Below are 143620 nucleotides of genomic sequence, written 5' to 3' on the forward strand. Positions count from 1 at the left end.
CTGAGAAGGGAGGGGGCAGGGCAGGGCGGCAAAGGGGGCGGAAGGGAACGCCTCCTCTTCCCCCCACCCCCCGCCTGAGGTGGTATCTGCCCAAGGCAGCACCCCCCCCACCCCCACCCCCGCGCCAAACGCCTCTTCCACAAATTCGGTCCGTCTGTCCCCTGCCGCGGTCCCGGCGGGCACGAAGGGAATACTTTTTGTTTCAGCCTTAAGCGTCGCGATGTTATTGGTAAATACAGCTTTTAAGTCTTGTAGTGGCGCATGTTGTTTAGTTTCTTTCACTGGGGTTTGTATTCAGCCCGTTACACATATGTGAAGTAAACTGTAACTAAAAAAAACCAAACCCCCCCCAACATTTACTAAAAGGTTACATGATGGTCTGTCTCTAGTACTGATCTCGCATGAGAAACCACCACACGGCCCGTGTATAACAATCAGTGCTCCTCCGTGGTGGTCATAATGCTTCCTGAGGGGAGGCTGGCTAATTTTTATAAATAAGTAATTGCTATTCCAGAGACACAAACCTAATCCTTGGAGAAAAGTAAGCATTTTTATTTCTCTACTACAAGGAAAGGCTTATACCTCCTTCCTTTCGCCTTGCCTGTAATGGAAGGGGAGCAGGGACACAGCTTACTTTTACCTGGGTTCTTTAGATGGGCTGGCCCGAAGCAAGTAGGAGGAATCGCCATCTTCCGTGCCGGGCCCAGGCATTTGGTGGCCCACCCCTCCTGCCTCCCCTCAAGCATGCCAGAGAAAGCCTCGATTGCCAAAATTACCCAGGCTGAAGGTGATTCCAGACCGCCTGGCAGTGCAGGTTCACGCCATGCTGCACCACATCTGAGGGGATGGCAGCTCCCTGGTTTCTGCTACAGCGAGACACAGGCTGCTGGGGTGGGTGAAGGCATCTCTCCCACCTTCCCTCTGGAAGCTGGCGCCTATGACTCACCAGAACAGCCACGATATTAAAAAGATTACAAGCGGAAGACAAGTATGGGCACCGTCTATCTCATCTGATTGTGTTTTAAAGCCCACGCAGCATGGCAATGACAGTCTCCAATAAAATCCAGTAAATTTCAGTCTTTTTTTCCCCTGGTCTCCACTCTTACTTGTCTCTGCTGGTTTCATTTATTCTCTCCTGACCTTCATATTATGTCCCTTTAGTGCACCTTTCCTTTACACACTTTCCCTTGGACACCATGTCGACTTTCCTCCTGCCTGTCTTGTAGGTAGCTGCCGTGTCACAACCCTTACACCTCATTGTCTTCACCCAGTGTTAGTCAGGCCCTCCAATGCAAACACTCCATCTTGCCTTCCCTGTCACAGGAGTTATCCAGAACGCTCCCCTGTTGTTTGAACAGGAACAGAATAGAAACAGGTAATTTTTACCCACTCACAGGCTGCTGTTCACTTCTAATGGTAATGCCTATTGAAAATAACTCTTTATTTGGATGTAGAAAGCAAGGCATCTAAATAGGAGTATTACATTAGCTCTGCACTGCTGGGACTATTTCAAAATGCCAGCATTTTTTAACTGTAGTATCAGTCTGGCCTTAACGAGAGCTGTGTTTAGATACTCACTTTTTCAGTCAAAGCGGTTTTGTTTGCCCTGCTGCCCTGTACGGCATTTTGTGCTGCAGTCTGAAATTCTGTCTTGTGCCCGCTGCTATTTTAAGCCATGACTCACACTTGGCCTGTGACCCTCTTTGTGCCGGCACAGCCGATGCAAAGAAGGCCCTGCGCAGCAGCACTGCTTCAGGCCAGGGATTGCTCTGCCGCAGAAGGCCCTCCGAGGGAACTGATGCCTTGACTGCCTGTGGAGGAGAAAGGAAAGAGTTTTCTTCCAGCCCAGTAATTCCAGCTGCCCTCTCAAGTGCAGGGATGCAGCCACAGCTACCGCCCTTTGTCACAAGGGATCAGGCAGCTGCCCAGCCCCAGGTTGAGGAACGTGTCCAAAAAATTTTGTCAAATTTAGTGCTGGCACAAGAACAGTTTTTCTTCTGGAGGACTTTGTAGAAGAGCTATCAGGAAAGGAATATATATATTTAGAGGAAATATATATATATATATACACACACACCTAGAGGAAACAGTAGATCAAGTACAGAGTATTACATGTTAAGCAGCCACCACCTGTCTTCTGCAAACCCAGCTGCTTGAATCATTTCACAACATTTCAGAAGGGGATGGGGAACTGAAATCACTCCAGGTTCCTCGTGTATAGATTGCTGTTCCTCTTTATATAGATAGCTACCTCCCTTACCAAACTCAGAGATTTTTTTCTTTTCGCTCATTGGCTAGTAAAGATAACCTGACAACGTTTACACAAATGAGTACATCAGCCAATCAAAGTATGTTTATTATACATATATGTGCAGAAATATCTGCACTATTAAAGCCATGAGCAATAGCTGAGTCGTGTCCTACTTTAGAGTCGTGCTTTTCCTCCATCGTGCATAATGATGAAGCTCATATAGTAGAAAAATATCAGCACCTTAGTTAAAATATATATTAAGTAACATCTCTTACTGAATGCAGAGTTAAGACTTAGCAAAATAAATATTTATATGCTATTGATATTCTATTGACCAGGTAATTGTACATTATTGTTATGCTTCTTACTGGTTATGCAGTGTTGTATCATTTATAAGAGAGGCTTGTGTGCCTGAAAGCTTGTGTGTTTTGCAAATGTAACACTTGATCTAATGACAGACTGCCTCTCTTCAAATCTAGTTTAAAACGATGTAAGCTTTATCATTAAGAAGAGAGAAACGTGCGTGGTATACAAAACAAACCTGACAAGTAGGTTGTGGCTGTATATGCAAAATACATAATAGTTCTTTTTTTTAGGCTTTGATCCAATTAGCGCAGCAAAAATAGAGTTTCTTGTGCATGTTAAATCCAGGCTGAGCAAAACAGTCAGTAGAGTGGGTCAGCCTCTGCTTGGTTAACATAGCAGAGACGAATAAACTGGTGCCCTTGAGTCTTTCTCCCACTCCAAGCGAGGAGGACTTTATACGTTACCATGTAGCTGAAGCTGTGTAGTCTTTGAGGAATCAAATGCACGCACATCCCGAGGGGCTTTGGTCTCTGCCGCGGGGGGTGACACTGTTCAGCTGTCATCCTGGAGAAATACAGTATCAGGCAGCGTGGGCAATAGCCCATGTGCAGGTAGGAGAGACCTTGTCACAAAAATATATTCTTTGGGAGAGAAAGTGTTTTGAGTAATGCAGTTCTGAGAAGCACTGCAAGTTTGGAATGTCTGGTTGCTTGTATATTTCTTCCTTTTCTGCTCTGAAAAATTTGTATTTTCTGTGCACCATTTTATTGTTTCCTTCAGGTTTTCAGTGAAATTAAGCACTGTAGGTTTTTTCACATTTCAGTTGCATAATAAACTGTGGGGTTTTTTCTGTAAATTAAAAAGGATTGAGAATTTTATAGAAACACCTTGATGGGGTTTTTTCCAAAATTTATGTGATTTTACAGTCTAACTCCTGTTTTCAGAGTTAAATGTTTACTTATAAGCATGTGGGCGAGGTTGTACTCTGATGCCTCTGCTCTTAATTTCCAGTTTAATAATTAGTTACTTAAAACTTAATAATTTCTAGTTAATAATTAGTTTTTAACAGATTGTAGCAAATTGATCTGGGAAAAGTTCAGAAACGGATCTGGGAAAACTCGAACACCTTGGAAAGGATCTGTTGTCTCGTGAAATGGTTTCCTTCACCAGCCCTCAGTCCTTAAGCACTCAGTTAGGGAGAGATGGATTCTGTTATCTGCTGGTATTTTCTAAATTGAAACAAGACAAATTAGGTGGCAATTAAAACTCTTTATATACTTCAAAATATATTGTGATTGACTCTCTTCTGCCTTTAGAGAAAACATTAGTTTCTAAGACATAACAGGAATGCTTTTGTGTAGAGAAATGGCAATATTTATTGTGTAAAACATTCCTTATATCATGCTGTGGACAACTATATATCCACTGCACAGCTATCTGTACAATATTAAGCTTCATTCATCGCTTCCCTGTGTCCTGCCTTCTAGTTGTAGGGCTGTGGTCATAAAGCAGGCCATACATTCTTGGGCATGTGAGGTATTGAGCCTAACCTTTGGCTGAACTGTACCTACTATCTTGCTGGGTTTGTTCCATCTTAATAATTAGGGTGTGTGTGTGCATGTCTATATATATATACTTGAATACACTTGAATATGTGAGTTCTCATTTTCTGCTTGTCCAGTTTGTGCTTTCCTGACTCGTTTAGGAGTGCTGAGTATGTGCAGTTATGATGTCAAAAGTAACTAAAGGTTCTCAGTGCCTTTGCTGAGATGATAGCTTCCCCAAACACTGACACCAAATCAATTGCCTCTTTGAGCGTGGTAGCTGTGACTTTTTTAACAGCTTGGCCATTTGTTTTGTATAGCAAATGCATGTTCTGTTTCTGAAACTTTCCATTTATTTTGAAAATGTCTGAAATGCACATTAAAAACAAAGGATCCCTGCCTGCACTGTGTATATAAACCTGCAATTCAAAGTCCATTGCACAAAGTGTTTTGGTATCTGAAAGACTATTGACTCTTTGTCACCATGCTGTGTCATCTTTAATTTATGTTCTCAGTTAGTGATGTGCAATGCATTTGTCTTTATTAGACTGGTTTGATCTATCAAAACCAAAGATAGTCATGTTCCAATGTAGGTTTTGTGTTTGCTCAGCAGGTGCTTGCAAGAATAAAACTTGAAACGATTTATTTGTTCAGTCTGTAAATAATATTCCGAATACTTGTAGTCAACAGAACTGGAAGTAGCTTTAGATTAATAATCCCCAGCCTTTACAGAGAGTGTTTTATTTTTAAATCTTAAAGCACTACATAAACGATTTTTGTTTCATGGTAAATCTATAGCTGAGAAGCTTAGGACCTAACAGTATTTAAAGGGGTGTCTTAGTGACTCACACAGTACTTAACTAGGGAAAGATTCAGAAGGTGAGGTGTGGATTTTTCTTTTAACCTTTCACCTCTGAAGCACTAAGGATTACTATTCACAGGACGATCTTTTATTCTAATACAGGAAAATTGCAGGCTATCTGGAGAGATTTAATTAATAGCGGTGGCCATCATTGAAAACCAACTTGCATTATGAATTATACCCGGATTGTGATGTGTATATATAAAATCCTTTCTACGGACAGAGTTTCATTAGCATGCAGCCTTCCGTGCTGATTAACCTAGGGGAAAGAAGACAAATCATGAACTTGTCGGGAACACACGAAACGCTCCTCTACACGACGTAACAGAAACAAGACGCTGAGGGAGGGGCTGCCTTAGGCAACGTGATGCCACGCTGCCACCTAGTGTCACCCGGCGGATTGCGGGGAGCCGATTTATCCCTTAAATGGCCTTTCTATCTGACAGAAGGGCGGGGAGAACAGCGTCAAGGGACCCTGAGAGCCACAGCTCCTGTTTATTAATTCAGAGATCCCAAACCCAGCCTCGGGGCTTCCTTCCCTGGACCCTTTTGCAGGGCTTGCACCAGGAGCCGGACTGAGATAAGACATTCACGTGCTTCAGAGGCACAACACTGACTCCCTTGATCCTCTCCACAGTAGTTCTCTGCATCTAAAACTAGCTACACAGTGTCTTACATTAAATGCTAATAAATAGGAGAGCATTTATGATATTTACGTAGTCATGTAATTTACAAAATACAAAATTACAATGTAATTTACATGCACTTAATGTAGCACGTAGAAATAAAAGAGTCCTTAAGCACCCCAGAACTAGATAATTATCTGTGGATTACAGTAAAGGCCTTGACGAAAGGCACAACGTGACTGTCAGGTAGAAATACTGTTTTGCCAGTACCCGATTCACATAGCTAAGTCCAAACTCTCTCAGTATAATGCTTAGGAAGTTTCCACACACAGGCGTCTAAGCAAGACTGGACTCCAGAGTTATTCGAGACTGGGTAGTGCCTTCTCACCTATTCCCATGTTCCCAGGCACATGAAGTCCTCCAAGAAGCTTTTTTTTTTTCAGTTGTCATTTGCTATAAAAACTGATAACATTTATCAATAGCAATGGAGTATAAAAGCTCTAAAAAGTACACATTCTCTACTGCCATGAATAATCTAACAAATTGGCTGAGCTCTATGGGAAACCTCCGTGTGTTTGCTTAGGCTCAATTGAAGTGCAAACAGTCATAAGTATTCATGACAGAGAGTTTTACTTTTTATGAAACAAACAAGCTGAAATGCATTATATTGCACTCAGTCTGAAGAACCACATATTCTGCTAACATTCAGTTGACAGATTTTTGCATGTAAAAATGCCATAACCCCTATTTAAATTTAACCTTCAGCCAAAAAAATGGGAATTATTACAATAAAGGAACCTGAAACCTTTTAGTGAGATTTATATATATATATATATATATATATAAAATTATACTAGTTTCCCACAGTTAAGACTACGGACTATGAATAAGCTTCTAATAATCAGCTCTCAGTGTTCGTTCTCACATGGTGAAGGGATTCTTTACAGACCTTTCAAACTGAAGCAACTGAACTGAAGGAAAACTCTGAGACACAGTGGTTCATAATAGGACATGTTCTTCAGCTGGATTAATTGAAGGAGTGGCAGCTTTGTAAAAAACATCCAGATAGTATGCCTCCAGCAAGGAACAAATTAAAAGGAAAAACAAACAGAACTGTCACATCAGAACCATCTCCCACTACCTCAGCCTGTTCCAATCATCAACATTTCCAAAGGCAGTTATTCCACTTCTGAACTGTAAACCTACCTGAAAACTTTTTATGAATTAAAATGAATTATTGAAAAGATAATCTTTGAGAAAGTTTCACTTGAAAACAGTATTACAAAAATTGTATCACAGTCATAAAATACACACATTGCCTTTTATGTATATAAATCTATGCATGCATATAATTTAAATGTTTTGTACATTGGCTTTTATATTGCATATTTATATTTCTATATAACAGTGCATAAAACACAAAAATAGGAAGGTTTCTATATTGTGTTTATGTATACATTACCTGTATCCAGATCTTTCTGAAAGGAGATCTAATGCTGGTAAGATTTATGTGTATATTTGACCAGAGTTTAGCATATCTGCTAGTGTTTTAGAATACGGAAATTTCAGATCTTCTACTAGAATCAACAAGAATTAAATTAAGAGCGTGAATTTTTTTTTAGTACTGTAAGAGAACAATAGTAATTTAGACATTTCTGCACACATTATTTTCATTTTCTTGATAGAAGACAAAGATTACTGAGGTGATAGCTTGCTGATGACACTATATTATTCAAGGTAATAGAACAGAGCTGACTGACAAGCTGCAGAAGGGCACTATGGAATTGAGTAACTGGTGAATACAGCAGCCAAGGAAATTCAGTGTAGATAAATGTAAAAGAACATACACAGGAAAAAAAAAATCTTAATTTCATATACTGAATGACAGACTTTGAACTGACCATCATTCAAGAATAAGGTCTCAGAGTTATGACAGACATTTCCACAAGAATGTCATCCCGATGTTCAACGGTGGTTAAAAAGGCAAATCAAACAGCATACAGTGCACTTTTAAGATGGAACACCGTTCACATAAGGGATGGCTAAGTAGACATGGGGGAGAGAACTGGAGGGGAATCTGTGTAACAGTGGCCTAGATGAGGACCAATTGTTTGTGGTGTCTTCCAGTACAAGGACTGGGGACATCAAGTGAAGCTATAGGAACTGGGTTCTAAAGAAAAACAAAAAGGAGGGGGTTCTTCAGACAATGGCTATTTGAGCTCTATAAGTACTTGCCAAAGGATATTGTGGACAATGAAAGGTTAAATGGATCAATGGGAGACTGAACAAGTTTATGCAAGAGAGATCAGCTTTATTTCCTTATCCTTGTTTAAAGATTTCCTAATTCATCATTTTTCATGTCCTGCCTTTCTTTCTTTCTTTCATTGGACCATGACATTCACCTTAAGATATTCTCGTGCCATACAGTTTATTTCCAAACAGAAGACTGACAGAGTGGCATGCTAAATAAATACTTTGATCTTGATAAATGGTCTGAAATCACAGAATCATAGATCATAGAATGGGTTGGAAGGGACCCTAAAGATCATCTAGTTCCAACCCCCCTGCCATGGGCAGGTACACCTTCCACTAGATCAGGTTGCTCAAAGCCCCGTCCAACCTGGCCTTGAACACTTCCAGGGAGGGGGCAGCCACTTCTCTGGGTAACCTGTTCCAGCGTCTCACCACCCTCACAGGAAAGAATTTCTTCCTTATATCTAATTTAAATCTACCCTCTTTCAGTTTAAAACCATTAGCCCTCATCCTATCCCTACACTCCCTGATAAAGAGTCCCTCCCCAGCTTTCCTATAGCCCCCTTTAAGTACTGGAAGGCTGCTATAAGGTCCCTGGAGCCTCCTCTTCTCCAGGCTGAACAACCCCAACCATCTCAGCCTGTCTTCATCCCTCTGATCATCTTCATGGTCCTCCTCTGGACCCTGCTCAAGCCTTCTTATGCTGGGGACCCCAGAGCTGGACACAGTACTCCAGGTGGGGTCTCACGAGAGTGGAGTAGAGGATGAGCATCACCTCCCTCGACCTGCTGGCCACACTTCTCTTGATGCAGCCCAGGCCACCAAATTTGTCAGGCACGGTTTGCCCTTTAGTGAAGCCATGTTGGCTGTCACCAATCACATCCTTATTTTCCATGTGCCCTAGCACAGTTTTCAGGAGGATCCACTCCGTGATCTTGCCGGGCACAGAGGTGAGACTGACTAGCCTGTAGTTCCCCAGGTCTCCCCTTCTTCCCTTTTTAAAAATGAGGGTTATGTTTCCCCTTTTCCAGTCAGCAGGAACTTCACTGGACTGCCACAACTTCTCATATATGATGGACAGTGGCTTAGCCACTTCATCTGCCAGTTCCCTCAGGGCCCACGGATGCATATCATCAGGTCCCATGGACTTGTCCACCTTCAGGTTCCTTAGATGTTCTTGAACCTGATCTTCTCCTATGGTGGGCAGTTCTTCATTCTCCCAGTCCCCGCCTTTGCCTTCTGCATCTTGGATGGTTGGCTGGAGCCCTTGCCAGTGAAGACTGAGGCAAAGAAGTCATTGAGTACCTCGATCTTCTCCATATCCCAGGTAACCAGGTTTCCCATTTCCTTCTGCAGAGGGCCCACATTTTCCCTAGTCTTCCCTTTATCACCAACATACCTATAGAAGTTTTTCTTGTTGTCCTTTACCTCCCTGGCCAGATTTAATTCTGTCAGGGTTTTGGCCTTCCTAACCAGATCCCTGGCTGCTTGGACAGTTTCTCTGTATTCCTCCCAGGCTATCTGTCCTTGCTTCCACCCTTCCACCCTACTTCTCTCTGTAATTATCCTAATTTCTAGTAGCTCCATCATATTGCCTGGAAAAAAAATGTTGATAGCTGCTCTAAGCTAGCTATGAGGCCTTGGTTGCAAGGAATGTGTCCTTAATTCTACAAATGTTTACTCACAAATCATAGAAGATACTATTTGCATAAATAAAAGATTAAATGTGCAAATATTTGCAAGAACATAATTGTAAAGTGGACTCTAACAAATTTAACATCATACCTTATGCATAATTGATGGAGAGTTGTAGTCTGTATCATATGTAAAATTATAGTTGTGTATCACTTGCTGTGGCTTAACCGTGTTAATTTTCTTGCCCGGTTTTGCAGATTATACTGTATTTAGATAGGAGTGATGACAATAAAGTGGGTATGTAATTATATTTGGTTTGATACAACATCTTTTATAAAATACAACAAATTATGGGAGTGAGAAAGCAGCCAGAGACTTTGTATCTAGTTTTAAGCTCCAGGGAGATTTTTGAATATGGAGTGAGTAGACTGCCTATGCCATGTTGTACTAGCCAGGATGAGCACTAGGCAATGCACGCGTGTTTCATTTCCTACAGCTTCAGTTCAGGTGACTCCAGCCGAGGGGCCGATTGCACCAGACAGGCCTGTGCCCCCCTCCAAGGCACTGGCAGGGCCAGATACATATTCATAGCTGAGGTGTCTCATATCCCACTGCTGTACTCTTGAGTTTCCCCCTCCCCTTCCTCAGGGTGGAAAGCTCTCCCCAGAGCACCTGCAGCAGTATTCGATCTGCCCTCCCTCCTGCGGGTCTCGGCCCCCCTCAGGCCGCCCGCCCCGCCCTGCCCTCTCTCTCCACCGGCCACGCCCCCTCCTCCAGCCCCCGCCCTCCCGCCAGCCTCCCGCGGGGCGTGGCTCCGCCCGCGGGACGGGGGAGCGCGGCCTGCGATTGGCTGGGAGAGCGGCCGTCGGATCACGTGACGGTGCCTCCGCCCTCCGCGTTCCTTTTAGCCGCACACCGGGCGGCTGGTGGGGGGCGCGCGCTGGCGGGAGCCGTGAGGGAGCGGCCGGTGGTGAGCGGGATCGGGGTTGTTCGCGGTCCCTGGGCGTGTGCGGTGAGGTTGGGGCGGCTCCGCTCCGTCTCGGTTGAGCCGTTGGGGGCAAGGGGGGGCCTTAGGCTTTCACGGCCGCGTTTGGGTCTTGGCGGGCTCGCGCTTCGCTTCCCCATTGGCCGCGCCGGGGAGAGGGGCGGAGCGATGCGGGCTGAGCTGGCGGGAACGGGAGGGTGCCGCCCCCCCGCCATCTTGGGTGTGCGTCTGTGGCAGCCCCCCGTCCCTGTGGAAAACCTCAACGGGGCTGTGATTCGTGGTGGGCTAATGTGGCAGCGCTGGTGGCGGCGGCTCGGGGTGTCTCTTCAGGGCTTTGGGTTTCTAGCGCGCTTGCAGCTCCTATCTCGGGGCGGAACCCAAAGGGGCTCCACAGGCTCTGGAAGAGCCTGATAAGCACGCGATTCATGACTGAATTTTTAATGCTGTCGTAAGAGTTGATAAACTGAAATTGTAATATTCTGTAACGAGTGTCCTTGAACTTCGGTTGCAGCCGGATGTTACTATCTCTTTTACTTTTTCTTCCAGTGATCCTATGAATTCCAAAATGAAGGAGAAACTGAGTGCAGAAGAATCATCAGGATCTTTGCAGGTATAGGCTTTAAAGTCTTGAAGCTAGAATATGGGAGCAGATAAGGGATAGGAAGTAGAAGATGAGATTTATTAAGAGTATCTCAAATACAGAATTTGCTTTGTTCTGAGGTTTGCACTCAATTCTCTGGGAAATGGTCCCTCTGACACAAGCTTTATATCCAGTGAAGGAGTACAGAGGGATCTGTTGCAATCTGCTTCCACCTGGCTTATGTCCGTTTGGCTTGAGTAACCTCCTGGCAGTTAGTGTGGCTTGGGAACATGCTGTCCTGCTTGGGCATAGAGGCTTATGACAACTTTTCTTATTGCTCAGCAAGTCCTTTTTACTTTGACACTGAGCTTGCTGGCTTTCCATGTGATTTTTTTTTTTTTAGGCGTTGGCTACTTGCCTTAGTTTGGTTACTGAGTCAGTCTGTCTGGTAAGGAGTTGTAGAGTGGGTTCTGTAGTCTGTCCTTTATAGGAACAAACTTACTACAAGCTAAATTTCCCTTGACTTCAGCATGCTTTAACAGAAGTATTCATGCAGGCAGTTCTGTTTCTGAAGTCACCCACATGAACCATAGTTGCCTTGGAATTGGTGGAAATGCTTAAAGGATTTAGGTTTTTAAGAGGTGACTAATAAGTTACTAAAGTTTATACCTCTTCCAGTCTTTTCTATTAAGAGTCAAGACTCTTTTTATTAAACTTTTTAATGTAGGCCCTAATTGGAATTGTACAAGTACCATGTAAAATAGAGGCTAGTAGCCCTCTATCATGAGGGATAGGGTGATTGTAATGAAAATTTCTGGTATTGATGAAACTTGCCAATTGATAAGTCTGACTTAGACACATGGTAATCTTGTCCTATAGTGACTGTAGGGTATAAATTCCACAGTGTGGCTTTTGCGCTTTCAATGGGTTAACTCAAGTATTCGTCAATAATTTCTTGGCAGAGTATACTTAACTAACCTTCAATAGCAGCAAGAAGTGTCTGACACACGGTGTGATTCTTGTTCCCACAGCAGTTAGTGTTTGTCCTGTAGTTCAACAGTAGGATAATTGGTGGCAGAAACTGCCGTGGGAAAGGCGAACTCTTGTCATGTGAAGTGCAATGTGAATTGGTAACTTTCTCACGCTGCTGTGGCATTGTATTCTGGCTATTCTTGCTTGGTTGTCTGCCATTGTTTGCTGTCCCATGGTGGCAGTGTAACCAACCCAATCAGAAAGCTCTAATGCAGGAAATGGGTATTTATACAAGACAGGAAAGGTGATAAACATACTGTTTATACAAAACAATAGCCTCTCTGGATCGAAGCAAGGAAGCTTTAGATCCATTTTAATGGATAATAGAACCAACACATCTGTTGAAATCGTCACCACTTGAGGGTTTGTTCACAGGTAACAAAAGCTGCCTGAAGTGATGTGTGTGATTTCACCACATAAACTTGCAATTGCAGTTCCTTTTGTCTCTCCCCCTAAGTCTGATACTGCTCTTGTCAAATGCAACTTTGAGAGCTTCAGCTGAAGTTCACGTGTCACTGCACTATAGCTGGCTATGTTTTTGCTGTAAGACCTGTTCAAGTTCCTTTATGAAGGGTAAGGGTGTTCCAAGAGGAGGGACTGAGCATAGCTTCATGTGATTAAGATCCATCTCTGCTACGAATAATTAGATCCTCTTCTTTACACAAGCACAAGCCTTAACATAGACATATAGACATTATAAGGCTTGTGCATAGACATAACATCATCTTTTTGTCTTGAAAAGATGAACCATGGGTTACGTTAATGGAAGCATGACAGATTCCTAAGTTTCAGTTGATGTAGAGAAGAGTGGCAACCATCTGAAGCTTTATTTGTCTTTTCAGAAGTACCTCACAGACACCACATGCAGTGCTGCCCCAAGACGGACTCTTAAACTGATTCAGCCTTCAGCAACAGGTTGCCTGGTTGGCAGACGTAGTGAGGTATGAGTTTAAAAGATGTGTAATTATTTCTACGCGGTGAAGTGCTTTTTAGCTTTTAACTGAAAACTAATAGATTTGAAAAATATGTATAATCCACTAAGTAGTATGATACAACTTAAGATTGCTATTATTTGAGTAATGAACAATATTAAAACCGAGCAATTTTGGAGTATTTCTGGAAAATGTTTGAGATTTTTCTTTTGTAAAACCTATGGGTATTGAGGAAAATGTCTGTAAACTAGAACTGTAATGTGAAGGAAGTAGGTCTTCCTGCTGAGGAAGACTTCACTTGCAGCTGTGAGTGAGCAGACTTACAAGTTTGTATTTTTGTTAAACTTGCCTGTGTTTTATGCAGAAGAAATCTTTAGTCAAAAGGAAACTATGGAATAACAAGTTCACCTCAAAATCTTGTAAAGCTGAGGTGTCTGTGAACAAGGAGCAAGAAAATGAGAACATGAATGATGTCGTTCAGGCTATAGATCTCATGATAAAAGGTATGTGGTAATTCCTGAAATGTTTTCTTGCACTTATATTCCAGTGAGAGCCTAGTGTTTTAACTTGAAACACGGTTCCTTTGTCAGATAAGGGCTTTATGGCTTTTTTGCAATGCCTAGCAGGAATTGATACTTATCCTCTATAGTATAGTAAATACAGTATAGATATCTAATGTTTAAGAATGAGTTTATGGTAACCAGTAGCAGAGAACCATTGTGTGCAGCAGTGTTAAGAAGTCCTGTAGTTTGTTACTTTGGCTTGGTGCTGAGCTTTCAAGTGGCTCATAACTTGAAATGAAAGCCTTTGGCTGAGTGCTGTGTGTGCAGTTTCTCAGAACTGTTAAGCCCAATATGGACAGTGACTTGGGAATAAGACTTATGTCTTCCACAAAGTACACATTAAGACTGACATTTGCAAATGTGACCATCTTGCAAAGCCTGCTGCAGTGCTTGAAGCAGCTTCTTGAAGACTGCCTGTATAGCCATTAATACGGTGTAGTATCTGTTTTCTGTAACTTTAGGTCTTTAGTTGTAGATTTACAGCTAATCTCTGAGAATACACTACATAGTGAGCTCTTATCACAGTTTAGAGAACACTTGTATACTTAAGGTGATCTTAAGAATTCAGTCTTAGCACAGACTTATTGTAGCTTCTTACTTCAGGAAGTCCTTCATCTCAATATTGGAAAGAAGTGGCTGAAGAAAGGAGGAAGGCTCTGTATGAAGTGCTTCAAGAAAATGAAAAGGTAGCTAGTGAAAGACAATTAACTTCTTTACCACTGGATATTGTCTTCCTGTTTTAACACCTTTTTATTTCAACTCAGTTGCACAAAGAAATCGAACAGAAAGATGGTGAAATTGCCCGCCTAAAAGAAGAAAATGAAGAGCTAATGTCCCTTGCTGAACATGTGCATTATATGACCAGCTTGGTTGAGGTACTTAAAGGAATTTTTAGTTAATGTTGTAGGATGAAAATGTGAGAAACCAGCGAAGATTTTTAAGGAATCATGATTTCTGTTTTGTGTGTTTACACAACTTTTCATTTTAAATTACTGTCTCACCTGTTTCCTGCAGGATTGCTTTAATCCAGAGGCATAAAGCCCCTTCTAGGGGATGAGTTTTTCCACCTTGGAACCCACGGGAGTAATGAGAAAGTACTAAGAGCAATGTTTTCTGAAGGGGAGATTCAACCTTTTGTCTTAACAGAACAGGCTTTGCGTGTTAGAGATGGGGACAAGGGAAGGAAGCATTCATTTTTCACTTTTCTGAGATGACTTAAAGTCAAATTTTTAGTAGGTTGTGTGTGGCTACTGGCTGTGTCCTTTGAGGAACTGAACTTGAAACGGGCACAAAGAGGTGCTCCCTTCTCCCTCTCACTGTTCCAACGCTCTTTAAAGTCAGGGTTTCACCGGGGACTTGCCAGTTTTGTGACTCAAAAAGGGCTACCACACAAAGTCTGTAGGGTTCATAAACCTGTAAATTTCAAAGAGCTTCCTCTGAGAATTCCTTGGGGTCAGGTAGTTGTCACTGATTCCATGCCTCCTCTCGCAGGAGTAGATTGTCTGTAACAGCCTCTGAAGCTGTGATAAATACATAGCCATGGAACTTTGATACTAAAATTACCATCTAGGTTGTTTTTGTAGGGATGAGAAGCTGGGTGCCTGGCAAGTACTTTGATTCTCTGATTAGCTGAGGAGGTGGAAACAAAATGGAAGACTATTGCAAGCAACTTGATTAATCAAGAAGTAAACTTGATCAACTTAATTTTCAGTTAGTGCAATTATTTAGATCAGTCTTGAAAGACTCCACTAATTTGCTACACTTGAAATTTTTTTTGGTGTTCAGGGAGTGCTGCCTGTTAGTGATAAGCCCACAGGCAGAAATTAAATGACTTAAGGATTTAAAGAACTAATGTAGTTGGAAACTTCTCTGCAGTTCCTCAACAGTCAAGTTCACTTATTAGTTGTAAGCTGCTCACTTCTGAGGCATTAATGAGCCTTAAGACATCAAACAAGCAAAAGCCTCAAGAGCAGCCTCTTACAGTCCTGTTTTTCTTCCTTGGATCAGATGAGATGAGGAACTTTTAATTTGATCATCAAGTGCTAGAAGCTGTTGGGTCTTATAGTTCATATAGACTTAATGTAGCTTCATTATCTCTGATGAAAAATAATGAACTGTTGTATAGTAACTTTTCTAAAATTAAACCTATATAGTACTATAGTAATATTTAGCTTGGGAAGATGTTTCCCATATTTTAGGTTGCCTAAGATAAAATGTGTCCTATGGAAGAACCTCTGGAGGACTTAACAGTCCACAAAGCAGCTGTGGGCTGTGAGTTAGAGGTAGCAATTTGAGTTGAACTCAAGTGTCTTAAGATTTTTGTGACTGAGGAATGTTTTAATTATATCAACAATCTCCAAATGAAGATAATTAGTTTGCTTAATTCAATATGCACAGTATGCACTGGCTATTAAGTAGAAAAAAATATTAAGTTCACTGTCTTCTGTTTCTAGAGGCTAACTGGGCAAGCACCTGACAATCTTGAGACACCAAAGAGTCTGGCTCTAGAGGAATCCAAACAAGAAAATGAAGAGCTTAACTGTGGAGATGATGCAGACAGCACTTCTTCAGAAGGGCCATCACAAGTATCATGTGGCTTAAGGGAGAGTATATCAGATCTTGCTTCGAAGGAAGCAAATAATTTGCAATTGGAGTGACAACCTTTAAATAAGCTTATGTGTGTGGCTTTTAATTGCAGTCTTCCTCTTGAAAGGATATACTAAAACTTCTCAGGTTTAGAAACGCTTGTGGAAGCATTACAGATGTTGGTTTTTAACTGGAATTACGTAGGAGTGGGGGTATCTGGATACTGTGTAGAAAACCTACTACAGGCTGCACTTAGTTGCTTGTATAAAATGCAAATACTGTGTATTTCAAATTGTTGTGTAAATATCTGTTGGTCTGACATGATACATGAAAATTGATAAATAAATCTTTGCCTTGCCAAAAGAGCCTCTTACTTGAGTGGGGAGTAGCTAGTTCTAGGCTTGTAAGTCAGTTGTGACTACTGCAGATAGAAGCTTTCAAGTTTTTTAGGGAGTACCTGGGCAGTTTTTAACTCCTTAAGAGATTTCCGGAATTCTGGAGAACAGAGTGGTTTTGGTGGATAGGGAAAGCAAAATACAACTTGTGTGCTGTTGGTGAGGCTTCAGAAAGTCAAGAATGGGTAATAAGAGTCAAGATCTAAAGTTCAGACTTATGTTTTTCAGGGTTTTTAAGTAATTACCTCTGTCTTTTAAGGGAGTCTTTTCCAAGGTGTATAGATGAAAGCTTAAGTAAGTAGAAGGTATTAGATGGTCTCTTTTAGAAATACATTTATTGGCTTATAAAGAAAAGGTGGAGTGTTCTTGCTCCTAGTAACAGCTGTACTGAACTAGGTGGAGACAAAGCAGCCAGTGCTTCAGAGCTATTCTGAAAGGAAACTCAATGTCTGTTTTCAAAGTACTGCTCTGGTATTTACCAAGAGATGAGGCACCTTTTTACTGAGCTGGTAATATTTTGAAGGGTTTACAGGGCTAAAAAGCACACTAAAACTTTGAGGACCTTATCTGGCATCCATATGGGAGGAAAAATACTTGCAGTTGAAAGCACTGAGGTAGAAGGGGAGGTTTTCCAGTCCTGAGTGAACTCGGCAGTTGTTTTGTAAGTAACAAGGTCTTCCCAGGATAGGCTGAAAAGATGGTGGCCATTGTAATATCTTGTGAAGAGCTTCAAGTTGAGTGGCTTTCAGGAGGCAGAGATAACTGGAAGGATTCTGATTTATGGAGCTATCAGGCCTTGCCAAAATGGGTGCTTCAGGGTATGCGTGAACACACCCATGGAGCTATCAGATTGGCACCTTTAGTTTCCTTCTGTATCTTGCTCTCCTTGTGGGTGTCAGTAAGTTAATAGATGTTTCACAACTGACATCAGTCATGACATTCAGGGAATGTCAGCACCATTGTAGGAAGTGATACTCCTGGATCCCATTTCACCTTGAATCTGGTAACTATAAGGTGAGGCATCATATTTTCCTGACAACTATGTAAACAAGATTACACCTTCCAATGAGGGGGACTCTCATTTACAGCTGAAACATAGCTATGTAACAGCTGAAAATCAACATCACTAAAGACAAATTTTATATCCAGCTAAATCACAGAGAACATTCTGTCTAGCAGGATAAAATTATCAGTTCTGGAACCTAACTGCAGAATGTGATTCTTTCCCAGAAGTCATAAATGCTTTTGTGCACCAGCTTGACCAGCATGCTGACTCTTTTTCATTGCAGAGACTATGGCCACCATCTCATCTTTCACTGAGGCATCCTAAGGCTGCTCAGAAGTGGGTGCATCTACTGCGTCCTAGCACTTCTCACATAAAATGTGCATGTCCTAACAGGAGCAGAATTTCATGTAAGAGTAAAGTGGGGGGAGATGGGCCATTTGCAGGTGTCAGATGTTTCAGGAAGGAACAGCTGTGCAGGGACTAGCAGAGCCAGGCAAACTGTGGGGTGGGTGGATGGTTTGTGCGAGGAAGAACTTCTAACTGGCTTAGCAAAAATAACAATTTTAGTGTAAACACCCATTGTATTTAAGACAATGTGTGGAGAAGTGAATTAGACCATAATAACTGCTTGGCTGGGCAATTGAAACTCACTTGGTGTTTGGCATTGTGCTGCTTACATGAGGGCCTACAGCACTGTCATGTGTTGCAGCCTGTGCATAAGTAGCAAAGTTGGTCATTGATTTTTGCAAGTAGGCATGACGCATGTTCATTTACTTTTCCTTAAGGGCCATCTGAGGGGGTTTTCTTTTCAGAACTGCATTTGAGATTTTGAGCAGGTTTGCAAATCTGCCAAGGCGGTGTGTTTGCAGTGCTCTGTTCTTGAGACTGAATTGCATTGTTATCAACACTTTCTTCACCAGAAAGTGTTTATTGTGCATTGTTAATTTCTCTTTCCATTCTTGTAATAACAGAAGTGGTTTAGCAAATGATAATGGTGTTCTGAGAAACTTTAATTTGCTGCTGCTTTGTTGATCTGCCAACAGCTGCCTGTAATGAAATGTGATCAGCTGTGTTCAGGGTCAAACCCTTGGGTATGACAAACCCTCTGTTGTACCCCCGGGAGCACCACAGCCATTTGAAGTGGGTTGCTGTGGATCCTATCAGGATAATTCCATTGCAGATCAGCAAAGCAGGGGTCCATACTTAACAGATACAGTCTGGCAGTCGTATTCACTCCTAATTTTGAATGCTTAAAGTCAGCAATAGTCTGTATATAACAGACTGCAGCATAGGGTAAAGCTATAGTAGATACCTTTTCTGAAGGTATACTGGGTACAGGAGAAGTCCTACCGATAGGCTGCCCAGAGTTTCACGCTGCTAACTTACACTGCTGCTATACTTACGGCACTACAGGTTTGTATCTACCAGGCAAAACACAGACAGTAACAACATGGCAGGGGTAGTAAAAACCACCATAGTTCATGAAAAACATGAGGTAAGACTAAGCCACCAACAAAACTACCAGGCAAACCCCTCTCCTGAGCGCACTTTTCCTGGTGGGCTCCCTAACTCTTAGATCTGCACTGCTGCCGAGTTACTTTGGTACAGGAACTTTTTCCTAACATACTTTTCTGGGGTGGCCCAGGCCTTTACATTTGCTTGAGTCAACCTGCTGCAGCCCTAAGAAAGAGGGTTTATAATTACCACCTGCTGGTTCCTTCTTTGCTAGTCGGTAAGCATCTGTCTTCTTACATTCACCTCCATGCATCTAGTTTCCTAGTCCACAAAGGAGAGCTCTTGCATTAACGTGGTAGGAAACGGCAGCATTGTCAGCTCTGCGAGCATTAAAATGTGTTAAGTTAGGAGCCAAGGATATGGTTTGTTCCTTTTTATTTGCTTCTGGTTTCAGAAGATTTAGGGTTTGTTCACTTTTTCAAGGGTTTGTTACCCTGAGGGCAGAAATGATTCTTTTTTTATATGTTGTAATGAATCATGTTAGAACGCGATTCTTTGTTCTATTATCTAAAATGCTCAAAGTGAAATTTAGCCTCTATACCTCCCAGGTTCAAGCTTGTCAGTCTCAGATACAACAGGAAATAAATTTAGTCTAAATGTTCCCACTAAAATTCCTGTGAATTTCCTCATTCACTTTTTTGAGCAGGATTTGCTCCTGTCTGGTTTGTATGAGCTGTATACATGGTTTTCAATGGTTATAATGGAGTAGCAGATCAGCTTTAGGTTAACAAACTTCTCAAAGGGTGGATTTAAACCACAATGAGATGAAAGTAGATACAATTAGATGTAAGCTTCATTTGACATGGTACCTGTGTATGTGATCAGCCCTGTGCTCTCTGCAGCTCTGGCGCTCTGCTCCACAGACAGTTCTGTATTCCCCAGGTCTGTGCCATAAGCCTGAATGTTTGCAAAAGGAAAAGGAGTGTCTTCTGTCTGAGACAAGTCTGTCTTCACAGAAGGGAAGAAGTAATCAGTGAAAATTTGGTAACAGTCCTGGAGCGTCTTCAGCATATTTTCTGCTTGTCCTTGTGGAGCCTTTCTTGATAAGCATCTTGAGTAATACACAAAGCTGGTTTGCTCTGAACTTAAACTAGGAGTAGCTAGAAATGTAGGGTACTAGTGCTTGCTTGAAAGTAAACTCATCTCATTCATAAGTGACAGTTCAGGATGTAGTGCCTACAACCTGATGACATTGCAGCTTTTGCTTTAACAAAATCATGTTCCGTGTTGTGATACACAGTCTACAAGTAAGCTTATGACAGATGGTATGTATTACAGGTAGGAGCTTTTGACAGATAGGGGAATATAAGTATATTCTCATCTTCTTTTTAAATAGTGTATGCCTCTTGCTGATGCTCTGGGATGGGAGCAAGGGCCTGCACACACACACTGAAGCAACCAGAGAAGGAATACTGAGAGGGCACAGTCCTCCCCTTGCAGAATTCCACAATAGCATTTTTGTTTAAAACTGGCTTCTTTAAAATGTGCTTTGTTTCACCTCATAGAGGTACAACTAAGAGCAGTAGTTTTCACTATAATTTCATCTCTTCTTTTCCTACTTTTGTGGTTTGCATGTTTATTTCAGTTACTAAAATAGTTTGCCACTTACCCCTGCCTTGGCCAGCAGAAAGATGAAAATGCAAGAGCTGGGCATATTAAAACACAAGCTAGTGTTGTGCCATTTCTCCCCCTGCACAAGAAGTTGCAGTTCTCTGTCCACCCTCAGGCAGTAGTCCTTGCTACGTGTATTGCTCACTTGCTGTAATTTAGATGTTTTTGTAAGATCTGAAAGTAATGTTCTTCTAAGTCTTAACAAAGTTGATATGGTATGAAACACAAATTATTTCTATTAAGAAATCTAGCTGATAATTTCATATAATTTAGCTAAACTGTTTGAGATTGTCAGAGTCTTGTCCTGGTGACCAGGCTTGAAAAGACAAATATTCCCTACAAGCCTTTTCCCTTAATATGATTAAACAAATCCCTAATAGTTTGCCCCAAATCCAGCTGTGAAGAATGGATGTAAGAGCTACCTATGATATTGGGAGCTAACCTGCATGATGTTTGATGGTTGTATGAGCCTCACAGTGGAGAGGCTGCTGATAGAAATAGTGACTATACATATGGACTGATGTGCTTAGTAATTAAAAATAATCTTTATTATAACTTAAATGTGATAGGAAATACGGTGAGTACAAATGCCATGAAACTAAAAGCAAAAAAAAAATAATAAAAAAAAGTCAGTACAAAAGGACACCTTGGAAGAATTCAGCTGATGGGATAGGTGTGGTATAAAAACCATAACATGGTTATTTCACCTTCTGCAAAAAGAGTCTATATCCCTCAGTAAACAAGTAAGCATTTTGAACTGTACAAAATGTACTTTTTTAATTAAAGGAAGAATATATATATTTATAAATATACAGATATGTACATTGTTGTAACATTCACAGTAAAAAACCCAAAACAAAACAACCCCTGCCTGCCAATGTGTTTGGCGCACAAGGCTTCCTTTTGATGCGAATTGTTTGCAATCTCTTCTATGTAGTCTATGCAAATTTGGATACTTTAATTGACATCTAAATAGCATTTCATGCATAATGAACACAGTACAGGAACACTCTTCTGTTAAATTCTGTTCACCTCCTCTCTTAACTTAAGGCTTGTAATCAACAATCTGAAGCACTTGCTGCCTGTCATCCTTGCAGTGAGCGGGTGGGGGGGGGGGAAATGCATTCACTTCACCCTCTGTTTATTCTTGCCCCTGAGGTCCACTTTAGTTTTTTCTAGTTCTTTATATTGAAATCACTCTATAGAAACTATGATCTGCTAATTAGAGTGTATGAAATCCAATCCTGCCTGAAACTCAGAGGACCAAATGGCTTTGGGGACTTGTGCCATTAGCTGTATTCAGTTCTTCTCCTTGGAATAAATAAATGCACTTCACCTTTTCATTTAGTTTTCAGAAACCTATGTGATTGTTTGATCCCCCTCACAAATCTCTGGCTTAATGATGGCTTGTTGCTGGAGGGCAAGAGAAAGGAAATAAAAGACCAGTGGAGGCATTTAGAATGAGTCACCAAAGTGACACCTCCCAGGGTTTACATCATGCTGTTTCTGGAGGCAAAACTTGAAGAAACTTGCTCTATATTTCATTACTGAGACAAGACCAAGAAAGCCGAGTGGTGTTCCCTGCTGCTGGAGTGTTGCTGGGGACACTGCATGGCAGCAGATGCTTAGCTTAGCCTTGAAGAGAAAGCTGCTTTGCTGTCCTGCTCAGGTGGCCTTCTACTTGTCCTTGTTAGATACAATATCGCACATCTCAAGCTTTCACGACAACTTCAAGGAAGTAAATGTAATAGTAAAATATATGAAGATGCCAAATTCTAAAAACTCGCAGAAGTTTGTTGAGGCTGAATAACTGCAATTACATTATTTGTTATAAATCAGTCAAAGTATTGTTCCTCAGCATCCAAACTGTTCCATTGTGAGCTGCAAAGAGGAGCCAATAGAAACCCTTAAGCTGGATATTAGATTTTGCTTTTCCTGACGAAGTCTGTAAATTGCTACATTTTGAGACATTATCACAGAATTCTTCAAAGTCTTCCTCCTGCTCCCCATGCTGAAGTGCAGCTCCATCCTACTTTAATGCTTGTTAAATGTAGGCAGATTCTTTTCCACCTAAAAAGCCGTGGCTGCTTCAGTTCCACGGCGGCTTCCAACTTTAACAAATTCCCGGGGAAATTTGTCGAGCTGTTCGTATGCCAGTCTCCCATCTTCACCTGAATGCAAAATGTTAAAGCATAATAATATATTATATCAATGCCCTACAATATTTAAAATACTTAATTCTCTGCTGTTAGAAAGTACTGATCTGCCAGTAACATTTATCTTGTTGAAGGCAACTTCAGAAATTACTTGGAAAAATTAAGTGTGCTCTGAATGTTCAAATTAATTTTTTTTTAATTTTCTCATGTCATTTGCTGGGTTTATCTAGAGCAAAACAGAAGCAGATGTGGCTTGTATGATTAGATGACAGTGTCTGTATACTTGTCTTACTAAATGACCTACAGTGCTTGTCAAGGTCTCAGCTGCAGCTGTGATATACTTGAGGCAGATGATGTTTATCCACTTCTACTTTGGACAATATAAAGTTTACCCATGGCTTGCTTCCTGGCACTTCAAAGTGAGTCTAGCCACATCTTTACTTATATACCACTGAAAAAGAAGAGGCAGTATATTTGCTAAATTTAACTATTTGTCTCTCTTAAACCCTTTTCTCTTAGATACTGTCATCTATATGCACCTGAAGAGAGCACTGAGCTTAGTGTATTGAATTGGCCATTAGGAACCAAAATGGTCTCTGTATGTCGTCTAGAAGAATGACAGTACAATCTCCCAGCGTTTTCAAAAGTGTCCCCAGGCTAGTTGTTTTATAACCTGAGCAATAACACGTCCAACAGCAGAGTGAATTCCTGCTGAACTGGTGAATGAAAGTATATTTGAAGATTTTGCATAACTAAAATCACAGACTCTCGCCCACAGAGTAGAAATTCATGCCTAGCCTAAAGGCCAGAAAAATACAATTTTTCTGTGCCACTGAAGTACTGGTGCCTTGAAACTGTGCAGCCACACTTGATGTCACACACTGCTATTGCAGCTAGATTACAGGTTAATGAACAGGGTATATCTGTTGTCTCAAGGACAAATGAGGGTCAACGCAAGGTGCCTGAGGTACTGTGTGAAGGAGGACTTGCAGGCTATGGTCTGTCCAACTAAGCGTATAAAGATAATTTAGATTAAATGAACACTTGGCAGTCCTAATGGCACTTGAGAGTGTGACTATGGCACTGCAGGGGTAATAGGAGGGGATCCCCGAGAGGACGGTGTATGAGACGCAGCAGGCAGTGTGCCCACTCTTGCCTCCTCGAGGCTGCTTGGTTTTCAAATTCATTATAAATTATTTGTTGGTCAACTTCTCCTTTGCTATTTTCCCTTTTCTACTTCCCCTTCCAGACTCACACAATTCAATTTCTCTCTTTTTATGATTTTCATACTGATTTTTTTTAAGAATATATATTTTCTAACTGGTTCGAGTCTCTAGGTAAAGTTTTGTTTCAATTTAGAGTCTCGTGTTTGTATAACTCAAGTGTCTTACATCCTGCTCTGTTAAAAAAGAAAATGAAATACCACTCTAAAACAGGCAACTCACCAAGGGAGAGCAGGGTTTCGGACGCCACTTTTCTGATATCTTCGTTGTCAGACTGACAGAGCGTGACCAGCATTTTAATACTCTCAGTAGCCTGGGAAGTGCAAAAAGAACAGCATTAGCACCACATAGTACACTGTGGTTTTAGTTCACAGTCTTGCATGAAAATAGTGACCATCCTCTGCATTGCCCTTCCTACTCCAAGGGAAGGGCCTTGGTGGAGATACAAGGAATGGGGTTTCCCTGAGGGGGAGCATTTAGGAGAAGGGCATATTTTCTGCTGTCAGTGTGGACCCTTTCTAAATTTCCTACTCTATGTGCTACAGGTGTAAATCTGGCTGACCAGCTATGTCTGCCGCTTCTGACTGTGGGCTGGGTGATGGGCCATGGGACAAGGCCATAAAAGTGCGAAGGTAAGCGTATGGCAGGGAGAGGAACAGGAGACAGGCCTCAAGGGAACGAGTTTCACACTAAGCATGTCAAACCTGGTGGGTCTGAAAAGGCTGTTCTTGCCAGCCTAACTGTGTCCACAGGGGCATGATGGCTGGCCAGCCCAGTCACTTCAATGTTTCCACCTTTTTGCCTTGCCTCTGCTATTTTTGGAAGAAAGCAAGGAATAACCCTGGTCTCTGCTACAAAACTGTCAGGCCTTTGGGGAGAGCAGCTGTCATAGTGTCTCTGGCAGGCTATTTAACATGACAAGAAGAGAGATGAGTGAAAGGAAAGGCAGGTACTGCCCCGGCAAGATGCGTGGAAGAGGTGCTGAGCCACAGAGTCAGTATTTGTATGAGGCCTGTTGATCGGAGGGGCACAGGTCTGGTCTACAGTGCTCTGAATGAGGGCTTAGCTACCAGAGCCACTAAATCTCACCACCCCGTCCTCAACATGGTTGCCTGTGCTTGACTCAGGGCAAATCTGCGATGGGTGCACACTGGTAACTACAGCTTGAATGCTTATGAGTGATGGGGCCACAGCAACACAGAGCTTGCCATGATCTGCAAAACCTCTCAGAGATTCACAGTGGGACCTTGTGTGGCCAACGTGGTTTGATGTGGATGCAACTGCCAGTGAGTTAGCTCATCTGCAGTCACCTATCCATTGTAGCATTCCCATCTCTGAAAGAACATCTCCCAGAACGGCTTCAGCTTTTCCTTTGAAGATCCCAAATGACGATACTTCTCAGTAGTTTTTTTTCCCAGGAATTGCCATTCTCACTATTCAAGTTGCACCAGAGCCACACTGCTCAAGTTAAATGTGTCTAGCTCCAGTTCCCACCACTGGTTCCTAGTCTGCCTTTTCTTGAGAGATCAGAAACCCCACTGCACCCTGCACGTAGCAGAGGTGTAATGCCCCTCACCATTGCCTCTCAGGGATGCCTGCTAGCATCTTGTTTATGGGAAAACATTTTTTTCATATTTAAACAATATTGGATTATGTATTGGATGGCATCAGTTCTGGCTGGGATGAAGTTACATTTTAGAGCTGTCTTCTCCAGGGGACAGTTTTGAGGGAGAAATAGTCAGTCTGCAGCTGGTCTGTCTCACGGAACACGTTTTTTGTCCCAGTGTCCCATACCAGTCAGGCTTGGGCGGCTGCCGTTTCCCATGTCTCTATACAGCCAAAACAAAAGTACATTTTTCCTTCACATCACGGAAGGGAGTGCAGAAATGGTAGCAGATGCTAGCTGAAGCTGTAGTGCCCAGATGTAGCAGTATTTGTCACAAAATGAGTTGTGACCTATCTCTCCCTTTCTCTTCTGCTGCTGCAATCCACAGCAGCTAATTTTATCCAGAGAAAGGATTTTTTTTTTTCCCTCTCAGTCAGTACTCTATGGATGATTTTTTTTTTTTCTCTCTGATGTGGAAGCAAGTCTCCTAAAGTCAATATGAGAGGGAGGAAAAAATAATATGCAAAAGATAAACTTTGTCATCATCACGGAGCCTGGCTGGTTTTGCAATGAAGCCTCTAAACTGTTCCCAAACAGCATGGTATCTGTAAAAGGATGCAGTGCATCAATCCAAACCAAAACCACTACTGCTGCTGCTATTGCAATTTCTATTTTGTTGTTTGTACCTATCAGATGTCCTTTCTTTAAAGTAAAACCAAGTGCCAGAGTGAATTCCTTGTCTCTTACCTTGAGGTATCTTAGAGCCAAGCAAGCTGCTTTCTGCAGCTGGAGGTTGGGCTGGGTTAGTGCTTCACAGTAATAAATCAAGGCCTGAAAACAAATAAAGAAGAGTAGTGATGAAAACGTCTGTGCCTGTGCAGAGCAGAAGGGTGGGGCGTGGAGGCATTCTACCCTACTAAAGGGAGAGGGACTGTAGTCTGCCTCTGACAGTGAGCACATGGGATGGAGAGACACAGTCCCTGCTACAGGTAACGTGGTGGGGTAATTCCCTACAGCAGATCCAGGCCAGGCTACTAGTTATAGCTTAGTAGTCTCAGGCCAGCTTTAGGTGAGGAAAAATTCATGTTAAAGTGAGAAGCACGATCTGGCACCCTTGAGGGCCTTTCTGCATAAATCACCAAAGAGCCTTAAATGGGCCTTGTTGTCTACATAGCTCAAGAGTTGACCCCCGAGATGGTCTCTCTAATGTAGGGATAGTAATGAACAGGCTAAGATGGACCCCAGGGGGACTGAAAATAACTATTACAAGGTCAGCATGAGCTGCTAGACCAGTTTACTGCTTGGTAATTAGTAGCTACTGCTGAGCAAACAAAAGCAGTGCGAGCAGCAAATCTCAGTGGCAGTTGTCTGTGCAATGAACTCATCTGCAGCGTAAGGCTGCATAATGGCCTCACACAAGGTGCCCTGTGGTCCTTCCTGCAGGCAGTGAACCAGCTATCAGCTACACACGCCTGTTCCAGAAGAAGGTTATAGTTTCTCTGAGATGCTGCCTCCATGAAGCTGGGGATGGAGAAGGATAGTATGAGATACCAAGAAGCTGCAAAAATGGAAGATGAAATGGGAGGGCAAGCAAAGAGGGGACTCGATGACAGAGAAGAGCAGCAAAGAGCAAGCTCCTTTTTCTCCTCCCTCTGCCCTCCTTCCACCTCTCTTCCTCTTCCAACTGCCTTTTCTTTCACTCTCTCCTGACAGGGAAGAAGAAGGATAGTAGTGAAATGTCTGGCATGAAAGAGTAGAAGCCAATCCCCCATTTCTTCTTATTCCTCTCCTCCCTTCTCTTTAATTTCTCTGTTTAATCTGGCCCTGCTTGTTGCCTTCGGTATCTGCAATAGACTTGAATCTTAGATCTCACAGCTGAGTTGTGTTTGCCCAAGGCAGTCCGTCCCCTCCAGAAATGGTGGGAGGTCCCATAGATGTCTGCCTCCTTTGGGAAAAAAAATTAAAATTTCAGATCTACATCTTTGCGTGTTGGTGATGCTGGGGACTGTTGCCTTGAAGCCTTGGACTGAAGCCAAGTCTGACAGGCCATCAGAAATGCTGAAGTGTGGAAGATAGCTGGAGAGCACAGCACTCAGTAAGTATTTGCAGAGTTTTAGTCAGTACCTGTTTAGTGTAATGACAGGTAGAAGCAGACTGGCATAATGACAAAAACAGACCTCCATATTTGCAGAAAAATTAAGACAGGAAACCTCTCTGGATCAGTTTAAATCAAGCTTGGAGAAATTATTTTATATGTGTAGACATTTGAGACACACAGGCAGAAAAAATGTCACGATGACACAGGTCTCTTATGCAATAGGTGATTTTCTGCCACTTACCTTCTCCCTGAAGTGCCTGTTTTCTGCGGTAGCTGTCAGAAGTGATGCCACAGTCTCACTGACTTCATTTTTGTTTTCATTGAGAAGTAAAGCCAAAGCTCTCAAAACTTCTTGCTGTGGTGGAAGGTTATTGGAGTTTATTTTGGCCACATTTTGCTGCAGTTTTCCATCTTTCACTGACTGCAGCACCTGAACCACAGAGGCTAGAAGTGCAAGAGAAAGGTCCTTGTTACTTACTTTACCATCTCAGTATTTCAGATTGCTGCATTCCCCGCTAGCAATTCTCAATTTATACTATACACAGAAAGGACATGAAAAAAATCCCCATCTGAACAATTGCAGCATTGCAGTGTGTCTGCATGGGGAAATATCTGGGCTTTAAGTTGGTCTGGTTTCTCAGACATTCTTCCAAAGGAAGAGATGAGTTAGATGGGCTAGATGGGACACTGCAGCACTTAACGCCTACCCAGAGCTAAGGGCCTATCTGTCAAATCTTCACTTTCTGCTGGAAGATGTAAATCCTCCCTGTAGCAAATGAAACCCAATATCCTTGTCAGTATATTGACTTCCAGAGCGTCTTTGTGAGAGCTTTTCCTAGGCATATTGATGTCTACCATGAAGAGCCAGGGCTGAAATGCCTTTTTCCTTCCGAGTTTTTGAGCAAAAGCTCCCCAGTATACCCAAATAAAAATGAAAACTAGGCAAGGTTCCTCAAGCTCCCTCTCAAATAGAGAAGAAAACTTGGCTTGCCAGGGATTGCAGTCCAGCATGCTCTGTGGAGCGTCTGCTTCTCTCTCTGGCTCTCGGTGGCAGAGCATGCCAAACACTGAGGTGCTGTGATCCCTTGGCTCCTGAGAATTGCTCAGCACTTCAGAAGGTCTCTCCATAAAGGATGGTGAAAGACTGGAATGTTACCCAAGCTGCAGGCACAGAAAACTTCCGAGACCTTGGGCTCAGCCCACCACCATCAGCTATTTCCTAAAAACTAACTCTTCCATCATAGTTTTCTCCCATTCAAACATGTAAATAGAAATGACGAAGGGTGTACCTGCATCAGCTCCCTTCCCTTGATATGTACAACTGTTCAGGTGCATTCAGACTTAGTATCCAAGGCACTTCTTTTGTCTCCTTTCACCCTTTCTTTTGTAAAATCAGCCTCAGGGCTGAAATGTTTCATGCTGAGCTCAGAAGGACACCAATGTACTCCCCCATTATCCACCAGAATTTATGTACCCTACCTTCTTTTGCGAGCTGCAGCAAATAGCTTCCAAGGTCATTAACACTGTGGCTGGCAAAATAATTGTAATACTGAAAGATGGTAATGATCTCGGAGGACATGCTGGAGTAGAGGACAGGCTCCGTTCGGTCCAGGATCTGAGACACCAGGATTCTGAAGACTGCATGCAGCCACAGACAAAGGGACATGTTAGCGAGAGCAAAAGCTGCTGGCAAAATGCCGCAGTCCACTTCAAAGTCAGAAAGAAAGAACCGTATTTGCAAAGCCAGGTATTTCCCAACATTTCTAACCTCAGCTGTGGTTAGGTTAGAAGCTAGACAGACCTTCTCCCTGTCTAGCTCTCATCACCAGAGCATACCTTTGTAAGGCTGAATCTCTGCCAGTTTATGGATGGCTAGTGCAGCTTCCTATCCGATCAGTACAGCATCCTTTCTACCCAATTGATATCCTGAATCACTAAACACATATCCACACGTACTGCCAGTTACATCTCTGCAATGCCACTGAAGTAGGGGAGATACACGCAGAAGCAGGATTTGGCTTTGCTTGTTTTTATGTTCCTGTGTGAGCATGTGGCATGCAGAAAGCTAGTCTGAGGCACCGTCGGTGAGAGCTGTAGCATGCAGCGGGAAGGAAAACACTGCCCTGTGTAGGCATCTGCAGTGCAGGTGCCCACACATGAGCAAGTCATCCTACATCCCCCCTTCTAGCCCAGGGACAGCTAGTCAATGTGGTACATCTCATGCCAAATAGGAACCTATATATTCAGATAGACTCGGATGCATATTAATTTCATACCAGTGAACTGTAATAGGGCATGGACTTTATACAGACACATAAAATTAAGAGCAAGGATTCCTACTTCACTGAATCACTTACAAACCTGTATTTGGGAATAGACTTACTTTCCAATTAGCTCACAAACCTTAAAACAGTATTTTCTTGTCTGCTGACCTCACCTTTTTCTCCTATTCTGATCTGATGATTCTGGACCAAAACTGTTTCAAGAGTTGTAGCATTAGTTTTCAAATGAGATCTTGGAGCCATGGCCAAACAGACTTCCAAGGGGTTGGAAAACAAAGCAATGAAGGTTGAGTAAAGCCCACTACACAACTCTTCTCCATTTTGATGACTGACACATTTTTTTTGCAGCAGTTGGTACCTGTTTCTGCAAATCCTGGACACTCCTCATTCACAGTTGTAGCAAAATTCATATCCAGCTGCTTCATCATCTTGTCCGCAGATGTGTGATACACTCCTGAAGGGCCAGTACACTTCATCCAGAAAGCCAGCAGCGACAGCTTCTTGTGGAACTCCGGAATTGCTGGAGGAGAAGACAAAATGAATGATGAAACAAAGCTGTGCTGGAAGCATTGACTTCCAGAAGAGAAAAGATGGTAGGAGTGGAGGAAATTTCACCCCAGCCCACTGATGGACAGTTACTGTTTGGTGGGTCGTCCTGTGCCGTTACCTTCACAGAGCGTGATCATGTGCTCATCCCAAGTTTGTAACATGTTTTTTCCATTTCCCACGGTAGGATGTGAGAAAATTTGCCCCTGATCCAGTTCTGAGCACTGATGTCTCATCCTTCTAAATACCACAAAATACTAAGGGAATACTGAAAATGGTCTGCACAAGACTGGTCTGTGTCCCAGAACTGCTCTGTGGCCTTGGGTAGGAAGTCAGTCACTCAATAGTCCAATAAACAGAGTAAATAAATACACCATGTTGTATTTACCTATCCTGTCAGAGTGCTCATGAGGGTGGGTAACTACGTGTTTGTGAAAGGTATTAAAATAGATGCAATAACAAGAAAAATAAATAAATAATTCTCCATAGAGATGACTAAAAATAAAACAGATAAAATATTCAAGGAGTTGTATAATGCCTCTCATAGCATAAGGCAGATCCTGCCTTTCTTCAGGAAAGAGAGGTGGAGGAAGAGTTTGGCTCTTCAGAGGTGCCAGCATCCCCACCTCACCGCAGCAATGACCTCCGTACATCTTCTGCACAGCAAGCAGGATAAGTCCCTTCTCTTCTCACTTGCCTATTTCTGGATGCCAGTGCTGAAGATAGAATAAGGCCCCTGACCAACTCTGATGACTGCTCCATCTACTGGTAACTTACGTTGACCTTACTACAGTGGCATCTCCTGCAGTGACGGCGAGCTCTGCACAGTGATTATTTCAGCAGGCATGCGTGCCCAAACAAACCCTTTTCAGAAGGAAACCCCCTAACTTGTCTCTTACCATCAGTAAGGGAGGTGATGTTTCCCAAGTTTTCAGTGGTGATCTCTGCGATATTCTCCATCACGAGGATCTGCCTGGACAGCTTATCCAGCAGGTCTCTTGCTACAAATGGTGTTTTACTGGAGAACACAATTTGCTGGTGAAGACAATATGGGAAGGGAAGAAAAGGAGTCATTGAACAACAACAACAAAAAAAACAACCTCAGAAGACAACAAAACCCTCCGAAACATGTGGCTCTTGAAGAAGTACAATGGCAAATTCATTGCTGGGAACCATAGGATCTCCTTAGCTTCAAAAGTTTTTTGTCTCTGGCATATTTTATGGTCTTGGTTGATAGGCATTGTTGCTTATATCTTTAACATCTACATCCAGATATAGGCACTTGAGTATCCAAGCAGCCTTTTGCATAAGTAATTTCTGATTTATACACTGTGCAAAGCTAAAGGAATCCATCATCATAAGCCTTAAAGTCAGAAAAGAATATTAGTCTGACTTTTGTGTGACATAGGCTGTGGATTTTCAGGACATACTTGCCTGGAGGCAGACCACAGACTGCTCTTTCTCCACGCTGTTTCAGCTCTGATCAACTACCCAGGAGCCTTTATTAATTTGGTGCTTTCGCCTTCCTAATACTCCCTGCTGCTGACATCTGCATTTTCTTCAGCAGTCCACGTAAATATTGTTCATATCAAACCTGCTCAGTGTGTGGACATAGTTCAAGCTTGCCTCCCCAAATGCATATTTACTGTTTACTCTTGTACAAGTCAAAACCCTTCCTTTTTCTCATACTTGTGAGCCAGCAGAGCGTCCAGCTCAGCACTAAGGGTGCCGGAATCAGGATCACTCTACATTGCTTCACTGGGTCTTTGGGAAAATAAAGCTAATTACATCTAAGATGGAAGAATCAAGTAATTGCAAAGGGGAAGCTGCAGTATGTTTTGATTTGTCAGGGAAACCCTAATGCCCTCACTTGCTGGAGGTTTAAAATCACATTTTCTGTGCTTGGGGTCTGAAAAAAACCCTCTAAAAGATTGTGTCAGTTAGTTGTGAGCACCAACAGACAATTTCAACGTCCTAGGGGAGCTGTCACACACTGCTTTCACTGTGTGTGTTGCAGACAATCTGTCCAGCTCACATGCAGACATTTGTTTCTGCTTGTGAACAACAGCCTTGTCTGGGGCTCGGTTAAACAGTGGGGCCATGGGCTTCTGTTTTACCTCTGAAGACATGGGCTGCCTTAACTGGGGACAGATCTCATTGAGGACCTCCTGGTGAAGCCAGTGGACATTTGTAACCCAGAGCAGGGGCTGCCGTTGTCATCGGCTGTGCTGCCCGTCAGTCCTGCTGGGTGGCACCTGCACAGTGCCCCATAGTTTGCATGTCAGGCCTGCTCTGAGACAGGCCAGGATGGAAATGATGGAGGCTTTTCTGGTGTCATCTCCACCCCAGCATGGCGGCTGTCTCAGCCCTGTGCTCCCACGAGCAGCGCTGCCCTTGCCAGCCTGCTTGTACCCCATGGTGCGAGCACACCAGTGCCTGCAGGGAAGATTTTAAAATATATGCCCTAAATGAGCTACGCCCGGTACCTGAATGAGCTGTGTGCAATACTGCAAGTGCTTAACTACGGTTATATCGAGGCTGTCGTTCCCTGTGGTGAGGGGCAGAGGGCTGCCAGCCACACTGGTGCCCACACCGGTGTCCTCGGTGAGAGCTTCGCTCAGGTGGCCTCTGGCTTCTGGGTGCTCCGTCCTGTAACTGGGGAGGGAGGAGGGAGGTCAATGCAGGGCCGACCACTGCCACGGCAGACGCACACACACACACGCACACGCTCACTCAGGGCAATGAGCAATGAGCACGGCAGAAGAGCTGAAAGCAGCCAGAAACCTCGCGATGAACACATCATATCGCAAAGGAGCAGTGCCCACCGAGGGAACAGGTCTCTGTCCCCTGACTGGTTCACCTTGAGCGATGCAATGCCCTCAACAGCAAGTCTTTTTAACCCGCAGTTACTGTTGCTTGGCAGTGACAGTTTTCTCCCATCTGTTGGTGAATCATCTCCCCAATTGCTCTGGATTAAGCACCATTACAATTTGTGCCATCCCAAGCACCAAGCTGCTAAGAACAGCCATGTGCTTTCCGTGTCTTCCTGCTGCCAAATTTAGGGCTCATTGCAGAAGGAAGGGAAAACCACTGCTGGATTAAGAGACATGATGTTTTCATATGCTGTTTTAGGCACAACAGGTACAGTTTACTTTGCCAATCGTTCTCTGTAACAGCGTAAAGCTAGTCTTACTGTGTTTTAAATCATTATTTCCAACATTGTCTTCTTGTCCAAATGATCCTCCCTATGTTTAAATGCAAAGCCTGAGGTCAGTCCCAAGATTGCAAGCATATTTGGCTGCAAGTTAAGAAGTTTCAACACTTGCAATCTTTACACTGAATCACACACTTACAAATCTAAAAATGGAAGCGGGAATCTACACTGTCCGGGGAAGAGCCAGAGGGGAAAAAATGAAATTTTAACTTCTACTTTCACTTAAAATATTTTAATTGACTTCTAAATTAGCTTATAACTAACTTAAGTTTTTGTTGCTTAAATTAAATTTATGCTGAAGTGCCTGGTTAAAGCCAGATCCTTAAATCAGCGCAGACTGAACCGAACTCAGAGTGCCAATTTAGCAAGCAACACACTTTTCCAGATTTTTCTTCCCACCAAGTCTTATTCTGGAAAGGGGATATGCAGTGAGATTATGGGAACTGCATGGTAGTTACTTGTTTGTACTCAAAATTGTACTCAAAAAACAGGCCATGATAAGCCGCAAGAAGTATAGCTGGTTGGAAAGCGTGGGGTGCGAGGGAACCATGTTATTTTCTTTTTTCCCCAGCTCTAGTGCCACTTCTGTGCCTGCTGGGCATCATGTCAGCTCTGAGGATGCAAACATGCTTTTTAGGATCTAATGATTGAAACACAGCATCTTAAGGTCACAAGACAATGGCAGACCACGGCACAAACACCACAGCTTTTTTGTTGTTTTTTTTTCCTCAGAAAGACCAAAAGTGATGAAAGAAGGGCAAATAACACGCAGGGCCATGAACAGAGTACCAGTCATCACTCTTACATTCCAAAGGAAACCTACACCATGCTGCTTAAATCTGGCCCTGTGTTACTGTTACTGACAAGCTTAATCCACTGCAAAGACTCATTCGGCTAGAGAGAAAAGACAAAGGGAGGGGGGAAAAACCACAGAGGAATTAGTAATTACATCCAAGGAAAACCAGGTCCAAACCTATGTCAAGGAAGAGGCTCTGCCAGTATTGATGTCAGCTTAATTTAATTTACCCTTCTCCTTTGGAGGACAGATTGCATATATTTGAACAGGAAAAAAATTATCCTGGAAGCTAAAGATTTTGTATGCAGCAGCCACAGGGAACCCTCTAACCCTATAAACTCATCAAGGATTAGTCAGTCTTCCTTGAATAATGTGTGCACCGGGATCCCCTGTTAGCGACAAAGAGCTAGGCTATCGGTTTGGCATAAGCACAGCTGGCAGTTACTACAAACTTACCTATTCTTCTCAATCTCAGTATCTGAAAATACTGAGTCTGCACCTCCTCCACCATTACAAACCTCCACACCACCACCATCCTCATCATCAAAGTCAGAGGTGTTCAGGAAATCAAAGCTTTCTAAAGCACTTTCAACTGTTAGACTTAAACTGGAGGACCTGCTTCGGCTTACTGCTGGCTTGCACTGCAAAGGCAGAATGAACCAATGAAAACCCCATATATTAGCTACTACTGAAAGAAAAGAAAAAAAAAAAGGATAAAGCTTAAAACTTTCAAATTCTTCATTTTATTTTTAAAACTTCATTTTATTGGGTCTTTCATTTCAAATCTTCATATTCATAGCATACACAATCAAAGCCTGAGAACTGGAAAAACCCTTCCATTCCTCCTCCCCATCCTACCCCCTCTCTTCCCCAGAGGAAAACCCTCAAAGGCAAAATTTGATGTGTTTTATAGAAACAAGAAGTACATCTTGAATCCAAGTGACAGATTTCGGCGTCCTCCAAAAGGAGAGATGGCAATTAACGCACTGGAAGTTGAAAGGGAAGGCACATTCCATAATTTCAGTTCTAGCTACAGAAGCTGATTTATACATACCAATGGCACTATCAGATTTATTCCAGATGTAACTCCAATGGACCTTAGCCAGTAATTCATCTGGTCCCATATCTGCAGATTTGTTCATGGGATGAGAGGACTTTATGGCCTTTGAAGCCACATGGCTTATCATTGAAAAGCCAATCAGGCATCAGATTCTTAGGTGACAGAGAAAGGCAGTATTGTAACTCAGAAATTAACAGTGCTAGAGAGGGGGGAGCCTTCCCATCTCACTGCTGGGAAGAAATGCGACGGAAACCTTGCTGTTGCTGTAGAAGTATCAAAGGCCCTGGTCCCATGCGGTGATTCATCCAGGACATGCCCACAAAGTTGCTTCCAGGGTCATCTTGCAGGATCAGATGTAACCTGAGGGATCACCTCCGTTGGTTTGTGCAATGACTTCAACACCTTTAGCACTATGTGATTATTTGATCAGAAACAACCAGGAGCCAGTGGTGCCATTACACAAGCCGTATCTTCCAGTCCCAGGCAGGAACCAGGACTTAGTCTCAGCTTGTAGAAAGAAATGCATTGGCCTCTGAGTTCAGACTCAGCACCAGCTCCTCTAGAGCTGAGGGGGCTTGGAGTTCTGTTTCCAATTTGTTTGCGCACAATATTAATGCTATAATGGTCATATGTTGGCACTTACGATGCTTGACTCCTTAAACTGACCGTACAGTCATTAGCTGATCAAACACACTTCCCAACACATCTGTGACACAGGTGGGTGCTGTATCCCGCTTCCTCTGCAGCACTGATGGTTTTAGCTACCATTTCTTTCAGGCAACATGCAGACATAAGCAGATCTGGAATACGCGTCCTTCTCAAGTTTGCTTGAATCCTTTCTGCACATGTCCGTCCTCTCTCCCTCCCATCCCATGTCTGTCCCTTTGTAACTTCTGATAAAAGGAGTGTAAACAGTCTCCATCGTCCCTCTGCTGTTTGCATAGTTGACCTCTTTGTACAAGCTGCAGAGCAGCCACAAAGTTAAAAAATAGTAGTAATGGTAGCCTTGCCTGCTTGAACCTCCTCGGGAAATAGTGCAAGAAACAGGAGCTACAGGCTGTCAGAAAAGCACTTAACTTGGGGAAGTACCATGCAGCTGCAAACACCAATGGAAACAAGGATGCTAACAAAGTTTCTTCATAAAAAGATAATGCTGAAGGATAAATGCTTCCCTCCTTCCTCCTCAGCCATGTTTTTGAATAATGAGGCTTAAATGACTAGCAGACCAACTTGCATATGAATATGAAGCATTTGAAATTATTATTTCCCATATAATACTCTTTGCACAGTAATGTGTCATGAGTTATTCATGGGGGAGATACAAGTCACAGTGATCAGCAGTAAACGTTTAACAACACACATGCGAAACCCTTTTCTTTCTAATTTTCAATATTTTCTGTCCATCCTGGTGTAATGACAGGATGCCTCTCATTTTAAAAATGGATGGGGGAAAAAGGAAAAAGCTTGGAAGAAGCTAGGCGATGTGGGGATGGCAACTTTCAGTGAGACCTGTGCTTCTAAATCCCTTCGGCAATTTAGAAAATTCAGCTTCTATGGCTACAAGGCCTTGATCCTCAGCTGGTGTAGTTTTGCACAACTCCACAGGGTTCAGGGGAAGTATGATAAAGTACACCCACTGAGGATGTGACCTGCAGATTTCAAAGGCAGAAGGTTGGCTATAATCTGATCTCCAGTATGGCACAAGCAATGGGTTCACAAGTGGTTTCTTCAGAGAAGGGTATAATTTAATTACCCCTCTGTCACTGCACCTTCTTCTCCTTGCCCCAGGTTTTGAGCAGATTAAAGGATTCATTGCTTGAGGATACAAGGCTGTGGTAAGCACATGACCGACAAAAGTTTAAAAATGCAACATTGTGCAAAGACTCTCCAAACAGGAGCACATCTGCTGCTACTGAAGAATTTTACTTATCTCCAAAAACCCTACTTCGATGTCTGCGAGGAAGGGGAGGAGATTCTACCCACTCAGATTTTGTTTAGGGTAGTATTTTCTGAAAAGGTACTCACTTTTAGAATGTCATCTAGATGCATCACTTCTTGGTCCAGGTCCTGAAACTCTTTATACTGCTCTTTATGTGGCTCAAGAGCTAAGAGAAGCCCTTGCAAGGCTTCTTCAATGCTTCCATCGAGATAAGACTTATATCCTTCCGACTCCCCACTAATTGATCCCTCACACGGCAGCCTCTCTGGGGTCATGGGTGCCTCTGCTGAAGTAAGCCTTTTTACCAGCTGCTTCGTGATGTTGCCCTCGTAGGTATCCAGCTCCACAGGCTTGAGCTCTGAACCTTCATCCGTGTCCTGCAGGAGAGACACTGGGACGCTTGTTTCTATGAAGACATGACCGCTCCCAGCATCAGATATTTTTTGGCAAACTTCAGGAGCTGCCCTTGGGGTGGTCTTGTTCTCAACCACTGCTTCCTCTCCCTGGGACGGCAGGTCCTTCGCCTCAGCGACAGAGTCTCTGCGGGAGTCACTGCTGCTACAGTCCAGGCTTGAGCTCTTGGAGGACTTGAGAGCTCGGTGCTGGGTGGGAGTTGCAGTGATGTCAGGGCTGGAGCTGATGTGAGCAGAAGAGGACTCTGCTAAGTTGGCAGGGGGCACACGGTCTTCGTAAGGCAGGTCGCCAAAAGTGAAAGAAAGAGGCCGCTTCTCGGTGGTTGCCGTTCCATTTTCAAAGACGTCATCTGGCAAATTTGACTAAAAAGATAATAAAGAGAGAAAATGTTTTTCATGCAGCGCTGGAAAGAGAAAAAAATACAGTACGTGCCCAGGAAAGAAAAATGCAAGGAAAAAGATTAAAGAAGCATTCAAGATTTGAGAGATGGGAAAAATATTTCAAATCCAACTTCTGCTTTCATCTGGCATGGCTCCTGTTTTCAGCAGAAAAACTGCTGGAAAACATGGGTTTCAGCATCTCTCTGGTAAGCAGAGAGGTCTGGGAAGTGAGTCCCAGAACAGAGACCTGAATTCTGCTTGTCCTACGGGATTCCCTTAGACTGCATTTCCAGTGCACTGCTCTAGTTCCCTGTGGCATGTCTCTTTTTAATGGGGTAGTACTTAAGCCACCTTGTCTGCATTTTCCTAACTATAATAGACTTCTGTTGTATTTATTTTCTGACTTATAAAGAAGCAATCCTAAAATTTAATACAGTTTGCTCCAGAAGTTTCTCTAGTGTCATGGCATTTTAATGGTGATATTACTCTGTTATTTCTTTTCTCTTGAAAGCAAGTTCTGCATGTGGCATGGATATCTCTAATAATTATTGAACATGATTTATACAGGAGTCCTGTTCAACATCAGTTTCTGCTGAAATGAAACAGAAGAATTGTGTGGTGATGTATTGACTAGGACATTGATCATTTAGGAAGCAAAACCAGCATATACGAACTCAAAAATGATCACAGCATATACATATGTTCATCTCTCTGACTGACCTATGGGAAAAAACACTACAGGAGTCATGATATGCCTGTCTGACCTATAAATCTTGCTTTGTTATGTGGCCAACTCACAGACATGCACAGCACAGATGAAAAGCAACTACTATTTTGCTGACAATTTGCTGGAAAGAACTGTAGGCATTCACATGCTGGTAAGGCGTACAGGGTTAAAGTATCCAAAACTTGCATCTTTTTTTCCCAGCACTATTAGCAGCTTTTTTCCCCTAAACATAATTATACTCAAAGGTTCATTTCTTCTCTCCCTCGACAAGGGTATGCTTTTAGCATCTAAAAGTCATGTTACTAGGCAAATGTATAACATCAATCAGTGTACCAGGCGATTTTTAAGAATATCATGTTAGCTTGTATTCCTGCCCTGCTCTCTGCCCACAGATAGTTGGTTTCTGATCATTATCCCTGTAGAAACCAAGAGGAATTTTGATTTAATGCAAGCAGCATGGGCTCACAGTCATGTTCTCCCCTCTAATCAGTCAGCAAAATGAGTTGCAACAGAGAGCAACACATGAAGCATGCGTGGGAATGGAGATGCCACACGGGGACTGAAAAAATCCTTCACCAAATGAAAACCAGGACTCACATAAAGCTCTAGCCCTGCTTTTGGGCTTAGCCTGAGCGATGGCAGGTCACTAAAAGAGCGACTGCGACGAAGCTTGTCAAAGAAAGTGTCTTGTAGAGCATCTAAGATTGCCAACTTTGGCCTGTCTTGCAGGGGATGCAGCCATTTCTTCAACAGTTAAAGCAAAGAGGGTGTGAGGAAGGGCAATTTAAATGAATGCTTTGTAGCAGAGTACTAAATTACAGGCATGGGATGCAGCACTTGTAAAATTCATATCTGTACAGATGGCATATTCAGTTTATACACAGTCCTGATTAAGCATTCAGAATCTGATTCATGCAAAATGTAGCGGCACCCTGTGAATATCTTCAGCACAGGGGCAAATTTTAACACGGGATACATTAAAAATACTAGTGCTATAATGGTTGTTTAACTACTGTTACAAAATGAAGACACATTTTATAAAGATTATTCAAGTATTATAGCAGTCAGGAAAGAAGAATAGGTATGTAATAATTGGCCACATAGTTTCAAAGATGCCAGGATCATAGTCACCTTCTCTTAGGATTAGCAGCTAGGAATGCACTTGCTTTGTAAGTATTTGTAAGGGTAACCTGCTAGAACCAGGGAAAAAAAGCTTAGACATGTAAAGCAATGAAGCATTTTCAGTGTTCGAACTGCTCTAGGGCTTCTCATTACATAAACGTGAAGCTGAACAGAGCTTACAAAGAATGAGTGGTCCTTGAAGGTTGGCGTTTCGGGAGTGCCTTGGCTGTACATGGACATTCTCCTCTGGAGAGCAGATGCCTTGCTCACATTTCCTGTGGATGGGGTCAAGTCTTCCACATCAAAGGGGCTACAGACACACAAGCACAGAAAAAAAAAAAAGTTGTTAGGCTGAGTGAGAACGAATTTCAGGTCCATGGAAAGGATTTTTGAAAAGGTGGTTTATTAGCACACCAAAACTCAGAGGTAGCAAGTTTTTTAACAGAAGTGTTTAAAAGAAAATGCTAATTAGACAGCAGGCTCAGAAGTGTGGTTTTTGGTCCTGATAAAAGTGTTCTACTCTCAGAAATCATTTATGTAGCGTAGTCTGATGTTATTCTTCTCACATGAAAAGTATTCTTGGATTGGAGTTGCCAAGTGTCACACATACTAATGAGAAAGGTGCTCAACTATTAATAGAACTGTTGCATTATAAAGGAAACCAGTAGCTGTTATTGCTGGCTTCATGTTTATTGCATTACAAGAAACAGCATATATGACTGTAAAAGTTAAATGCATCAATGCTTCTTTAGAAATGACATTTACCTATTTCATTAAAGCGCAGGGAGAATTGGGTTTGAATCATAACACCATAAGCTTACCTAAGCTGACTGATGCAGGCAGACAATGCTAGGAAATCTCCTGCCACCCCCATGGTGTAAAAAACCCTTAAAAGCCAGCTTTTAAAAATGGGCCAACTTCTGAACTTGGCTATGCTAGCATAAATCCAAGGCAACTCCACTAAACTTTACACTAATATGAAAAAAATTTAATGAATATATGAGCACTCGGTTATGTCCCTTTTTTGAGCTTGGGGAATACTATTGCTTAGGTAACTCTATGATCTCTCATTACTATGTCAGTACTTACCAAACCTAATTCAGCAGCTGAAACTAGGCACAACCCCATTTGCCACACGTAACACAGGGAACCTGTGGCTGACCATGAACTATTCCTCATCACGCAAACTTGGGCTGCAATTCCTTCCCCATCTGCCTCAGCAGCAAGCAAAATGGAGAGAAGAGACCACACGGATGGACATATCTCTTTAACTGAATTTTCATAGCTGCTTGACCGACCGACTGACCAACCAGCTCTACTTACTACCAGATGATTTCAAGGTTCAGCTTTATTGTGCCAAGGTCATTAATGTCTACTGCAACCACCTGAGGCCGAGCTGCAAAGAGGTCCTTTGTTTCACAGGTAACACTTCCCACAAGGATGTGAGTAGCAAGTCCCTTAACTTCTGTGACCTGTAAGAGACAAGAACAGGGTATCTGGGACCACACAAGGCATTGTAATCCTTAATTACAAGGCAATGGTTTTGATTTTCTGGCCTGGACCCCTTCCTTTAAAGGCTTCTAAAATATGAATGTGTTTGTTGCATCTTCTTAACTTCAGGGAAAATTCAGTTTTATTATTTTTTTAATAAATGCATAGTTGCATATGGTCATGCTTTTATGTTTTATTTATGTTTTCATGGGTGTCAGAAGAGAGCAACCATACTGGCTCAGAGCAAGGGGCTATCAGACCTTGTATTTGGTCTTTTGCAGTGACCATAAGCAGAGCCCAAGGGAAAAGTACGAACAGGGAAAGCATATTGGATGTTCTCCTGTCTAATATTCCTTCAGCAATTGACACTTTTCATGTCACGCAATCTCCTGATGTAGCTGGCCTACTTAGTAATTCCCAAGGGAGACCTATTCTATGTATGTGACTCCTGTAACTCTGGGGCAATGAGGGGATGGAGCAGTGGTGGAACAACTCTGGTTTAGGAGGAAAAGTTGCTGCTGGTTGCTAGGAGTTGTGAAAGATGTTCTTTCCCTGGGGAACTCCCAGGGCATGGAGCCAGAGGGACTTTCATTAAGAAATTTTGGGAACTGTTGTGCTCTAGGAAGCTGCCAAAAAGTCAGAGTGTTTTTTCTACGCACCCCCATCTCACTGTGAGCAGAAACCTCACAGCGCTGCTTCTTCACAGTGTAGCACTGTTGTTCTGAGCAGGGTGATGGGACTGGACCTCAGGACTGTTCCAGCTTATGCTCAGCTGGTCCTGTGTGTGTTCAGATGAGAGCCCTATGTGTTCCTCCAGATCAGCAGATGCTGCTCTCTTATCTGAGCAGTATTAAAAAGCTCATCAATAGTGGAATTTTTTGACTTGGGGTTTTTCATTACTGTTGTTTTCCTGAATACTGTTAGCAAACAGATTTCTAGTGTTCCCTTGCTTTGGTGCAAATAATCTGAGTTGCTGGAGAGCAATGTGAAGCAAGGTTTGCGTTAGTATGGCTATGACACCAGCCTGGGGAGAGTTAGTACCACCTCTCCCACAGGACTCCCAAACTGCCTACAGTCTTGTAGCATCTAGATTGGACAATACTATAGCACTTTGTTCTAGTAGGTGTGTTGGAAATACTAATGATGCCTCATTTCTAGAGAGTTTAATGATCTGCTGCTGCATTTTTGCTGATGGTGCATGAGAAGACAGCTTCTTGACACCTGCCCTGCATGCAGGCAAAGGAGTTAGCATGTGTACCTTAATGGAGATCAGTCCAACAATGAGAGGGAGGAAAACCATTTCTTCTCCATCCCAGCTTTGCTTGCCATTCACTTCTATTTTGCCTTTCAGTTTCCACCGCTGGCGACCGTAACGCATGAAAATCTGAAAAAGAAAAATCCTCATATTTTCTTGAGAAATCTGCTCCATGATGCACAAATATCAGAAACAGAATTAGAGAAAGGGTCTAAAGTCGGTTAGAAAAGTGAGCGGCGTAGGTGCTGCCCTTCTGCTTCCTATCGAGCCAGAAGGAAAAGGTCTATCCTGCAGGATCTCTGCCTCTCAGCTCTCCTAATCGGCCTTTCGATAATGTACCCATCGCCTCAGCTTTCACCCTCAGGTAACTAGATGACTCATAACAAAGAAACTGCAGCAGTTTTAACTTTATTTACAGGCAGAAAAGCAGTGGCAGGGAGGAGGGGGAGAGAGATTTGGGAGGGCAAGATGAAAGCCCCTGTGGCTCCCCCCTAAAATCTACAGCTTGCTGGATCTGCAGCTTTACCAGGCAGGGGAGAGGGTAGGTGAGCTTTTGGCCTTCCCAATCAGAGGCCTCCCCAGATGCGAGAGTTTGGCTGGCTCGTGATGGAAATGAATGAGACCCACAGTGCAGTAACACAGTTTGAAGCATTAAGAGCAGTAAGCCCGTTTGGGGCTGCAGGTGGCTGGGAGAGACCTGCACCAACTAACCAGCCCTGCAGAGGAAGCACCTGCTGCTTGCAGGCATGGGAGCAGCAGGAGAGATTTGTCACAGGGAAAGAGAGTGGGAACGAATGAATTGATAATCGAGAATGCTGGTACGGGTTGGGGGGGATCTGTTATCAAGCCGCTGTGAATTTCTTGCAGGGTTAGCTCTCTTCTGGATAGAGCTCGAGGCTTTTACTTTAATTCGTCTCTAATTAACCTGCTCTTGATGTTCTCCACTGGAACACTGCAGTGACCAGAGGTCCTGACACAGCCTCACAGCAGGTAACATCTGGGTCTCAAGAAATGGTTATTCTGTGTCTTTCTGCTACTCTGCTTGATGATGAAGTAAAGCCTAAGCATCCAGTAAAGGACTGCTTGCAATGATGTGTTCAATTTGCGCTGCGTGCATGGGACGTGGCATGTGATTTTTTTCCAGGGGAATTAGAAATGTTTGTCACAAATAAGATTTTTAAAAGTTGAAAAAAACACCAAAGCTTGTAGTTCTTTGAATAGCCATCATCCAGTGCGCTGAATATAATTTTCAGGTCTTCTGACAGAGGCCCTGACAAAGGCAGACACAGAGAACTACAAGGTTTTTCAGAGCATATACAGGAAAAATAACAGGTGTTTCTTGGGGTGCTGATGTGAAAAGGCTTTATTCATCACGATGTAAAAAGCAACAGAAATCTGTCTTCCTTTTGATTCTTTTGCTATTAACTAAACTGTAAACCAATGCAGACATACCTCATATTGATCTCCTGGGCAGAGCCGAGCGAAGCCAGCCAGACCTGAGAAGGAAAGACAACGGAGGGGCTGTGCGAGAGCCTCAGCTGCCAGGTGCAGGGGTGCCTCACAGCGGGGTGCAGTGGGGTGCCAAGGGCTGATGCTGCCGTGCTTGGGCAGGAGCAGGTGGCAGCCCCCCACAACCAGCATGACTGCTCTGCTGGGGCCCGCCAGGACCTGTTCTTAAATGCCCTCTTACTGCTGCCTCTGCACCCTACAAACCAAGACTAACCCCAGCCCCCCACCCCAATCTTAATTTTCTTTCTTTTTCTTTTTTTTTGGTATAAAATTCATTCGGTTGTGCTTTTTTGCATATGAAAGATTTGTACTTGTCCAGCTTTTTTTCCTACAAGGGCTCTAAGTTTCCTTTTATATAATTATAGAAAAAGAAGAAACAGCTTCCTGATGTCATCTGGCTTCAGAAACTCAGTTTAACACCCTTACTATCATGAGGTGTAGGCGAGCTGCTGATTACCATGTAATGCTTGCTGCTTAACACTAATCAGACCAAGCTATACATTTTAACACAGATTCCTTTTTAGTACATCTTAATAGAGACACAGCAAGTGCGAGGGGCTCCTTCCGCTGGCATTTCCATAATGTTATCATTCCCGTACCATCCGAGTATCTTTCAATAGTAAGTACATCACAAAACATGACTGACATCTGTAATAGGAGATTTATCCCATTCTTCCCGAGAGGGGGAGAAGCAGTGCAGCAAAGCACTTGTGGTATATGCTTGCTTGATTCTTTTTTTTAAAGGTAGGACATGATGATGCTATTTCTATATTGCCACTGTGCATATGAAATGAAAGTTTCTTGAGGGACCATGCTGAAATACCAGGGAAGTTACCATCCCTCTCCTGGCCCTGTGACCTGCTCTTCTACAGGATTCAACTAGTTGTTTTTCATTAATTTAACCATGTTCCTCCACAGAGGAACTTCTCCTTTCTCACAGATCTCCTCAGTAGGTAGCTATTTGTTTTAAGTATAAAAATATACCCAGCCTTGCCTGGGTAAGCCTAAAACTATGCCTCTAGTGTTGCAACGCCCAAAGAAAATATCTTGAGGACACACACAAAGCCTGTGGCAGAGAAAAGAATGAAAACAAACTTGCCGGGGTCTTTGGGATGAATTTATCCTAAAATGCCATGACTGAACATATATGGGTGTGTTAAAATCAAGGTAAGTATGATGAACCCTAGTGTTGGCTTTCTTAACTGGGCTGAATTAGTCTTGCTAGCTGGACTGTAGGAGCAACTAGATCCCTGTAGGCAGTCATGGCCTGTCCCTGTGGTCTGCTGATTCTCCTCTTCCATTTCTTTCACCAGAAGAGAGTTTTCTTTGCTCATCTTACTGTTTAGCAGAACAGAGAGGCCCTTGCACAGAGCTCATATTACCAATTCCTTTCTAATTTATTTACTGTTTATAAATAATTTAAGCTTACTAACACTCCACTGCTGCTTCTCTCTCCCCAGGCATGCTTTTATAAGTGAATTTGATCTCTGCTGGGACACACCACTGAAAGTATCTGAGGAAAATAAAAGGTCCTCTCTTTGCTCAGGGGATGAAGTGGGAGGGTGGGGAAACACACCTTAAAACTCGACATGGACATTGTCCAGAGTCGAGGTCTGTGCATGGTGACTGGCCCAACCAGGCTGGTCAAGTCTCTTCAGTCTGATGAAGAGGGGGCTAAGCACTGACTTGATTACAGGAGGTAAGTATATTCATAGGAAACAACTTTTTGGTAACTGAATGGCTTCTGGGGACTAAACTCATGGCAGGAGTCAATGGCTCTATTGTAGCATTTCAAATGTCACACCTCTGTAAAAGCACTGGGCTTGTAATGCACATGGGAGGGGAGATTGCCCTGGGGCGTCAGCACAAGTAATTAGGGAATAGGGTCATCATGTGGCTGTGGTAAGGCGGCAGGGCCACCTGAAGTTCATGCAGCATGTACAGCTTTGCTCGTGTGCAGGATGCTGGACGTGTGGACTGTGGTTGCTGGTGCTGGGCTCCATGTTGCAGAGCCCCTGGTGCATCAGGCCAGTGTCTTGCTCTCCCTGTGTCAAACGGCTGGGCATTTCACCTCCTGCTGTCCTGACACTTCCAATAGGTATAGGGGCACTTCCCTATACATCATAACAGGACACACAGATTCCATACAGGAACTTCTAAATTTCCATGCTGGGTTTCCCTGTTTAATTTCAACAACTGATTAATCCTGAGCAGTAATCTATGCCTGCTGGGAAGTTTATTATCTTTATTTTGAAAAACGATTAGGCTTTATTTTTAAAATATCAGTCACAAAAACACAGTGTGAGTCCCCTGCTTCCTGACAGCACTGTGTAGGTTGGCTTGCTTTCAGTGTAAGTGACAAAGGGCACAAAATAAAAATAACTTTCACTGGAATGGCTAGAACAGATAAGCTTTAGGGAGAGGAATGCTTTGATTTTAAATTAGATCCTAAAGTTAGCTGGATATGCTGCAATATAACGTAAGGGGGAAGCTTGCTGCGTGATCTGTAGGCTTTTGTGCTAGAGCTGTTGTAAGCTTTAGCAATAGCAATGGCTGGATTGTCCCACTGGATTCCTATTCCTAGGGAAAATTATCTAGATAGAAATCTTAGATGTCCTAATTAGAGAATCCTTAATGATACAGCATTTCTCTTTGCTATTTTCTAATCTGGGCTTCTTTATGTTACGAGAACTGTGTTTAGAAGTGGCTGGTGTTTGTGGTTTGTGCTCTGCTCCTGCATGTGAGCACAGCACCTGCCTTCTTGAGAGCCCTTGAGCTTTGCTGGAGGATTTGGGCATACCAAAGAGAAGGGGCCAGACCTTTTCAGCTCAGCCATTTGTGATGCCATGACACCTTCGGTAACATGCCCTGCTGTCAGAACTGTGCATTGCACTGCACTTACAGCAAGTAAGGAAAATGCTCAGAGGGACCTGGCCTGATGCAGTTCCCTTTCTACACTGCGTGACCTCATGTTTCCTTCAGCACGTCTACACTGTGGTTCTGCTCTGGGTTTTCATATAGAAATATCTGGCTCAGGCTCTGTGTGTCCACGTTGTAACTTTACATCTATGCATCTTTGACTGCCTTTTCAGTAGCTAACAGTGTGGTCTTTAAAACCTGAGGTTTGGTGCTGTGGGATGGAGCTAAGAGAACTATAATAGCTGCTGCGTTTGTTTTCTCTACTATGGAAGCCTGCAGTAACTATTTCAACTTGATCTAAGCTAGATCATGTCTCGTGCACTGCAACCCCTGGACACAACTAACTCACAGCTGTGATAGGGCAGGCAAAAGCAAAACCCTGTATGAGATTTGTGAACTCTTAAAAACTCCACCAGCAATACCATGGGTTTTTTAAATGGGTGAGATTTCAAGTGAAGAATTAAGACTCCACAAATGTTTAGATGCTGATTTTGTTTTATAGAACTATTTTCATGACAGTGATTGAAGATCTGAAAAAGATATCCATCCCCCTGCAATCTCTTCAAGACATTTAGTCTTCAAGAAGTAACAGCATTAACAATACCTAGTGATTCACTGAGTCTCTAGGTAAAACTGATTCCATTGTATTCAAATCCATAAAGTCCCCCTCCCGTCATAAAGACAAGGAAGAAAACTGAGAGGTGAATGTTACCACTGAGTTATCTAGGTGTTTAAATGGCAAACTAGCCCCAGGTCTTTGCTTTTTTACATTTGTTCAAAAATAGTAGTAGTCAGAATCAGCAAAAGTAAGGGACTTAGAAACAGCTGATGTCAAATTAAGAAACTATTTAGAACTTCAGCTCCACAGGCATTCACGTAATATCCCAGTCATCTTCTTAAAGGATTATGGAAATAAGAGGCAAAAGGTACAGCAGCCTTGGAAATTGAATTGCTTTGGCTGTTGGGAGGAGTGTTTGTGGGAGGTAATTAGCCTTGAAATCAAGAAGCAGCATCTCAGAAAATCTCTCTGTAAGCTTTGAAGTTCCTGGCTCTGTGATCTTTTCCACTTGGCAGAGGTCTAAGTTGGGGGCTTGAAGGGTCAGCAATGGGTGCAGTGGGGGAAAACCACACCTATCATAAATACACATCACAGTAGCACATCTCGATGCCCTCACTAACGTTCACAGAGACCGCTACTGTTCAGGGGGAAAGAAGGGAAAGGTGAAAAGGCAATTACCTTTCATCTTGATGCAAAACTCCCCCAATAGGTTTTCCAGTTCTGCTTCTATGGTACACATGTTCTGTGTTGGAAAAGAAAATAGTGAGATCAGACAAACCCTCTTGTTGCCTTTTTTTTAAAGGTCTATTTGGAAAGAGAAGCTTCTGCTATACAGCTGAAAGATATTTTGCAATAAAGTCAATCTGCCAGAACCATCCCTGCTGTTTAGCTAGGTCTGGCCCTAAAAATGGCAGCTATGCCTGCTCGTGCTGAAGCTAAATGTAACCCTGTGCCCTTCTTCTGTTGCGCCGTAATCCTCCCATTGGCAGAGGGCAGTTGTGACCCTTGAAGCGTAACCTGGTCCCTGTCCCAGTCCTCTCCAGTTGGGACATGTGCCAGCAGCAGCTCCATGTCAGAGTGGCTCTCAGCCTGTTTTTAATCTCTCAAGAAATGTGGACCACATTAAAAAAAAAATGACTGTGGGAGACGGGTACCGTAACCTTTCCAGTTCTTCCTTCAGATTTCGGAAGGATGTTACAGCCTGTGTGCTGGGGTGTTTGTGACACTATTAGACCCTTCTTCATCTACTAACTGTTTAATAAAATAGATGCTGATCACAGCAAGTAAAACAGGGTAAAATGCAGCAGATGTCTGTAAACACATGGGTTCCAGCCAACCTGCCATCCCAAAATCTGCAGGCTGGGGAGGACAAAGTTAGCATATATGTAGGTTTGGGGCATATTTATGTTGTTTCCTTGTGCAGCAGTTCCTGGGTATAACCCTGATCTCACAAAGCATAAACATTATTATTTCAAGGAACTCTCTGGGCCCATGTCACCTATCTCTGTAAGTCACCAGGTATTCATTTGAAGACAAACAAAGAAATAATCATTCCTCTTTGCTGATTTTGCTTTTAATTCTTTTATCTGGATGAAATTCTCCCTGAAATCAGTGGCGAAGTTCCCATGGCCCTCAAACAGTGTGAGAGTAAAAAGACTAAACTGATGAGAATGTACCTCCGTGTACTCCTTGTAACTCCTGTTGATTTCTGTTAAACTCTCTCGAGCTGCTTTGCTGGCAGGAGACATTGCAAAAGCTTGCTTCATTTTGCTGGCACCATCACAGAGACGTCTTTGGATACAATAGGCTTCATAAAGCTCATCCACCTAGTGGGAACAATGAGGGTGTATTGAAAAAAACCGGAGAAAACCCAACAAAATAAAGCCAACAAACAATGAAGTCATTTGCATTACAAGGAAACTCAGCCAAACTGTTAGATCCAGTGGAGGGGCTGAGCAATGAAGCTGTGATACTGTTACAGTCTATGAAAAAGAAACACAAGATAAAAATAACTTCCACTGTAAAAATCTCATCACAGCAACACTAGATGCTGCCAGCAATTCACCTGCTTGCCTCACATGCCTTAACCATTGCTACTCCCTTTCCCCCCGTCTGGGTAACGTACAATCGTAAGGGTAGGGCAGGCATGCAGCAAGCTTCTCAAATGTATCGGTGTGGAAGGGCTCTTTCAAAGGCAACTGCAACATCCACACTGCCAAATGGGCCTGGACGCGTTAAATGGCACATTTAAGAGGGCCAGCAATGTCTTCTGTATTGCTAACGTCAGCTGTGGATTGAGGCTGTTGCAATATTTGACTAATAGGTAGTATTGGAAGCAGGGAGTGATTTTTTGAATTCTCACTGCCCATCCTCCAGAAACTGGTAGTCATAGTCAGAATCAGCACAAACAAAGGGCTTAGAAACAGCTGAGGTCAAATTAAGAAAGTATTTTGAACTTTAGCCCCCCCAGGCAGTCACATAATTTCCTGGTCATCATCTTAAACTCCTCTAGCATGACTTAGGCACCCAACATTTTGTAAGCACTCTGGAAGTTTTATAAAACCTAGTCACACAGTGTTTAAAGTCTCACCTGGGTCTAGCTTCAGAGTGCAATGGATTTACATGTCTCATGCTTTGGTTTCCCTTTTCCCTCTAATCCCTGTACTGAATGTATACGTTTATTCCATCTAAGCTGTTTGGAGGAAGTCTACAGTGGTATAGCTGGTGTGTACATATGTATACATATGTGACCAGCTATGTATAGTGATATAGATTTATATAAACTTAATCTGCCAGATACAGAAGATGTAGGTTTTCTAACCTGACTTTATCAGGGTGAGGAGAAGGATAGGAACAGAAGAAGCTGTCTCTTCTTTCTGCTTCTAATATCCCTCCTAAGATAGGGTGATATTTGGTTTTTACTTAGAATAACGTTTTTCCTTTGTTATCTCTGACATCAAGTGATTGCCCTGTGCCCCATGGTGCTTGTTGCTCAGTAGTGGGTTTTCACAGCCTAATTTCTATGAAAGCATCCAGCACCTTGGCCTCCTCAGTCTACAACTTTATGCTGCTGCATTAGAGATGAGCCTGATGTGACAATCCAGGCGTGTTCCAAATCCCATTTTCCAAGCCTGCTTAACCTCTAACAAAAAGTAGCGTTGCTTATTTGTTTGGAATGGGACAGGTCTTCCTGACAGCTTCAAAGCCTTAGGTCGACTTGTACAAGGCCAGCTTGGATTCCTGATGGCCAAAGCCCCTGACTTGAGGGATCTCTAACCAAAACAGGGACTGCTGTGCAAAGTGAAAGAGTTCAGCAAAGAGAAATGGAGGCACAGGTAGCATTTTGCCATTTCAAAGTTACGAAAAAAGCTTCTTGGAGTCATATCCACTCCTATTTCTCTTGTGAGTCAGAAAGCTAAAGACAGCTACTATAAATAGCTGTCACTTGGTATTTACTTCTGCTATCAGGGTGAAGTGTTAACCCGGGGTTGATGTCCTGCCCTTGCCCATGCAAGCGTGGCTAGGGCATGCTCATCTGCCCCCCTAAATACTTGGGGTCTGCTGCCACGCATCCCGTTTTCCTCACTCTGGTTCCTGTACAGAGCAATGATGGGTAGATGGCAGAAGGCATCGTTGCTGCCCTGATTTGGTACAGCTGAAAAAGACCTTCTTCATCATTAGAGACAAAAATATTTCTTTACCTGTCCAAGCCTGTAAGCTTTAACACAGCACAGCTCCGTTCCTTTTGTCTCTGTTGCTGTGGGTTACGGAAAGTGAACTAATGTACTCGGCAAGCCTGAGTAATACTGACCAGCATTACCTCTTGCGTTTGGTGCTCTTCAGGCCTATTATAATCCCAGAAACCATTAGCTCTGAGCAGGATGGAGTGGGAAGGACTTGAATGGAAATGTTCTTTAAGCACTAATTTTGCCATTCATATTGCCAGCAAGAGAGAAGGTGGTTTGGGGAACAAAATTTCAGTCTATCGCCTTATGATTTGTTTTTTTTTTTTTCAGCTCCAAGAGTAAGCGAAGACTGAAATTAAAAGGTTTGGATGGGTTGTCATAATTGGAGCACTTCAAGCTGTGCAAACGCTTTTCAAATGACTCTCAAAAGACATTTCATCCATCAAAAATAATTCATTCTTTTGTCAGGCTCAGAAAAGCAACTAATCACTAGCAGATATGTTTATAACTAAGAGAACACACGCCATGGATTTTGTCCAGCTCTAAAATGTATTAGTATAAATCACAAGTACCTCTACTGAATATTCTCACCGATGTAATGAAGTGGATGTGGGCCCCAAACCATGCAGCAAAAGCATTAGCAGTGAAATCCAGGAATAAATCCAATCTAGCTGCTGCATACAGTAGAGACAACTGCTGAATTAAATTACTTTCAGATGCAACTCTCTTTCTACCTATAGTTTAACAATAAGCATGCAATGAGATAGATTTTTCCCAGCAAGCGCCTGACCCTATGTTCCCTCTGCACCTAAAGGCAGGCGGGAGTGTCTCCGGGCACGGCTGGACCTCGGGGGCTACAAACCACATGGAAACCCTTTCTTTGGCTCCAACCACCAGCCCATCACAGCAAAAATGCTGAATCTGGGAGAGGCTTCATCAAGGCGACCTCCCTGGTGCAGGGGGGTAACAGGAGGCCAAGGGTTTGTTTTCCTAATAACATAGGAGCAGATGCAGAAGAAAGATGATAGGAGTGCTCATTACCTTGCTAATGTGGAACTCCAGCCTTCTCATGTATCTTTCAACCGCCTTGATTTGCTGAAGGAAAGGAAGAGGCAGAGGGTGAGGCACATTTAAATAAATCAGTAAGACACCACCACGCTAGCTCTGCTTGGGTCTTCGGGTCCCTGTGAGGTTGAGAAACTCCTCCTTAAAACACGCAGGGTTTCATTGCCCGTGAATCTGGAATTAGCCGTCTCACCTTACTACCATTAATCTGCTGCTGAAAATGGAGCTCACTGACTCATGTACTTAATATATTTTTAAACAAAAAGAGTTTTTCTTTGATGGGATTTCCCTAGTTTTTTGAATTCTTAAAAAAAAAAAAAATCAGAGCTTTTTTAGCCCAAAATATAGTATCTTCAGTACTTTGAAAACCTGTATTAAAATTGATTGGGGTTTGCATTTCAAAATCCATTCTCTTCCTCAGGAAACTGTTTTTGACAGCAAAACCAAGCTTGGCATTTTGACTGAAAAAAAGCCAAACTTGTTCAGGAAACATTTTTGAAAGCTTTCCTTTTGTTTCACTCAAATTTTCCTGCGGGGAAAATATTTTAAATTTTTCAATTTTTCCTTCCCCAGAACTGGCAGGAGCAGGGATGAGCCAGGGCTCGACCCGGCTCCAACAGGCACTCTGGTGCCCCTGCCAGCCTCCCACCCACCGAGAACTGGCAGGGCGAAGTTACACAGGGTGATGGATTTAACTGCTGGCAGCTGACAGAAATAGGTCTCACTCCTCTGCCTCCCTCTTCCCCTGGCAGGGGTCTGCCTCCTTCCCTGTGACCAGCCCGGAGCCAGTTTAACTCAACAGACCCCGGGAAAGGGCTGATGGGGTAAGTTTGATGCTGGGTTAGTGAGCACAGCTTGCTGGCGGAGGTGCCTGGCAAGTACCAGAGCCCCTGGGAAGAGGAGGGTAGTGGGACTTCTTCCTTTGCAAATGCAAATTGTCAGATAACTTCTCCTTCAATGGCAGTGGCCTGGGTAGTATGGTCTGGCTGAGAGAGGCTTCCCATGCCAGCTTCGTACACTGTACAGATACTAACGCTTGCTTGCAAAACCAGTCTCAAAGGGAGTAACGTACCTTATCTAAATCATACAGGACTCCCTGCAACAGAAAACACAAAACTGTGATTAATTTTGCAACATAGCAGCACCACGAGAAAGTAATGTTTGTCAGTCAATAGAAATCACAAACAAGACCAGGTCTGGAAGGGAAGAAGAGCGTCAGTGCAAATTCCCTGTATCCCGCTCCCACCCTCTGGCTGCTCCAGCACCTTGAGAAGGTTACTGTGCATCTGCACGATGAAAAAACGTGACACGTACCAGGCGTGAGTTTCTTTTCATGTCTTTTAACTGAGTAGTCAACTTATCCAGCTCTGTCTGGTGAACTTCCAGATACTCGCTGCAAACACAAACCAGAGAAGGGATGCATGAGCTCTGCAGCACATACCAAGCTGGCTGCTGACCATCCTAAAAGAAAATCTGTGCAACAAATGGCTTTCCTCATTGGATGAGTTTTCAGACAAAAATTCATTTCCATTGATCTATCCTAAAAGCAGCTCCCTACTGCCTTTTTGGGAATAAATAGAAGCTCAGTGTTCTCCTTATGCTGAACAACAGTTTCAAGTAAGCCAATCTGCTGCTTAGTTTATGGACTGGTGCCTTCCAGTCACTGCCCTTGTATCTGGCTGGTAAAAGCCCCGTTATCATCTGGGAAGTTATCTTAAAGGTGATACAAGCCTCTGATAGGACTCTAGGAAATCTGGAAGAAAAAAAAAATCTAATGTTGAAATCCCAGCCTCTAGGAGCTTTCCTAGCAATTTGAGTGGATTTTGCCCCCTGTACTCCTGTTTCCCGTACAAATATTTCAGATCCTAAGTGTTACAATCCAGGCTCCAGTACCTATATGTTCCTCTCCTATGATTAAGGATCCCTGTCCTGTGATATGTTTCTCTAGGATCTAAAATGTCACAGAAAGCTTCAATCAACAGGCAGAAAAAAGACTCTTACTCCAGGCCATTCTTCAGGGCTCGGTAGACCTCTTCCATCCTTTTAGGCTGAGGCTCTTTGGGTGTGGTGCTGTTCTTATGGCCCAAATTATGCATTTTCTTCACCTTCGCTTGGGGCTTCTTGAGTGCAGAGGAATTTTCAATAAAGGAGTTACACCTGCAAAAAGAACATTAAAGAGGAGGAAACCCCTATAAATCATAATGATCTCAAAGGACTGTAGCTTGAAGAAATCTTCTGATATTATCTCTGCTAGCAGAAACGAATCTGCTTCTGTGCCTGCCAGTTAAGGGACTGCATTTGTTTACAGGTTAAGAGATCTGAGCAGTCTGGGACATGCGCTGTCGGCTTTTGATGTGCCAGTTGCCTTGCCTAGATATGAATGCTGGTCTGGAAGTGCCAGGCTGAGTCTGAGGCTCATCAGACATTTCCCTCTCTGTCTTATACCATGCCTGTCCTGCCTCACATTGCTCAGCCACAGCCATAAAAGGGCTGAGCTACATCCAGGTGCTAAAAACAAAGGGGAGCCCAGATAGTCTCAGGCGTTAAGCCTGGGGGCTCCTAAGGAAGATCTGGGCTCAGTTAAGAGCATGTCTGGAGGACAGCATCATGCCGCTGGTCCTGAACATGGACCACAGGTAGCTCTGTAGGGCAACGGGAGGATAGTTGTGCTGCACACATGTGCTTCTCTGGTGACTCTGCTGGGGCTAGGGCAGCATCTAACAACCATCAATGACTTGAGCTGACAATGGGAGGCAACCCTTTGCCTGCAATTCCTCCTCAACTGCTAACTGGTGGTCTGGCACTAAGATACTTTACACAAGTTAAAATTAATTGTGAAGTAGCCTCTGGGGGCATCAGGGACATGATGATTTGGTAAGTGTCTGACTCAAAGCCCCAAGTCCTGTCTAACTAAAGGGCCATGCAAGGAAAGGCTCTGCAGCCGAGGTCTGCCCTGTTTCCAGCAGGACATGAAGGCAGCCCTGCAAGGGAAACAGAGTTGTTTTGAATTCACAGCAGCGTGGCAATGAGAAAACTGTCTTTTAGGTAGCAACGGTCTTAAATTGGGAGTGGTGGGAAGTGTATCATGTTCCCGCACATTTCACATGTTGAAAAGATCACTGCGTAAATTAGTAAATTAAAATGATTCTCTGAAATTCTCTCACAGCTCTGAGACATGTGAGGAAGCCCTGCCATTAATGGGGAAGAGGCAAACGGGCACTTGGTAGCTAAAGCAGAGGGTAACAGCTTAATTATACAAACGAGAGAGAGCGAGAGCGAGAGAGAGCGAGAGTGAGAGAGAGCGAGAGCGAGAGAGAGAGAGAGAGAGCACGCGCACGTAGCAGACTTTTTTCTGCAATCGGAGAGAATGCAGTCCTCTCTCGCCTCTTTTCCACCTTCACCCTCCCTTAGGGCCTGATTAGGAAATTCCCCTTAGAGAGCACAGTACTTGCCTGGAGCGTCTCTCCTGAAGCCCGCTGAAGCCAGCGAAGGACTGGCTTCTAATAATCCCATTAGGACCTCCTGGAGAGAATGAATGCGATCCTATTGACATGATTTCGGGGAGCCTGTAAGATACTCCTGAAAAACAATAGAAAGCAGGTCAGTGATGATGATGGGTAAGAGGCAGGCAGTGAGGCCAGGACTGCCTGGTGCCCATCAGACGTGGGGAAGGGTAACTGATTCCTACAAGTGGTCGCGAGCCAGGGCACAAATCTGTTTGCATTGCCAAATCATCCTACCTCAAAAATAAAACCGTCCTATTTTCCATTCTGACTTACGGCCCAGGGTCTACTGAAATGTGCTGGAGACACAAAGCGGGTCTGGATGTGGGACTAGAAACCAGATGCTTCAGAGTGCTAATCCCAATGCCACCCCTGATTTCTGCCATGCCCAGCATGCTTCTTCCCCAGCCCTGGCATCCCCATGTGCTACATCAGGGTGTCCTGGAGATTATTTTGGGAGTGTGCAGAGCTCGTCAGGCGCTCTCACCATCACTGTGAAGTGTTATTACGTGTATTAAAATAAAAAAAAGAGGGTTAATTCAGCATGAATCAAGTCCTGCAGCTCCTCTTTGATCCTTGCTTGTTTTCTCTGTGGCTGTTTCCGCCTGGCCACTGAGAAGGAAGATGCAGTGGGTGTACACGCAGCCATGGCATGCTGTGATGAGAGAGGGATGCTCTCCACCATGATGAGAGTCAAGTAAACAAGCTCCAGGCACTGTATGATCTGCATTTCATGTGTTCAGTGGGGCTCAGCACCCCGGGAGGAAGCACTTGCTCTGTCTGCGCTCATTTCCAATGCTTAGCTCAGCATCTGCACCAGACTAAAGTGGTTTCAATCTGCCCATAAAGAAATGGCAAACAAGTGCCATAGTTCACAATAGCTCCATCAGCTTGCTGCTGCCAGGAGGGGACAGGGGGATGTCTCCCCTTTCCTTTCTTCCTTGCTCTGCTGTCTTCCGTGTCCCAACCCTGGCGTTCACTGTCCTTGACAGACAATGAAGCAGACTTTTATGCTGCCTTGGTTTTGTGTTTCTCTGGTGAGATGAATGGCCTCACCAAGCCATCTGAGGAGTGCCACAGTCAGCTGAGGCCAGGCAGCAGAGCAGGGAGCAGGAGGGGAAGGGGAATGCTGGAGAAGAGGGCACTGGTCCTCAGGTGCTGCCAAGGACTGGCTTCTCTGTCTCGCAGGACCCATCCTCTCACCGCCTCCTTCCTTCCCGGGGTGCCAGCACAGCTGCTAATGCCATTGCACTGTGAAATGAATTGAGAAACTAGGCCAGCTTAAAAATAACCTGACAAAAAATGAAAAAAAGATTATTTTTTTCATTTTTAAAAGCTGGACCCAGCCTGCCCCATGCCTCCAGTTCATTTCACTACAACAGCTGCGCCGAGGGGTGAGTTTGGTGCTGTAGCTGATGGCATGATGAAGCTTGCCTACAGGCAACGGAGCTGATGCTCTGTGAAACCGTGACCTGTGGGGCTGAGGGCCTGACAGCCAGTTTAACCACCCTCTCATCCCCACAGATGAGAAATGATCATGAGCACCCAAAAAAAGCAGCCACTTGTGAAGACCAGAGATTTGCAATGTAAGACCTCACAACTGATAAATATTTAAGATAAGTACCAGAGCTACAAGGTGCCTGCACAGCAAACACTCACTGGAGAAAGCAAATACATAGGGAGATGTTGTGTACCATCCAGTTATGTTTAATTTGTAGTGCTAAGCTGGGCAAATACTCTTTGAGGTGGCAGTAGGTGTCATGGCAAGCTACTGCTTCTCTGTGGAGAGGACTGCACTGCCCCAGGAGCTGCTTTGTCAGGAATATTTCTGCAAGAGCTCTGCCAGAAATACTTCTTCCAATCCCAGCATCGCCACCACTATTGGTAATGTGAAGTTTTCTCTATTGCATGACCAAAACTGCATACATCTGTATGTATTGGAAGTAAGTGCTGCACCCTGTGACTGGACAGCCCTCAGAGATACTACCTGGGCTGCAATTAAGGTGAGTTTTCTCCTCCACTGTGGCCAGCAGATAACAGTGCTCCACCATTCATGTCCCTGGCTAAGCTCAGACACAGTGTTGAGCCAGTTTAACCACAGCGAGGATAAACCTTTTGGATAGAGAAGTTGCTCCCAGGCAGTCCCGGGCTGTGAGCACCTGCACTGGGCAGAAACCCACGGCCAGGAGAGATGGAGGAAAGGGAGAGGGTGGGAGCAAGAGGGGCTTAGGAGCAGCCGCTCCTGGGAGGCTCAGGAAAAACCACAGTGAGCACGAGCTTTGGCTAACTCGCACAGGAATAAACATGCTCCAGCCACGGCCGGAGATACTTGAGTCTTTGGTCAATGAGAGCCCAAATTTGGCCCTCCACTCACCCCTGGCTTCTTAAGGCTCTCAGCACACCTCTGCAGAACTGAGCTCTGCACCAGCACTTGACAGAAGCCACTTTGCAGCTTCCAGGGTCAAACCTCGCATCCCTGCAGACAGTACAGCACCCACCAGCGCCAGCTGACGTCTAACACTCCAAACCCCATCAAGAACCAGCTCCCAAGAGACAAAGCAGAAACCACCCAATCATAGTACTCTGGGGGTCCGAGCAGCAAGTTCCCTTTGGTTTTGCAAATAACCTTAAGACATTTAGGCTGGGTGCTGTATGCTCCCATTTGCATACAAAGATTTGCATTGAAAGTTGGGTCCAGAGTGCCAAAGAGCAGAAAATCTCTTGCAAGTGTTCAGCAATGGCATCATTTGACAGGATGATTAACACACACTCTGACAGCATCTGGAGACTTTTGAGGGTAGAAGCTAAACAACACTGACAGTCAGAGGAGATTTAACTGTATAAACATCAGCCATTCATCAAAAAATAAGAGGAATAAAACCAAACTTGAAGTTGGGTGCTAATCATGACCACATTGGCTATAAAAATGCAATTACTTTAGATTCAAAACTCTTGTCAAAATGAGTATCTTCTGTATTAATGTGAATGAAAAGATGAATGGGTTTCGCTCTGAACAAAATCTTTGTGTCCATGTGTGACTGTGTGTAGACACACTGGAAGTGTGCCAGTTTTCCTTTGGGGAAACTTAAAAAATTAATAATTTTGGAAAAGGAATTTACTGATTTCTTTTCTTTATTTTGCTCAAGCACTCGGATGGCTTTGCAATGCCTTAGTACCCAAGACTTTCCTCAAGATACCAGAAGGAAGTGTGGAGGAAATGCAATTGAAATGCAAATTGAAGACCTGGCTGGAGCTTTTGCTTTGCTTTTGCATAAAATGGTCAGAACTCAGAGCCCAGATAGGCTTGTACTCTCTCTATACATATTATATATAATCTTGGTGATTAATGTATGTTTAATTTCTGTACGGAAGAAAACTGTGATAAAAGGAGGTAACAGAGTCAGAAGCAATGAAATCTCACAGTTCTGTTTAGTTACTTTTCAATTCCTCAGGTTAGAGGTTGACTCTATTGTACAAACACAATCTGTTTTTAAGATTTAAACTTATATGGCTGACATCTCAGATACTTCCAACTGACCTCACAAAAATCACACTGACTCTGCCTAGCAGCAGCAGCCCCTTAGCCCAGATTCACATAGACAGTGGCTGGATACAGGCACCACATCGATGGATTATTTATGATACCTTCATCTAGCAAATACAGTTCGAGCGATGAGCATTTGTCACACTGCTGTAATATACTTTGTGGAGGGGGATTTATTTTCCTGTCTCTTAAACCATTCACAGAACCTACCTCTGAATTTAATAATACAGTTGTATTCTGATTATATGCATAGATGTAGCTACAAGTATAATTTCAATAAGGTTCAGTCCACAAGGACTTACCCAGATCTCTTGCTGTCTTGACCGGTATCCCTACAGATGAACACTAAGGGATTTTAGTGCTACTCCAATGTAGTGATCAAGTTTCTAAGTCTGCATTTATACTTAATGTGATATAATGCTACAGTCTTCTAGATACAGCATACATTTTTCTCTCAGTATAAAGCATATTGCACATCTAAAATGGTATTAAATGCTTTTGAGATTTGAGAGATCCACCTCAGCAGTGGCTGCAATGAGCATGCTGACATTTTAAAATCTATACAGCCAACAAACCACTGATGTTTCATTTTAAAAGTGACCAGTCTGCTTACTGCTAATATAAGCCTGCGCTGTGCAGAAACACAATTAATATAATTAGTACTGCCTGTACTAAGTGCACGGCAGTTGAATGATGAGCCCATCAGTGAGTTGAGGGATAAGGTGAAATCCTATCAGTACTCTTTCTCTGCCCTATTCACCGACAGCTTGCAGCAGGGAATGGCAGATAATTGACGATGTCTCTGTCTCCAGGGAAATAAAAGTCCCCTCTCCCAGCTCTCCTTTCAGTTTGGAAAGAGAGAAACAGCTGAGCCTGAGCTAATGAGAGGGGAAGGGACCACTGAGCCCATCACTTCCACAGGGCTGACCTCTCTTCATCACCCTCAGCATGGATCTCCACCTCCCATAATGCCAAAATATTTGATAAACTATGTGGACTTCAATCTGAACTAAGAAAAGGGAAATTCAGTCAGAAACACATTTGCTAAATCTAGCCTGACTTTTGCATGGTCCCTTTCTGTTTGCGTTTTCCCAATGATCGATCTGGAGAAGATATTTTTTTGTTCATGACATGATGAGGGGAAATAGTTTTGTTAAACATGTGCTAGCAACCATGTAAAGCTGCAGTAAATATACCAGTGGTGATGACGCCCTTGATTCCTCCTGTTCTCTCCTTGCAGCAGCTACAGTTTTGGCTCTGGGTCTAGGGTTTGCTGTAGGGTGCTAGGGAGCTGTCTGCAGTTGAGGGTTCATGGAATAGAGGCTTTGAGGACACTTTGGGATTATGTATAATCCTCGATTAAATGGGAGTGTGGGGTAGGACTCAATGACTGAAAGGATCCTTGATAATCCTTTGTTCCTGTATTATTTTTTTGTGTGTGACACATGTTTCAAGGTGAGATGGTTTGTATGTTGTTCATTCTGCTGATCGGTGGTCTGCAGGCTGTCCATTGAAAATTGATGATAATTATTCAGGTTAAGGTAAACTGAAGGGGTCCACTAAACTGATGCAAGTGGATGGCTACAGAAGTGAACTGATTCTGTTTTGCATGCTAGGAACATTTCTTACCTGCAAACCTGGGGTATGTCTAACAAATGAACTGGTATCTTCTTGAATAATAAAAGAAAAGAGTATGTTCTCCTCTCATCTATGTCAAGGCCTACGCTCTGCTTATCTGACTAGCTGGCCACCTTACAAAGGTAAAAACTTTTAATTGCAATAAAATCACATTTAGGAGTGTGCATCTCCAAAAGAATAAATCCAATAAGGGAAGAAACTGATTATACCCTAGAAGTCACGTCCTCCTCCCAGCCAGCCAATTTGTTCCGCTTTGCTCTCATAAACCCAAAAAGCACAATTAAATTCTAAACCTACTCAGGCTCAGTTCAATGCTAAGCTCATTCAGTACACCTTCATCTGGTGTCCCTTGTTTCTGCAGCCTAAAGTCTAGTCATTTTTAATATTTATTTTCCAACTTCTTCCTTCTGACATAATTGAATCGCCCTGGCAATATGGGGCCAGCATGGCCAGTAGCCCAAATAACCACCTGGAATTTATGGTTTCCATGTTCCCTAGACTCCTAGAAGGCACAGAGGTATGCATCTTGGATGAGATTGTAGACATTCTTGTGGATGGTTTTTTAACATAAAAATTTGACAATAATATATGGGTAAGAGCACTCAGGAGCATTATAAAAACTTTCACAAGAAATTTAATTCTTGCACAAGAGTTTTTACACTTTTAGGACAAAACTGTTGGGCATTAGTGCACAGGCTCATAAGTCCCGGATGTGTTGGGAACATTTCTATAGGACAGGATCTCCTGGAAGCACCTATAGAAGGGTGTCTTCTGTTGGTCATTGGATTACATGAATTACAACTTTCATGGCACATTTTATGCTCCCAGTGATTGGGCTGCTCCTTCCTTGTGCAGGGTAGCATTTGCCAAAGTTGTACAGACATGTGAGCTCCATCTGAAGAACTATTCTTGGTTGCCAGAACAAAATCATGTGCATTTGTTCCATCAAAGTCCAAGACTATGAGATATTCCTAAATAGCAGCATATGGCTATACTGACAAGCACACTTCCCAAGCCTACATCAGCCGGTGAAAGGCCAGCAGATCTGTGAGCTTCAAATGTTAATTTTAGCGTACAGAAAAGCCACGTGGGCTTACCAGCATGGCTGCGGAGAGCAGTATTGCGCAGAGAAGGAGCTATAGCCAAGACAGCTCCCTCTCCTTCAAATGGGAGATGTGGGAGCACCCAGGTCAACTTGGGTGGGCATCAAAGCCGTTGGTAGCCACGTATTCCTGTCCCAGCACAAGGAGGCAAACTTCTGCCCCATCTCTTGCAGCAACAAAAAACTTAGTTTAAACCACCACAGCTCATTCTGCCCTTGCTGGCAGACTGAGGTGGGTCTCCTCCCCCACCATTCACATCCAAGTCTCACCACCGACTACCCAGCAGAATCCCTCTGAAGGCTTGTGCTCACTTTCCACTGATGGCTTTATCTGCGTCAGTGACGTCTGCAGTGATTCTTTCTTTTATTACTCGTATTTCAATACCTTCAGTTTGGGTGGTTTCAATTTTTACAATGCACAAAGAAGTGTTTATGCAACTCACGCATCTTTTATAGCTCTACTTAAGACCATACCTGGGAGCTTTACTTTGTCATGCAGAAATCCCTGCGAGTGAGCACAAGGCGCCGTTACCTGTTTCTAATAAATGAAAATGTTAGCTTTGGGTATTTTGGTACCAAATTTTAGCTTTTGTTTCAAATAATATTTTTCCCAAGACTCGATACTAATAGCAAGACTTGTACTCTGTGGTCTCATTTCCGTAAGAACATTTTTTATGTTGTATGCAAGGACATTTTCAACTCAAATGCTACAGTATTTGCTAGTTCATCACTAGACACCCTGAGCAGAAACACAAATTGTCTACCATCTGGAATAGCTCATGCTGTTTGTTCTGCTCCTCCTACCCAAACTGGATGAAGTACATAAACCAAAAAGCAATAGTAATAGTAAGAAAAAAGCTAACAGTCCAGGTCAATAGCAAAATGGTAAAGAATATGTGGCTGTAAATGTATAGTACCCGATACCTGATGCTCCCACCCCAGTATAGCTCCATAAATTCAGTAAGCATTGGTTGTCTTTCACACCAGTCTAGGTGCCAAAGTCAGTGTGGGGACTTTTAACTTAATCTTTTATTTTCACTGTAAAACATGCTTTGGCTCTAACTCTCATCACCTCACTAGCACAGAAATAATGGCTGGCGGTGGCTAAGGTAAAAGCAGCACCCCTTCTGTCTTGTACCACGATTAGCTTTCTTCCTGCCTTTTTTGTAGCTACTCTTTCACCAGAGCTCTCGGTACATGCCCTGTTTCCCCCCGCCAGGGAGCCACAAACTGTCCTTTCCTCTGCTTAACCTCCCCTCACAGAAACACCTCCAGCACTGCTCCTTACCCTTGGTATAGCACATGCTGAAAACATAAGGAGAGGGAAATGCAAATGAGTTATTTCACTGTAATAAACCCAAGGAAAATAAATTTGATCCTAAATGGCTCCCGCACACGACAGATGGGCTCGTGGTAGCTGACCTCCTTTTTTTCAGTTCCAACATTTGTTTCGCGCTGGCAGCTGGCGTGAGCGTGTGCACGAGGCCACGCAGTGCCCTCCCTAATGCTGTTCCCTTACAGTGCTAGAAACACAGAGCAATCATATTCAGCTGGCATTAGTGCAGACAAGCAAAATTTGGTATGTAACAGTACGTACGAGTGTGGCTGAGGGATCAGAATCCGTTCATCTAATTAGATTTGACGTTCATTCATTTCAAACCCACTCCGGTATGCAGAATTATCTTTGATTAGAAGTCAACTCCAATACTACTCATCATTGATTACTCTTTATGTCAATTAAATATTTAATTAAAAACAAAGCCCCCTGTCAGTCAAGTGCCAGCAAATAATCTAAAGAAAAGGCATTTCTGAAAATCAACCAAGAATGATCTTCTCATGCTTTATACCCACCTCGCACCAAATCTGTAACAGCAGTTCAGCGTGAGTGACCTGTGCAAGTAATGCATCACGCTGCCATTTTGGCAGCACTACGCAGTAGTAAAGGTGGAAGGCTTTGTGCTGCTCCATTATCCATCCCTATATTAGGAGATAAAACTACAAGGAGTGATCTTGTGAGAAGTAGTAAGACTAGCAGGATGCAAAACAGGCTGTGGGAATTACTCTGTCTAGCAGCAGCCTGGCTACTTCTCTACCTCTTTTGGCATGTGCCGCTGAACACTGCCTGGCTGACCATACATGTTGGGTAGAATTTCAATTTCCTAGCTCAGATCACAAAAAGTGATCAACCTATTCTGCACTTTTGCAAGCAGCAGCAGTAGGGGAGGCCTGCGAAATCATGAGTGGTGCTGGTGGTCTCCCTTGTCCCTTACTGAGCATTTGGATGAGCCCATGAGTAAGATCTGAGAACAAGTAGGGTAAGTCAGACCTGATGTCAATAAATGCAACTCTGGTGGGAGTCTTTTGACAAAATCCATGATGACTCTGAGCAGTGACCTAAATTTGTGTGTCAAGTATAAGCCGTAGAGTGGCTTCACTTTCTCAGACTGTGTAAGAGACGAACATAAAAACCTTCTCACTGGCAGGAGAGAAAAGCAATGACCCAACAGTGTTTAATATAAAATCATCTTTAAGAGTGCTGCTTTCTTTTATTACTTTGCACCAGTATTTCTGCTGTTTACAACCCTCATTTAATGCAGATGGCAGCAGCATGGGCAAGGACAGCAAGCCAAGGCTACTACCTCTTTGTATCCGCAGGAAAGTAAATGCATCAAGTAAACACATGTAGGATGGTTTAGGTAACCAGTGGGATGCTCTAGTGATTAGTTGTTTCGCTTCGACCAAGACAGACAAACTGTAGCTGTACTCCGTATGCACTCCAGGTACGCTCTAATATAAGCATGAGTGAGCCAAATTAAACAAATAAGACAGGCATTTCATCCCTGAAAGGCAAGTAAAACATCATTGTTGTCAAATCCTTTCAGTTGCTAATGAGACACAAACACTTTGCTGCTCCTCTTTAAATATGTGGGATTAGGGTGACTTAAAATGCCTTGGATATTTATATGATCGTTCTATTTCAACGGGTGTCTTAGTGGCACATTGCTCACTAAAATATTGTTGAAGATGCATCGCTACATGTTTTAGGACAGGAGATCTCTAAAGCTGGACATTCTTGTCCTAGATGTGAGTACTGCAGCAACAGATGTATTTAATCTTTTTGGCACCTCACAAGTGTGGCCATTTCAAGAGCATTGCCATAAAAGTCCTGTGTTACTTCATTTATATTTGGCTATAGCATGTGTCTGAAGCTTTCTTCTAGTACATCAAGTGGTTGAACACTGTCCATGCACAACCAAGAGTGGCTGCGTGCTCTGATGTAACTGTCTTGTCTCTTGGCTTTGGTTCATTTAAATTCAAAACTTGAATCTCATGCTAAAGAAGATCTTAACATATATGACTTCTAAAACTTTTATTTAAAGTTATGGAAGAGGTTATTATTCTTCTGACTAAAATCTTTTAAATTTTAAAAACTCTCAAAGGCGTAGGAGGCAACAGTGCACATCTAATATCATCAATAGCTTAAACTTCCCCCAAACCACCACCATCTTCTCTAGCCAGGATCATTAAAGGAGCTATAAAAAGCAGCTGAAAGGTATTTCACGCAGGATAAAGGGGTAAGGGGGGGGTCTGTGCTAGGCAGACTCCCTGTTGGAAAACCTTGTCCGATGACCAACGGGGCAGCTGAGCAACACCAGAAAGGTTATTGCTATGTGCGGACTGCCGGGAAGCACGGGTATCCCATCTCCCTGTCCCCACGCTGATGTTTTACATGGAGCAGTCACAGCCCACCAGTGCAAAAAGCAGGACAGCTTTACAGACACACAAGTGTCTACAGAAACCACTCAAAAAAAATATGTAGAATTTTATGGAGAACTGTTATCCTTGCTGCTGCTTTCTGAAACCACATTTCATTTTAGTAGCTATCGAGTTTCTTGGTATAGAAAAGCTGTTCCCTCTTGAAACTGCGAGGGCTTTCTGCTCTTTGGGGCAAAGGAGGTTCCACTGCCTGAGCAATCACTTGCTGGCACGGATTTGGCTTGGGCCAGTTAGCACTCTCCAACACACCAGGCACGGTTCAGGAAGTGGTGTGGGCCAAGCACCATTCCCGAAGCAGTCTTCATGTGCTTCCCTCTTTTGGAGGGGAGTTTAATGCCACAGATATGGTCTGGTTTATGCCTGTTGCCATTAGTGCCTGAGAACAATCCCAAATGCCCATAGTTTACTGTCACAGCCAATGTTAACCTGATGAAAACCTTAAATATCTGATAAGTAGATCTAATCAGGTTAAATTGGTAAATTTATTCTGTAGTGAACATTAAAAATAGAAATCTTGAGTTTAAAACATCAAACCCTCCAGACATGCTATAGGATTAGTTACCATTTGAGTCTTTAGACACAGAGATACTACAGATAAACCGAGCGTGGACTGAACAGCATTTATTGTCACTGAACTACAAGGTAATTATCCTGCGTAACTTTTCATTGCACAGATTAAGGCAGGACACATCTCGGCACAGCCCCGCTTTTCCACAGTCTGCCATTTAAAGGAAAAACCCACCAGGGCCATCGCAGGCTAATGACAGGCTTGTCCTCTGCTGCCATCCCACTCTTTTCTCCTTTCCTTCTCTGCTGAGATTTCTGCATTTTCCAATTCACATCATAGTAATTGACTGTCATTTCTGGGTATAGGAAAAGGAGGATAGAATGGCTTTATATGATTATGGAAAACTATTCTGCACTTTTGCCAATGGAAGCAATTGTCTTCCTCACCTGGTGGCTGTGTGACATGCCCACAAGAAATACAGTGGCTGCAAAAATCATGCACACAGCGTTCGGTTTATGCTCACATAGGAGCTGTTACGCTGGATCCACCAGTGCTTTCTCTACTAGGAAGAAGGGGGATTATTTTCTTTTCAAGGGTAGAACCAGGAAAGAATGGGGAAAAAGCAACTCCTTGCTGGATAACTGCAGATGAAAAGCCGTCTAACCTTCAGGGAGCTTCTGCTTCCAGCATAGGGTACGGAAATCAAATATATTGCAAGCACTTCCAGTCCAGCACCTGCGTACATGGAAACAAGGCTTTATGGTTCAGCTGCCATCTGGAGAGATGACGGCAACGTCTCCCTCTGATTTCAAAGAAAGCAAAACCTTAGTATAGGGCTGGCAGGATTTTAAGCTGATTATTCTCCAGCCTCAGCTGACATCTTAGCATTTTTAATATGGCTTCAGTTTGGTTTTATGTAGCACAGATGATGTAGTGAGCATTTCCAGCCCTTGGTTTTATTAATCTGAACATCTAATAAACTAAACATTCATATCCGTTTACTTTAGTGAATGTCTACTCTTATTCACAAGATTTTGTGTATATCTAAATAGATGTGGGCTGCGGGTGTTACAGTGAATTCAGGAAAAAGCCTCATGGTTCAAAGAGCACCTCACAGCCAATTGCTTCCTATCCCACAATCATAGCTGTGCCAAAACCCAAGTCCTTCTTTGAACTAACAAAATGGTATTTTGCAGATGTACTGAACAAGACACGGAAAGGGCAGTTAGTCATGCAGGACTTGACACATTATACACTTAATTAAGCAGTGGCATTTTTTCAACAGCATCGTCACCCACAGACGTGCCTGTATGGTTGGGAAAGTGCACAGGGATAGCTGTTGCTACCGTAATCCAGCGATGCTTGCAGGGATGAGTGGAGAAAAAGATGTCTCCATAGTCAGGGAGACTCCCTGGCCAAAGACTACTTGCAGGGATGTTACTGCACAAAGCTGTAACATACGCCCCTACTTCTGTACCACAATTAAAGTTTTAAACTCAAACATGTTTAAATTAAATACCAACACAGGATGTCAAGTTTCTTAATTATGGAAAAGGCCCTTTCTATCATATTATGTGATTAGAAAATGCCTGTCAGACTTTGAATACAGAGCTACATTGACTGCCCTACCTGCCTGCCTGCAGCAGTACCATGGAGCAGTGCCACCGCCTCAGCCCCAAGCACAAGCCCCTCTCCCCAAGACTTCTGAGGCATCCTCAATGGGTGTGTTCACTACAGACCATATTTTTTATCTCTGTTTTGCCTCACTCTTCTAGCAGATGCAAGATAAATTCGACAAAGAAAGACAGACGCCTCATTAAGGGACAAATCAAGCTGGTTTGGATGCTCAGACAGATGATAACTTGGGGAGAAAGGAAGCTGCTGTGCTCAATCTTGCCCCATCTGTTGAACCTCCTACAGCTATTTGCAGGTGCTTATTTGCCTATCTCCAACAGATTTCACTGTAAATTAGTTCCTTCCTTTGGTCACTCGAATAGAAAGGTTTAAATAGTAATAGATAGGGTCAGTCTAGCCTGGTCTTTTGGAGAGGTGAAGGCACAAGCTAAAACCAGAACCTCAGTGATGACTAGATAGATGTTCTCTGCTGCAACTGCTTTCTGGAGTTGACGGATGGCTTGAAGTTTTCCTGTTGGTGATGTTTTCAGGATAAAACCAAGTCTGACAAATCTCTGGGTGTTGCCACTAAATGGGTTTTTTGAATTAAGAAAAAATAAATGGTTTCTTGCAGAAGGGATTATCTGAAGCAGATCTAGTGTCACTGAAAGGTTACCAGCAGGCTGCCTGACCTGGGAAGCTCTAGCTGCTGCAGCTAATCAGGCTGTTTAAGGGCTGGGAGAGAGGGCAGGCTGTGAGCAATGGGACAGCAGTAATGAGGTGGCTGGCTCTGCCAGCCAAGGTCAGCTTACTGGAGGCATCAGAGACTGGAGAGCTTCTGATGCTTTAAAAAGGGCTGGAAGATAAAATGTATTATTGTGACTACTTCATGTGTTGCGCTGGTTCCAGGGAACTGTCAGCTTCAATTTGTTCCTCTCATTGAAAAGAAGAAAGATGCTTGCATACTTCTGTGCTAATCCCTCATTTCTTTTGTGCTGGTTGGGGGGTAAAAATTACAGGATACCCTTGTAACATTAAAACACAGCAGAAAAAGACAACTTTAGAAAAAAAACAAAACAAAACAGTTCTAACATCACTTAGAAGACTCGCTTCATATTGAGGCCACTGGGTGCAGATCTTGAATGCAAAGACCAAGGCAAGGTCTGTGCTTGTGGCTGCCAATAAGTAATTCAAGAGCACAAAGGAACCTGCTCTTCTCCACACCTTCCAGGGAGCAGGGCAGTGCGTACTGGGACCTGCTTTTTGATCATAGATGGGATAGAACCGGTTCCTGGAGCCTCGCTAGCACTCCCTAATTAACCTGGACATGTTTGGGGAGGGGGGGAACCCTTCTTCCCAACAGCACCAGACCCAGCAGCAAAGATACTTGAAAGCTAGAGTCGGAGAGCCAAAACTTGGGGGATTGAATCCAAATCTCCTAGATGCAGACCTGTAGCGACAGGAGAAGTAGTAATGGTTTTAAACTAAAAGAGGGTAGATTCAGACTAGTTATAAGGAAGAAATTTTTTACAGGGAGGGTGGTGAAACACTGGAACAGGTTGCCCAGAGCTGTGGATGCCCCATCACCGAAAACATTCAAGATCAAGCTGGAGGGAGCTCTGAGCAACCAGATCTAGTTGAAGATGTCCCTGCTTATTGCAAGGGGTTGGACTGGATGACCTTTAAAGGTCCCTTCCAACCCAAATCATTCTATGAGTCTATGAAAGTTGAGACAGAACTGCTGCACACTTGCAGTAAAAAAAAAGCTCAAGGTGTTCCAGGAAGCATACAAGCAGTGCTCACCCACAGGAGGATGCTCGACCAGGTTTTAGCATGGCAGCTGTCTCTAGGTTGCCAAATGGGGGTAAAACCAGCTCCTGGAGAGGATTACGTGGCACCTGCTGCTTTTTTTCTCCTGGAAATATCTGCCTGGAGCAGGACCCACAGCACCAGCTTTGTGGGACGGGACAGGACAGGAGTGAGCCAGTCCTAGCCCTGCCACACAGCCCACCCGGGTGCAGGTAAGCCAGGGACAGGGCAGCATTTGCACCGAGGAGCAAAAATAAAGCTGCTGAGCACTGTGGCCACGAAAATATGCAGTTTCTTCTTTGATTTGGGGTATGCAGGGAAGGACAGTCCTGGGGCTCAAAGTGAGCTGGCTGCCCAGCCTTAGCTAAACCATTCCTGACATTGGGCAAAGAGATATAATATGATCCGGTTTGTTGCATCCACGATTGGCTCCTGCTGCCGCTCTCCTTCCAGCCCTCTCACGGGGAGCTGGCAAAGCCCATCCCGCCACTCCTCCTCCAGCTGCCAGGCTCCTCTGCGCACAGACTGCCCTCCTGCCTCGTTCTAGTTAAACTAAATTGCCTTAAGGACAGGGAGAGAAACAAAGATGTTGGCAACTTTGCCACAGGGAGGAAATTACATTCTCGTTTACACTGTTGCACATCCAAAGGGGAGCCACCACGGTTTGTTAAGTCCCCTGGAACAAAATTGCTTCTGCTGTCAAAAGACTTTAAGTTTGATTTTAAATTCACAGTGGGCACAATTCTTTCTCTCTGCCTTTTAAAAGAACAAGCACATCTTGGAGTCAGTGACACAATCTATGCAAAACTGGTGGGGGAAAAAAGTGCATGCTCTTGCTGATTATTTTTGAAAATCTTTTACTGAGAAACTTCTTTAACAAGCTCGCTGCCAGAAGAGCAGCAAGCACTGGAAGTGGAGTGAACAAAACAATGACCTCCAAGCTCCTGCTAAATAGGAAAATAACCATGTTTCTTCCCATTTTGTTAATGGAGTCATCCAGGAACCACATAGCTTAGAAGTGATGCGACAGGCCCCTATCCGACACTGACTCATGTCCCGGTCCTCTCTAACAAGCCCATGCCAGGAGGATGGTTGAGGCATCGCTCTCCTCACTTCCTTCCCTGTCTGCTTGCAGCTGATGCTCTGTGCTGGTTGAACAGCCACAGACACAAGCTGCCTGTCTCCCTGCTGCTTGCAGCTTAGCTTGACTGATGAAAACTACCCCAGTAAGTGGGTTGTCCATGAGCAGCTTGTCACTGCCACATGTATAACACGAGGAAAAAAAAAAAAAAAAAGTCAGACCAGCCATCCCTTTTTTGGAAAAAGCCAATGCTCCCTTTAGTTCTCACTCCCACTTCTTCCCAGCGGGGAAGGAGGCTTCCCCCAGCACCGGACCTTTCCCAGCAGCGTGCTTTGTCTGGAAGTTACCTTCCTGCTTGCTCAGGTTTAAAAATATCAAAGAGCAAAAGGTAACCCTGCATGGTGCATGAACGTGCTGCTGTGAGTTTTGAGGCTGTGCTTTGTACCGCTCTTACCCTGAGTGTTTGCTCTGTGATACAGGTGAATAAAATGATCATGTGCCTCAAGATCACAAGGAGGTAAAGCAACCTTCTCACTTAGGGATGCTCCTTCACAAACCACAGACTTCTCCCCTTACACATTCCCAAGTGTTTAAGAAATATTAATTCTGTTACAGAAATACCTCCAAGATGTAATGGTACTGTCATTCTAGAGAAGAGTAGAGAGAGACATAGAAAAGCTAATTGCTCTGTTCCTTAGGCAGGATCCTGGAAAGAAATTCAACCTGTTACTTCTTAGAAAGAAAAACAAACAAAATAAAACCCAAAAGCCCACACCTTCTCAAGGAAATGCTGCATGGATATCAAAAGTTAAACTGGCATCAGGTTATGGATGCTGGGATTTTAAAAGTCCACATTGCACAAGTGCTTATCTGCCCTTGCAAGCAGCACAGGCACCATCTTAAGTGACTGTCCTAGTGATTTAGTTACTGACTGAAAAATGCTGAATTTATGGAAGATTTTGCTGCCTTTAGACTCCCACTGTGTAATATATACCCACCCACATTTAAGTAAGTGTGGAGCAATCTGTCATGTTTGCCTGTTATGGTTACAAAGCAGGGCTCCTAGCCCGTTCCAGTGGATACCTTCCTCAAGTCTGGCCACAATAAACCAGATCCCATTATATCTCTTCCCAGTGTGTGAAGATCTTGGAGACGGCTGGGCAGCGAGCCCAGGAAAACCTTCCAGGAAAGACACCTTCCTCTTGCCTCCTTCCTTAAACCCCTGTTTGGGTATGCTCCCACTTCTTGTTTATTCAGGAGAGGGATGCTTGTGAAACCTAATTAGCCAGTGGAGAAGATGAAGATAATGTTTCTGTTTGGGAGTGTGTTCCCTGCCCCGGGCTCCAGCTGCGTGACAGCAGCTCAAACACGGTAATTAAGATGAGCGTGGCTGAATGCACGGCCAGATTAATGAACGCAGAGATTACGCTGAAAATCCATTCAGCTCTTCCCAGGGAGATGGATGAAAAGAGTGCAAAGGCAGAATGGCCACACGCACGCAAACGCACACACGGAGTTTCCAGAAACCTTTTCGAAACTTTGAATGAGAGACAGCAAAATGCTCAGTTAACACAGCGATAGAAAGATCAGTCATAGGATTAGGATGACCTTTTGTCACCAGGGCATTCAAAGGTAAACTGAAGTGCAATGCCAGTGTGTAATGTGTTTGCATCAGTTCTTGGGAATGAGCCAGAGCCTGAAAGGAGAACTTACGAGGGTCTAAGCTTTCCTCCAACCAGTAATACCATAAAAGCTCACTGGAAATAGAAAGACAAGACCTAAGGAAACGCCAAGGCTTGCTTTTTTTTTTTTTTTTTTTGAAAGAAATCAGGCTAAGCACTTCCACGCGCTATGAGAAAACATTAAACCAGTTCCCCCGCACAGCTTTTCATATCCCTCAGCGAACACCCACAACCAAGATTTTCTTCACATTCCCAGTCTAAAACCATACACAAGAAGCCCCACCGAAGCCCCTTTTCCCTCCTCAAAAACCCGTCGCCGCTTAATCCCCGCGGCTGGCGGGGCGGCGGCCGAGGAGACGGGACGGGAGGGGACGGGACGGCGGCTCCTCCGCCCTGCAGCCCCTGGGCTCAGTTCGGCCACCTCCCGGCCTCGGGAGCAGGAACCCCCCTTCCTTCCCACGCGGGTTTCTGCCCCCGGCCCGCCCCGCCGCGACCCCGGCCGGGTACCTGTGGGTGCCGGCGGGGTTGCCGGTCGCCGCCGCGGCTCAGAGCCCGCCCCGGGACGCCGCCGCTCGTCGCCCGCCGCCGCCCCGCGCTCCCGGGGCACCGCGGCGCCCCATCCCCGGCCGCAGCGCCCGCAGCCAGAAAACTAGTAATAGCTAATAACAATTTTTAAAAAAATAAAATTAAAATAAAAGAAGGAGGAGCGGGGGCAGCCCGTCTCCCCTCGCAGCGCACCGCCGCTCTAGCAGCGAGCGCAGCCGCTGCCGGCTTTTCCTTGCGGAGCTGCGGGAGGGAGGAGGCGGAGGAGGAGGAGGCGGCGCTGGTGCGCGGCGATGCGCGGCCGCGGCCCGCCCCCGCGGGCGGTGCGGAGGGGTGGGGTGTCCCCCACGGACGGCGCGGGGCGACGCGGAGGGGTGCGGGGTCCCCCGCGGGCGCCCCCCCCCAGCTCGCCCCGGGGGGATGCGGCGGGGCCGGCGCTGGCGGTGGCTCTGCATCTTTTTGTTGGGAGCGGCCGCGCCGACGGGGCTCTTCCATGTTTTCGATCGACGCTTGTCGCCTCGGGGCGGCTTGGCCGGATGGTGGGACACCCGCGGAACGCCTCCGGTGCTTCCCCCGGGGAACGGCGCGGGGCCCGGGGTCCCCGTGGCCAGTGGCCGGTGGGCGACTCGCGGGAGCCTCCCTTGCCTTCAGCAGTGTGTGCCAAAGCCGGCTCCGAACTTGGCTGTGGGGAGGGCTGAAGACAGCAGTTAAGGCGAATGTAAATGAAAGAACAGTGCAATGACTGGACCTTGCATTTCTTCCTTTGAGCATCTCTCCTGTATTAACCCGAGGAAAAAAAAAAAAGGCAGGAATGGTGTATTTTCCCAGAGACTGGGAGGGTATTTTCTTCAAATTCAGTCTTCCTTCCAAAAAATGTATAGTCCTATTTACTATAAATACATCTTTCTATAGAGGTAAGGATTCTGTGTATGTTTATTGCTGCCCTTAATACTTCTTCTGTGCCTTTTTTTCATACCGGACTTTACCTCAGCCATCACCCAACAGAAGTACCAAACACCCATGTCGTATTTTCTGTATTTGCTATTCCAACATCTAAAGCTGTTGCAGAGCCCTTCAACGAGCTCTTCCTTGTGCCTCTGAAACAGCTGGAAGTGCTTCTTTTGGGGAGGGGGGGCAGAGGGAATCCCTGTCAAGTCTGTGGGGTTGGTAAAGAGCCACAATTTGAAATGTGGCTTGAGGTGGCAATACCAGTACCCTCCCCATATGCCTATATCTTTCCCCATTCGGGTCAGGATTGTTAGACTCACCCTTTCAAATGGAAATGTTTTTCCTGGAGCACCAGACCTGTCACACAGAGGATGATACTGTAGGGAGAAGTTTAGGAAATGACAACAAAGAAGAAAAGTTGGGGTTTCACAGAGCATTGTGCATGGAAAAAAAACCCCTCACTGAATAAAAAAAATCCAAGCTGCCAATTCCAGCTGACCTATCATCTTAAGTAATTTTCAGCAGTAATAATGAACATGTGTTATTTATATTGGATGCTGAAAATAAACAGCACCCTGTAGCCTTAAGAAGCAGAAATGAGAGAAAACGGCTCCAGATTCAGTAAAAGCAGAAAAGGATGGTCTTCACACTGGTGTGCAGACCTCTGAGGTCTACAGGCCGTTTCCAAGGTTTCTGAGTTCAGATGGGCTCTACAGCAATCATGGTGGTGGCATTTCCAGAGGCACCCACTTCTCCACTGGGAAAAGTGTAGGGGCCGCTGCCAAGACAGTGTTACTGCTGTAGCTCCAAGGCAAAATTTTTAGGGTGACCTTTCTATGTCTCTGACTGAATCGGCTATGCCCCCATTTCATGTCTTTCACATAAGACATGAACTCTTGAGGCCAAGGCGGAGAAGTTGCTTTCTGGAAAAAGCAGCTGTATGCTTCGGGCTGTGGAATGCCAGGGGAAGAGGAGAGGGAATATTTGTGGCAATGCTGAAAGCTATAAATGTCTCATCATGCATACTTAATATGCTTCTGAGTCCATTTCAGCCTTTTAGGGGGTGGCAGCTCTCACTGTGGAAGCCTGGTTAATTTGTTAAAGGTTTTCAGTGCCATATACTAATTGCATGCAGCATCTTACTTCAACCTTGAGCCTCCTACAGTAGTTCTTGGCAATTACTCTGTGTGTAACCCATGTTACAAATTCCCTCTGGCCCTTTTGGTCTTATCTTGCAGAAGATTTTTTGAACTTAAGGTTGCAGATGCAAATACCTCATTCATTTGCAGCCTCCTCTTTCAAGGAAATATTCTCTATCCTATGCAAATACATGTGCTAGGGATGTATGAGCTGTTTCTCTTGGTTTCTCAATATAGTTTTGCATAGCAAACGCAAAAAGCTGACTTCCTTCTCTCTGTCACCCCCAGCCCTACACACATTCCCACTTTCCTGCTCCCATTGCTGTAGCTCGCCGAAACTGCTGGAAGACTGAGTAGATTTACGGATGCTCTAGATAAAAACTTTGCCCCACTTAGTCCTTCCGGACATGTATTCATCCTGACACACATGCTTTTGAAAGGCTCGGGTCAGTCATTCCACGTGTGTCTTGTTTTGCTAATTCAGTGGAAAATGCCAGAGAGCTCTGCCTCCCTCCGTAATTAGGCAGGAACTGAAGCTGCCATTGTATTGTGGCTGTGATCATGCTACTACTCCTATAAATTATTCACTGTATTGCAGTGTAATCTGCTGTTATGTTAAAAATAGGTCAGCATGAATGTCCCCAGTGAAATTTCTAAGTGACAACAGCTGATTCTAGCTTTGTCTCCAGAAAACACTGACCTTTCCAAACCAGAAATTGACAATTATGCTGCCCTTCCATCTCCCTGCCAGCTCCAGTGCACCTCCACAAACACTATTTCCCAGCAATGGTAACCCCACTTTATACCTGAGACAACTAAGCCAGGGTTCCTAAATTACCTGCCGTGCTTTGCCAGAGCACTTTGCTTTCTGTTAGCCTTTGCTCTCAGGCCAAAGAGTAAATCAGGATTATCAGAGAAGAGATTATAGTCTGAGAATACCTAAATGCTCTGCTCCTCCCAGGCACCCGGAAGGCTTCTCGCAAGGGCTGAGCAGGATTTTCTGGCTGATATGCATCAGTTACACATCGCTCTGGGGGGTGGATATAATGAGAAGTACTTCACTTTTCCCATCACCCCACAGGCTCCAGCCCACTGAATCCCCCAAATCAGCAGAGCAGGAGGACCCCCTGGCTTCCAGGTCCCTTGCAGACATATCTAGAGAAACCTGGAAATGGGAAGCAGGATCTGGTAGTTTGGACAGAGGTCTGGGGGAAACTCTTTCCCCCCTAAGACACTCTGCGGGAGGACTCTGTGAGGAGCCCCGTGAAAATGTGGGATATTGCTGCAGTTTCCCTGCTTACTGTGCATCTGTTATGCAGATACAAAGACTTAGCCCAGTCTTGGCTGGCTTCATTCACCTGAAAGTGAGGGTTGGTGGTGGGTGGCAATGCTCAGCGGACCATGCAGATAGCAAGTCGCATGGAGGTCTCTCGTTAGCATGTTCAAATCAAGCGAAAGGCCAAAGGAGGTGGGTGGATGGGTGGGCAGACCATGGCTTTGAGCTTTGGATGCATGAGGTAGACCAGGCCTGCCCTAGCCTTTAAGGAAGACAATTTGTATATTGGCTTTTTCTGTTGTAACTCCTCTTTGCTGTGTTTCCGTGTAACTCCCTTGCTCAGAAAGAGGTGTCTGGAAGCACGTGGCATCTTCATATCGCTGACAGACACCCCACAGGATGTCTCCAGCAGGTATCACACCCAGGCAAGCCTTCTGTGGGAACACAGGTAGCAAACCTGAGTGCTCTTACCTGGGGACCTTAGTCCAAAAAAAGAGGTGAATGATCATATCTGAGAGTGGGGAGCATGGCAGGTGCCAGAACCATCACTTGGAAAGGCTTTTATGGGAGCCATAAAAGACAAGAGCCGTGAGCAATCTGGGCAAGACATGAACTTTAAGTTGCTGACCATACACAAGTTCACCATTACTCTTTCCAGCTAAACATATTTAAGTGTTGCCACAACTCTCCTACTCTCTATACTACATCCTGCCCGTGCTGCTCTTTGGGTTGACTCCACTCCCATATTTATACCTTCTCTGTCAGCTGAGCCTGCCTGGCACATCTGGCTTGCGTGCATCATCATCCTGTAACACTTCTTGCTCTCCTTCTAAAAGAGTTTGATAGCCACTTGTTTTTCACTGCTGACATCCTCAGACCACTGTGCAATCATTTCCCCCCCCTTTACTTCCGATCACTGTGTTGCTGCTCCACCCCCAAGTTCCTCATTTCTCTTGATGTTGCTGTTGCAAAGCTTTCCACCTGCAGCCCTCAGGGCACTTTCTGGGAAAAAATTACTTGAGCTGATGTTCTGCAGTGATTCAGGAACGGATTCAATTTTCTGGGACTTGTGGCCAGATGCTCAGCGCAACTGGATCTTTGAGAATGACTGAAGTATAATGCAGTGGTTGTGCCCTGGGTCATGGTGGTCAGGACCCACTTGGTATGCCAAGGAACAGCTATGGGTGTGGGGGGAGAGGGTTTGTGATAGAAAGGGGAGTTGCCTTTAGCTTTTAATGTACTGCAAGAGATAACTCTTTCCGTAAGTAACCCTTCTTTTATCTCTTCTTTGTCTCACCTTGCTGCATTTGTGGTGGTCTTGCATTTGTGGTGGTCTGAGATAGCTACCTTCAGAGCAAGAATATTTCCCATCGATGGCCTGTGCTTCTGGCAGCATTTTGAAGATAGCAACTTAACTTTGGGAGGAGTATGCACAAGCATACACTCTACCTGCCCTCACATATATAACTTGTGGGAGCAGGATGAAGGAGACACCAATTGCATTTTTTCCCCCCAGAACTGTCCTCATTTCAAAATCAGCCCCAATGCGGCTTCTGGGCAGGTTTTGGGTGGCAATGTTCATGGAGGGTTGGAGGGAGCAGCACATTCCAGTTTCTCAGACTGCTTAGCAACCAGGGCCGGCTGAGCCACTCTTAAGTGCACGCCAAGTGTGTGGATGGCATGTCTAGTACTGCAGCTCTAGCCTTATTTTTTTCCCTCTCTTGTTTTTGAAGAGCATTCCTTGTTTTCTAATTAAGGCACACGAAATACTGCTGAAAACTTATTTTTACTTTCCTGTACAGCTGGAAGTCAGCTACGCAATGCGATGATCAAAGCTACAGTACTGATCAGAGATTTGAAATGACAGGTATGGCACTGTCGGCCTGCTTTTTGGGAATGTGGCTGTCAGACAACCTCTTCCATGCTGATGGGCTGGCTTGAAGTCCTGCTGCTGGACAGCCTCGAAACCCTCTCTCCCACCCTGCTTGAAGGAGTGTGGAGAGTGGGACACAGTACTTGAGATACCTGCTCAGGGCTGCCTTTCCCAGTACAACCAACATGTATCAAGATCAAGAAGGCCCTGTTAGACCATCTCTAGGAAAGGATTCAGCTTTGTAGACAGAAAGTTAATCTGACCCCAGCTTCCTTGTTGGGATCCTCTTGAATCTTTAAGTAATCTCTTGGTTCTTTCCTGTTTCTTGGTTCTCAAGTGCCCAGAGCTGGGCTCCCTGCCACAAACTTCATCTTCCGTCATGACAGCGGGCTGAGCTCCCCACTGTGTTTGGGGGGTCTCTTAGGGATTGATGCCATCTCTACCCACATTACCAGGCAGTAATGCCTGCTGCTGAAACTTGCTGGCTACATCAGGACTGCAGTTAAAATGTGAACCCAGCCCACGTTCACCTCCAGACTCTCCTTGCAGCCTCACCTGTACTTGAGAGGCAATTTTTGGGCAAGCTCTGAAGCACAGAGGAGGAGAAAGCCTTTCTCTGTACATGACTGTGCACACTCCGGTTAGCAGTCCTGGGCATGGCTGGGCCAGCCCCATCCTCATCCACCCCATGCTATGAAGCAGGTAATTGGCCTGAAAGGACCAAGGATCATGAAGGATAGTTATTGTATGGGGCAAGACACTGTGGGATGTGTTAGCAACAACCAAAGGTACCCTAGGTCCATGAGTGGGTTGGAAGCACCCAGGGCTTTGGCCTGCCTTGCTGTGCCCTCCAGCAGCAGCGTAGAGGCAGCCTCTGCCTTCCTCCTGCTCAGCACATCCCACAGGTCACGGCAAAATGGGGAGGAGCTGCAGGCATGAAGAGCATGGTCTGAGGAAAATGATGGTCAGGTAGGAGAAGGATGAAAAGGCTGGAGTGGAGAGAAAGGAGCAAATAATGCCAGACAAGTTTTTAAATCAAGTGCCATCTACAAACCCTTCAGTGCTGCACACCTGTATTCCTGCATGATCCTAACGTGGCAGTTTCATAATAGAAACCCAGGAAGAGTCCTCTGGGGCAAAGGCTCCAAGCAATTTCCATCCTCAGCTATGCTACTATAAAACCAGAGTTGCCCTGAAATCATTTCCAGATGGACAGCAGTATGGGTGACCCAGCCAGGTCCTCAGTGTGGCCAACGACCCGAGCTGACCGTGCTTCTTTCCTCTCCTGGGCCACAGTTCTGCACAGAGGATTGCAGCTTTGAGAAATGATTTTCATTCCCTTCCTGCCTCCAGGATACCGCCACAGCCCTCTTTTCCTCATCAGTGCATATTTCTGTGGCTTAAATATAGCAAATATAAAACAAGTGCAGCGCACATGAAATGCCATTCGGGGGAGCGCAATGAACACGCTGCCTCTGTAATGTAATGAGCCCCAAGTGCATCTGCCAAATATTTGGACTGAGATTCCAAAGGTGAGGGGGGGTTCACAGCACAGAGAAGCTCACGACCAAACCCCCAGGCCAGTACCCCTATGCATCTTTGGGGGGGATACAGGTTGCTTGTTGGTCCAGCCTGCCTTCACCTGGAGGTGTTTAACCACTCGTAGCAGTCTTTCCCTCTATGAAAGGTGAAGAGCAGGTTTTGTGCCACATCACTGGGGCTGTGAGTGGATTTGAATTAAAAAATCACAAATAATATGTAATGTAAAGCAAATAAATTGTGTTTCTTTAGGGGTGTGGTCTGGCTTTGTGACTGAGGTTAAATGACACCAGTTAAACCATGCCAGTTTTTGAACATCTGACCCTGGGTACTATTTTCAGCACAGTGATTTTTGAAGTGATTAATGACAACAACTTGGCACTAATCAGTGGCTGGTGTTGCTGATTAAGCTAACTCTTCCTTGGCTCACAACAGGCATCAGGAATGGAAAGGGCAGGAAGCTCCCCAGAGCAACAGAAGAGGCAGAGCAGATCAGGACCTCCCGATCTGCCTGCTTTTCTACAGGCAAATGAAAAAAAAAGCTATAGCCATCCAACTCCAGAGCTGAGCTCAGCAGTGCTGGAGGGCTCTGCTCCTCCTATGGTTTCATTTTGTTTTGAGAATATTTTTATATGGACCCTTTTCAACTTTCCCACCCCTCCCCATAAAAAATGTGCCTCACTTGTTAAATGTATGCTAGTACTGCTAGCATGGCACTCCTTGCATGTGTTTGTAGGAGGATGTCACAGATTCGATCTAGATTCAAATCTATCCACATCTATAAAATCTCTCTTTTCTCCAAGACCCTCAAGAGAAGGAAATCCATTAGTTCAGTGTGAAGGTGCACATTATGATCCACTCCTTCAGTCCTGATATAACCCAAATTCCCCAAATCATTCTGTTTATAAATCAGACAGATTCTCCAGATGCCACCCAAGAACTTAGGGGTGCCCTAGAGGAAGCAGGCTGTGCTCGTTCTGCTCTTTACAACACCACCATTAAGAAACTTCAGTGACCTCTTATCTGCTGGTGATATTTGAGACAGAAAAAGATCTCATTTGCTAAGTGCTGCCTCTGTTAGCTCTGTGACATTACCGAGGCTCTGTCCTATCTTTTTCTTCTTCCTTCTCGAGTGAGAAAACGCAGTGAGCGGGACTCCTAAACTTACAGGGAGCTGTCAGCTGGCAAACTGCACTTCTACACAAATCCAACCACCCTGCTGAAATGAACATGGTGTCTTGTAGGTCGTATCCATGTTCACAGCAGAGCTTTTCCACTGCCCTGAGCTACCACAAAGTGAGAAGGATGCGAATGAAGATCCATTCATGCCGTTGAGCGTGAATGCTAGCCAGCCTTGATAGCCACCAGCATCTTAATCACAAACTTCAGAGAGCTGTAAGGCAAAGATGTAAGGTTTTATAGGCTCATCTCCAAGAGGCTCCTGGAGGAATCCTTGAAAACTTAATGTCTATGGTAATGACAATATATCCACAGAGCTTTTAGCCATCCCCTTGAGTCCCTCAGAGAGGCTGTCCCTCTCTCTTCTGCTGCAGGCGGCTCTTGACACCCCTCCAGGGAAGCTCCCAGATCACCACTCAGCACTGCAGCTCCCGAACCATATGTACGCTCCTCAGGGGAGCCCAGGGGGCTCTCCACTCCGGTATTGCACCACATGAAGAGAGGATCACTTGCACAAAAGCTCATCACTGTGGGTGACTTCCCCTTGGGCTGGGCACAGGGCGGGCAGGAAGGCAGGGCTGGCCTGGGGAGCAGCCTGACATGATGAAAGGGGACATGTTGCAAGCCCTGTGTGCAATGCTACATGCACCTCAGACAGTTCTGTCTGAGTTTTTGGGGCAGTTTTGGGTTTTGCTTCCCAAGGCAGTTATGCAATGTCATGACGTAGGCAGTAAAAGCCAGGTGTTGTCCTGGCATGGATCTGGTGAATGATGCTGCAGGAGCAACCTGGGCACTCAGCTCCCCCACTGCGGTGCAACAGGCCAGCAGCAAGTGTAGGCAGTTTTCCCAGTGGGGCATAACTAAAAGCACCGCTGTGCACCGGAGGAACCTAACCCTAGGCCTGTGTGGGCAGTACCTCACCTCCTGAGTCCTGTTTAGAGGCAAAGTACAAGCATAGTAAGCAGTTGCTGCAGAGCTTCCTAGCTGGGACCTGCTATCACAAAGATGTGTCTACCTGGCTCCTGCAGTGGATCTGCCTCCCTGCCTGGGGACCAGCCACCCCTAGGGACATGCATGTTGCCTTACGGGCACTAGCCACACGCATGCCCACTGCTGCCAGGCTAGCAGCAGTGGATTGCCACAGGCAGGGAAAGAGCCAGGGTCTTCCAGCAGCAAAGGATGCCCATTTCCGTGCTCTGAATTGGCACCTGGAGGGACTTCTCATTTCCATCCCTGCCCTCCCTCCTTCTCACACACACAAGACACGCACTCACTATTGACTATAAGCTTGGGGAGTTAGGACCCTAAATATCTGAGAAGGTTGGAATAGAGATGATTTGAACTGCCCCAATTTGGGTGCAGCCAGATGTGTTTATCCCCTGCCGTTTCTTTGGGCAGGGGCTAGGTCGCAGTGGGACTTTCCCCAAAATCCCACTTTATTTTCTCACTCTCTCTCTCTGTGGCTTCCTTTCTTTCCACCTCACTTTTTGTCTTTCCATCTTTTTAGCAACTATTTGAACTCTAGGCATCATTTCCAAGCTCTGGGTCTCTGAACTTTCCAATTCCCAGACTACCTGCAACTAAACCAGCATAAGCCAACATCGGCTCCCATAAGTTACACAGCATTAAGCCTATTGTGCTCAGGATTTCCATAGCAATTTTGCTTCACCTGTTATCCAGTTGCCAAAGACACAGGAATATCAATGACTCTTCACAGTGTAAATGTTTCCTGCACCCTTCGCACTCGATCTTTTTTGGGGTGTGCAAATGCATACGTGCACACCCACCCCACCTTGGCAGAAGGTCTGTAGGTTGAGCTGTGAATTTCAGCAGCAAGGAAGGAGTGAGCAAGCAAGGTGGCAGCCACAGGGGGACCCCTCTTCAAGCAATTTCCCTGCTCTTAGATGCCAGATCAAGGCAATATGGTTTAAAAGTCTGTGGGGCCTGACAACACCCCTCACCCCCCAAGCGATGCTGAGATACAGTAGAAATCCTACCATCGGGAAATCATCCCACCATCAACTTTTTAGTGCCTCTGTGACATTGTCAAGTGCTTGACTACTCTCCCCTCTCTCTTGAATTCATGTTCACAGACTCTTTTCACTCCTTGCCTTTTAACTCTGCACTTCCTGACCCGCTTGTTTTGTGACTGTCACACCCTTGGTACACCAACCACAAGGCTTTGGTTATAGCATCCAGGCAGGCGGAAGCTCATTTCAGAGGCGGCTGAGCTGTGCCTCGAATTGTTAAAGGAGTGAAGTTGTTTACGCCACCAGCTCATGCTAGCCAAGTCACATTTATTTTGTGACTTTAATGATGGGACTGGATGCCAAAAAGCTTGTGTTTTACAGAGCTTTGTAAAGACACTGTCTGAAAACAGGAGGGGGAAAAAGGGTGCAAAGGAAGGCAGTTTTGCTTCAGCCTTTGGTGAGACACTTGTTTTGAAAGCCTAGAAGGTGGCCCCAGCACACCTAATCAGTGGTTTCTCTCCAGCTTGCACATACCTTCCTCTTTTCTCTGAGGGCTGGTTAAATGCCACTTGTTTATTATTTGACCTGTTTTTTCCCCTCACTGTTGTCATTATTAGTGATCTAGAAATATTGTCAACAAATACATACCAAACATATTGCCTTCAAGACAAGGAAAAGGAAAAAACAAAAAGATCAAAGATCTTTAATTAAAAATTAGGGAGACAACAAAGCAGAAAGTGCCTCTCATGTCAATCTTTTTTTAATTTCAGGCCTCACGGACTCAATCGTTTCTGCTTCAACTATGGAGTGTGATGCCTTGTTAAAAATAGCCCTCCAGCTGCCCAGGACAGCTGGAAGTGCTGGGGGGCTGGAGCACTGCGGGTGGGTCAGTGTGGGGGCACCCGGGTGGGGATGGGTGCCTCACACTGACTCCTCCGACCACAAAAAGCTCTCTCACCCATCTGCATAACTCTGTCTCTGCCCATGGACCACAACCAAAAAGAAGCAGCTGCGAGAAGCAGGTGAGCAAAGCATTTAGCGTAAACAGGAATAAGCAAAAATGCTCCATAAGAGAGCACCCTCTTTTCCACACCATCCTTGTCCTGCACATTAAGTAGGTCTGCCATGCTTTTGGAGAAAGGTGCTTCAATCTGAGTTTATAGGCCAAACGTCTCTTACTACGATCCATCTATCTGGTTGAAGCAGACACTGTTGCCTTGGTGATGAAGTCAAGGGACTTCCCTTCCTCCGGGCCACAATGAGTACAGCACACGTGTTCTCCGTGTTCCCCATCTCCATGAACACGAGATAAGCCAAAAGGACAGGCAGGGCTGGTGGGACCTGTAGTCGTTTTCAGGACAATGATCCATAGTCTCCCAGGAGTCAGGGAGGAGAAGTTCCCATGCTTAATACATTGCAAGGCTGCTCACCTTTATTACAGCCTTCTCAGATATTAGGCACTCGTATGCTGGAAAAGTAGAGGTCTCTGAGGTAGACATCCACTGGAATGTCATACTGATATATACACATGAATATCCTTAGAAGACATAATTTGCTTAAAGTTGCATCAGTTTGATACACTCTGTGGGGAGGGGCCACTGCTGGCTCCCACCAAAGCGAGGCTGGCAGTAGCGGGTGAATGGCTGGCTAGCTATGGCATGGAAAGAAGCCTGGTCCAGTAGGTCACAGACAAGTTGTGACATTGATCTTCCCACGTGACTTTTAAGACAAGTCACTGCAGCTGTATGGCCGAGGAAAGCATAGTGTCTTGTATTGCTTTAGGGGAAGAGAAAGGTTGCTTAACCTGAATTATTGCTGAATAAAGAGCATGTCTCCACTTTAAGTTAACATCCAAGACTTTATCCTCATTTTTCTCTAACATCAGCAGCGATGTTACAATACACCAGGCGGTGCACATAACCATGAAGAGCAGCTACCTTTCGTTTCAGCTAAGCTTCAAAGCTGATCCCAAACCCCACAGCTAAAATTCTTTTCTCTCTTAAAAAGGGCAGGCAGGCTTTACAAGGATGTAAAGGCATCTGGTACATTTTTGAAGCATACCTTAAAAGTTTGATGCAGTTACTGTTCTACTGGGAGCCTTGATGGGCGGCAGTGCTGGAGCATGTCTGTGTGCCATAGCAGCACGTCAGTCCTGGGCAAGGAGGGGGCCCTGGGACTCTGACACCATGCAGTGCACCATCTAAAGTGGGGCTCTGGTCTACTGAACTGGAGCACGCACTTACTTACTGAACATTATGAACAAGACAGCTTTGCTTTTTTTACTTTGGAAACATGGATGGGATTCTGTGTCAACTCTGGCCTGAGAGGAAGGTCCTGGTTAATGCAGGTACAACCAGAGGGCACATACAGGAGGTGGGAAATGGAGATGCGAGGAGAGGTCAGTATGGAGCAGCTGTATGAGAAGATGTGCAATAAATCACAGTCTAATGCCTCTTTCTCCCATGCATTCTCAGTTTGAATATGTTGATCACTGCCAGTGAAATGCCTGGACCCATATGCTTGCCATGATTGCTGAGTGCTTGCAGACTCTGTGCATGGATGTGTCTGCATTGATCTAGGAGCTCCTGCTGTGCCAAGTTCCCAGCCCTGGTCAGAGGCTGTGCTGGGGCAGTGGCATCATGCCTCTGTGTGAGCAGTCAGCTCTCCTCTCAGGAGAAACCGGAGTCTGCCAAGAGAGCTGACTTGTGCCCAAATCTCCCTCCCTCCCTGGGTCTGGGAGCCACAGGAGCCTTTCTGGCTCCTCAGCTTAGACAGACCCAAGGAAAACCCACGACTGTTTGGCTGCAGTGATGAGGGGAACCTTTGTGCTAGTGGAAGTGATTTCTTTTTAATGAAACATAACTTCAGAATTTCAGGCACTCAGAGTCACTAAAAATTAAAATGCATTTTCCCCAAAGTAGGTATTTCGACCTAACACAGGTGTGAGACTAACTGAAGTTACTTGCCTTGAATTAACATAGTAAGGCCATAAAAGAAACAAAACATATCACTGCCTGTACTTTCAAGAGACTAAAATAGTTCCTTCTCTAAACTTTTGCATACTACAGCTGTGCCCTGTTAAACAATGGCCGCGTTGCAGACGAGAAGGAGTTGCGCTTCACTGAACCTAAGCAGTCATTCGCACAGTCTCTGCAGATCCTTTGAAGGAGACAGCACAATATAAGTGCAAGGTTGTCATTAGAAAACAAGAAAATTAGCTAACAGATTTTCTTTACGGATTAATATTTTCAGGCTTTGAATACCTATTGCAAGAGTCAGCCCGATTTTTTGTGAAGAAATGTATAGTATACTTTGTCACACCCAGCTCTGTGACTTGGGATTTCAATGTGCAGTAAGGAAAAATGATGCTATGGGAGCAAAAGTAGATGAAAATGGTGGTATTATCAATGATGCTGCAGAAAATACAGAAGTTTTCAACAAATGTTTTTCTTTGCACGTGGGAAAATATCAGTGCCAGCTTATGGTCTATATCAATGGGAAAATATTTCCCCCTTTATCTTTCCCAAAGGACAATTTAAACTGTAGCTTTGAAAAGAGCTAGTCAAGGAGCTCTTTGTTGATTTTTCAAAAAACTTGAAACACCAGAGGATTTCCAGAGAGCTACGAGTTAATGTTATGTCACTAACAATGCGATAGCCTGGCAGTGGTCCTGGCCTCGTTACGGAATAGCTGATGTAGGAGTCATATAAGCAAAATTAAAGGAGATGGAATACAATCAGTGGCACTCATTAGGGTTCTATAGAAAATAATTGTATTGAGAGTGTACTTGGGCTTTTGTAAGAAATAAGACTTGGTACTGCATGAGATCTTGACCAAGAAGCTTGAAATGGAGTAGATCAATTTGGGACATGCTGAATGGATCTGAAACAAGTCCGAATACAGATGTAACCCAGCTGAGGAATCATCAGAGATGCCAGTTTCTAGCGAGGACCTGCGCAGATTGGTTCTGTCTCTATGAGATTTAACTCTTTTTATGTCAATGACCTGAAAGGGAACTTCAAACTGCGACTGACTGAATATGCAGATGGCACAATGTCTGGGGAAGTGGTAAATCACTATGAGAACAGGCTACTTGAGAAAGTGAGCTCATTCACCTGTTTTTAGTATGGGCATAGACAGGAGCAAAGGAGATAAGCCATAATTATGGGATAGTATTGACCCTGTCCTGAGAAATTTTGACAATGAAAGACTTGAGGATTATAGAGGAAAAGCTGATGAAGAGGAAATGCTCATGTGATGCTGGGACCCAAAAGGACTCAAGCAGTCCCTGTACATATTAACTGATCCTTGAACTGATCCTGATATATATATTTATAAAGTATGAGTGAACAGATCATCTAACTTCTGGATTTGTCCCTGGTGTAACAGTTTTGGGGCTGTGGGCTCCATGCTGCTGTCCACATCCCCAAGGGACTGGTCTCAAGAAGAACCATGAAGATGCTTAGAAGATTAAAACTTGCACTTTATAAAGAAACAGTCATCTGGTAACAGTCAGCTTGGCAAAGGGTAAGAGCAGTCTGAATACAGTCTGTGGATAGTTATATGAGACATGAATATGTACAAGCACTAGTGAGTTCTTTGCTCTCCTGGACAAGAGGACAACAAACTCCAAAAACCTAGACAAATCAACACTAGAAGAAATACAGTGCAACTATCTTTAACTGTGATGGTAGCTAAGCATTGGGACAAGTTAAAAAGGTGGACGGGAGATCTGCCATCACTGGTTTCCAAATCAAGCCGGATGTGGAAAATAAAAAAAACAGCCCACACCCTAAGAGCTGTGGTCTGTGCTGAGCTGGGAGTTCCGCACCTGACAAACGCCTCCATCTGGCCTGAAAATCTGCGACTAAGTTTTGGCTGGCGCCTAGGTCTCTGCAGCGTGAGCAGGGTGGGGGCTGCCCTGTGATCGCAACAGGCTCTGCTCCTCCCTGCTCGGATCCCACCCAGCCCAGCGGAGCCCGCTGGGTTGTCCAGGGTCAACAGCGCTCCAGAAATAGCAGCCAAAAAGTTAATGTTTCCCTGCTAACCCGTTCAAGAGAGAGGAGAGGGGGCTGAAGGGGAAGACTAGCACTGTGCCTGTGTTGTTTGGGCTTTCCAGCTGGCAGGTTTGGGAGCCAACAGACCTTTTGGCCGAGAGAGCAGCTGGGGTAGATTTGTTTCCAGTTACATGCAGATGACTTGAAGAGGCTGTCACCAACTCATAGGCTCATAGGATAACTCAGGTGGGAAGGGACCTCAGGAGGTCATCTAGTCCAACGTCCTGCTCCAAGCAGGGTCATGGAGAGGTTTTAAAAATGTTCCTGCCTTTGAAAAGCTAGCCTCCTCTAGCTGTTGCTGGATCAGCCCTGCCAGAAACAACTTAGCTGAGAGGCTGGAGAGGATTTCTTAGGTGCTGTATCTTTCCCTTCAGATAACACAATATAAATGTCAAATAACCTGCACACATTCCTCTCCTTCCCTCCTACGTTTCTGATTAAGAACATAGGCCAGAGGTTTCAGAAACAGCTATGTACTCTAAATTCCACTGGCTCTTCAGAGCACTTGAAAATGTCTGTATCAAGTCAGAGCATGCGGCTAGTTGTCCTGGGAAGCAGCATCCACCTGTGTGGGGGCAGCATGCAGGGAATGCAACAGGGTACTTTCAACGCCAGTTGATTTGCCCAGTGGCATCAGGTCTTCCCTGGGACAACTGGATTTTTTCCTGAATGCAAATGCTCTGACTTCTCCTCTTTGCAGATCCATTGCCCTTCTGAGCCTGGACTAGGACACAGGGTGAGGAGTGGGGGATATATATGTGAGAAATGTATTTGAGTACAGACAGTACCTCATTGAAACTGCTTTCTTTTCTGTGTTGATGCCTTTCACTGGGGCTCAGATAACTTGATTTGGCACTATTCACTGCTAAGTTTTCCATACCAACCGCAGCTGAGCTTTGTTTAAATGAGGTTTGCTGAAGCTGTGCTGAAAGTGAGTTTAAAGGTTCACAGTCTTTGGAGCAGATCCAGGCAGCTCTTTGTGCCTTCAACTCCCTTGGAAACTGCAGAGGGCTGGGGGCCGGGAGAAGATTTGCATGAGCAAGTTCTCCCCCCGGCCCCCCACTCGAGTGCAAAGGGGAGCAGCAGCAGAAATTAGACACCATGGGCCAGATTCTTCCTCCTCCTCTGGGTCCTCTTATCTGCGTCTCTGCTATTTTGACATGGTAGCACTCGGTACACATGTAAATGGCGGCACAGGATACAAGCAGTGAGGAACCAAGTGTCAGCAGATGCAGTTTTAAGGATAAGAAACTATGGCACCTGCTTTGTGCCCTGAGTTGTGGCGGTCGGAGAGGAGGAGGCTAATTTTGCTTGGATAATTTAAGCAGCAAGTCGCCTTTAGCCCCTGTAAAGAGCCCCTCTTACTTTAACAACAGCTGCACCTGCAGTGTTGAATGCCCAATGTGCTACTTCGCATAGTGCAGCCACTGTAGAAAACACACTTGGTGTCCCCCCAGCTTTCTTCTTCTGCAGTAACCTCCTTGCTGAGGAAGCAAGCTGCTGAACCAGTGTGGAAGTTATTTTTATTGTATCTGGGAAGCTTTTGTTCTCCATTCTCTTAGGAGAAAAAGAAAGTCTGGTCACCCTGTGACCTTGGAGCCCATAGACAACTTCAGATTTACCCAAGAAATACCACCCAAGCTAGAAACCGGTCTCTAGTCTGAGTAGGAGAAGGATTAGTTTAATAAAGGTTGACTTTACCTTCCCCAAAGGCATCATCTTCTTCTCCCGATGCAGTCTGATCTTCTTGGGCGTGCTGCATTGTGGCGAGGACGCGGCTCGGGGAGCAGCCAGAGCCGAGTGCTTGAACTGGTTCCTACGCTACAGCTCGACTATTTCCTTTCACCGGTTTCCTAAACATTTTGGTGGTAACAGCTTCCGCATCTGCACTTACGAAAATAGTCTCATTCATATGAATAACGCTTCTTGTTTTTACAGCCAGCCTTTTGAGATGGGTTTTGAGGTGGGGTGTCCTAACTGCTGAGAGAGAAGTTGATTTTGAGAGCAGAGGCAGGCAGGACGGGCTTAAAATGCACCCTGCCCTGTCGCTGGGAATGCCGCTGCGCAGCGGCAGCCCTGTCAGCCCGGGGTGTAGGGGTTTGCATATGAATGTGAATCCTTTCTGGTGGCAGAGGTAGAGCCAGGGAACAACTCCCCCTTCTCTGTCTGCAGAGCAGCTCGCTTTCACCCCAGGACCAGTTTGACCAGAGTAACCCCCCAGGCTCTCTCAGTGCCATGCGTTCATGGGGTTTTAGTTTTTATTTAGCATGGCACCAGTGACAGCACATTCTCACCCATGCCGAGGTCACCCATGGCAATGGATGTGTGGACAAGCTGTAAATTCATAGGTGACACCAGTTGTCCCATGAGCAGATGCACTAGCAGGGATGTGATTCTTGCAGTTGGGCTTTCCCAAGTCACTGTCCTTGGTGCGTTATCAAGCCCAAGGACCTTCCTGATGATCAGGTGAACAACAGATGAACATCAATGTAAAACTTGCTGTCTGTCAATAATAGGCATATTATCCGAGTATCTCTGTCACTACTAATTCTGTATCATACTGGTTCATTCCATCACTGTGTTTCCTGAACTTTGTAAAGCAAGTTGACTCCTTCCTGTCAGGTCTCTCAATTTATGAGAGGACCTTGCCTACAAACTAACTTACTCTAAACTTGCACAAAAATACATGTAGGCTTCAGGTAGTGTCTGAGCCTTGCACAGTTCTGCTGACTTCATCGGACCACTCGGGGATGTTCATGTGCATGTGTGTGCACATACAGTTGTGGGGCCTGACATCGGTAGTCCCTCATATCTCTGCTATCAGAAGTTTGTGTGTTATGACAGTAAACCTGTACCGAGTTTTGATTACTCAGTCTAGTAATTGCATGTGTCACCACACCCTTGAAAGCAAAACTCCCAGCACAGCAGCAGTGTTTGCTACAGCTTCCAGTAGATGGGTCACAAGCAGATATAATGAACTCATCTCTAATTATTATGTTTGGGGTTTTTTAAAGTTCTAGCAGTGGGTTTCTGCAGGGCTGAAAATGGAGACGGCTGGTCTTTTAGGCAGTGCACAGCTTGAACTAGTCCAGATGGAGAAGACAAGACAGAAGATGGGACAGGTCTATTTGGAGTGCCTGACCTAACTCCAACCCAGGCCTTAGAGCTATGTTCATTAGTTCATGTAGCAAATCCTGTGGCAGCACTTTGGTCATCATAGGAAGGTGAAAAACCCCTTCCCAGCTCATGCACAGCCTTCCCATGGGTGCAGGGTAAGATGCCTCCCAGTCCCTGAGAAGTGGCACTACATCCCATGGAGCTCAAGCCTCTCCCTTGCTGTCACTTTGGGTGTCTTAGCTGCACAACCTGGGGGCTGCTCCTTGCCAGGGCTGGGAAACTGTGTTTTCCTAGATGGATGTGGCCAAAGCCAAGAGCCTTCTAGGACTGGTTTTTGGTGGGGCTTGACTGCCTGATTGTTCCTCTGCTGCAGCAGCAAGACTCCTTGAGGAACTCCGTTCCTAGGAGGCCCCTCTTGTGCTTTGATTTGCTTTAAAATTGCACTTGTTTAAGTCCCTGCAGAGTAAAGACAACAGTTTGGCTCAATGGGTAAGAAAAAGGACTTGTTTCTGGCCCCGCTGGACAAGCTTGGGGAAGTTACTTCTCCTTTCTAGACTTCCCCCCCTCACCCTTTTTCCTCCCCTGCTTATTTGAGGTGATTTCTTCAGGCAAGAACTATCTCTAGGTGGTAGCTGCACCCTATTGCACTCAACAGGAGCATCCCTCTGCCTCAGTAAGGCCCTCCTGCCATGGTGGTGAGTAGTTGAAGACAGTGGTAAAAAGAGAGAAACGCCATTACAGGGTGATGAGGGAAAACAGAGCAGAAGAAGGGATCAGTAAGAAAAAGAAGGGTGTGAGAAGAGGAATAACAAGATGGGGACATGAAAGCTGCAGAGGAGAAGCATCAATCTGGAGGGAGGGGACGCCAACACATGGGGACAGCACCTCTTGGGGTGCTGCCTGCCAGGGTCAGAGCTGGAAACTGCTGAGCTTGCAGAGCCTGGCAGGGTGAACACGTGAGAAGATTGCCGGGGGTGAGGGAAAGGAGAAGTGCTGAAGGAAAGGCAGTCACAGGATGTACCTTGCCTTAAAACTTCCCGTCAAGAGCCGCTCCCGGCAATAGGCAGCTGCCGCCGTATTGTTTCCTTGAAACAGCAGGAGGTGGATGGGAGAAATCTTGAGCCCCTATAAAGTCCATGGCTAAACTGCCCCAGGGTGCTGTTGGAGCATGTCAGTCTCTGAGGACCGGCATGGGCCAGAAGCGGCTTCATTGTTGCTGCTGAGGAGGTTTTTTGGGCTTGATTCGAGTAAGTTGCAAGATGAACGATGCTACACATACATATATGACTAACTCAGAACAAGACAGACAGCCTAGCAGGAAGAAACCTGGAGAAAATACCCTGCAACAGCAATGCTAACTTTCATGTGTTGTCCTGCAATTGGAACTCATTTGTAAATCAGGCATGGGAAGTTTTAGCCATTTACCACTTCCTTCAGAAACATGAAGGAGCAAGCCATGCTGTCCTGGTTATTGTGCAGCTCCCTTCTGTGCTGCATTTCCCTGGGACTTAAATTTATTTCCTTACCCACTGTTTTCAGTCAGCCTCTCTGGATGCCTATTACCTTGACAGCCCTTTTTTCTTTTATTTTCAGGAATTAAAAAGCATCAAAAGCTGTCCTCTCTCCCGAAAACAACTGTCACCAGAATGAACACACCAGCCGGGCTGATGATGAATGGTAATGACTCAGCCTCCATTGCAGATGCACAAAGAGGAGTCGCTTTGATTCGTTCCCGTTTGCCACATCGTTCCTTGACAGCAGCCTCACCTACATCACTCACAGCATGTGATGTTCCTCCAAAAACCTATCCCCTAGGAGAGTGCAGTGCTCTTTCCCTTGAGACAGGATGAGTTAACTCAGACAAAACCAGCCCACCTCTCATGGATGCCCGGGCCCCTCTTCTACCTTTGCATTTGGGGCAGCATAATTTTGCCCTACCAGTTTACATGCTCTTGTCTTTGCTGTTTACTGATCTCAATCATCTAGCCTAACAAAGTGGCTTCCTCCCTGCTTTATTTTGTAGCATATCAGCTTTTTTTCCCCCCTCTATACCCACAAGAAGGACTTTTATCTTGTTCTTGTTGAGCTGTTCCAAAAGATGGTAACTTTTCTTTTCACCTGTTGACTAATGAAGCCCCACTCCACACCAAAAAATCCCTCAAATCAACTTTGCAGTCACTGCAAAGCTCTCGCATGCATGTTTTTCATGTAACCACATTTGATGCTGATCTCAGAAAAAAGTCACCACCCATCCTCTAAGAACCTGTCAACAAAAAGTGGAGGAGACTGGGGAAATGTCAAAAACAAGGGTGGATCAAGGAAGAAGAGGCAGCTTTTAGAGCAGCTTCTTTAAATCACCCCAACTTTACTCTTCTTTGCCTGCAGAAGAGTTTGGAATTTCTGATCCAGGAGAAGAATCAAGTGTTCTGATGTTTTATCTTCAGATACAGGACTAAAAGCCAAGACATTCTTAATGAAAAAGAAGTGTACAAAAATACGCCATTTAGCAGTGTTGGATGGGGTTGTTTGAATTCATCCATACCTTAAATTACCAACACCTCCACAAGCAGCAGGAGACACAAGTTGGCCATTTTCTGCCCTGTTATGCTGGTGCAGAAGGGGTGTGTCTTAAACAGCTTCTGCCCTGTTGAACTCTCCTCCTGCTCCAGCCCGAAATGGATTCCCAGGATACAGGAAGTTCTGTGTCAGAGGGTTCGTTAGTGCCCTGCTTTGTTCTAGGGCTATTTGGGGAGTGAAGACTGCATTTGAGGAGATAACCTGCATGGAAAACAAGGAGGGGAAAAAAAGAGACAAAGGAAGGGCAGATGACCCTAAGGTGGAGACAGTATGAAGGAGGACATAGGAAAAGGTGGTTGACACCAATTACTGGTCAGTTTGGGAAAGGGAGTGTTAACATGGATTTAGAGTACTCATAAAAGTTTTGCTCTGGCTATTGCTACAGTTTCAGTTCTCCCAGTAAACATCCTCCTCAGAAACCCAAAGGACAGAGTTACAATAGTTGTTAACTCATTTGCAAGTTACAGGGACTCCAGGGACTTAGATTATGTTTAGACAGTCTGTGTCAGTGACTAACTGAGCTTAGCGTAATTTTTTCTTTGCCAACTCTTAAAACTCTTTGCACATTTCCCCCCAAAACTATTTTTTTTTTTTTTTTTTTTTTTAAATAGGGATATTCAGTTCCAGAGAAAATTTGGGAGAACTTCTCCCTCTTACTGTCTGGCGGGAGAGTCAGCAGGCCAGGATGGTAGAAGACATGACTCACTCCACACAACATCACAGACCTTAGAGGATCGGTGCACAAATCTTTGAGGCTATAAAATACACACCATGTATTTTGGAGAGCTGAAAAAAGGTCAGGCCCCAGGAACCATTCACCCATCAGAGAGAACAGTGGTTCCTGAGGACCCCTGTCCTGCATTAGATGCAGGTAGAGACAGGCTGGGTGTATGAGCTGGCCTCTGGGAAAACTGCACTCTTGTGCCAGGGAGGTTATGGTGCCAGTTTGGGATGTAGCTCAACGCAGTTGAGCTGTGCAAAAGCCACAGTAGATGAAGAACCACAGGCTGGCTCCCCTAGCCCAGCTGGTGTCCACATCCATCTTGGACACCTCAGTCTGGGGGCTTGGGAGGGGGTCTGTGCACAGCCTGGTACTCAATGCCCCATTGGACATGCACATCGCAGTGACAGGAATCACAACACACATGTTGTTGGTGCCCTACTGTCTGCCTTCATGTTCCCCACCACGTTATGAGCCATGAACCCATCACATGCCCTGGAGGTGAGTTGTATGTGTGTTCGTTCAGGTGTGTCACTGCAATCCACAACACCTAGCATATCCCACTGGGCCCATCAAAGGTGACTTTGGTTTTCTTCCTCTGCTAAGAGAGTCATTTTTCATCCCAGTATCACTTGGCCTATGGAAGTAAATCATTACCTTCTCACAGCAAAATACTCTCAATTCAAAGGGAGGAAGCAAAGCATCCTGGATGAAACCCCCACAGAATTAATATAATCTTGAAAATTGTACTCAGTAGGTAGTTCCCAGTGGTCCATTATCAAAAGAGAAGAAAATGGTCAAGTGTGATTTTGCAGGGCTCAGCACTGGATCTGGTATTATTCAATATACACTTTAATATCCTAGATGGTAGAATGGATATGATCACACTCATTACAATTGCAGATACCAGGCTGCCCAGGAGTGTTTGTACACTGGAGGACAGAATTAAAATTCAAGCTAATATTGACAAACTGGAGAAGTGATCTGGAAAAAATTAAATGCAGGAGAGTGAGCTGTGAAATACTATGATCAAGCAAGAATAATCAACCTCATAAATGCAGGCTAAGGGATGGCTGCTTAAGTAGCATGTGTTCAGAAAGGAGGCTGGAGGCAGCCAAATGGGATTCCATAATAACAACTGAAAACAATGCCATCAGGTGCGATCAAAAACAGAGACACAAAGTAATTTGGTCACTGTGGTTGGGGTTAGCAAGGCCTCTGCCAAGGCAGGACACAGCTTCAGGCATCTCAGTTCAAGGAGGAGACAGACTGTTTGGTGACAGTCCTGAGGGAAGCAACCAGACTGCTCAGAGGGCTTGAAAACAGAAAATTAAGGAAAAGATAGGAGGAACCAGGACTACTTCATCTGAGGGAGAGAAGATGAATAAAGGAGATAAGAGCAGTCCTCAAGCCCTCTTCCCCACCTTTGTGGTGCACAAGGAGTCATGGACTTAGATGACAGAATGAAGGAAGCAAATTAGGTAGTAAACTAGCAGAAACTAGGAATAAGCAAGTTAGGAAAACGAACTTTCCAACAGTCAGACAGTGAAGAAGCAAAAGCAAGTGCTTGGATGAGTCAGTGCTGAGTGAATCAGAGTGCTGCTTTAACTTACAAAGCATCTGTAAAGCTTTTGAAGAACAGAGTAGACAAGTAGCTATTGGGCATAATATAAAAATAGTTGATTCTGCCTCAGGGAAGGGCAGTGGGAGTACCGGATCTCTTGAGGTTAGGCTCGATGCTATTTTGCTACAGCAGCTATGAGTAATGCTGGATTTCTACTTGTTAGATTTATTTCTTCGTGACACTTATCTGAGTGCTAAGTTGTCCCACTGCTTGAGGGGTCCAGCACATTCATTCCAGTGGCTCTTGGCTGGGATGGGAATATTTTTGCTGTTTCAACCAATTTAAGTATCCCTACTATCTTTCTACTTCTGTAAGAAATCTTCATGTCTGGTTGCTTTTGCCTTTATTCTTTCTTCCATGTTATTTTCACACCTATTCCTCTGTGATCCAGTGAGGTCATTGTCATCAGCAAAGAATAGATGATGGATTTTTCATCCTTTGATGATTAAATCCCATGGGTTTCTCTCAGAATTATTTCAGATTGTTTCCATAAATTAGAGTTAGAGAAGCAGTCTGCGTACCATAATAACATGTAAACTAGCTGATGCTATACCCAGCATAACCAACAAATATGCTCAATCCTGCTCAATCCCATCAAAACCTTATGTTTTACTAAGGATTACACATCAATTATATAGTCTTTTTACCAATTTGAACAAATTATAAAATGGATCAGAGAGGTGGGATATGATATTCCATTGCTTTTGCCAAAGTCACAAAACCTTCCCAATTTTCTCTACCACAGCATTTGTTAATCAAACATTTTTTTCCCAATAGTAATTTTCTTGGGTTTTGGAGGAAATACAGGGAAGAAACTCATCTCATTGTTCATCTGTATGTCTTCCATCCCAGGCAAAGTATACTGCAAGTTGATTCACAGCAATATTTCAGTGGTATTTCCAGAAAAATTGAGTTCCCTTTCTTTCCCTTTAGATAGACTACTAGAAATCAAGGGTCATTTATTTTAGACTCCCAGGTCACACTGTCAAACAAATAGTGCCTGCAGATTAATCTCTCTCCTTCACATTAAATTAAATCTGCTCGTAGACTATTCAGTTTTGGGGTCTTTACTGCTCTTCACTGTGTACACCATGTTTCCAGTTTCTCCAGCTGCTGCAAGCAGTTCAGGAGTTGGCCTTCTCTTCTAGGCTTCTCTGCTTCTTCCAAGCAGCAGAGTGTTTGTTCTGCTGCTGTGAGATGGTTCTTGACAGTACTGACCTCAGGCATTTTGCAATGTGGGGGGTTTTCTCTGCCAAAGGAATTTTTGAAGACATATTCCTGCAAACTCTGTGTAAGATGGGCAGCTGCAGCTGTGAGATGGCTGAGACCCTGCCTGCAGCAGCTGCAAAAGGAGCATGCGTGCATTTCTCTAAGGCAGTCTGACTTACCCACTTGCCTCACCAGGACACTGTCAAGTCAGCATTTCCCCCTCACCCACAATGTATTTTCATCAGTCCCTAAAATGCTATAAATTGTTGTTTAATGCAATTCTGCGGCTCTCTTGCAGAGCACCACTTAGCAAGGGTTGGTGGACATAAGGAATTGCTGCTGCAAATAATATTCCAGATAAGAAGTATGAAATTCAGTCCATGCCTTTGCTTCCAAATTGTGTTACAGAGAGGGTCCAAACACCACAGGTCCTCTCTGGCAGGGTTTTCTCTGCCAGACTCTATATTTCCAAGAGCTGGAACAGCTCTAAACCTTGAACCTCCTCTGTTTTGTAGGGAGGCATCATTTCATCTATCTCACACAGGTAACTGCAAAGCCGGTGGGACACCAGCTTCACCACAGGCTGGAGACACCAGTGAGGTAGTTTGGTTTCTAGCCTGGCCTGGTTCTGTGAAACCTTTGCTGATACTGGTCCTGACTTAGGTACTCTCTCCCAGGCCATGTGTCACTCACACCTGGTACCAAGGTCCCAGGGAATCTGAACAGTTAAGCCCAAACTTAGTTGCAATGACAACATTCAAGCTTTTGATCCTTCCAGAGTTGCTTGTCCAACCCATGCACTGCAGGTGACCATGGCACAGTTAGTAGTGGGCTTGTATTAAAACTAGAGCATCTTGGTTTTAGAAAAACAAACAAACAGTTGGCTCCAAAGGATGGAAAAGCTCTCTTATATTGCCTGCTTTGCATGTGACAGCAGAAGAGAACTTTTTTGTTAAGGGCAAAAAGGTTGTTGAGACGAGCCTATTCTGTTCTGGCTTCCAGGCAGCTTTTTGAGAACTTTTTCTGAAAAATGTCCCCGCTTTGTATTTGCAACCTCTTGGTACATCAGTGCCACTCTGGGATCAAGTTCTCTGAATAATTGCAACAGCAGGATTTACTTCTCTTTTTTCTGAAGCCCTAGAATAAAAGCATAGCTGAGAACGGAACCTGTGGTAAAGGAAATCTCACCGCAAGGGATCCCCGCCCTGCTTGCCTTCCTTCTTGAGCAAGCAGTACAGAGCATGCGTGGGGCTGGATGTGCACAGGGCTGGTAATAGCTCTCCTGGAGAGATTGCTTCATTTTTACTCCCACAAAGTAGGGCAGAAAAGAGGATTTTTTAATTTTTTTTTTTTTTTTAACACAGTGTCTCACTTTTCACAATATGTTGGAGTGATTAGCAGCTCAGAAACAGTGTAATGACCACAGCAGACTGATTAGACATTTGCATTTTTGGTTGCTTTTAATTGAAGAGTAACATTTTGCCTCCCCAGCAAAGCACTGAGAGTTGAAAGAAGGGATGTGGATTTGGGGGCCATGAAAAGAAAGAAGTGAAGAGCTACATCTGTATCTTCCAGGAAGAAATTCTGGCAGCTGGGTGGACAAACAATGATAATATTTGTAGAGTACCTTAGAATATTTTAGAATGAGGAAATCCCTGCAAACATTTACATGCATCTGCAATTCCCTGCCCCACAAAGATATATAGTAGTTTAAGATGGGAAGTAAAAAGCAACGTTTCCACCTTCAAATGATGGGTGTACGTAAACTGGCTACTGTTGACCATGGTATCTTGAACAAATTTTACTCATAAAATGTACCTAAAACCTTCCATTGACTGTACACGGCAAGGATTTTGGTTCCCTCTGCTGCATTGCTGCACTAATACTTAGCTGGCTCAGGAAAAGATCACCACCCACTGCATCAGTGTTTCTTCAGCAGCCTTGATTTTGTTAATCAGCCTGTCTTTCATCCTAGCCTTGTTTGCTGAGAGAGCTACTTCGGAGAGAGCCATACAACATAGAAAAGTAAAAATAGCAACAAGAGTTTCAGCAAAATGTGGCACTCCATGCAATTACTTTTTTTTCCTGTTTGCATCTCCTGATTTTTCTTTTTCTAGCAAGTTTAACTCTTGTGTAGAGACCACCCCCCCACACACATATTGACGTTAGTGAGAGGCTCTCCTAAACAGTGGTGGACCATGGAGTGAACTTCTCAAAGTAAACAAAAAATCACTCAGTCCGAAGTACAAGTGTTAATGAGTTTTCGTATTTTACACAACAGGCAGTTCAGAAATAATATTAATGGCTGATAGAAAATAACATAAGCTGGCCAAAAGGAAAACCAGAAACAAACTAGTGTATCCCTGTGGGCAGACTCTCTGTTCTAGTACAGAACGGTGCTGTGATTGATCCAACAGCCTCTGTACAGGCTTCGCTATTGCAGAAGACACAAGAAATTGGTGACAGCAAAGTGCTCACCTACAGTGAGCAACAAAGCAGCTATTGTCACAGCGGCCTGCCCTACTTCATGCTCTCTGCATGTAGAGTGCTACAGCCTGTGAAAAAGTTTTTTGGGGGGCGGGGGGGAAGTGTATATTTTATTCCAGTTTGACTTCATGGTGCCCACCCAGTTCTGGTGATAGGCAGAGAGATGCAACCGCTCGGGGATGGGATGGGGGAGCCCGGGTGTGGGCTGGCTTGGTGGGCAGGAGCGGGCACTGCCCAGCATGGAGCAGCTCACCTTTGCCATTGCTGTGGTGTGAGGCAGAGCCCTGGGGAGAGCCTCCCCCCACCTGTACTCGGTTTGTGTGGTGGGGTTTTTGGTAGCAGGGGAGGGGGCTACAGCGGTGGCCCCCTGTGAGAAGCTTCTTGAAGCTTCCCCAGCTCCAAGTCAGACCCACCTCTGGCAAAGACCAAGCCAATTAGTGATGGTGGCTGCACTTCTGTGCTAATGTATTTAAGAAGGGGAACCTGGGAGAAGGAGGAGTTGTGAGAAGGAGTTACAAGAAGGACACCTATGTGAACACTGAGATCAGTGGAAGAAAGGAGGAGGAAGTGGGAGAGGTGCACTGGTGCAGAGACCCCGCCCTATATCCCGTGGTGAGATGGCAGGGCCACCCCCCTGCCACCTATGGAGGTCACTGGTGGAGCAGATGCCCACCTGCAGCCCATGGAGGACCGCACGCTGGAGCAGGTGGCTGCACCTGCAGAAGCCAGGACTCCGTGGGAAGAAGCCCCTGCTGTTGTAGTTCAGCGCTGGGTGGGTTGCAACACACAGGGGGGGACCCACACTGGAGCATCTTGGGAAGAATGCATCCCATGGGAAGGACTCATGTTGGAGAAAGATCATGGAGGACTGTCTCCTGTGAGAGGGACACGGTGCTGGAGCAGGGGAAGAATGCGAGAAGTCCTGCCCTTGAGGAGGAAGGAGTAGTGGACTAACCGTAACCCTATTCCCTGCCCCCTGCACCACTGGGAGGGAGGGAGTAATCAGAAGCAAAACTGAGCCAGGGAAGAAGGGAGGGGTGGGGGGAGGTGTTTTTAAGGTGTGGTAATGCTTCTCACTGTCCTACTCTGTCTGTTAAGTGTTGTTATTGTTAACGTTTGAGATAAATTGATGTTCTTTTTCTTCCCCTAAGGAGTCTGTCTTTTGCCCCTGACCTTAATAGATGACTCATCCCTCTCTGTCCTTATATTGATCCTTGAGCCTTTTGTTTTACTTTCTCCTTCCCAGCACTGGAGAGGAAGGGGTGAGTGAGTGTCTGTGTGGTGCTCAGTCGCCCTCTGAGCTCTCCTCTCACTAGTGGCTGCCCCCACCGCAGCACCCTGCCCTCCCACCAAACCCAGGGATGGTGGGAAATGGGGATGGTGCCCCTCCTCCCTGCTGCTCTTCAGAGGCTGGCGAAGATGGGGATAAAATACAATGTCAAAAGAAAAAAGGTTAATTTTTTTTTCATCGTGCATCTTAGCAACAGCACCTACACGAAGATCTAAGTATAAGATCTTTTACCCCCCACCTTTTCAAGCAATTAGCATGCTGAAATACAGGCAAGAAACAGGATGGTGGTGTCAAAACTGACACATAGGAAGACCGTTTCCTTTTTGCAAGGGTTTCACCATGTGGACCAAGCTGTCTGAGAACAATTTCTGAACCTTTCTTCACCCCGTGGAGAATTGCCCCTGCAGCAGCTTTGGTAACTATCCAAAACTGCCTGTTTTTGGTGACTGGTGCTCTCCTGGTAGTTGATGCCCAGAAGCTCTCACATTTTCAAAGTAAGAAAACCCCAACCCCCATGGACTGCTCTCCAGTGAAACTAGGTTGCTCAAAAAACTTCTGAGAAAGGTGGAAAATGAAGGCTGCCTGTTTGAAGTAGATAGACTGTCTTTTGGAGCAGAGCAGAGCAGAGAAGAAAGGCATCTGGTGACATATTCAGTGCAGTGCTGGCTCTGTCTGAGCCTTCTTTCATCAGCCAAATTTTAAATTAATCTCAATCTGGTCTCTGAATCTTGCTGGCAAGTTTTCCGGTAAATTTAAGACTTAGAAGAGGCTAAAGAAAGATGCTAGGCAGATGAATTTATGTTAGGGTTTCCAGGTGTGGCCAGTGGTGCCTAGGAAGCTGTTTGCTAAAATGGTGGCTGCTGTGGAAAATGGGGGGTGACCTCCTCCAGCACTACGCACCTCCTGTGTGCAGGGTGAGCAGGCAAAGCCCCCCGGCTCAAACACAGCCAGGCCTGTGTAACTGGCCATGAACTAAACCTGATTACGCTCATGAGCTGACATTCAGGGCTTGCATCTTGAATAAAGAATGGAGTGAATCCAAGCCCTTTGTTTTTGCTTTGTTCTCGTTCCTAAGAGCAAACAATGATGCTTTTTTTGTCTTAGCATCCAAGAAATGTTATTTCCACCTGAAAAGTTTGCTGTTTCAACTCGCAGCTGATGAATGGAGCAGAGGAGGTGAGGCATCGCCATGCAGGAAGGATGTCATTGGGGGTGGCAGGGAAGCTGGAGGTGGGAAGGAAACACCTATGAACACCCTCACACAAGGGCTTAGGAAACTGAAATCTCCATAGAGATTTTCTCTTCATTTCTTCACTTTTATTGAGATTTGCCTTCCGAGTGCCTTGTCTGACTGACAGCCTGACTCTTTTTCTCCTCTCCTTGCTCCACAAGGCTAGGACACTGCTTAATGCCAGCTCTTCCCAGAGTGCCCAGTTGTGCCTGCGCCAAGTCTGGGGACTTGTGATCGATTAAAGAAAGGCAAACTGTCTTGTCTTGAAGGTTTTAATGAAATTCCCTCTAGTCCCCACTTACTTTAGTAGTTAGGTCAGCAATCCATCACCGCTGTGCTTGCAGGCCTAGCTCTGTAAATGTCCCTGAATAAGGCTGTTTCCATTTTCAAGGCCAAAGGTAAACTTTTGAGGCAGGCAATAAGCCTGCACTTAAGCCTTTAGAATAGATTGCATTTTAGAAGATGTAATAACTTGTGGAATGAATCACCAAATTTGAAGTCACCAGATTTATTTTTTTTCCTTAGTGGTCAAGGTTAAGTATAAGAAGAAAGTAACTCAGTGTAGGAGGATCACAAAATATGTTAACGGCATAACAGCAACAGAAGGACTGACCCAGCCCTGTGAATTTGCGGGTTGTACTTTCATAATTGCCTTTCTCTCTCTTGGGAGCTACAAGAACAGCAATACACTGAGCTTTTAGCCCATGCTCTCCTGTTCCTTCATCTCAGTCTCACTCTCACAGGCAAGTGACTCCTCCTGGCCCTAGTGAGCTTGAGCAAGCAAGGGTGAGCAACCCTTGCTTGCTCAAGCCCTCTTTTCTGAGAACAGGGAAGGCAGAGCAAAGCTGTCCTGCGCAGGACTGCCTCCACCTTTCAGACCTGACTGCGGGTAAGCTCTCACCCATCCGTCGCTTGCTTTGCAGCCTAATCAGTGGAGCAAAACTATCTGAGACAGAGACATATGTTCCTCAATGGATGGCCCATGCTGATGGATAGGACTGCTGCAAGAGCTGGTGAGCATCCTTGACGCAGTTGCTAGCCCAAACTGCTCTTCGTTAGCTGGCCTTTCCTGACACACATGCAGCAGTATAATTACATTCATTAGAAAAACCCTCACAAACAGGTTACCAAACCAAAACACTCCATTGCGCACTCTTATCGCTTGGGGACAAGAAAAGAGACTAAGGGAGCTATGGCAGATGTCAGTCATGCTGTCTGGCATGCCCCTGGAATGGTGCACTTGCCGTGGGCATGAGCCCAGCTGTGAACCTCAGCAAAAAATGGAACTCAGCTCCTCGTAGGCTTGCACAGTGCTCACTTAACCTGGATTTGAGGAAAGCCCTTTGAGCAAAGCGCTTTGCATAAGAGCAGCAGCCCATCCAGAACATCAGGGTTATCTTCCATTTCATAGCCAATGCTCAGAAGGTCTGGTAATGGGCATATTAGCACTGCCTGTGGATAGCATTACCTCCTGAATTACTTGCGGGAAAGGCATCACGTGGCAGAGTGGGGCACTTCTCTTCCCTGAGCTATGTTTAAGATGATGCTTTCCATGCTCTAAATGAGAGAAGTTCCCAAGAGCACATAAATATATTATAAAGCAGCAGAATGCTCAATAATTAATTTTCAACAAGAAGAAGATTTTATTTCAACCAGAACAACGTAAAAAGCCTTTGGATTCTCACAGTCTGTAGGTGAAGAGCTGAGATGATTCAATCCAAAGGCTGTTGTGAAAGAGGCTCAGCCAACATGATCTGATCCCCATGCAGTGACGTCCTGTCTTTATTTGGGAGTAAATGCAATTTTTTGTGCTAATTGTCAGTAATAGAACTACAGACTCCACCAAGTAGCAGATCCCTTTTCAGTCCTTTCCTCTTCTTTTGTGATTAGAAATGCTCTTCCAAAGTGCCAGAATTGCAGCAGCCCAGAGGATCATCCCACTCTTTTCCACCAGCAGTGAGCCCTTTGCTCATTTGTGGTATTGGTCTCTTCTCATAGACAGCCAACTGGTAGTTGGGAAATTGAGTACTTAAAGCATATTAAGATAGGAAGGGTTGATATATTATATCGTTGCTACTTTGCATGTATTGTGAAGAGTTAAATAATTCCTTTGATGAATTACCAAAATACAAATAGAAGCTCATGAAGGACTAAGTCTTGGGACAAATAACTCTAATAATTCTAGCTGGGGACAAATAACTTTTTTCACGAGCACTTTGGGTGGCAGACGGCAGTGAGGCAGCTATGCTTGTGTCAGGAAGATGCCTATATGGCATAGCTAGTTTAAAAGAAACAACAAAAGAGGAGAGATTTGCTGAAGACACAGAAAACCTTCATGAACAAGGGAAGTTCTACAACTTTTCTGCATACAAAATAAGGTCCTGACTGAATGACTTACAAACCATCTATACTAAATTTTACTCTTAATTTATTGTCTTTATTAATTTCTCTTTTCAAAACCCACGAGCAGATAAATGACTAACCCTATGCAGTGCATTTGTGACTGGGTTTTATAATATTTCCACTCTGTTACTTTCTCGTCCCTAGCAAACCCTGCTAAGGCAGTAGCTCAGCAGCCGGTTGATGGGGGCAGCCCACACAGAAGCCCTTCCTTGAACAGGCAGCATGACCCTGCACCACCCTTCCTTGGCTCTGGCCCACCAGACCAGCCTCAGCAGCATGTTCAAGGGGCAGACCCACTTGTCATCTAAGCGGCTGAGAGAGGCAAAAGAAAGCTGCAACGGCTGCACAGCCCCCAGGCCACAACCTAAAAATACCGATAAAATCCAGGCACACTGGCTCCTGGTGCCACTGTTGAGGTTAAAGCCAGGAAGTTTTCACGTGAGTTTGGCATCCTTTCACCAGTTTATCCAGAGGGTGTGGAAATTAGAGATGAGGAGGTTCTTCTTTTCTGAGAATGCTGTAATTAAAATGCAGTAATAAAGGCCTAACTACTGCATAACTGACGGCCAGCAGCCGGGTTGCTGCTTCTCAGCAAGGACGGAAGCTGCTGCAGGAACAGGGTGAACTTGTACCCATCACCCAGTGAACACACCGGCAGCGCCGGGAGCAAAGCAGCAGCCGAGGTGCTCTCACAGTACCGGCTGGGTCTTACTCCTACTGTTTCTGTGATAGTTATAATAGCTTTTTGCCATGTTGCTAATAGCCTGGCGATGTTTCTGGTGGGAAAAAGCTATCTCTATGTCATACCAGCCTTCTGTGAATTTTTATGGCAGCTATTTTAGAACTCATTTCAGTGGGTTTCCTCAGATTTCCCCAGTCTGAAATGCTATGTGTTCCTGTAATAAGGATGCCACTCATAGCTAGGAGGCATTTTTTCATACATTATTTATTCATTATTCTATGTGATGAATGTGGGAGGTGTTATGAATCCGTGGTAGGAGATCTGGAGGTAGACTCATTTGCTTTTAGTACTATGTGATTAAAAAGAAACTCTCTGCTTGCGTAGGCAATGAAGGTATTGAATTTCTCTTATCACCAAGATGGTGAAAAACTTGATTTCTTTCATTTCCTCCATCAAGGAAGCAACGACTGCCAGCACAAGCATATAGTGTGATCTGTTCTGAAGATACACAGTTGCTAGACTAGATCTGTTCTCATCACTTGGAAAACAAAAAGCCAGGAAGTAGGCATTTAAGGGATAACATCAAATATTTAGGAGATAAAATCTGCACAGAATGTAAAATGAAAGGTTTAATCTGAGCCTTACCTTAAAGAACTGGGTTTGTTTTCCTGTCTGCTATCTACTGACCAAATCCAAATGAAATGTTAGAAGACATTATGTTTGAGTGCAGTCAATGCAGAGTTCAAAATCACCTGGTTCGGGAATGTTGTCATTCAGGGTTTTGTTTCTGTCTGTGACAGAAGTACAGACCTTAATGACCAAGATTGTCAGAGTTTGTCAGAGATTTCATGCAGGTTTAAAAGGGGATGAATGAAGACACATCTTTTTGGTTTCTTTGTAGTCCTACAGTTTCACCTTTCTCTTAGTACAAAAGACCCCAAACCAAAAATCCACAAACTCCAGCCACTTGAAAAGAACAGGCAGCCCTTACTGAAGGTGAGCATGTGGGTGGCATTCAGGAACTGCAGGGTGACAGACACGTAATAATAGGACTGGTATTCCTCAGCAAGGACGATGTTGGTACCTGCTGGCAGTATTGAGAGTTTTGTCTGGATGTGGAATAGAGAACGAAAAAGATTGTGATGCTCAGAGCACCACCAGGACCCGCACAGTAGCTCAAACCCACAGAGAGGGGAGGAACAGCCAAATGGGCATGACCCAAAGAGCCAAGAGATGGTAACAGTTTTAGGCAGAAGACAATCCTTCTCCAGGTGGCTGATGCATTCATGGTGATTCAGTAGTCAGTCGCACTGGCCCTCAGAGACACTGGAGGTGTTACACACCAGTGTCTTAGGGCACAAAACCATGTGGATGTACTGCTGGACGCATGGCTAGAAAATGCCCAGAGTGTTTTCACTGCTTGCTCACCCCTGTTCTGCTCAGCCCTGGGTATTCCCTCTGCTCCTCACAACTCTCTGACCAGATCCCACAGCCCCACCATCACCTGCCCTGGGCAGAAATGCACTCCCAGGGCCAAGGACTCAGCAGGAGTTGGTTTTGCCTTGAGCTTTCCTCTGCTTTGCTTGCATGGTTTCACTTCTAATTGTGTTCAAAATGTTCCCTTTAATGAATTGTTGCACTTTGTTTCTTAAAATATTACTTGCACAGATATTTTGCTGAGTATCTTAATATCTTTGCTGAGGAAAAGGCTGGTATGGGAAGATCCAGGAGTGTAACATGTCCTTTATTCAGTTGTCCCCTGGAGGCTAGGGAGTCTCCAAGATGGGCATTCCAAGCTGCACAGAAAGATCTGCTTTCTATGGCCTGATGTGCCAAAAATCAATGCTGGCTGCAGGGGTTAGGGGCTCTCCTCTGCTCCCAAGCCATGGACAGGCCAAGGAATCATCAAACACAAAGCACTGCAGACAGAAACTGAGGCTTGAGCAAACACTAGTCCCACCAGTAGTAACACACCATGCACACAGTTGTCAGCATTATGGTTTTGGGCTAGCCTCCTGGGTTTTTCTGAGGGCGAGGAAACAGTTCTGGTCTCCCACCCTCAGCTTTTGCCCCAAGCCCATCCTGGCACTTGCAGACACTGTGCAGAATGCAGCCAACAAACAAATCCCTCGAACAGAGGCTTTCAGCAAGGTCCCAGTGACATTCCTTGGGACAGTCCAGCAGTGGTGACAGCTGAGACAGCCGCCCCTCACAACCCATGGTGGTGAGGGGCAGGCAAGGCTGCCGAGGGTTGGGGAAGGATGATGCTTCATCCACCTTGTCTGCTTCCAGAATAGGTTGTGAAAAAACAGACCATCACACCTTGACTGCATCCACAACCACGGGGTACAACAGCCTCGTGGTCAGCAACAGACTGAAGGTCGGTGGAGAAACAGCTTCTCCTGTTATGGCTTTCAGTATGGTGGGAAGGGAGGAGAGAGGGCACAAACCGTTGCGATATGTGTATCTTTAATCACCTCAGAGTAATTGAGAGATGAAGCCTGGGAATCAGCCCTATTAAAAGGATTGAAATTTCAAACTATGTGAGAAATAAAAATATATCGCTGTACTTTCTGAGCACATCTTTACTGGTACAAATTCCCTCCACTGCTATCAAATAGTGGGAGTTGTTATTTTACTTTGGTGGCAGGAATTGAGCTCCAAAGACAAATTTTCTACTGCTATGCTTTAAAAGGATACCAACAAAAAAGCCCAACAAACAAGAACAACAAAAGGACCCCCAAAATGCCCATGATGGGAATACAGAGCTGTACGCCTTTTTGGCATACAGTTAATATTCTTATCTAGGCATAGAAGATATGATTTTTCTTTAAGAGAAGTCAGGTAACTAATACAAATCCACTACACTGGAGAGCAAATACAAATCCCATGAAATCACTGTGCCCTGCTGTCACAGTTGGGAGTTTGGCAGAGCTTTGCTAATGCCCTGGTTATGATGTCCTATGAGTGACAGCACCTCGTATGGGGGCTATGAGCAGTGCCGACAGCTCTGGCAGGCTCATGGGCAAGGGGACCATCCCAGCAGAGGAAAAGAGGAAAATCATGAGCTCAGCTTCTCACATTAGTGCACTCTTGTTAGCCAAACAACAGCTCATCACTTAATCTGCAATCACTTAATCTGGTTATGGGCTGGCAACATGGCTGTCAAGAAGACAATTTATAATTTGTAGAGAAGTGATTGGGTTACAGAACAACAGAAGCAGATTGGAAAAGACCCATGGGTAACCCAGTTCAACCATGGGTACATCTGTGCCGGATTTTTCCCCTGAAGGAAAGGAGGAAGAGAAAAGGTACAAGGAAGGAAGGAATTTGGAGAACTAGTCACGTAGCATCAGCTAAATACAAAGCCCCTGGCCCAGCTGAGACTCAGCAGCTGGGTAGGAGACCTCAGAGAGCCACTTCCTGACAGAAAGAGATGCTGAAACCCTAAATTTAACCCTAAATTTAAACCCTTAAAGTTAACCTGAATTTGAAAATCTCTTTCTCGAAGAAGATCCCCAGTAACTTTCTGACAGGACATTTTGTATCTTGCAAAACCATCTCAGTGAAGTTAAGCAATTTCTGGTAGAGGCAGAAATGATCATCAGTTATAATTTCCACTTGATCTGAAAACTGTGGTCATGTGTGGGGTTGGTAGGGCCCGTTTCACCAGCAGACACTCAGCAGCCACATAACCCTCTCATCAACATTTGAGAGTTGAGAAAACTCAGGCACAGACTGGGAAAATGTTTACCAACAGTCATCAGACGAATCTGTAGCAGCAAATGGAAGAGAACGATTCCTTGCTGAAGCTACTTGGCAAAATGTCCTTTCAGGGCAGAACCTGACTGTGGTATCACAATTGCTGGGAGGTCATTGCCTGACAACAAGTCCTCTGCCTCATGGAAAACACTTTACTCCTCCTGGCAGTAAGTCAGTCTTTAAAAAGCAGAAAAAATGTTCAAAGATGACACAATAAAATAATTACAAATTTTTGCAGCATGTGCTCAATTGCCTTATGCAAATCCCAGGGTGTGCTCTACATCGTGTGCCCTCTTGTCACAAAATAAACCCTCAGCTCTTTTCCTTGTCAGCGGATTTTTGTCAGCCAAGGAAAATAAAGTGTCACTAAAAGCTGACTATCTTATTCATGGAATAACTTAAAAGGAGAACAGTTTGGTATTTGTGTTCATTTTTTAGCACAACAAATGCCTGGTTATAAAAGCAGCCCAGCCAGGCAGTGAAGACACTGCTTGGTGCTGGCTGGGATGGGCACCCAGCCTGCCATGTGTGGGGCAGAGCAGCCATGTCTCCCCAACAGGAGATGGTGTTTCTGTACCCATCGCCATCCCTGCAGCTCCAAGAGGAGCCAAGCACCTGGGAGCTGGCCTCCTGTCTCCCCCCTGCACCCCACAGGGCACCCACCTTCCCCCTTGGCACCAGGCCTGGGACCTGCTGGTGGCTGCCACCCAACGCTGACCGGGAACAACAGTTAAGGACAGAGGTACAGAGGAAAAATCTAGAAGTGTAGAAAATTAAAATGGGGCTGGAAGAAACCTGCAGAAGTTAACTCTCCTGCCCCAAGGCAAGACCACTCTAGACAGATATTGGCTAAATTGTTCCCTAAGACCTTGGGTGTTGGGGATCTGACCCATTCCCAGCAGCCTGTCTCACTGCTCCATGGTCTTCACCATTAATAAAGGTTGCCTAAAGTCTAATCCAGCTCTGTCCTGCAGCAGTTTAAGACCAAACATCAATGTAACATTTACCTTTTAGCAAATATGTTGAATTTATGTACATGTTAAATGGTAATATATTGATTAGAGATTTTTTCTTTACTTTTCTCAATCAAGATATTTATGAAGCCTTTATTTGCAATAATCTCAAGCCTTTCCCCTGAATTCCTTGTTGACAGTCACTTTTTAAAGGGATGACACAAAAGCGAAGATTGATTCTGGGAACAAAAATATTAACATGTCAAAAAGAGTTATGGTTTTGAGTCTAACATCCCCTTTCTGAAGTGAAATGAATGCTGCGGTTTCATATCATACCCTCAACTTTACAATAGTAATGGGCTGTGGAGCAGAAACATCTGGGCTTGTGCCAAGGGGTGGATACGATGGGTTGGCTGGCCAGGTTCGCTGCGGGCTGGCTGGCTCTGGGACCCCAACCAGGTGGGCAGCAGGATGACTGCCATAGGTGAGTGGACCCCCTGCCAAAACCAAGGCACAGCTGCTCCTGGTCCCCCAGCCTGGTGCTACCTGTCACCCCACAAGCACCTCTCCCCTTCCCCAGCACCAGTCCATGGCCTGCCAGGGGCTCCTCCCACACTGTCCTGCCCTGACCTCACAGCTGGGTTTGCATGAGAAAACCGAACCACACCTGATACTTGTTGCCGCCAGCAGGGGAGGTTTCGGATGCTTAAGTGTTGCTGCAGCCCTTGTGCTTGGCACTGGTTCAGCTCTGCTTGTGGCTGGCCGGTCGTTCTAGCAAGCATCTGATATTGCACTGTGCATGAGATGTAACAGGGATACAAGCTGCTGGGAGGTACAGGGTGAGGCAGAGAGCAGCTGTGTCTGGGTGAAGCAGTTCTGAGGTGGTCTTGGTGGGAAAACTCTTTTGGTACATGACAAAGAGAGGCAAAACAAAACGTGCTGCTTGTGGTGGGGAATGAATGGGTTGATTCAGCTGAATAGCATCATGCATCATCTGTTGTTGTTAGTTTTCTAAATAGCATCACACATCATCTGTCACTCGTAGTTTTCATAAGTAAAGGAAATACTTTACGTAAGTAAAGGCTTATTAAAACCAGTAATAAAGAAAGTGGAAGACAGAGAGGTTCATATCTAAGTCAGCCCTCATTCAGGAATGTGCAGTTCCCAGCTGCAAGCGTTAGAGCAATCCTACTAAGAGAGCAAAGAGATGATGCTATGTGGTATTGCTTTCATTAATTGCTGCTTAAAAATATCGCACTGAGGAAATCAGGAAAGTCATAAAATAGCAGCGAGTTGTTTATTTGCATGACTGTCCCAGCAGCAGAAGGCTGTTTTGCATGAGGTTTGAAATCCCAGGGAGGACAGGGTGTAAACAAGGGAATGCTCACCCAAGATTGCAAAGTATGGTCCAGCAACCCCAGCAGGCCCCAGGGGAGGAAAACTCTCCTAAATGAATGTTTTGCTTGCCTCCTCAGTAGCACCGGGAGGTTTTGACACAGAGTCATTCTGTGCATTATCAAGATTGTGGCTGATGTAAAACATTTGTTAAAACTTTTTAAAAGCCATTCCTGAATGGCAGTAAGAGGCAGGACTCAGAATGACTATGTGAATGTTTCTGCTGCTGCTTGCTTCATGAGGGTGTGATGCCCAGTTTTTGTGGGAGATGTGAATAGTTATTCCTCACTGGCATGTGGTATGGTGGAGCTACTGATATCCTACTGTGTATAAATATTTTATTTAGTTTCTCATTCAGTGACTGGCTGAGCATGTTAGGCTCACCTTGTCATGACCAAGTGTCATCAGCTCTCTGGAGCAGCAAGCTCAGATGCTTCCAAGACAGATAAATTAAGCCTTCTGCTTTTACTACACAGTGGTAGCTTTTGTCTGGGACCTTAGCACCTCACATTCCTGCCTGCTCCATGGGATGGTGAGAGGTGTCAAAGCTTTTCTTCTAAAGCCAATTTTCCGTAGGTTTCTCAGTTACAGTCTCTGTCTCCATCTACCTCAACACATCTACACAAGTGCACTTTGTGCATAATACACCATTTTGGTGTGTGAAGTGTTTCATTGACCCAAGATATGCTATGGATGTTTCTAAACAGCCATACTGGAAGGTATGTTTCCTATCAAGTATGTCAATCCCTGAATTTAACACAGGCTGTGAAAATAAGTCTCTGAGTGTGTAGGTGCAAATGAACCACCTGAGTCTCACCAGGAGGAATGTGCCTCCCAGTGCCATGCATTGCTCTGTACTGCTGCAGGAGCACCAGGCTGCAAAAGCCTGGATGTCCAAGAAAGAGGTCAGAACAGCAGGCAGTTCAGGAAAGATATTTAAAAAGAATAAATCATCAAATATAAAATGATCCAAAAGTACACAAAGTTTTTTCCTATGAAAGAAGAATACCCCTAGAATCAGGATAAAGGTTTGGGGTGTTACACACTGTTTTCCAGCTCTGAATTAATCTGTGTGTGAGGAGCAAAGGCAGGGCAGCTGTGCCAGAGCTGCTGTTGGGAGGCACCAACGGGAGCCTTCTTTAGCAACGCAGCTGATGGCTAATGGGCAAGTTGGTGTGAAGGGAGCTCGGTCCATCAACGCCCTTGCTATGCACGGCAGGCATTTCAACAACTGCCGGAAAGCAGCTGTCGGGGGAATTCCCTCAGGACACCCTACCTCTACAGAAAGACTTACGAATCAGGAAGGGACATTTACTACCTATATTTGTGCTATTGTATCATTTAAGGACACCAGTCACAACTCAAAGCTTCATTTTTATACCCGTGTCAGTGTGGATCTATTGGCAGAACTCTGTAGCTTTTAGACTAGAAAATTCTAGCAATCTTTAGGAAGATTTAAACTCCAAACTAACTGAAGTTAGAGGGGTCACCTAGATGTGTGACACGTGGTCTGTTAAAGTTAGGTGAGCCAAATTCCAGCTGTTCAAACTGTAGCTACAATGTCTGTACCTCTCCTCAGAATTACTGGAGCAGCCCAGGTAACTTTTTGCTCTGTCTTCATTAAATGTGGGCGCTCCAGTCTGCATGGCCTGTGTTCACAGAGCCTGAGTGTAATCATATGTAATTTTTGACTGTGATAAAGAATCTTTAATGATAAAATACACTAAGGAAACACAACGGAGGTAAGATCAAAATAACTTTAAATTGGAACACTTGAAAACTTGGCAGAGAATTTGCTTAGGAAGTTTACATGACAGGGAGGAGTGTGATCCCCCAAATGCTGGGGATTACATTTCCAAAATTACAGCAGGGATATGCAATAACAACTCCACAATATTTTGATTAGGAAGGAAGCAAATAACATGCTGCAGGTTGCTGCTGCCATAGTACACCCCTTGGCAACACCCTCTTTAAAGAAAAAGAAAAAAAAAATAGGGGGGAAAAAAGAAATCTTCCCATTGCTTAAAGATACATAGGGGTAGAAGTCAATGCTCGGAGAAGGCATTTGCAGGCACTCCTTCACTTACTACCATTTTCCTCCTTGAACCCATCAAACAACAATCTGTGTTTACAGAAACCCCGTTGTAGCCAAGCAGAAAAATTTCTCTTCAAGACTGTGGCAGCCAGTGATTTTTTTTTTTTTTTTTGGATCTGACTAGTCTAACAGGCTTTCCTCTCTTGCTTTTATGTAAATTCTCAATATTCTTCACTCGCTGGTCAATCCCATTAACTTAGCACACACCTTTTTCTGGCTCTAGGCTCTCAGTAACATGCAGTGGCCTCTTCAAGTTCGGACAGGACAAGTTGGTTTTAATGATCCATTTCTGACAGTTTTGGCATTGAGGACATTTGAGGCCAAGGTTTAAGATGCAGCCGTAGCAAGAACTGTTCTTGCTTTGTGGGCTGGCTTGTTCTTGAAACCAGGTTGCTGGGTGTTAAGTAGCACTATCAGTTCCTCTCTCATGAGTGCCCACCACATCACCTAAAATAGAGAAGTGGCCCAAAGGCTATGTGTCTGCCCAGGGCACAGAAGGAGGGTGATGTGTTATTCTTTAGAACACTGCAATATCAGCACTCTCTGCCTCTGAGTTCTGCTTTCACCCTGCAGGGACTTTCTTGCTGCATGTCGTGACATAATCTAAACATAAAAAACTAAGGTAGGCCCACAAAATATTTCTAAAGACTAGACTGGGAAGTAAAATTAATAAATCTACTAATATTAAAAAATAATAAATGCAACAGAGAAATTGATTTCAGAACACACAATAATTCTCCTATGCCTTATCCCAGCTAATGCCTTAACATGATACTATCTCTGTCTTGTTGTCTGTATGATGGGGGCTAATGACTTCATCACCCTTCTTCTGTCTAGCATTCCCCATTCCTCCATAGTTACAAGCTTCTTTATTCTCTTGAGATATCTAAATGATTAGCAGTGTTAGGATAAACTCTGCAGTTTCTGAAGCTGTTACTTCAGAACTCCTAGTACACATAAATTGGCATTAAAGTTTGCTGCTTCCAACCTGAAGAAGAGTTTCTGTGCCCAAAAGCATGTGTTTGCATTTTCAGTTGTATTCGTAGGTTGAACAAGAGAAGGTCCCCTTCAGTCTTATCTCATTGTAACTATGAATTTATTACTTCCTTTCACTAGCATCAGAGGTTTTTGAACTTGTTGACTGGCATCATTGCTAGCTCTGAACAGTTTTAATGTGGAAACCAGTCAGTGAGTGTGTGTCCTTATCTCCGTGAGGAGTCTTATCTCAGACAGAGCAACTACCTCACAGTGAGAGAACAGACTTAGAAAATGCTGAAATTCAGAAGAACTGGGTTATATTCCTGACCACTCCATTACATAGTTTATATAATTAGACATAATGACAAAGTTAGTACTTCATATCTGGCATCCAGTTCTCCCACAGACTCCAGTAAGGTACTACAGCTTCATAGCTATTCCAGGTTCTCCTCCCTAAGTATTTCTATTGCTAAATATTAAATGTCAGCAGTTAGCAACTAAAACCACTCACATATAAATTATATTCTATCAGGACGCCTTCCAATCCAAAACAAACCTATGGTCTTATTCTTGACACCTTAAAACTGTCTTTTAGCAATATCTAATCTACTTGTAGTAGGTCACTGGAAAATGCACAGGTTACCAGTTATACTATTTGTATACCATTTTCCAAAGAGAAGGAGGAGCCAAAGTTAATTTTACCAATCCTGAATCCCTCATGACTATTGTTGCAATGCTAATGAACTAGCAGAGGGAAAAAAGAGGAAGGACAGTATTTTCCAGAATTACAAGAGTTATTACAAATATAAGTTTAGACATATAAAAAGACAGTTAGTGATGAGCAGTGGAAACCTATCACAAATATCTCAGAAGGTGTTGTGAAACCAGAATTTCACCTGCTTTCGTGTGTGGTCCTGTGTGGTTGTGCATAATGGACAGCTTAAAAAAACCCAACCGCAAACCCAAACTAAAAAGAACAAAACACGTTTGCACCCACAGTGCAACTTCAGTGGAACCTGGCCTCCTCAGTCCACTGGCAGCATTGAGACTCAGACTAATCAAAGCTCCTCAAAGATCATAGGAATCAAAATTTTCACCAGCAAGCACACACCCCAAAAATTTCACTACTGACTCCCAGAGATACTACTGAGTATCTCAGCACCTTTCAGACATGAGACCATTTTCAATGCAGCAGCCCAGGGTCCTCAGGCAGCAGGAGAAGGTTCCTTCACAGGATAAAGTCATTTACGTGGGCCTCGTGGTGGCCCCATCCACCCTGCTGTTGACACCAGAACTCATCTACTCCCACCATGATCCCTTTAATGGAGCACAGTCAGGAAAACCTAACCTACAAAAAAATTCCCCCAAGCAGCTGGGTCTCCTGGGTGTGCTTGTGATACTCCTAACATACACACCAGCATGTGGTTTGGCACAGCACAAAGCAGCTGTGTCACTTTATTATTCAACATTTATGATTGTCAGGGATGCTGGCCACACCTAAATTCTCTTGTAGCTCTGGGCTTTAATTAGCAACATGTTCAAAATACTTTCAGTGCTTCTAGATGATAGCTATAGCTGCCTGCAGACAATGCCGGATGGTGCTGTCAGCCCCATCTGTAAAGGGAAATGTAGCTGGGTGTTAATGAGTGTCACCAGTACTTAGCATCACTCAAACAAGCTAAAGAATTAATTTCTATCAACATCTCTATTTATAGCATCTCTGGATATTTAACAAAGGAACAATAGTGGCAAGTTAATAACAGAAAAAAGACAGGAAAAGGAGCTGTTTAAGACCATTTAAGCCTTGCCACTATTGTGGCTAATTAGCATGAAATCAGGAACTGAAGGTAATGAGACCAAAGTCAACTTCCTCTAGCTCCAAAGCTTGACCACAATAATAAGGAGGTACAAATCAAACAAATGCAGAGGAGCATTAGTGTGAATAAACCTCCAGCTGCATGCCTTGGTGCACGCACTTTCCACTTTTGCAGAAAGCTCTTCCCTGTACAGGATCAGGCTAGTGCTAACAGGAGTCTGGTACCTAGTGCTGTTCACTGCTCCAAGCATCCACTTTGCTTCCCTCATGTTTTTTCTCCTTTTCTACCTTCTGAAAATGGGTATTGCTGGGACGTGAGCAGTCCCTGAGTGGTGGGTAGCTGCCTAACTGCCTGCACAGGTACACAGCCAGCACAGAGCATCCATGTTGCAGCTACCAGCAGTAGCCACGCTTCTGCTCCAGCGGGGAGATCTCGGAAAAAATCTCACACATGATGAGAAATGCCTTCTTTACAGTCTGCCGCATTATCTGAATAAAATGTATTCATTTATCTTATCTTGCATTTTAATATTATGAGCTGCAGCATTTCAGCATGGATTTTTCAGCTTCAGTTGATAATTGTGCTAATTTTTCCACCTAAATAAAGTCACATAATGCTTAGGAGCAAAAAGCAGTCACATTATGATATGTATTACAGAAATGTTGAATAAATACTATGAGGAAATCCTTTTGTGATTGTCGTGGTTTGAACTCAGAGGGCAACTGAGCACCATGGAGCTGCTCACTCACCCCTTCCCCCTCAGAACTGGGAAGGAGAAAATAAATCAAAAGGCTCAGGAATTGAGATGAGGACAGGGAGGGATGACTCACCCGTTCTAGTCACAGGCAAAAGACAGGCTCGTTAGGGGAAGAAAAAGAACATCAATTTAATTCAGACACTAGCAACAACAACACTTAACAGACAGAGTAGGACAGTGAGAAGCATTACCACATCTTAAAAACACCTTCTCCCCACCCTTCCCTTCTTCCCAGGCTCAGCTTTGCTCTGGATTTCTCTACCTCCCCCTCTCCCGCAGCAGCACAGGGAGCAGGGAATGGGGGGTGCAATCAGTCCTGCTGCTTCTTCCACCTTTAGGGGGGAATTTCTGGCATTCTTTCCCTGCTCCAGCATGATTCCCTTCTCATGGGAGACAGTCCTTCACAAACTTTCTCTGACATGAGTCCCTCCCACAGCCTGCAGCTGTCCCCAAGCTGCTCTGGCGTGGGCTCCCTCCATGTAGTGCAACCCTCCCAGCACCAAACTACAACAGCAGGGGCTTCTCCCCACAGGTTCCCAGCCTTCTTTGGGCACAGTCATCTGCTCTGGGCTGGGGTCCTCCACAGGCTGCAGGTCAGGATCTGCTCCTCTGGTGATCTCCATGGGGGCAGGTGGAGGGGGGCGGCCCTCCCATCTCACCACAGGATAAGGCTGGGGGGGTGTGTGTCTGCACTGGCACACCTGCCCCCATTCCTCCTCCTTTCTTCCACTGACCTCGGTGTTCACATAGGTGACCTCCTCACAAATCCTCCTTACAACTCCCACTCCTCCTCCCAGGTTCGCCTTCTTAAATACTATTGCAGAGGCACAGCCACCATCACTAATTGGCTTGGCCTTGGCCAGAGACGTGTCTGACTTGGAGCCAGAGAAGCTTTGAGAAGCCCCCTGGTACCAAAAACCCCTGGCACACACACAAACCCAGCACAGTGATGCCGGTCAGCTGCCTTTCTTGTAGCAAGAAAATATGAAGGCATTGGGAATATGGCAGGATTTTTTTCTCTGCAGAATCAGAAAACTTGGGTGGAGGGACCTGGAGTTGGTTTGCCTGGGCAGAGTAGCTTGGAGGCTCATTCTTGGTAAGGCTGCTGATGGCTTGCCCTCTTGTTTTCCCCAAACCTGTTTCTCTAAACCCTATGTAACAGCTCAGGAAGAGCATCACAGAGACAAACTCGTCCCTTTGAATTAACGGGTGGGAGGACACGCCATCTGTGAAGAGGTAGGCATGTGTTTTGAGCTCAAGATGAAGTGAGCTTGTAATGAAAGTGGTGTCTGTAGCAGCCAGACTTTGCTGATCTCTCTTAGAGATCTACAGCTAAAAGGAGAGTCTCTGTAAGTTTTGAGAGAGGAGTTGTTTCCTTTTAATATCTTATTTCTTGTGGCTGCACAGGAAATACACCCAATGGAGTGCAGAGACCTTGGCAATAACAGACTGCAGACAGGAATAGCAGGGCCTGACTTTGAGCAAAGGTCTGGTTCTCCTGTTGGTGGGCTTGATGCACAGGCTCCCTCAAAGGGGACAACTGTGACCATTACTAAGAAAGTCACAGCAGTCTTAACCTTCAGCAGACAGAACAGGATGTTTCAGTCCTTAGTCCTTTTATGGTCATACCTAAACCATGGATGGGAGAATTACACCGCTCTTCCTCAGCTTTACAGGGTGTTTTTTTTGTTTTAGGCTGTTTCAGTTTCAAGAACATAAATACCTGACAAATGGTACCAATTCTGCACAATTTGGGGGCAGCTGAGCATCAGACATATCACACTGAAAGCCCCAGCCTCCAGAGTGCTTTCTTCTCTTCAGGAGATCTAGAGGGGAACTTTCCTGTGGGAGATTTTAGGACTTTGTTCTGCACCTTTGATGAGCTGATTGCAAGTCCATCAGTGGCCCACACTCCCAGCACCTGGGAGAGGAGGCTTGGTCCCAGTATAGAGGGGTTGCATGGCTGCAGGGAGGGCAGGACAGACTTTTGCTCTGCACCTCTTCCTGGGGAAAATAAGCGGTCATAGTCTCTGATGGGACCCACAGGGTCTGGAAGAAAATGGAGGTAGGTTTATCTCAAAGTGCAGGGGGCATGGACCACTCAAACCCCTGATTAAGTGTTTGCTGTATCAAAAATGTTCCACCAAAGAGCTGTGACCGATGGACTTGCCACTGTGTTAGTAAGGCAAGTGGATTTAGCAGCACATATAGATTTATCAAGCATGCAATGTATTCACCCTCCACCCCAGGGAGGTGGTGGAGTCCCCATCCCTGGAGGTATTTAAGAGTCGGGTTGACATAGCACTTAGGGATATGGTGTAGTTGAGTTGAGTCAATGTTAGGCTAATGGTTGGACTAGATGATCTCCAAGGTCTTTTCCAACCTAGACGATTCTGTGATTCTGTGATTCGCATTTATTGAGCCTTATCCTGCCTCCAATTTGATATTTGCAATACCAAGCTGAATTTTTCTGTTCAGACATACTTTGTTTCTATGTGACTGAACAATCCTTGTGAAGTAACGGAGAAAAGAAGATCACACCTTATTTTTGGCACTTTCTTTCTATAGAGAACTTGATTAGAGGAAGCTGGCATAATCAACTCAGCATCTCTGCTCCAGCCACATTGTAAGTTTACCATACAAATGAAACCATAAGTTGGACACACATTTTTACCTTCAAGGAATAAATGCCCCCCAAATGCCATCTGCCATGACAGCAAGAGGGTTTTAAGCTTCTGCTTTTCAACAGAAAGAGAAAAACCTGCAAAAGAAGGAAAATCAGAGCAAAAGCCTTCCATGGGTGTATGTGCTGCAGGATGGGCTATTTTACAGTTGAGAGCAATTTCAGGAGAGGGGCTATTTGGGGCTGTGCAGAAGGGCAGATCTCCCGTTTCTCTCCTGTGGGGGGTAGAGCACCCTCCCAAGAGCACCCCCTTCCACGGGTGCCCCCACCGGAGCACCCTGACAGTCTCCCCATGCACACAGCTCCTGCAGCCAGCTCCACCTTGCTCACGTTACTGTCATATGTACACACTGAGGGCATGCTGGGAGAAAACTTAAGCTTAGAAGATACATGAAATCTGTTGTTGCCCCTGTTTGGTTTTTTCTAAAATTAAATCACATTTAATTAAAATACTTGAGACACAAAGTACCTCGTTTTCATTTTAATTAGCAGGTATAGTTGCTAATTAAAGCAATACCAGAAGAGTTGTGTCATAGTACAAAAATACTGCACATATTCCTCTGTGCCAGAAAAATAAGATTATGACCTCCAGTCATAGTTCCAGAAGAGATAATGCTTTACTAATACTTTTACAGGGCTTAAGTCAATGTGCATATGAGAGAGAAGAACTGTGTAGCTTTTGATGTGTGGTGCAGGACACCATGTCACACAAAGATGCAGAGAGACATCACAACAGTCCCTTTTCTTAGAGTTGCAACACAAGTAGCCAAAGAATCAGCTTCAAGTGATCTCACATTCCTCACTTCCTTTTGTTTTCCAGATCTTCTTTGTATGTTAAAATATAATCTGTAATTCTGTTGGTTTGGATTTTCTTTGCCTAGTGCCTTCATATAGACACATCTTTGATCGTTTACTCAGGGAAGCATTCATCAGACAAGACTGATTTCCTGCAACCAACGAAACAGTCTTTTTTTAAGAATTGAAGAAAGGCACATCCTCCACAAAAGCTAATTCATGCAGCATGACTCTTTGAATATATAGTCTAGCAATACACAACTGTTGGAAGTGGCACAAAAGATCCTTGAAAACACTTCTAATTGATTAATTCAGCAGGGTGGCACCATGGAAATGATTGATTTTAGTCTACCAGACCTCCCTCTGACCTTTACAGAGGCTCTGTTGATCAGTACATGAATGGACAAATTTGAATACAAATGGCAATATGACAATAGCACCCAAATTCTTTAAAGTGAAGTTTTCCCGTCATTTTCATTTATCAAATTGACTGCAACAGATTAAAGATGCCCCAAAGACCAAAGTATTTTTTAAAAAATGTGTCTTTCAAATAATGACAACATTAACTTCAGTAGTAATGACTGATCTCAAATGACTGATTTGATTGACAAATAATAGGTGACTGTGTTCTCCTTAGGCAATGATAAGGTGCAATAAACATGGCGATAAGGACTATTAGAAAGGGTAGATAAAACCACAATACTAGATTTTTTTGAGGTGGTCAAGTTAGTTTCCTGTTTTAGCTGGATTTAATGCAGCCTTTGTAAACCAAACCAAGGGCATGTACATTACCAATGCTTACTTAAACTTAAGCTGTCCTTACTTTGCCAATCAATCTAAGAAATGTTAGTGACATGGGCTGATATTTCTGCTGCTTGTCTGGAGTTTAGGGGGCAGGTGATAGCTACACTTCAGACATACAGTTATGAAATACCAAAATGAGAAATGAGAAGGACTGTTTGTAGGTGCTTGATCCTCCAGGCTTGACTTGGGCAAACTCCTGCTGCAGCTGTGAACCACCTTCAGAAGCCATGCAGACCTGCTGCAAAGAGAGGTGGTTTTACTGTCCTTCCTTCAGCAGGATAATGGTTGAACATGGCTCATGATTTCAGAAATAACCATTTCATCGTGCTTCCAGAGTAGTCAAGTGAAATATTGATGTGCTGACGGCAGAGGAGGCAGGCGGTGGCTGTGAAGCAGCCCCTTGCTCCATGGGAGGAGGATCACCGCTGTCTCCTGCCCTGAAGGAAACTTCTTGATGAATTTACACCTTTTTGGAAGCTCCTTGGCTTCCCTGGGCCCCTGTCCTGAGCCAGGGCTGTGGGGGTGACATAGATTTCACACATGGACATCTGCGGGAGCAGTTGAGCAATTGAGGGCTCAGCAGGGTAAGCCAGACCCAACTTGGCCCCTGGTTTGAGAAGGAAGGAAGCCTTTCTTCTTCCCAACATCTCTGGTACGATGTTAAATATTCAAAATCTCTTACCCTTGTGACTGTAAGGTAAACTGTGAAAATTATTCAGAGTGTAACCAAGCAACATCTGTCCAATCTATGAGCTGACTGAGGAGGTGTCAGTACAGATGTTCTTGGTGAGCACCAAGTGGTCCTCTTTTCCCTGTCCCACACCCTGCAGAAGTGCATAGTGACTAAGCGGAGAGGATCAACTCGTATGCACCTAAGAACATTTCCTAGCAAATGACATAAGTAGACAGAATTTCATTTTGGAGTGAGGAGTGGCACCTCCTGGAGAAGTCCATCCTTCCCCTCCACCAGCTGGCCCATCAGCCAGGAGGGAAGGGCAGCATGGCAGGCTCACATAGGACTGTTCCAGACTGGGAACCCGCGGTAAGTCTTCCCTACACATTTGCTGCCTTTCCCTGTCTCTGTCAGTCACTGTGCAGGGGGGCCCACATAGCTGACAAAATGCCATGATGCTTATCCTCTACCCTCTGACAGCTTACAGCTTTTTGGCTGCGTGTCAGAGGGAGCCCAGGCTTGCTGAGCTGGACATATTAGCTCTGCATTCCACCTGTGTGTTGCACAGAAATGGCATTTTTGTGTGATCCCCCTTCAGGTCCCTCCTGCTAGGGCCATGGCAGCACACCTCTCATTATTCAGCATCTCCATCTTCTTGGGGTTTCAATAATTTCTTTTTTTTTTCCCATTACAGGTGCATAGGAAGCACCACGAAAGTATGCACCTGAGTCAAGCTCCCAAGTTAGTCCTTGTTAGCAGTCAGACACATTCATGAAAATGTACACAGGAGAATAGGAAATGGCTTAACCAAGCTTATTACCACAAGCAGAGTGTTAGTGAGCAATAATTAGCTCACTCAAGAGCTGTGGGCTTTCCTCATGTGCTTAAAAAGGAGTGGGTTTTTAATATAATGCCAATTTTCGTTACAGAGATATCATCAGCTAACGCTCATCTCAGCATCAGGAAGATGTTGCAGTTTCTCAATTCCTGCTGAAAAACTTGCTGAAATACTTTGGTGTTTCTAAAGAGCATCTGGATGTACTAAAAAGACCCCATATGCATATGTAGGTAAAATATTAATTACTTAAGTTTTAAACCATACTGGATTTATCCATCACTCTTGCACTGGGAAAGCAAAGGAAATACAAGCAATTTCAGGCAAATTGAATTGCTCTGTTTATGTTCTACTTAGAAGGGTTTTTTCCACTTCAAGGTGATTTGACATTTTTGGGTTAGACTTTAACAACTGAGTGCGGGAGCCGGGCTTTGTACTGCCGCTCCAAACAAGAAACGATTCAGTTATGCATCAGCCCACCGCTTCCCCAAAACTAAACCCTCTCAGATCCTGAACTCCCTTCAGCACAGGTTTTAAATAGAAAGGATAAGTAGGGTAAAGCTGTTTGTGGGAGCTACTTTATCTTCCATATTTTCCATCAGATGATTCCTCTGACCTGGCTGGGCTCTCAGGTCTCTGGCCGTGTTTTCTCCTGCTGGGAGATGCCAATCTCCTCACGCTCTGTGGGTGGTCAGGAGTGGGAAATGGAGACAATTCTTCATTGCAGAGCTCTCCTCCACAACTGTGCATCTATCCACTACTGTGCCAAGACTTGGTGAATGTAACAGACATTGTTTTAATATAAGGGTTGAAGTTTTATCTCAGATTTTATATTAAATAAAAGCGCCTAGTTTCACCTGAAGCGTGGTTGTGTGAAAGCATTTTGAGGCTGCTCATCTTATGTGAAGGTATATAACAGATACTCCTGCTAAGCAGTTTCGCAAACTTGGTGACAAGCTTATTGGTATTATTTTACTGCACACTGTTTCCTTAATACTTGGAATATGTTCATCTTTCTTCAGTTTTGTCTTAGTGTTCTAAAATCTGGACGTTAAAAACCAAATTGGAAATGTGAGCTTAATTTCTTTGGTTTTTTTGAATATACTAGTCTGCATCCAGAGAATTTAGCCCAGCAATTCAACTTCTGCATCAGAGCAAGTGGTATAACATTTTTGGAAGTGGAGAGTTTTGCTTGTCACAAACATGAAAGCACCTTTTGGTGGGTATGATGTTGAAGAATAACTGATACAAAAATTAGAAGAGCTCACTTCAAAAAATTTGGCAACTCTAAGTAAAATGAAAAGTATTTTTCAATTTTAATAGCGCAATGGAAATATTTCACTGGAGGTCCGTATTCCTCCCAGAATTGGTGTGATGCATACTGATATTCCCTATAGCGGTCCATCACTTAGAAAGTAGTTGATTTCCATTATTTAATACAGATACTTTACAAATACTCTGTAATTCAGTTTCTCCTCAAGAGAAACACCCAGCTCTTGCAGAGCTACTAGAGCTCAGCCGTGGGCGACTACATCCCACACTAGCTTTTGAAGGTGACTTGCAAAGAGGACTTCAGGATCTGGTGGCTTTGATGGAAAGCTGCCACCAGCACTTGGAAGTTTTCACAAATGCAACTGCTGTCTATGGCACAGGATCATAATCCGCAAGGGATTAAAAACCATTTCATCATAAACACCATGTCATAGTGTCTACCCCTATGACATATTTAGCCTGCTTGGGTTTAAGTCTTCATCTGACAAGATGTTTGGTTCCTTACCATCTTTTTAAAGTTTGGTTCTTTATCATCTTTTAAAATATGTTACATGCTTTTACCTGGACTTCTCAAACCAGATGCTAAGGGTAGTGACCACTCCATGCCTGATACTAATGCTTTTAAGGCTCTTACGTGTCTTTTGTATTTCTTTAGCCCTGGTGTCCTCCACTCTGCACAAGCATAATCTGTTGTTCCTTTTCATCACTTTCTCCTTGCTTTCCAGCTTAGTTTTCCAACACGTCACTCCTTACTCAGATCGAAAGGATTAACAGAGCTAAAAAGCTTAAGTAAAGCAGTCATTACATTTGGCACAGGTTCACTAGTGCCTATACTGTGGACACTATAACCATTCTGTTTAAATGACCAGCTTTGGACCAGCTTATTATTTTTTTCAGCTGACTGCTAAATCCTTACATATTTAAAAAAAATAGGGTTGAAACCCTTTTTAGAGGATCACTATGAGTGGGATTTATCTTGACTAATTTTATCCTTCTAAAGGTTTTGGGACTAGTTCAAGCCCATACTGTTCTCATGGAGGAGAGGGGAGGAACTGAGGATTGTCAGCAGGATAATTCAGCAGGAGGCAATGATATAGCAGCACAAAATGTCTAGACTGCTCCGTTCCATTTGTCTTCAGAGCAGGAGCTGAGGGTGTTACACAGACCAGAGGCTCTGCTGCACCCTGTGCTTGGGGGAAGATGCTGTGGAGCAGTTTCTATCTCCCCCGCCAGTGTAGCACAAGGCTCATGCACCTCCTCAAAGTACGGTCTAAGTGGGATTTAAGTGAGATTGGCCCTAAATCCACTTGGGGGTTTAATTCCTGTGAATTTTATGTAAGCAGTTATCAAAGCTGTTTAGCACAAGGCGTTAGGTAATGTAGTCTGCTCTGAAGATGTGGGGCTTGTGGGTTTTCCAAATGTTCAGCAGAACAGTGAAGTTCTTGCTTTATGAACATAACAGTTTTAATGCAAAAAAAAGGGAAACCTTTGGCTGTTGGACAGAGTTATTTCCTTTCACTGCCTCTAGCGTTTGACAAGTATTGTTTTACGCACAGATGAAACTCGTTGTAAGTCCCACAAGTGTTGGGAGAAGTTTAGTGACTGAACACTTTCCTTTCATTCAGCAGTTGTGTCCTAAAGTCAAGGCATCTTTGAGAAGGCTTCACAGGACATCTGTAAGCTTGTGTTGTACGAGAGTGAGGAGCAGTAGTGCTGTTCCACCGAGGGCTATTGCATCAGCACAATACTTTTTAACTGATGCTGAGCATGAGACTGCTATTGCTCTGCGTGAGAGTTACTAGATTTGCTGATAATTCAGCTGAGAATAGCTAAAGTTTTGTTGTATCCAAATGGAGGAGGATTTATATGCTAAGTCTATAATTATAAAGCAGAGTATAGCCCTAAAAAGGAAGGAGAAAACCACAACAAACAAAATAACTATTTCCACTTAAGTTACAAAAGTTTTTGTCTGTCTTGCTCAGGCAATTGCAACTATCACCTGTTTCCTATGAGTTCGTAATAATGGCACCTGTGAATTATTGCATGTTATACAAACGTATCTAATACACTTCCATCACCATCTGCCCTGCCAGGGGGCTGCTGCAGCCTCACCATTAAGCTGTCAGGTTCCCTGATTGTAATGAGTAATGACAAAGCAGTTCCAGCTTCTCTGAAACGCACCTAAAAATGAGTGGTTGGTGGGGGTGATATTAAAAAAACCAAAACAAACATTGCAAATGTTCCTGAGGTTGTTTTCAAAGACTTATTGATGTGAAATTCTCAGTATTTTAATTGGTATTCAAAATATACCTAGAAACCCATTATGATTTTCCAGTCACTGAACGATTGAGTCTAAGCATTGCACGGGTACAGCACTAACAAAGGCTCGGTGGGAAGAGGTTTTGCACAGCAATGGGTGAACATTAGTCATACTTGCATATTCTTCTTTCCACACGTCAAAGGTCTGAGAAGACAAAGAGCCATGCCTTGGATGGTTTTGAAATCCATCAATCTTTATCAGTCCTGAATGGACCCCTCCAAGTGGAAAGGCTTTTTGCCCACACAAGTATCACAGCGCTGCACGGGGTGTCATGCCTCTGGGTATGTTACAGTATGTTTTACAAAGAACATTTCCCTAAGGTAAGAGGCAAAATATAGCTCTTGTATCCAATATTGCATAAAGTCTACTCCTCTGCAGGAAACCAATCTCGTCCTCCCTTCCCAAAACAAAAACACCATTTAAAACTACATTATTGCCAAGAATGAGTAGGACAAACAGCGCACTCTTTTTTTATTGCCATTTAAGGGTAGTTTAAAGCCAGGCTCACCTGTTGCTTATATAAGATTATTCCCATTTATGAATATGAGCAATATTTTTGTACTGCTTTCCCTAGCACCAGTGACTTGTATAAGTTTTTTTTCCCTATGAACCTATTACATGTACCATGAAATAAGGTAGGTTTTGACATTGTGTGAGGCTATGCAGTTCATGTACAAATTATGCTTTTGCCATTTTTCTTTTCCGGATGATATTTTTGCTCCTAGTTTCTTGCTTTTCTCTGATTTTTGATGGCAATTGATTTTTTTTTTTTAACTTGGAAACAAATCAAAATACACAGCAGACATTTTCCTGACTAAATTGCACAGCCAGTATGGAGCAAAAACAATAAAGAGCTGTTCACAACTTTACTCTAGTAGGCCTTGCTGGTGAGGAGAAAAAGTGCCTAACGATGAACGCTTAATGAGATTTGATCAAAGCTTGCCATCGATTCTTTGCCCTAAAGGTTACAGGTTGTGAAAGCTACATTTGCACCAGAGGATATAGCTTTTTAGGCCCACCTTTGCTGGGCAAATGCTATGGCTGGACCCCTGATACCTGGCAACGCCCCATGATGAGTTTGTGGTGGTGGCAGGCAGTGCTGCCAAGGGCTGGCCCTGGACCCAGCCCCAGACCTGGACCTGGCCTCAGACCCAGACCCAGCACAGTGCCACAGGTGGCTGGTGCTCGTGGGATGAGTGTGTGGATGGGAACCCATGTCTTGTGTCCCAGCCCCAGCTGGGATTATGGCTCTAAACAAGCCACTTATCATTTCTCTGCAGCTTCTCCACCTCTTTCCTGTCCTGGTTTAGCCAGGATAGGGTTAAGTTTCCCCAGCAGTGGGGGGGAAGCTCTAGCCGGGTTATTCATATATCATGCTGACCTCACATCCTGGCGCGAGCGCGGGAAGAATCAGTGATCACGTGGGTTGGCGCAGCCGGTTTTCTCACTGCTGTATCGGTATATACTTTGCTCTGTTCATTGTTATCACTGTTATTCTTATTGTTATTGTTTGTTGTGTTGCTGTTGCTCTGTTGTATTAAACCTTTCCTTATCTCAGCCCCGGGGCTTTGTATTTCACTCCCTTTGTGGGGGAGGGGCAGTGGCCTCGTGGTCTCAGACCCCGACAGGGACTAAACCACCACATTCCCTTTCATCAAATGCTTACAGTGATATGTGAAGTGCTACAGATGGGTCCAACAGAGAATAGTTGCAGAGACCACCCAGGACCAGGGACCTCACAACCTCTGAGCACCGGGCTGGCATGGCAAGCCAGAAAGCACCATCCAAAATGCTCCTCAGCCACACAGCCAGCAGAATTTCCCAATTTTCCATCCTGCATCAGGGACATACAATCCTTTTTCTCCTTGTGAAGTCTTACATTTTTTGTGCAAACCCTATACTAAATTTCAGGAAAACTCAGAGAAACCTCCTCCCCACAGATCCCCAGGGCTTTAACGTGTTGGCGGCCAGAAGCCAAGTGCATTTTTGGGAGTAGCAGCAAACAGCTTCTTTTCAGACGCTTCCCAACGCAGTTTTAAGACTTGCTCCATGCAGTTATTACTAGCATGATTCAAACTCAGCTGCCAACCCTGGCATGAGCATGACCTTTTAGCCTGTTTTCCTAAGGAAACATTGTACATGTAATGACACTCTGACCATTAATATTTTTTAAACCACTGGCCAGCTTCAATCAAACCTAGCAGTGAGACAGCAGTCTTGAAAGACCCCAAGTTCCTATGAGGTTCATGAACTGTATGTGGCTGGGGCAAGGGAAATGAAAGAAAAAGCAGGTCAACCTGTATGAGACCCCAAGAGAGCCCAGGGAGAGGGAGATGCTGTGGATGGCCCACTCCAGGAAAGCTTCACAATGTTTTTCACCTGCGTGGACACAAGATCATCCAGCAGGAAAGCGGATTTCATTAGTTCCAGTATCAGTTTTTACAGCAGTATGAAATTACGCTCTCTGTCCAATGTCTCCCACAGTATCAGAACCAGCCCTCGATGCGAGGTGAAAACAGAGGGTCAATTTTGTGAATTGTCAAAAGCCTCTCGGAGGGCTTCTCCAGTGCGAGCTGCAGTTGTTTTCCCTTGGCTGGAGGGACAGCCACATCCAGCCAGGCAGCCAGGAGAGCATTGCTCTCCATTTGAAAACATGTCTTTGTTCAAAGCAGCATTTTTACCATGAGCACACGTGCCTGCAGGGAGCTTCCTTTGGCTCAGCTGTCAAATGGGGCCACAAGAGCAGGCACAGAAGGACTGCAAAGTCCCCTAGCTGTTCCTTTGAATGACTGCTTCAACAAGAAGGTACAGTGACAGCCTGTGCTCACAGGGACTTCGGAAACCAGCCAGCAGTAGTTTCCTTACTAGATTTTTTTTTTTCTTTAATCCTAAACTGTACATCTCTAAACAGAGGAGTAGTATGTCTCCTGTAATAGCAGCAGCTTTGCTGCAGCACCTCAGCAGAAGGTAGCTAGGGAGGACAAGCTGAGTCTGGGCATGAGGAACTTGCAAGGAGCAGGCCCTCATGGCTGGCCTCAGCACAGATCAGAGAAAGCTGTGCTCCTTCACTGATGCAGGCTAAAGCAATCTAATTAAGGTTATTTCTAGTAACAAATCCAACAAACACCCTTCTAAGTGATTAGCATTTTTCAGACTCATTAAGAAATAAAAATAAAATTCTTTATCCCTCTTTTTCTTTCTGTTCAATGCTGCAATGTTTCACTGAGCCAGAGGCCAAATAAAAAGAAGGGCTTTGAGAGATGTGCAAAGATAGCACCATTGTCAACCAAAGAAACCTCCTTTAATTATTCAGAGTATCTGCTGTTCTCGAATTTCCCATTCTTACAGCTTGAGCTAAGTGGTGCTGCATGCATTTGGCAGTAGTTCTTACTAACTCAGAGGACAGTCCAAGCAAGGAACATATGTATTCATAGGATAATTAATGTTTAAAGTGAATGTTGTGGTAAGAAGTTTCCATATATATTTGCAAACTACCTGCCAAATACATATTTGTGAAGAGTAGGGAACTTCAAATGGAAAAGGTAAATGTAATACTAAATAGACAGGAAACAAAACTGCTTCTTTTTTTCTACTTCATTAACAACCAGAAAACTGATCATAAATCTGTGGCACACCGAAATACTCACAAAGTTGCAAGCATTGAAAACCAGTGAGCAACTGAGCACAGTCAACCAACAACTAGTAAAATCAGTCTTTCTGACACTACCAGTAATATTTTGAATCTGAAAGGCAAACTGGAGTTGAATTCATGACAAAACAATATTTAAGAAGATAACTGTGAGACCTTTGTGTCTATGCTGCAACACTATGAGTTACAAAAATTCAAACAGACCTTGGTATCTCCATGGATAAACTAGGATAGTGAAATGACATGAGCTTGGGGCAGAGTTGTTGACAGACAGCATGCTCATTTTATCATATTCATCCTTTTGCAGTGTTCTCTGAATGGCATTCTCATTCCAAGATCCCTTTTACAATATATCACCTGCTTGATAGGAGAGAGGATGCTTCAGTTTTCCATCAAACCCAGCCCATCCTCCTGAGCGTTGCATCTCCTCAGGAGTGATTAGATGCTACAGTTGCTCGAACCAAAGAAAACCCCTCTGTTTCCCCAGTTTGTCACGGATGTGTTACCCTTGCTGAGTCTCTGCAGAACCACTGGCAGCACTTGTCTCCAAGGTGCCAGCTGAAAGGGAGCCTGAATAAATCAGCTAGAAGTGTCTGGATCTCCATACAGCGGCACCCACTGCAGTGTATAAGGTCTGTCATGGAAGGCGAGCAAACTATCTTCAGTAAAACCATGGTGAAAAGGTGACTAATGTACCCCAGCAACTTGCAGCAAGGCTATATATACATTAGCTCAGTGATGTGCATGGCTTCTACCAGCCAAAGTAGCAGGAAGGCTCAGGACATTGTCTGAACTGTGACATTTCACAAGCCACCGATCTGGTTATGTTCCTTTCAATCAAACTGTTTTGATTCATGCAGCTGGTCAAAAAAGGAAGGATGGGTATTATTCTGCAATTTTCCATATTCCCCTTCCAACACACAAACCATCCCCCTTAAAACTCTCTTAGGAATGTGAAAAAGTGCTTAGCCATGTTAGGAAGAGACATTTTCAAACCAGCCTCTCCCAAAGGTGGTCCACTAACCACAGGGGTTTGCTCAGCAGGGCCTCCCCCATCTCGGGGCTGTAAGGGACAGCCAGCCATGGTGGTGCCCCTGCCCTCCCACCGTGCCCTCAGCAGCCAAGCAAAGAGCCCTAGACCTGGGGACATGAGTGGGTTCTGGGGGGTCACAGGTCTCCACTCCATGCTGGCTCCATCTGCATGGCAGCATGTGTGCGAGCCAGTGAGAGCACAGGGGTGGGAAGGGGGAAGGGGCACGGGGGGATCAGACACGACACTTACTGCAGAACCGTCGCCGCCTGGACCCGCATCGCCAGAGCCGTGTTCGCACCCAGTGCAGGCATGGGGACAGGTCCATGGCTCGAGGGGCTGCCCGTCCCCCGGGCTGCCCAGGATGGCCCACTCCCCACTGGGCAAACCCGTGGCAGCCCCGGTCCAAGCCCCAGGTCACTGGGAGGATGCGGCGGGTGGTTGCCGAGGCCCTGCCGTCCCTCCGTAGCCATGCCATGTTTTATGCATGAAGGTGACGGCGCGTAATTTCATCCTGATTCTCCACGCCCAGTGTGTACGTGAGCTCCTGCGACATGGAGGAGCCACGGTGTCGGTCCCTGGGGAGAGCGAGCTCAGGGGGACGCAAGGAGCGTGCAGTGCTCCCAGGGTGAGGGAAGGTGCCCATCGGAGAAATGGGGCCTTTTTCAGCCTCTGCAGTATTGGCTGAAGTTCATCCATCTGCACGTCTACAAATGCTGTGCTCTGAATGGACCCCAGAGTAGGAAGAGATTCAAGGATATTAGGATGCCCTACAGAAACCTGTGTGCACTCTGGTCACAAAACCATGACCTGTGTTTGAAACCTCAACTCCGCTGCTGCAATGTGAGGAAACAGGGGTGCTGAGAGTGTTTGAGCGCAATAAAGCTTTAGCATGTCCATGTCAGTACTGCACTAGTAGGGGTGGTCAGCATTTCTTACTTATATTCTAATTTCACTTCTGATATTACAGTAATCTCCAGAGTGTCACTCATAACCCTGTCACCACTGTCTGAGGGACTTGTAACATGACAAAATGGCCTTTCCACCAATGAGTTGACAATTTAGGTCTCTGATCTCATACCTATAAGTTTTGCCTCAGCAAATACATTTGTGGAACATTTTTACCTAGATCACAATAAAGAGGTTACTGTACACCCTGCCTCAGCACAGCCTTTACCAGGCAAGAACAAAGGTAAGAAGTGGGTCTGGAGCACATGAGCTGCGTTGCAAACATGTAGGCAGTGTCCTCCCCGGCAGGAGCCCTGAAGCCTTTCCCTATGGCAGGTCCTGCTGTGAGACCACTGAAGGCTGGGTGGGAGGGCAGCAAGCCCTGCCACATGCACCAGCGTAACTGGAGAGCAGTGGCTGGCGGGGTTTCAGGTTTCCTTGCCATTTGAATCTCACAGTAGGGTCATCCAAAGGGCCATCGTCCTCAATTTTTTGTGTCTGATGTAGGCAGGTAAATCTTGTGCTCTCATTGTAATGATAGATAAAACCCAGCAGCTGTATTTGAGCTTCATTTTAAAGTTTGTTGGATTCATCCCAATCTGGACTAAAAGTAGTATTTTGAATCCCTATTAAGAATATGAAATCTCAGTGATATTTGCCCCTGAAGTCTGTGTTAAAGCCCATGTGTAGCTCATCCACACTGGGAATTCACACAAGATTTAGTATGAGAGACCCAAACAGTCTGGAAATTTAAAACCAAACCCACAAATCACTGTCAAGGGAAGATATGAAATGCCACAGACCCCCATTACATTTTACCAGACAACAGTCATGTTAGATTATTCATTTGGAGCTGATCAGAAATGTAAGTAATGGGTGGTACAGAAACACTTTGAAAAACATGAAGAATTTGCTTTGAGTCTTGAGTTATTGTGCAATAACTTCATTTTGAGACAAGTCAGTGTGAATTAGGCACATACTGTGGTGGATAACACTGCTGGAATAACAGGTAGCAGCCAACCCAGGTTATTTTCTCCATCGACATGCTTCTGGTATTTCAATGGGCACTGCCACCTCTTTCTGTTTCTAGCAAGGAAGATTCATCATATGATGTTTTGGGTCTGCTGAAACCATTGCTGTACTGGACTGGAAGGGATTCCTGGGTCACCATGTCCAGTCTCCAGCTGCCTTGGTAATCCCAGCATATTTTGAGTCTTCAATAAATTATATCTCAGAATTAGGCTTCCTGTCCTCTTTTGCTTGAGGAATAAGGAAATACAAGTTGAGGGGACTTTAAGTGGTGAAGAGTCATTTTTTGATTAGAATTCAGCACAGTTGCGATCTCAGTGTCGTCAGTCACTTGCAGTAACTCTGATGCACATAATTTACAGCAATAAATGAGATATAACAGCAGGTATGTGTGGGCTGGAAATAGAAATTAGATCTGCAATGAAAAAGGTATGATGGCTTTGGTGTATTTTATGCTTAAATAGTTCTTATAATTGTCTTTTTAGAGTCATACAGACAAATAAGAATAATGTAAGAGACTGGCTACATAACATTCAATTTTGCTTGTTTAGGGAAAATACATTATGATGACAAGTATATTTGTGGTGATGATAGCTTGTTTTCTTCAGTATTTGATGTTTGTCCTCCTCCTTTTTTGTTCTTTTTTAAACATAAACACACCTAAACTTAGAATAAGGTATTTGTAGATATATTTTTACCTTAGAGTTGGCAGAAGACATAATTTTTACACTTGATTGGTTCCAATTCATTATTATTTTCTTCTTAACATTCTGGATAATTTGCATGCAGTCATCTGGCACCAAAGTGTAAAGGAGACATTCAGAAAAGCTTAATTATGCACGTCATGTTTGACACCACCCTCCCTTCAGTTTTCCTCCAACTCATTTTCTGTAAATGATGACATCTCAGAGTCACAAGGCAGGGCACCCAGTACATGTGTCTCTTTTCATTTTACTTTAAAATCTTGGTGAAGAGGAAGAAACATGCAGTTGCACAGTAGGAATAGGAACCGCTGAGCCAGTTCGCACCCAGTCATGTTGCTCCTGTAACTCCAATCAGCAAGAAAAACCTTGGCAAGAGCCTACGAAGGCAACAGCCCTCAGTCATTGCAGTTTCCAAGGTTAAATAAAACCTGTCAATTCAATGCTCATCATTGACCCCCCAGCGCAATGTGGTTTTCCAGCAGCTGCTGGCATTCCTCTAGAAAGTCAGAGACCTCCCGCAGATAGTGATGGCCACAAATTGCTGCCTGAAGACCTGACATGTGCCTGAAGACCTGACATAGTTTTTTTCCCTAACATGTTGCTGATAAACGAACACAGTTAATGAACCTTTTCCATCAGCAGAGGGGGTCTGTTGCGGTGCTATGTTCCCCCACTTCTCTTAAAGGTTTTGAGATGCTCTGCAATATAAGAATAATTTTTCAAGTTAGCAAACCACAAGCCTGATAAATTCAGATCATTGTACTTTGGTGTCAGATGCCTATTTTGATGTACAGTGGAATTCAATCTTATTTAATGCTTGAAAGCAGTTGATAAGGTATAGTGATGCTAGTGGATATCAAGAGTACACAATGCACTCAAGTGATGGAGTAACTAGTGTTTCGGGGAGAACTTCCATTTAAGCCACTCACTCCATGTGCTTCGGTGCAACGATTCATTAGTTAAATCACTGGGTAACAGGGCTTATAAATACCGTAGGGGGAAAAAAATGCCAGCGTTGATGGCTCAGGATACAAACCCGGTCGCTCAGCTTTCATGCTGCAGTGCAGTCCTGCGCTGTTCTTGTGCCACCTACTGACCAGTTCCTCCTAACTTTCGGTTCACCGTTTCCCTAAATGGAACATTATTTTTAAATGCAAATAATTGATGTTGAATTTTGCCCAAGCGATTAATAGCTAGTGACTACAGTCAGTCTTCATGCCTTGATAATAAACTCTAATTTAGAGCTAAACCCCCCTATCCTGCACTAGTTGGCTTGGAACAAGAACAGGATGGGATGGGATGGGGTGGGATGGGATGGGATGGGATGGGATGGGATGGGATGGGATGGGATGGGATGGGATGGGATGGGATGGGATGGGATGGGATGGGATGGGATGGGATGGTCTGCATTATCCAGCATGTCAGATGCAACGGTGCTTCCTGTCCTTAAGTATGTAATTCCCTACTGAAATCATTATGATTGCACAGATGTTCAAAAGCAGAAGCTACCTGGAGAGTTTGCTTTCTGTCCATGGGTGTTTTTCCTGACAGGGCTGAGCTACAGTGAGGAGTTGACCTCTCATACCCATGTCAGGGAGAGGTACTGTGTGGGAATACAATGGAAGATTGGCGAGGAGGATTGTAAACGCAGTCAAGTGACTTGCAGCTGCGGTGTCAAAAACCACATAAATCATACTAATTGTTGCTTAGCTTTGTGTGCTTGACGGGTAGAATGTCTGCGTTTAGATAACATACGCCTGTGATAGACTCAGAGGCACCTTATCAAACATCCTTGAGATTCCTGCCCTGCTGTGGGAAAGATCAAAACACAGTGGAAAACTACATCTGCGAAAATCCCTGATACATACAGGTGAAAGCAGCAGGTTCAAGATCTTTTCTTTCTTCTCCTCATTCTGGCTAGCAAGGACTGAGCTCCACGGTGCCTGCATCCCTGCTTGCATGCCTCTACCCAGGTGCTGCTGCGCAGATCCCCCGGATTGCAAGGTAATGAGAATAAATTTACTCTTCGCATTTCACCCGTGGTTTTGTGGTTGTTCCTGCGTCCTGCCTGTGTCAGCTCACACATACTGAAATGCAGGCTGCAGGTTCTCACCCCCTGGGCTGGCTTTCCAACTCCCTGAAATCAGAAACTACCCCTCACAACTAAGAAAATGCTTTCAACTTTGTTATCAAAAGTTGAGGCAATTGTTTGGATATGTGTCCCCTACCTGGGACATTCCTGAAGTGCTTATAAGGTGAAAACACATACCCTGTTTTTGCTGTAAAGCTATGTGTTTGCACCTATCTTGGTTAGATAAACCACAGATCGGCCTAACACTGTGAGTTGCTCTGCCAGCTGGTGAAATGGTGGTTTTAACAATTGTCCGTAGGCTGGATATTGCTATTGCTCTGCAAATGTTTCTGATAGCTGCTGTGGCAGTTAACTTTCCGAAGGGTTCAAGTTAAAAAGAGTTATTCCAACCCCCATCTGAAAACTGACTGAAACCTGTAAAGAGTGGTATATGGCTGTGACACGCCTGGGATTGAGGGTCTTAGATGACTGTGGCATCAATAAATAATTTCTCCAGAATAACAGCATCAGTGGACTATCCAGTCTGCTATTAGAACAGGTAGGCCTTCCAGAGCTTCTTGTAAGTAAAAGGGTGATCAGAATAGCACCCTTTTCTACACATGGTCTTAAACGATCTCTTTGCTCTGGGGCAAAGGCAGCCTTGGCCAGGCCAGGGCGTGACACTGGAGAAGTTTCTTCCAGCTGCAGCATCTACTTCCCACTCGTGCTCTCCTCCAGGTGCACGTTTCACTGGGGCCACAACCTCACTGTATATTATTAAAAATATGTGGAAAATAAGCTTTCAACTTCCTTTGTTGCTAAATGGGCTGCCTTTTGCAACTCTTTATTCAGTAGAAATGTAAAAATTGGAAGATGGGATGATAGGCTTCGTCACCCTAATTTAAAGCATGGTGGAAATTTCATATACTCTTTAAAAAGGATGACAAAGGGATCATGCATAAATTTTGTGTTTGGGGACACAATGTTTTCTTTTTAATTATTTAAAGTTCAGTATGTGATCTTAATTAATCTTTTTCCTTGCAGCTTACTTGTTGGCCTGTGGGCAATTTCTTCTAAAATTAATTGGATTAATCATTCCAGAAATCTCAACTGGATGATCACGTATTTCCTAAATATTTTTAGAAACAATTTCAGAGACTGGCAAGCATTTGGATTATGCTAGCAATAAACTTGGTACACCATTGCATAGGAAGAAAGTTTTTTAAGTAACTATGATAGCTTTCTTGTTCTATGCTCAACTATTCTATAGGACTTGCCACAAAGCATCAAGCATTCAGGATTTAGAAATAATCCAGTGCTTCCCACTTGCATACATAGATTTGAGTCAGAAACACTGCAGGAAGCTCACCTCTGACAAAAAAAACTTTCAGAATAGATTGCTGGCCCAGAAAAACAGCAGGAGAGATGGCAGTCATACCTCTTGAAATATTTATCTTAGTATCTTCCCATCAGACACTGAAAATATAGCTGTGTTATAAATGCAGAGGCAGAGCCATAAAATAACTTTTATAAATTTATTGCAATAAGAACAAGTAAAACAAAAAGGCTCAGTACGCTGGGGAGCAGGGGGCCTTTCTCCTCCGCACCGACAGACACCAGGTGGAGCTGTGCCCCCCCCTTAATATTCTACCCTCATGCATATTCACAAAATGGGCGTAATTCTCCCCAAAAAGTTTCCACCTCCTGGCTGCGCAAGCGCAATAGAGTTTCTCGAACCTTCCCCTGTCCGCACATGCACAGTAGAGTCTCTCGAACTTTCCCGGGCTTTCTGGTGTTGCTAGGGACTTCTGACAGGGGTCCCTCCAGTACTTTTCCATTGCGCAATAGCAGCCCATAGGAGTCTGTGTTTACAGAAGAAGAACTCTGAACCATTTTAACAACAAAACCACAGTAAATCTCCTTTAACTTATGTACATGGCAAAATACCAGCAGCATACCTGCTCCTCATATTAAAGTCACTATATTTTTAACACGAATCGCCACCATATTCTTCACAGCTGCATCACTTATAGGTCAATAAATGAATATTGCACTCAAGACACAATTTTGTTGTTTCCTTAATCTTTGCTAAACTTCCTTGTTTTCACTTACAGACAACTACCTGGTGCAGTAAAGCTTGTTCATTAAGCCAGGCTTTCAGGGTATCCAGCCTTTCACAGGTGTGAAAGCTAAACCAACATGCTAAACCCTTTCAGACAGATAAATGCAGGGTGGATAAGATTGTGTTTCTGCAAAGGAGAATGCCTAAAATGAGAGCTGCTACGAGAGTGGAGGTCATATGGAAGCTCCCAGCATGACTTTATTGTAGTCTTCCTCCTTGAAAATACGCACCCAAGCAAAACACCAAAAAGTACACAGCAGATTTGTGACTGTTAAGAACCTTTGGAACACTTTATTACAACGATATTGTAGCTATGCTTTAATTATACAAGTAGGTTTCACTATAAAAGCCTCTTAATAGAGAATAAGTATGCTTTTTAAGTGATACTCATTCCCAAATTTACTGAGCTGCTTTCTATCTTTTCCTTTGAAGCCTGCTGCCTTACTTACTAATTTAAAGTATCATTTCTGATAGCCCTTTTAATAATCTCTTCTATTAATTTCATCTCATATTTCCTGGTTTCAGCTCTACTCAGTATTCTCCTAAGTATTTTTTCTCTCCTTATGCTTTTTAAATGTGTTGATTGTTAACACATCGCTGTTTTCCACAGCCCTGACCATATTTTTATATTCTGCATCTTTCTCTTTGAAGTTATGTTTTGGCAATTGTGACTCTAGCACCAAACACAGCACTCCAGGAACTTCACAACGACTATATGGGCCAGAACTTTATGTCCTTCTTTTGTAGAGATATGCTTTTGCAAGCACCATGGTATAAAGTCCCATATCACAAAGGAAGGTCACACCCTGTTTGTTTTTCAGTCTTCACAATTGATTTTCTGTAAGTAAATTTATTTCTTAGGATTCCGTTTTCATGTTTACATAAAAGTGATTATTACTATGCTTCAATAATTTTTAATAATATCCCATAGAATAAGGAATAATTAAGTATCTCATATAACTATATCTGGTTACCTTAAACCAGCAAAAGAGGTAGCACTTAGACTACTAATAAGATTTTAAAATATGAATTATTATTTACCTTCCACTACGCCTTAAGATAAATTATCTCTTTTAATGATCCTGTCAGAAGGTGCGGCTCACCTCTTGGAACAGATGTAAACAAAGAATCCAGCTATTGCATCTAGCATTATATGGGGTCCCAGTGCAGTCATTTGCTTTCATGATTTCTGACTTTGTAAAGCTGATAGAGACTCTAGGGCCATGACTCAAAGCCAAAGAAAAGTGTAAACCTGTTGCGTTCTCAACCTGAGGTTACACAAGAGAACTGGTAGGAGAGAAATAGGTTGAAATTGCTCTATAGTCTGACACAAAATTTCCCTTCTGATTGCTCATGACTCAGATGCTTTTACTCACTGGCTGCCTTAGAAAAGCATGCCTGATGAAACATTCTGGGCATTGTTTTTCCTCCCCCTCCAAAACAAATGACTATATAAAAAGAACCTTTTAGGCTTATTTCAGGGACTATCGCAGAGAATCAAAGACTTTAACTCAGTGCACTGCTATGAAGGCACATCAGTCGTCATCCAGAAAATACAAAAAATCATTAAGTCTGCAAAGTCATGTTTCAAAAATAGTTTGCCTCAATCCCATAGGCACATTCATTTTTTCCTAAAATTCTGAAACTTTCAGGCTTCAAAAGCTGAAACTTGAAAATTACATTCCAAATATTTGCAATAAAACTGCAAAAGGAGGAATCCTGTGTCTCCAGTGGAGTGGTAGGATTTACATGACAATGTAAATAAACTGTGAGTTAGGCCTGAGCTTCTCTTCAAAGTGAAGACCCTGATCATGGCTTTATTGAAAGCTTTCTGGTCTGAGGCTTGGTTTGTGTCACACAGCTTGCTGGGATAACTATAACTCAGAGAATGGTAGAAAAACTGAGGTTGGAAGAGGCTTCTGGAGGTCACCTGGTCCAACTCCATGCTGGAATTAGGATCAACTTCAGAATCAAATGAGGTTTCTCACAGCCCTCTCCAGCTGAGCTATGAAAGGTTTCCAAGGATTAAGCTAAGAAAACAGTGCCAAGTACCTAAGGTCCTCTAAGAACCTACATTAAATAAAGACCAGATTTTCAGTCCTGTAAATTAACACTTCCTAGTTCTTTTCCTAGATCCATTTTCTGAAATGCTAGGTCTTCTCATCCTCCTTCAGGTTCGGCCATAACCAAAACTGTACCCAAACACCATATCGGTGCCTGTTCCCTGGACTGGTCATCAAGAGGTGTCTCATCCTTTGTCCTCCTTTTGGAGCTTAACCACAAGTGAGGCCTCTCCTATGGGGTGCAGTGGCACATCCTCAAGTGCCTTCTGCTGCTGCCAGCTAGTTCGGCATTGAATCAATCCATTGGACACCTTCTGGACAGATTGACAGAAATATAGTTGTGCATGCAAGCCCCACAACTTCATATTGACATGGGATTCAGCGTATGTGAAAGTATGACCCCTCTTGCACAGCACTGGAAACATCCAGTTCATTGCAGCTGAATAGTCTAGTGCTGGGATCAGCCTTTATCAGAGGCTCCAAAATGTTAAAGAGCTCCTGAACAGAGGTAGCTCCAGCCAGGAGGACTGACTTGGTTGATGCAATAGGTGAGTGGAGAGTGTCATCATCTAACAGAGAGAAAATAAAGAGAATGACGTGCAAGGTAATGCACACACGACCTGCAGAGTTATTACTGTATACCTTGGGATGACTCGTGATGTCCAGGAGGGTTCCTACACAAGATAAATGTTCATGGGAAGCAAATTCTCCCAAACCGGGAAGTTCAGAACAGGCTGAGTCTTTCAGCTCTTAAGTTTATAAAGGTTCACACACAAGTGATCTTAAAGTCCATATAGCAACAGGGCTGGGAAATCTGTATCTCTCTGACTTAATTTGTTGTATGGGTTAAAATGTCTTTGACATTGTCACTGTGGGCAAATGGTCTCTTGCATCATTATAATGGTCACCCATGAAAAAGTCAGTGTTCTTTTTTTCCTGGGCATCTTCAAGAGATAACTGTTGTACTCTGGGAGAAGTTGTGCACTCTGCACAAGCAAAACAGAATGACTTTGAGTCAGGTAACACTTTCACTGCCAGCCTCTGAACTAGCCCAGTGAACTTTTCAAGAGCAGGAAGATGCTTTGCATTTCTTCCTCACTATCCTTTTTTCTTGGGAAAAGTTTCCAGTCAAAATCCGAAGGAGTTAGACATACCCTCTCTGGCATCTCTGCACAAAATTCAGCTTTCCCATGCTGATGTACAAATCATTCTCATGTGACATCATTTAAACTCAGCGGATGAGCAGGAATCTCTGCTTTTTCCCCCTTTCACTCTATTGTCTATTCTTCCCAGCTCACATCCCTGGCTTTAATCTGTTTTGCCTAGCTGACACTTCTTGTCCACTACATAGACACTGAGGATATGAGGTGATGTCTAACTGCCCTTCCAGTATTTTGTTAGTACAAACCCCAGCACACTTAGTTCCTAGGAGGTAGTGCGATTTAAACAATAAAAATAAATCTCCACATAGCAGGAAATGCTGGGTTGGAGCAAGGGGTATTTCAAGCCCAGAACACTTCCACTTCCTTGAGCTAAAAAGATTTTTCAGAGCCCTGTTTTTTGCTGATACAACAATTAAGAAACCAGAGATTTTAAGAGAATCTTGAAGTTTATATGAAAGTTTTATGGCAGAAGCAGAAACAACATCCTGAAGTAGCCAAACCTCATCCTGTCCCCAGATTATAGTGGCCCTCTCACTCATTTCTTCTGCTCCCTTGGCTGAGGTCTGTCCTGAAGCAGGCTGATGAGGGGTTGAGGACCCATGGCTAACAGTCTCAGCAATTTCCACTGTGAAATCATACTACTTTGTGCTCGCCCACTTCTTACAAGTGCTTCCAGTGAAGAAAAAATTATCCCTCAAATTCTGGCAAAAGACTGGGAGCGAAGTCTCCCAGTGAGATGATCCTTGAGCTATCTTCTCCTTGAAGGATAGTCTGGCTGGAGCAGAAAACCCCTATCTGGCTGCTAGAGGAGCAAAGCCTCCAAAGGTATTTTATCTCCCTGGAAGATGGGAAGTTTAATCATTCTTAACCATATAAAAACATAACCGAAAGAACACAAACCCATACTTATGCTGATATTTCTGTGACTCTTTAAAGAGCTAAATAAATGATGGTTAAAGAAAACTTTGTCCTGTAGGGAATGGCCAGATGATTCAAAATGTAACAGGATTATTTTTCCTTTAGCACTTTCTGGCCACAAGGTGTCAATCCTTACTCACAAGAAGAACTAATGGCTGGTATATTACTCTCGAGCAGAGCTGTAGCAGTTTACGGCTCTTCCAGGAGCAATGGCATTTAGGGAAATAGAAAATGAGAAGCCAGTAAATACAAAGGACAAGCGTAAACCTCAACTGCAAAGTCTTCTCCTTTCATCTTGTAGTATTAGATATGCAGCTGTACCGGCATAGCTAACGGATTAAATCAAAACTCAATTCCATTATTATTTTTCTGCAGTATTTCAGTTTTGATGAGATATTTTAAAAAGTTGTACTCTCCTCAACATGTTTCTATTTAACAAAGATGTGAAAAGGATCAGCAAAAAAAGAGAAAGCTCTAGAGACACATTCAGAAACACTTAACACTTCTGAATAACAAGTGACAGAAGGAAAAAAAAAAGTGAGAAAAAAGAAAAGGGAAAGCCAGGCTTTCAAAAAGCTCCGCACATTTTAAATATCTGATAAACAGCCAGATTTTCAACAGTGCTTTAATAATGAAACACCTTCTTGCCAACTGATGCTGTATAAACAGCATTTTTGTCTTCAGAAATCCTAACAGAGCACTAATAGTCCAGCTGAAATACAGCAAAGACATTTTTCCCTTTTACCATAGCTAATGGACATTGAATTCCCTCTGGGTTTCCTGGGTGAACTTGGTTTGCTCCAAGTGGCAGTTCTGCATTCAAGTACTTGCCCTGAGTGCTAGCGGGAGAGAATAGCGCTGATTTGCTGAAGAGGAAAATACAAATTACACGGCACGTGTACTTAGTGGTATTCTGAACTGTCTCTTTCAG

General features: G+C 44.3%; 2 protein-coding genes and 2 long non-coding RNA genes across 11 annotated transcripts in view; 3 read left to right on the forward strand and 1 right to left on the reverse strand.

Annotated features, from left to right (window-relative positions):
- Positions 1 to 1075, forward strand: part of LOC141923043 (uncharacterized) — a 1077-nt gene extending 2 nt beyond the window's left edge. Inside the window, exons 1-2 of the long non-coding RNA XR_012623169.1 lie at positions 1 to 229; positions 654 to 1075. The exon at positions 1 to 229 is cut by the window's left edge and continues 2 nt beyond it. This is a non-coding gene — a long non-coding RNA (uncharacterized LOC141923043). The remainder of the gene's footprint in view (positions 230 to 653) is intronic.
- A 9276-nt stretch (positions 1076 to 10351) lies between these two features.
- On the forward strand, positions 10352 to 16518 carry GMNN (geminin DNA replication inhibitor). 6 transcript variants are annotated; one of them, XM_074823411.1, is made up of 7 exons: positions 10352 to 10447; positions 11009 to 11072; positions 12917 to 13015; positions 13371 to 13509; positions 14173 to 14255; positions 14334 to 14444; positions 16023 to 16518. In XM_074823411.1, the coding sequence occupies exons 2-7, from the start codon at positions 11016 to 11018 to the stop codon at positions 16224 to 16226; spliced, it is 693 nt and encodes a 230-aa protein (XP_074679512.1). In that variant the 5' UTR covers positions 10352 to 10447; positions 11009 to 11015; the 3' UTR covers positions 16227 to 16518. The 6 variants fall into 6 exon arrangements, with proteins under 6 accessions (XP_074679512.1, XP_074679530.1, XP_074679538.1 ...); XM_074823429.1 differs by having other exon boundaries at positions 10408 to 10489; XM_074823437.1 differs by lacking the exon at positions 10352 to 10447 and adding an exon at positions 10476 to 10494.
- A 4687-nt stretch (positions 16519 to 21205) lies between these two features.
- RIPOR2 (RHO family interacting cell polarization regulator 2) lies at positions 21206 to 90472 on the reverse strand. Of its 3 annotated transcripts, none has more exons than XM_074823382.1 (22): positions 90213 to 90470; positions 56182 to 56308; positions 54731 to 54886; positions 54044 to 54122; positions 53802 to 53825; positions 52706 to 52759; positions 49655 to 49804; positions 48657 to 48720; positions 44444 to 44487; positions 42995 to 43120; positions 41569 to 41717; positions 40426 to 40555; positions 37689 to 38378; positions 34631 to 34701; positions 33080 to 33248; positions 31493 to 31628; positions 30406 to 30567; positions 29245 to 29403; positions 28007 to 28209; positions 26415 to 26498; positions 24284 to 24374; positions 21206 to 22853 (listed from the first exon to the last, which is right to left on the reverse strand). In XM_074823382.1, the coding sequence occupies exons 1-22, from the start codon at positions 90271 to 90273 to the stop codon at positions 22753 to 22755; spliced, it is 3030 nt and encodes a 1009-aa protein (XP_074679483.1). In that variant the 5' UTR covers positions 90274 to 90470; the 3' UTR covers positions 21206 to 22752. The 3 variants fall into 3 exon arrangements, 2 of the variants coding, with proteins under 2 accessions (XP_074679483.1, XP_074679474.1); XM_074823373.1 differs by lacking the exon at positions 34631 to 34701 and adding an exon at positions 35060 to 35244 and having other exon boundaries at positions 90213 to 90468; XR_012623171.1 differs by lacking the exons at positions 21206 to 22853; positions 24284 to 24374; positions 26415 to 26498; ... (1 more) ...; positions 29245 to 29403; positions 34631 to 34701 and having other exon boundaries at positions 30479 to 30567; positions 90213 to 90472.
- Positions 24381 to 30485, forward strand: LOC141923080 (uncharacterized). Its single transcript, XR_012623180.1, has 3 exons — positions 24381 to 24693; positions 27640 to 27762; positions 30396 to 30485. It is a non-coding gene; the product is annotated as an uncharacterized LOC141923080 (long non-coding RNA).
- Positions 90473 to 143620: the final 53148 nt, after the last annotated feature.

The sequence above is a fragment of the Strix aluco genome, chromosome 1, assembly GCF_031877795.1.
Source record: "Strix aluco isolate bStrAlu1 chromosome 1, bStrAlu1.hap1, whole genome shotgun sequence".
In the NCBI taxonomy this organism is placed as follows: Eukaryota; Metazoa; Chordata; class Aves; order Strigiformes; family Strigidae; genus Strix; species Strix aluco.

Excerpts from the sequence above, each read along its gene's own strand:
- GMNN (XM_074823401.1), top strand. The coding sequence starts at position 10,888 with ATGACTGAATTTTTAATGCTGTC. Across the intron at positions 10,911-11,008 it reads ACTGAATTTTTAATGCTGTC|TGATCCTATGAATTCCAAAA; the intron begins GTAAGAGTTGAT and ends TTTTTCTTCCAG. Across the intron at positions 14,256-14,333 it reads TGCTTCAAGAAAATGAAAAG|TTGCACAAAGAAATCGAACA; the intron begins GTAGCTAGTGAA and ends ATTTCAACTCAG.
- RIPOR2 (XM_074823373.1), bottom strand. The coding sequence starts at position 90,273 with ATGCAGCACGCCCAAGAAGATCAGACTGCATCGGGAGAAGAAGATGAT. Across the intron at positions 56,309-90,212 it reads AGATGATGCCTTTGGGGAAG|GAGTATCTTACAGGCTCCCC; the intron begins GTAAAGTCAACC and ends ATTGTTTTTCAG. Across the intron at positions 44,488-48,656 it reads GTTTTGCATCAAGATGAAAG|GTCTGGCTGGCTTCGCTCGG; the intron begins GTAATTGCCTTT and ends TTTCCTTCTCAG.